We start from the raw sequence: 144,179 nt of genomic DNA on the forward strand, positions 1-144,179 counted from the left end.
ATCTGGTGTTGTCATACCTACCTTTGCCATTTCCTGCCCTTCTGTTTTCTGGGCTACTATTTTGTCAAGAATTGCTGTAACTACAAGGAAAAGGGGTCTGAGGTTTAAGGGTCTCCTACCTGTGAGGTGTTGAGCTTTAGTAATGGGGCTTGTACTTCCTTTATAATAATCATGGAGCTTCATTGCAGACAATTGTGCTGGCCAGAATCCTCTAGGTGAGAGGGGTGTTATTCTTTCTTATCCCACCTCATCTGGAAAACATATAACACTTTTTTCTCCAAAGAAGTCAAGCAAAGGAGTTATTACAGAGGCAAAGTAACATAAAACAGGGACTACTTTTATTTCCCCCTATTCAATATTCACATACTTTGACCGCTTGCATGGCACAGGTGTTAAAGGATTAAGACGGTTTACAAGAATGTCTGGCACCCAGGACACTGAGTTATGGCAACTGTTTTCAGAATCAGTGCCCTTTCTTGGCAACACCTGATCTCATGGCGGATCAGAGCTGGAGTTGCCTTGCGAGCCCTGATATTTTTGTTTGGGGGTAGCAAACTCTCTTAGTCTTTGTGTGCCTTACGTTTTGAGCCCACTCTTAAATGGCAGCTTAGCTGAATAAAAACTTTTAGGTTGTCAGTTGTTTTCCCTGAGCATCTCTGGTGTCTGTTTGCTGCCGCTGAGAAGTCTACGGCCAATTATAGATCATTCCCGCCATCTGCTTCTTCTCTCTGGTAGCTTCATAGATCGTCTTCTATCTCTGATGTTCTGCAATATCACTTTTATAAGTCTAAGTGTAGGTTTATTTTTCTTGTTCCTTCTTGTATTTTATTTAATTTATTTATTTTTTAAATTTTTTTTTCAACGTTTATTTATTTTGGGGACAGAGAGAGACAGAGCATGAACGGGGGAGGGGCAGAGAGAGAGGGAGACACAGAATCGGAAACAGGCTCCAGGCTCCGAGCCATCAGCCCAGAGCCCGACGCGGGGCTCGAACTCACGGACCGCGAGATCGTGACCTGGCTGAAGTCGGACGCTTAACCGACTGCGCCACCCAGGCGCCCCCCTTCTTGTATTTTAAAGCACAATTTATATCTGAAGAATCCTGCCTTTCAATAATTCTGGATAATTTTCAAGTCATTGCCTTAAACATGGCTTCTGTACCATTCAATCCAGCGTCTCCTTCTGGAACACCACTTTATGTATTTTGGAGTCTCTGGATCTATTATCCACCTCTCTTAACTGTCTCTGTGATGCATTCTGAGCAAATGCTACCATGATGTTTTCCAGTTTAGCAATCCTCTCTTCACCTCTGTCCAGCCTAGACTTTATCCTATATGTTGAGTTTTAGATGTCATTGACTCTAATTTTCCTTCCTAAGAGTTTCAGTTGGTGATTTTGTATAATCAATTATTCTCGTTTCTCTTCTGCCTAGTTTGGATTTATAATTTTTTTCTTTAATGGATATTGAACAATGTTCACTTGTCTCTTTTAACATCCTCAGTGCATACAATGCCTTTTCCACAGAGCTCCTTCACATTTCCATGGGATAGAATTAACATTAAAGGACCACGAGAGTTTGGACAATGGCATCTCAGTGGATACTGAAAGATTTGAAGCTTCTTTAAATATTGAGCTCTGAGTAAGACCTCTTGTTCCTTTTTAGCCTGTCATGGAGGCAGGTATTGGGTTGTGGGAAAGGACGTTAAGCAGCCTTTAGTAATGCCTGAAATAGACTTCCCCACTGACCCAGTGCAGTAGAACTTAGAGTCTGATTTATTGCCATAGACAAAATATAGAAATGGGTCATTTCTTGGAAAAAACAAGGCTATAGTTGCCGCTTTATACCTACCTATATGCGTCTCCTTCAAGGAAACAAAAATAAAAGCATAATTTACATACCCTTTATAACTTGCCTTTTTTCACTAGATTTTACATCATGAACTTCTTTCCATCCTTGCATATTTTCTCTTACTTTTGTTAACTTCATTTTGTTCATTGTCCAGATTAATTGCTCCTTCGCTGACTCCATTTTCTCTTTACCTAATTATCTTTGTTTCCTTGGTGCACTTACATGTGGGCACCCTAATTTTGTCCTCCGGAGGGAAGCTGGAGATTGTCCTCCTTCAGGCCTGCCTGTTGCCATGGAGACGGAGACCAGGTGCTGCTGGCGGAAGGTCTGTCAAGTACTGCTCGTGCCCGCCAGGGTATGGAGAGGAAACCACGTGGGGGGTAAGTTCGCAGGAAACCATTCTGAAGCTGTCAAGTTGCCTGAGTCCCTGAAATGCTCCTCCGGGCCTGCTTGCAACAGGGAAAGGACCTTCTCCTGTGCGGTGACACAGCAGCGGGTGGATGTGATTGGGGTGATCCGTCTCATGCCCTGGAGCGCAACGTGGGAGAACATCCGGGCTGGGTCAGGGCTGAAGCTCACATGAGAAGAGACAAAGCTTCTCTCCCGATTTGCCTCTGCCACAGCAACCAACGGGAACTTCCTGGAGGTAACCGTATGGGCAGTGGACAGCAACATGGGATTGTTGGAGCAGGAGAGAAAGAACTGGCAATTGAAGGTGGAGACCGAGGCTGGCAGTTTATAGTTGCACAGAAGGACCTGTTAGGGGGCTTCCAAAGACAACCAAGGGAGGGGGTCTGGGAAGAGAGGAGCTGAAGTACTTCTCTCAAGTAGGTGACACACCAAAGCATTGTGATGAGGGCATAATGTAGGTGCACCATTTTTTATACTTACGGAGCTCCTCTGGGGACCTTCATCTTGGGGTTGTTTTATTCTTGTTTATTTTATTTTATTTTTTTTTATTTGAGAGAGAGACAGAAAGAGAGCATGAGCAGGGGAGACGGGGAGAGGGAGAGAGAGAGAGAAAGAATTTTTTTTTTTTTACGTTTTATTTATTTTGAGAGAGAGAGAGAGAGAGAGAGAATGAACAAGCTGGGGAGGGGCAGAGAGAGAGGGAGACAGAGGATCCAAAGCAGGCTCTGTGCTGACAGCTGACAGCAGACAGCCTGACGCTGGGCTCGAACTCAAGAACCAGAAGGCCATGATCTGAGCCAAAGACAGATGCTTCATCAACTGAGCCACCCAGGCACCCCAAGAGAGAGAATCTGAAGCAGGCTCCACGCATGGAGACTGCCGCAGGGCTCAATTCCTCGACCCTGAGATCACGACCTGAATTGAAACCGAGTCAAACGCTCAACCCACTGAGCCACCCAGAGGCCCCTCCTGGGGATATTTTAAACCCTAGGGTATGTTGGGATGTGGAGACTGATTATGGCACACATACCCCAAAAGGGTATGAAAAAGGTTTACTACTTACTGAGAAGAATAGGGTGTCCCCCCAGCAGGTCTCAAAATAGTTTGAGAGAGCAGAGAAAAGAGACCGGCTTCTGGGTATTATGTTTGGGGTAAGGCCAGGTAAGGATTCCGTGTGTGTTTGAACTCCCTGTTGGTGCCAAAGGGGGGAGCACCACACTTTCTTATCAGCTTGCCAAGATGTGGGATGCAAGGGAAAGAGCAAGGTGTAAGACTTAGAAGCTATCAGAAAACATAAAAAAGGAAAAGAAAAGAAAAGAAAAGAAAAGAAAAGAAAAGAAAAGAAAAGAAAAGAAAAGAAAAGAAAAGAAAAGAAATCAGCCTCTTTACTGTAGTATGTGACCTTGTTGACATAATTATCTTGAGGCAAACTAGTTGAAGCCGATGTTGATGTTTTGACATAACATACTTTCAGGCAGATAAAATAACAAACCATTAAATTTGAGTTTTCTTTTTTTTTTTTTTAAGTTTATTTATTTGTCTTGAGAGGGGAGGGGGGAGAGAGAGAATCCCAAGCAGGCTTATCAGGGCGGAGCCTGACACAAGGCTTGAAGATCATGACATGAGCTAAAATCAAGAGATGCTTAACCGACTGAGCCACCCAGGTGCCCCGAGTTTTCTTTTTAAAAAAGGATTGAGTCATATACACAAAATACACTGCACTCTAACCCACCCATCCCTGAGCCTTGCTCGATCCTACCTTCTTTTCCCTTTGATTTGCTCCAGGCCCCTGCTCTTGCGACTGCTTTCATTAATAATGACAATGATGCCTTCATGACCTGTGGTAGGTTATCAATTGTGTCCCTGGATCAGGAGGGCAGAATGGCTTGACAGTGTCCAGGAAGCTGCCTATAGGGTATGTTAAATGAGAAAAAAAAAAAAAAAAAAAGCATCACTCTGCAGGAAATAATGCAGTAGTCATATCTAGTTGGGATTGCAGAATGTTTGCTGATGAAAGCCATTTATTCCACTTTGATGGATTATACCAAATAAAATAATTCACTGTTGGCTCAAGCATGCTTCACAGGGCTGTAAAACCAGGCTATGTTAGGCTGGGGAAAATTCTACCTGTGGTAAATGAAGACTTTCATGGAAGTCATATTGCTCAAGTTCTTGTTGTTGCAATTCATGCTTATGTAAATGTTGAGCAGGGAAATTCTTGAAGCGCCATCTGTGTCTTCCAATGATGCTTATCAGAACACTTGAGAGGCAGTGAAAAGAAAATTGCCCAACACTGAAGTAATGAAAAAAACATACTCTCATGAAGGGGAGGCTGGGCCCACTGTCAGGTCCAGTAAACCACAGACTTGACATCAGCAGGGTTTCTGGGGTGCTGTGGGGTGGAAGGGGAAGACATCTCACACAGTGGACCACTGTTTGGCACGTGATCTTCCCTGGGGACCTAGTCCTGGAGAATTACCAAAGTGCTTCAATAGGAGCCAGCAGTTTCTTATTCCTAGGGGGAATCCTGGGAAGAACCTTTATAGGGAGTATGAGAGTTTACAGGAGGGAGATTGTAAGCAATAGTCCCTTGGCTGGGCAGGGGCTGAGCCGCAAGATGTGCGAGGGGAATCACATTAGACCCTTTGTCTCCCTCTATGCATCCATTCTGCATATGCACCTGTGTGAATGCTAGTGTGATCAAGAAGTAGAATATTAGGTCATGTCCCTTCCAGTCATGACTTCCTGCTGCCGTGACTAATAATGCCACAGCTGACTTTCGCCTGGTTTGTGTTTTATACAATCTTGTATTTGTCTTCTTTCACTGAACATGATGCTGTAAGAGTCATCCATATTGTCCTGCATAGTAATAGGTGCATTCACTGTCAGGATTGTATGAATATACCACAGTTTAGTTCTCCTGATGGTGATGGTCATCTGGGCTGTTGGCATTTTGGGAATATTATGAATAGTGTTGCTATGAACATTCCTATACGTATCCCATGAACGTATGTGTGCATTTATGTTGGGCATATATCCAGGAGTGCATTTGCTTGGCCATATAGTGTCTATTCAGCTTTACTACATGATACCAAAGGATTTTCCAAAATGGATCATGAAAGTTCCAGTTGCTCTTCATCCTCAGCAAGATTTACTGTTTGTTTTACTCTAGTCAGTAGTTTTAATGTACATTTCTCCGAAAACTTACGAGGCTGAACACCTTGTTATAGCTTTATGTTAATTGTTCATTTGAATATCATCTTTTGGGAAGTTCAAGACTTTGCTCATTTTCCTATTGGGCTGTTTGGCCTTTAAAAAATTGATTTGAAGGGGTTGTTTATATATTCTGGACACAAATCTGTTGTTAGATTTCAGATATTCAAATATCTTCTACTCTGGTTAATTTCTCCATTCTTTTAGTGGTATCCTTTGATGAACAGAACTTCTTTTTAAAAAAATTTTTTTTAATGTTTATTTTTGAGAGAGAGAGGGAGAGAGACAGAGCATGAGTGAGGGAGGAGCGGAGACAGAGGGAGACACAGAATCCAAAGCAGGCTCCAGGCTCTGAGCTGTCAGCATAGAGCCCGACGTGGGGCTCGAACACTCGAGTCTTGAGATCATGACCGGAGCTGAAGTCGGACGCTTGACTGACTCAGCCACCCAGGTGCCCTGATGAATGGAACTTCTTAATGTTAAGGTAGTCCAATTTATCAAATTATGTTCTTGATTATTAATGCTTTTTGTGTCCTGTTTTAAGGCCAACAAATAGTATCCTAAATGTTCATCTGGAAACATACGAGTTTTACCTTTCACATTTAGGTCTATGATGCATCTTGAAATGATATTTCTATATGGTGTGATGTTAATTTTATTTACATCATATATATATAGATATATATGATGTAAATACAGTGTAAATATATATATATTTTTATAAATGTGCCCCTTACATTTTCAGACCCCAGGCCAAGTGTATAATGGAGACATACATATCATATATCTAAATATTTACAAATTATAAATCAGACTGGAAAACTATTAAATGAAACACAATTCTTCTACCTTGATAGATGTACCTTTATAATGTCAAAGTTGAAAAATATGTTCATGGTCGTGTTTTTATGTGATTGACATTTTTTTTTTTAATTTTTTTTTTCAACGTTTATTTATTTTTGGGACAGAGAGAGACAGAGCATGAACAGGGGAGGGGCAGAGAGAGAGGGAGACACAGAATCGGAAACAGGCTCCAGGCTCTGAGCCATCAGCCCAGAGCCTGACGCGGGGCTCGAACTCACGGACCGCGAGATCGTGACCTGGCTGAAGTCGGACGCTTAACCGACTGCGCCACCCAGGCGCCCCTGTGATTGACATTTGATAAAATACCCAAGATGACCAAATTTAATAATTATTGGGCATATCTAGTCTTCTGTTGATGGACTGGTGATGTTTGTATGAGGGATAAAATAAACATTCACAATTCATAAATTATTACATATTTATCCCATAAAGTTATGTTTCTTTATTTTATCTAAATCATTAATTTTATTACTATAATAAAGATTTTTCACACAATTTGTCTTCTATTGACACTAATGATCTAAAGAATTAAAAATAAGATGTAACTATAATCAAAAAAAGAAAAAAGGAAAACAAAACAAACAGACAAAGAAAGATGTAACTATGGTCAAAACGACCAAAATTTGAATGTATTTCTATTGAAAGTTTCATTTGTTTTCCAAAAATTATTCCTCTTCTAAAACATTCACTATCACCTATTAAAAATTAAAAAGCAGAAATAGGGGCACCTGGATGGCTCAGGTGGTGGCCCAACTCTTGATTTGGGCTCAGGTCATGATCTCACGGTTTCTGGGTTCGAGCCCCGTATTGGGCTCTATGCTGACAGCGCGGAACCTGCTTGGGATTCTTTCCCTCCCTCCCTCTCTCTCTTCTTCTCTTTCTGCTCTTCCCCCATTCACAGGCACATGCTCGCGTGTGATCTCTCTCCTTCTCTCAAGATAAATAAACTTTAAAAAAAATACATAAAAAGCAAAAATAGACCTTGAGAGGCTGGTGGGATGTGGGAGTGGCCAGAAATGCTCAGAATAGCTTGCAAAGCTGAGCTCCCTGTGACGGGAAGACAGGTCCTGGATGCAGAGATGCCTTATGCCCTGTCTGCCCCACATCAAGGACAAGTTCTTCCTGGGAGACTCCATGGTTTATCCCAGAATTCGCCTGAGCAGACTCCTGGGACCCTGAGGGACAAGTGCTGCAGCTGGCAACGGGGGGCACCCTAGATGGGAAGAAATGGAACCAGTCTAAAGAGGCTAAATGACTTGAGACCGGCGTGAGAGAGAGAGGCCAGCCAAGCCACCAACCAAATACAAGCAAGTGAATGGGGGCAACAGAAGCCATCACATGTGGAAGCCAACACATGTGGAAGAGCCACCTAGCTGAGTTCTACTTGAATTCCTGACCCACAGAAGCCCCCAGAAACAAAACACACACATGAAAAACCAAAAAAGCAAAAATGAAGCATATACACTAAACATAAAATTTGTTAAATAAATTGTTTGAAGAAACTGACACTTTTTGACTTGATTTTTTGAAAAATTAATGAAATACTATTTAATATTTTCATACAAACAAAATTCTTCACAATTTTATGTTCAATGCCAATTTCATTGCCACTATAAATAACCAGTAACACATTTGACCCTTGTATATCTAAACCCGCATAGAAATTTAACAGTAATTTGAATTGTTTAATATTGCAAAAACATTCGAAGCTGCCATGAGCAATTGCTGCAAATACTTTACCAATTCCTGGTGCCTCCAAAACATGGTTTGAAATATAAAGAGAAGCAAGAAGATGGATACCTGGTTCCACTGAAGAAATGATACTTTGTTATGCAAGATTTATTGCTCTCCTATCATCTAAAAGGAAGGAGTTGAGAGGTAATTAATTTATCTCATCTGATACCCAAGGTTGCTGCTGCTCAAATCCTCCCTGCACTTGGAAGCAGTCAGTCTCTGATGTTGGCGATGATATTAAACCCACAGACCTCACCGCATTGCCACTTAGCTGCCTTTGCACGCTGAAATGTGTTACGTGCTAAATTTTAACACACTGAAAACGACCTGATGTTTATCCATGTGGCCAAGGTAACTGTTACCTTGTTTTGTGTAGAGCTCAGAATAAAACTTGATCTCAGTGTCACCGCAAAGAAGTTTAGTTCTTACACATAAGGGGCATGTCCTCTATAGACAAAGAGCAGGATCATGCAGGTTGTACCCCTGAACAACCCTAGGGGGCAATCTTCACAGGGTAGTAAGTTTTCACGTAGTTTTAGTGATAGTTCTGCACAGACGGCAGTAAAGTGTCCTGATGAAAGAGAGTGTTTAACAAATTCTCACAAAGGTCTAGCAGCAATGTTGGCTCATTCTTTTCTCCAGAGGAAACCTCTGTAGAAGTTTAAAGCTCTCCTAGACCATACATACATATATATACATATACCAACAGAACAAGTTTTATAAGCGTAAAACTTCTACATAAAATAGTAGCACACTACATTATTTCTCACTTTTCTTTTTTCACTTAATTTGTCTTGAAAATCTTTTGATGTCAATGCATACAGACATTGCTACGCATGTGCTATAGATTATTTAAACGTTCCCTTATTGGTGGACATTGAACTTGCCTCCAGTTTTTTGCTGTTACAAACAACGCTGCAGTACCCATCCCTGCACATACATATTCTCAATCACACAAGTAAGGGTCTCTAGGAGAGATGCTGAGAAGTGATGTTGCTGGCCTACAGGGTATGCATGATTTGGTAGGACACTGGCAAATCACGCTTCAAAATTGTTCTTCCAATTTAGACTCTCAAGAACAGAGCCTGAAAATATCTGTTGTCACCATGTGATGCTCTCAATTACAGTTTTTAAACTAAGCCAACGGTTGAAAAATGGATTCTCCTTTTATGGTCTATTAGCTATTGGTACTTCTTTTGTGGAGTTATCTGTTCATGTGTTCCGTGCTTGTCTCTTACTTCGTTCGTATATTTGTGAATGTGCTCTCTAATATTTGAAAGGTTCAGAAGGATATAGAGTGAAGAGTAATCTTCCTCCCACCTTGGCCCCAACGCCCTATTTCTCCTCATCCAAGTGTACCAGAGATATTTCATGCATATGCACAGACTGGTTATTTTAAAAAATGTAGGCGTGTCTATGCCTGTTCCCAGAAAGCTGCATACATGAGTATAAGCATATCCTCTTCTGCAAGAGTTATCACAATGAGATTTCGATATTAGGCAACCATTTACCCAGGAAAGATGAGGTGTGCATTAGAAGCAATACTGTCTAAGTAATGCTTACGAAGCTCTTTTTTTACTCGGTTGCAGCACGGCGCTAAGTTATGTTTTTATATCATCTTTTAATTCCAACCCTTGGGTAGATACTATCATGGATAAGAAAAGTGAGATTTGGAGAGATGAAGTGATTTATCAGGTCATGTGGCTACCAAGTGAGAGCTTTGGGAAGAGAACAGAGCTTTTGGCTCAGGAACCATAACCACTGCCCTCTATCACCTCCACATGGCTATGGGCTGCGATGCACCCAAAATCTAGAACTAGTACCGTGTGTATAAACTAAAAGGCTAGAGCATTTGCAGAGCAGGAACCTCTACTGGCTCCTCTATGCGAGAGGGTGGCTTCTCCATTGTTCTCTTGCTCTTTGATTGACCGTTGGTGCTAATTATACCGTATTACAATTTATATCAAAGGCCTAGAAATCCTATGTCATGGGACTGGATTTAAGTACAAGATATGCTCAGTAATGCTAAGTTCTGTTATTTGGTTTTGGTCAGTTTTAATGAACCCATTTATTATTTTTGGTTTGTAATAATAAAATCTGCCACTAAAACCAATGCTTTTAAAATGGAGTTTTGAATAATGCAAAGCTTTTTTTTTTTTTTTTTTGGTTCTTTCTTTCCTTTTAGGGAATGAAGCTATTGGCTATTTGGAAAGAGCAGAATGACAGAACATCCCTGCAGCATGCATCCATGGGTGGGTCTTGTGGAAAACTAGGCGAGGTACCCACCCCTCTGCTTGGTGTGTGCTTCTGTTGGTTGTCGTGAAATAATACAAAAAAAATTACACACACACACACACACACACACACACACACACACACGTATGCTTCGGTTTCCTGGGATAGGGCTCCTAAGATCCTTGTAATTTCCTAAGTGATAAGAACATTGGGAGATCTTGTGTTCTAATACTTGGTTTTGACCCTGGTTCATGACACAGAGCTCCTAAATCCCTTGGAATTTCCAAGATACTTTGGAATGTCTTTTGTTCTAATTAGGCAATGCTGGGTGGGTTCCTGGATAGCTTCAAGATAGAAGCTGGTCCCCAGAAAGACCAAACCATGGCTAGAAGCTTGAAACTTTCCACTCCACCTCCTAACCTTTAGCAAGGGGAGAGGGACCAGCATCCCAAAAGATCATACCATATATGCCTAGCCCAGGAAAAGATCAAAATTCAAACTTCGAAGTACAGTTTCCACTGAAGATATATCGCTTTCACACTGTTGTTAAGTTGAAAAATCCTAAGTTGAACTGTCATAAATCAGGAACCATCCATAGGGGTGACAACTGGGACCTTGCAAGTGGCATCTGAAGTGCAGGCAGGCTTGTGGGCCTGAAGACTTAACCTGTGGGATCTGACACTAACTTCAGGTAGATAGCGTCAGAACTGAATCGAACTGTAGGACACCCATCTGGTGTCGCAGAATGGCTTGGAAACCACACACATCTTGTATCAGAAGTGCTGCGGATGTGGTAGTCATGGGAGAGTAAAGGAGAAACACAGGAGGGTTTTTTCTTATACGGTTATGTAAAGACATGTGGACACATAGCCTGTCATCTGGCGATAATTCCCATTATATGCATCTTAGCATCTACTCTAAATATTGGTCTTCTGCATTTTCTTTCCATTTTTTCAAGTTTATTTAATTAATTTTTTAGTAATCTACACCCAGTGTGGGACTCAAACTCACAACCCAGAGATCAAAAGTCACATGCTCTTCTGACTGAACCAGAGAGGCAACCCACCCCCCCCACCCCCGCCTCCGACCGGCATTTTCTATTTACAATAAAGCACGAGGATGTGTTATATATTCTTAGTGCTTCATCTTTGAAACGAAAATTTCCATTATTCCTCTTTCAAACTTCTGAATAGTTTATATTGAAGAAAATCTTAAATTGTTTACAAACTGTGACTATTTACAAACACCTCTCTAAATAGATTAGGTTTTTTTCCCAATATTGAGCCATCAAATACTGAAATAAATTATATGTTAATGCTGATAGTAGATTCCAACAATCATCCACAAACCCCTGATTTCAAATGTTGGTGTTCAACAAAGCAGCTTCCAGTGGTCTGGGAGTTCTTTATAATATGCCAATGTTACAAAGTCGAATTCTTCAAATAAATGTATAGCAACGCAATAGTATCTATTGCTGTTTATAAAGGGGGTTCATTTTTAAGAAAGGGTTTAGCAAGGGCTAAACACAATTGAAAACCACTATCTTGGACCACCGTAAAGAGGATGCTGTAGGATTCTGAGAGAGTGGGGAGCTGGATAAGAGAATGGAAAGCAGAGAAGGTGAGTGACATCAAGATCTGACCACAGTGAAAAGCATGGAACTTGGATCTCTGTGGATCAGGGAAGGGAGCAGGTCAAAGCCAGTGCCAAAGTTGGTAGGATTGTGGCATTACCTGAGAGAAAGGTAGTCCAGGAAGATGAAGTGGTGGGTAAATGGATGAGAAGTCTAAATAAGCCCTTTTGTCTTACAAATAGGTAATCCGGCCCAAAAGTTTTCTTTAGTCATTGTTTGGCAGGGATGCATAAGAGAGGTATTTTGAAAAAACAGGTTAGATTGATGGTCAGGAGTGGTTATTTTTTACTCAGGTTAATCTGTCTTCATACTATTGAAAAAAGATTATGATTGTAAGGTCGGAAATCAAAATCCAAATTATTTGCAATTTGCTTAATTTTTTTTTGCTGATGGCCCTTATTGTTTGATGCATGACAAAAACTACCTTCTGTACATCGTATCTACCATCACAGTGCTTCTCAAGAAGACAGGACAATTAATGTAAATTTAAAGGTAAAGAGTTTTTAATGTAATGTTCTGTATAGTAACAGCTAATTATAATTTCTGAACACTGAGTTCAGGCAATTTCCATTTGTACTGTCTGTGGGTTTTGCAATTTTCCCAGGGAATAGAGGAAGGACTCAGTGTCTTCTTAGTGACTTTTTTTGAGCTATAGGCAGTATATTGGAGGTGGCTTCCTTATGGGCAGCTTGGAGATGGAAGAGATTAGAGGATCAAATTATAGTAACAGCTATAATAAAGCTATAATAATGTTATAATAATAAATATAATTTCTTGAGCCCTTGCTGTGTATCCAGCACAGTTCCAAGAGATTTACCTGGATTAAATATTTCACTTTTTTTCTTAAAATAATCTCGACAACCAATGTGGGGATTAAACCCATGACTCCGAGATCAAGAGTCATGTGCTCTACCAACTGGGTCGACCAGACACCCATACCTGGGTTGTTTCACTTAACCCCCACAACAACCATATGTGGCTGGTGCTAATCTTACCATCCTCCTTTTTCAAATGGGAAAATGAGGCCCAGAAAGTTTAAATTATTTTCCCAAGATCGCATAATGAGAGGTAATAAAGCTAGGGTTTAAACTCAGTTAACCGGGCCCTCGTAACTATTGAGGCCAGACTGGACGGTTAAAAGAATTTCTTCTTAACAGCAATTTTATGGGGGCACCTGGATGGTTCAGTTGGTTAAGCGTCAGAATCTTGACTTCAGCTCAGGTCATGACCTCACAGTCTGTGGGTTCGAGCCCCGTGTCACGCTCCCCGTTGACAGTGCAGAGCCTGCTTGGGATTCTCTCTCTCTCCTTCTCTGTGTGTCACTCCCCCACTCACTCTTGTTCTCTCTCTAAAATATATAAAAAAATTTTTTCTTTTAAAGCAGTTTTATGGTGACTTTCTCAGCTGGCTAGGATTTTTTAAGCACCAGAAAGTCCTAGTTTTTTTTACCTGCGTACTGATGCTGTAACAAAAAGTCAGAACCTAAAAAGGTGGCAATCACCTAGCTTAGTCCCCTAGATTCAGGCTACACATTATAATTCTTAAGTTGGTAACACCACCCAGATGCTACATCCACGGAGTGCATTGAAATACCTCATTATTGCATCATTCTATTCTGAATTCTTTCCATATAGTCTTCCTCTTTGTTAGGGCCATAATCCTAACAGATATTTAAATGACCTCCTATAGACTCTCCAAATTTTTTTTTTTTTTTTTTTTTTTTGCTGCTCTGTCTACAGTTATAAGGTTGTGCTTTGACAATAATAAATTTAGAAAGATTTTAATTTTCCAGAATCTCTTGGGATCTTAGACATATGCAGCATTTTGTTTTCCATTCAATTCTTTCTTTGTGGAGCAAAGGAACAAGATTTGAAAAATAAACTTTAATTTGATTTTCAAAAGTGATCGTGTTTACATCACTTGTGTATTATGACTTGGGTGCAGTTTTAAGAGATTAAATAGCAATATTAAAAACAAGACAACAGGCCCAAAATGGGCCCCACCTCACCAAACTAAGACTTCATTACAGTTTCAGGATCTTCCAGAAATGGACTCTTAAACCAGTCAATCAGGAATAACCTGGTCAGCACAGACTGGGTAATCTGCCTGATATACTCCTGCTAAACCCTCCAGGAAAATAACCTGGCCACAACCAACTTGCTTTTTCCTAGTATTACTTGTTCTGCTCCCTTCTGCCTATAAAATCTTTCACATTGTCCAGCTCCTCAGAGCTCCTTTCTGTCTGCTACATGGGATGCTGCCAGATTCATGAATAGTTGAATAAAGCCAATAAGATCTTTAAAATTTGATTCTGTTAAATTTTAACACCAGTAGCTTTAAGATTCAGAGCTTTAAGTTCAGGATCCAAGATGTTAAGACACTACCTTGTAGACTTGGAAGTTTCGTTACGCAAAGTTAGTTTAGGTGTGGAGGATAGACAGGCACAGTTTTTCCTTTTTTTTTTTTTTTTTTTTAACGTTTATTTATTGTTGAGACACAGACACAGAGGGTGAGCAGGGGAGGGGCAGAGAGAGGGAGACACAGAATCCGAAGCAGGCTCCAGGCTCTGAGCTGTAAGCACAGAGCCCAACGCAGGGCTCAAACTCACAAACTGCTAGATCATGACCTGAGCCGAAGTGGGTCGCCTAGCCAACTGAGCCACCCAGACGCCCCAAAGACAGGCACATTTTCAGGTGGGCCTGGAAAGGCCCTGAATGATAATCTGCAGCTGGCTGCGTCTAACGGGAAATTTCATGCTGGGAAAATGAAGTATAAGGCTACGTTTATTATTCTGGCCTGTAGTCATCTAGGAGCTGCTTCAGCGAACCCTTGGGTTTTCCGTGCAAACAGGTGGGTCAGGCGCAGCCCAAGGTGTCATTGGGAAAGGATTCAGGTCCCTTGGCAGAAAAATTTCAAACATACAGCAAAGTTGAAAGAATTTTACAGCAAACACTCCATGTGCCCACCGCCTAGATTCTACCATGAACAATTTACCTTTCTTGTCGGTCACGCTATCTATCCCCTCTCTCCCCATTCATCAATCCTTCCATCACTAAGGGGGCAGGCTTGGCAAACTCCAGGTGGCTTTCAGGTGGTGATTCCAAAGGATGCCGCTTGCACACCTTCAGCTTTAGAGCCCCGGCAAGCGCGGGTATTGCCTCCCCAGCCGGGTTTGGCGGACTCGGGAAAGAGAACGCGGGCTCCGCGGCGCCGCGGCGCACCCGGGCGGCGGCACGGTTCGCTGCAGCCCAGCGGGACGAGAGTGCGTCTCATCTTCCGCGGGCGGGAGGGCGGGGCTCCCGGACGGCGCCGGGCTGCACCTGGGCTGGGCGGTGCGGTGGCGCCCCGGGGCGGCGGAAGCGGGAGGCCCGGCGGCCCCACGAGGTCTGCGGGAGCTGAGCGCGGGCGCGGGCCGCTACGTGCGCGGGGCGCGCGGGGCTGCGCTCGGGTGCGCTCCTGGGCGCTCGCCGCCGCCGCCGCTGTGCCTTTGAGTCAGCAAACTCCGTCGCCTGCCAGCCAGCCCGCCGGCTTGGCCCTGCCCGGAGGAACCATCCGTAAGTGACAGGAGCCCTGCGGGGGAGGCCTCCTCGCGCCGCCGAGGTGGGGACCGCGGCCGTGGGCGAGCCGGCCACCCTTTTCTTTTCCTGAGGGGCCGATGCGCCCAGGTGCCGTTCCCTGCGGGCCGGGAAGAGCTTGGGTCTCCCGGGATTGGAGCGGGGAGCTGCCACCTTTCCAGCCGGGATGTGCAGGGGAGGAAGAAATGGTCGGCTTCTTTGCCAGGGGAGGGCATGGAGCGTATTACGTATCGATACAGGGGTTTATGGCTAAAGAGATACCCCGGCGAGAGGGTGGGGCGGAGATGGAATCCTGGATGCCCAAAAAAGTGCTGTAGCACCTTACTTCAGGCCGGGTTTGGGTGGTGGTTTTTTTTTTTTTTTTTTTTTAACCCATGAAACGGTAGCTTTGAGTTTAGAAATTGGGAAGGGTAGGTAGGGGTTTTCGTGGGATTGCGGGATTGAAGGAAGAGGCCCGAGAGAAGATCCACGTTGACTGGTGACCGGGTTTGGTACCACGGGAAAGCAACAGCCTGTTTTTCAGTTCTGATGCATCATACTTCTGTGAGATTATCGAGGGGAATGGTCACGGGGACGCAGGGCAGCGTGCCCTGCTTGAAAGGAAAGGCGTCTATTTCTGCAGGAAACGTTTTCTTGTAAGAATGATGGAATTAGAAATTTGAGCAGGAACGAGGCTTTCACGTGATCTCCTTCAAACCTTTCATTTTAAGGACGGGGAAACTAAGGCCCTGGGAGGGGAGTCCTTCAGCCGGATGGAAGCAGAAACAGGCCTAGATTCCAGTGGGCTTCTGACTCTGACCCTCGGGGGACGTGGAGGGGGGCAGGGGCGGGCTTGGAATGCAGAACTCCCTGTCCTTCCCCCCCCCCCCCACCTCCGCCCCGGGGGTGGGGGGGGGGAGCGGGTGAGCTGGGCCGCGGTGTAAGGTGGACGCCCGGGAGAGAGCCAGTGAGAACCCACCGGCTCCTCCATCCGTGTCCGGGAGGTACCAGGCACGTGAGGTGAGCACTCCTGCCATTTCTGCCATCACTTCCAGGGATGGCTGTTCCTAAGGCCATTTTTATTCTAAGGAATGGTAGATTTCAGGTTGATTACTGGGGGTGTTTTGGATAAAGGTACAAAAATAAAATACATTTAGAAGTAAATAGGGGAAGATGTGAAAAACGTGGTTACAAGCACTGGCTTGTATTTAACTCATCGTCCTGTTTTCTTCTGCCGGAGTATTTCATTCTCAGTTCCCACCTTACCAGTTACCCGGTTCAGTGGTGAGCAAATTGGTGTTGAAAGAGTGGGGGCGTGCTCAGGTGACAGTGCTCCACACCAGGGGTCTCTTGACTGGCACTCCACTTCTCTCCCCACCACTCTGGGCTGTGGTGAGAACTTCCTCTTATTTTACTTTAGGGGAAGGCCTCCTGGAGCATGGTATCCAAAAAATAGATCTGAATTGTCATTCTTTTCTAAATAAAAATGTATTCATTAACGGCTGCCGATTGTGTCCTAGACGCAGTTTTTCGTGGCTTTGGAGCACTCTTAAGTATCTTCTTTCAGGCTTAGGGTCTCTGCTTTCATTTTAAAGGGTTCACTTTGTTAGTTAAACTAGTTTGTGAAATGGCCTCTTTTTTTTTTTTTTTTTTCCTCTTTTGGTGTCACTGCTGTGGTTTAACAACCAAGTTTGCAAAAGGCTTAGAACTGGTTGAGATGAAAGTCCAGCCTCTGTAGTCTTTCATTTCTAAGAGTGGCAAAGAAGGGCTTTTTGCCAAGTCAGGGCTGACTTCCATGGAGAATATCCCAAATTTTAGACTGTTAGCACCTACCTCTTTCTTTCTCTTGGTTAACGCAGTAACTATGAATCAGCATTTATGCTCTCTTAGCCCTGTTCAAATAAAAGATAGTATGGGGTAGTGGTTACAGATTATGGTCTCAGGCTCACCCACGTTGAAGTCTTGGCACAGTCATTTGCTAGCTGAGGTACTGTCAGTGGGGGCACTTAACCTGTCTGACTTATCCTTTATTCAGAAATTAAAACAAAAAAAGCAATGGTAATCCTTGCGTCCCAGAATTGTAAATAACAACAGCTGACATTTCTTGAGCACTTACTATGTGCTAGGCATTGTGAGAGAGTTTTTATGTGAGTCTCCTTAATCCTCATAAGAAATTTACGAATCTGATCCTATTTACCTCTGGGGAAACTGTGCTCGCTTCGGCAGCACATATACGTCTGGGGAAACTAAGGCATCAAGGTATTGAAGACTTCCCTAAACTTCACAGCTCACAATTTTAACCACTCAGCAAATGTATCCCACCTTTCTTTTTTTTTTTTTTAATTTTTTTTTAACATTTATTTATTTTTGAGACAGAGACAGAGCATGAACGGGGGGGAGGGGCAGAGAGAGAGGGAGACACAGAATCGGAAGCAGGCTCCAGGCTCTGAGCCATCAGCCCAGAGCCTGACGTGGGGCTCGAACTCACGGACCGCGAGATCGTGACCTGAGCCGAAGTCGGACGCTTAACCGACTGAGCCACCCAGGCATCCCTGTATCCCACCTTTCTATAATAGCTAATAATAATTTTGGGCTTCCTGTAGGCCAGGCCCTTTTTCAAATACTCTATGTATATATTAACAGTCCTTTCTACCCCCTCACACTTCTTTTTTTTTTTTTTTTTTTTAAGTTTTATTTAAGAGAGAGAGATAGAACACAAGCAGGGGAGGGGCAGAGACAAGGAGAGACAGAACCCCAAGCAGGCTTCACACCATCAGCCCTATGTGGGCCCCAATGTGGGGCTCCAACTTGGAAACCACGAGATCATGGCCTGAGCTAAAACCAAGAGTCAGTCGGTCGCTTAACCAACTGCACCACCCAGGCGCCCCACATCCTTCTTTTTTTTTGGTTATAGATGGAGAAACTGTGGTTCAGAGCCCAGGGCAGACAACTAGTAAATGATGGAGACAACATTTGACCTGGGCAGCCTGGCTCTGGAATGGGTGCTCTCACCCAGTCCCCCGTGAATGTACATAAAGGGCTGAGCCAGGCCTCAATCAAAGGCAAGTCTTATTGGCACTTTCATTTATTCTTCCCTAAGTAACTACTTCCTCCTCCCAGTTATCTGCAGAGGAGATGCTTTTAGTTCTGCAGATTCAACTTTGCGTAAGGTTTTATGATTCTATATACGTTTATGGTATTCTCTGGTATTTTTAACAGTGTGTGGTAGGTCTCAGAGATCTTGATCCTAGGAATACAGAGATAGGCTTTTGGGGATCTGTGAACCCCCTGAAAATGTCTGATTTTATACTCATGTGCAAAAGTGCATTATTCTGGAGGAGAGAATCCACAGCTTACTTCCGATTCTTAAAGGGTTACCCATGGCGGAAAGAAAGAAATGACTGTTCTATTCCCGACATCTCATTTTACAAATGGGGCAATGGAGACCCAGTGGAAAGGCAGAATAACTTAATCTGAACGACACCGCTAATTAGGAGTAGAAAGGGGACCAAAACTCGGGTTTCCTGGTCTCGTCTTCTTTCCATCGCACTCCCATGTTTCCCTTTGGAATAAGTGGTGCCAGGTGAATAAATTATGAGATGTCAAAAGACTCACTCCTCACCCGATAGGCTGCCACAGTGTGAGGGGCCCGCAAAGCTTCCTGGAAGTACCTATCAAAATACAGCATCTTTTGGCATATCATGTTGTAAACTGAACCCCTTTACTGTGATTCAGGATGGGCATCAACAACTCTGAAAGGTATGAGCAGGAGCATAAAAATGGGGGAGAAGGTGAGGAAAGATTCATAACATGCACTGATTGAGTCGCAAGGAGGCCATTGAGGCCTCTTGGTAGAATTGTAGTGTTAGAAAATGTTTTGCTGAGACGTTTGTAAATTCAATCTAAATTCCGTGAAGTCTGAGAATCCTGTGTAGTGTGTGAGTCACTAGGAAGTCAGGCCACCTCCTGGCCAAAGGCTGATGCTCCAGTGACTAAGCAAGACTGAAAGGTCATGAGATCTTTATTAGTTTAGGCCAGTCCTTTAACTTTGCTTCATTTTTACAAATTGATAAAGTTTACCTGGAAAAATAGATTTGTCCTAATAGGTAATACATTTTGAAATGTACCGTCCAGCCAGATTTCAAAATATATCATGTAGGACCAGGGATGGGGAGTCCAGAAATGGTTCCATTGTGAAGACAGGAATTGAAAGTAACATAAAATCAACTACAGTTAAGTCTGTTGAGATGGTTGCCTCATACCATTCATAAAAGCACATTCCATTTAGAGTAAAGATTATATGTCAGAAACAAATTATAGACATTAAAATGTACATACATGTGATGGTTTTCAAAAATAACTTTGGAGTAGGAAAGATCTTGCCAACTTTAATACTCAGAAGGCATAAAGGAAAATATTGATTTAACTTTATGAAACATTATACTAATATAAGAAAAGAGATGTCGTAAACAAAGTTGAAAGGCAGATGACAGATTAGCAAAGCAAATAGTTGCAATATCTATAAAAGGCATGGAGTTTTCAAAGTCAATAGAGAAAAGAAAATAATCCAATAAAAATACAGGTAAAGGCTATTAACAGGTAATTCACACACACACACACACACACACACACACACACACATAAATGTTTAACTTTGTTAATAATCAGATAAGTGATTTGTTGCCTTCCCTGTTCTTCCACTCTCCCACTGACCCCTCCATTTGGTGGCTCCTTGGCCTGTCCTGATCTTCTTTTATTTATTTTTTATTTATTTTTTATTTATTTATTTTATAAATTTTTTTTTAATGTTTTTATTTTTGAGACAGAGAGAGACAGAGCATGAGCAGGGGAGGAGCAGAGAGAGGGACACACAGAATCAGAAGCAGGCTCCAGGCTCTGAGCTGGCAGCACAGAGCCTGACTCAGGGCTCGAACTCACAGACTGTGAGATCATGACCTGAGCCAAAGTCGGATGCCTAGCCAACTGAGCCACCCAGGTGCCCCCTGATCCTCTTTTATTTCTCCACACTCTCTCTGTATATCTGTGTTTTTCAAATGTTTTTGTGCATTAGAATTCTCTGGGAAATTTGTTAAAGCAGATTTCTGGGCCTTACTTTGAAATATTCTCATGCAGTAGGTCTGGGATGAGACCTGGGATTCTGTGTTTTGATTCCCACGTGATCCAGATGCAATGACAAACACTGGACAAGCTGGTTTAATTTGTTTCTGAGACTTTGAACCATTAATTCCTTGATGCAGATGGCTGGCTCTCTCGTGAGCCCCAGGATTATGTAGTTAACATCAAATCTGACTCCTTGGATGTGTCAGGGACATTTTAAGTGAACTTGCCCAACATTATTGACCCTCCCCTCCCCAGTTTTGCGGGGCCTGACACTCAAGCGGTGTGGGGTCCTCTTTACGAAAAAGAACGCAGCATTGTGAATGCAAAATGCAGTACAGGTCCGCAGAGGTGTCTGTGCAGATGCCGGCCCAGAAACGGGAGATTCTTTAACTTCTTGGTGATTCTTCCTCTGCTCCCCACTCTCACCCAACCCGTCCTCCTCCCTTGCCCATCTGAAGAAATCATTACTGCCATCCGTCCATTCGTGTGTCCAGGCTAGCACCGGGAGCCATTTCTCCACCCCACCTCCCAGCCGGCTCGGTTCATTTTCCATCTGTCTATGCTCCACCCCCTACCCCAGCTCCCCGCCTTAGCTCAGGCTGCTGCCACACGCATTCATATCAGCGCCTGATTACACCTCTCGTTCCACTCGGCTCCCCTCAGATCCAGTTTCCTAAATCAGCCAGAGTAATCTTTTTAAGAACATACATTGAAACGTGTGGTCTCCTGGATTTGCCAGCCCCATGGTGTGGACTGGATTGTCCCTGCAGATGGCTGAGACCCGTGGCAGGGCCATGAATGTGGGGTGGGTGGGGGAGGGTCGGGCTGGGGTCACACTACACGAGCTTGACCTTTTTGGGGACTAGTTTCAAAGAAGTGGGGTGCATCTGGGGAGGCATGCCCGCATTGTTCACTAAGGCTTGTTGCTTTCCCTCCCAGTTTACCGCCTTTTCCTGTTAGAACTTGGGGGCCATGTAAGACCTGTGGAGTGCGAGCAAAGTCGGGGTGGATGTCCATTCTTTGCCTTTTGGTGCATTCCTGTGGTGATTAGATGTTATGTAGTAAAATCAGACTGTTTAATTAGTTTGGGGAAGAAAGGCACATTCTCTTCTAACCCAGGTGGCACCTGGGGGCCTCCTGTTCCTTAGAGAAATAATAAACCTCGGGGAGAACCCACCAGCCATAGTCCAGGGAATTCCACAGTTTTCCCAGGTTTTCTGCTAATTCCCTGGGGTGCAAGTGGGAGAAAGGCTCACCTGCTCTCTCTGTTTTACTTTGGTGTCAGCCCTGACATGCTGATAGAGCAGTCTGCCACCATGTGCTTTGCTGGGTCAGTGGACTTAACTAGGTTAGTGGGAGGTCAGCCGGCGGGGCCCCTGACCCGCCATCTTGTGTGTCCTCCCTCTGCCTCTTAGTCCTTCCCTCCCTCCCTCCTCATTTTCCTCTGAGCTCCAGTCTTTTCCCTCCACGACTCTGGATTCTTCCCAGTTCTTTCCTCAGACTTATAAACCCAAACAGTTCAACGTGCAGAGCACAACAAGGGGCTTTGTATATTGGAGACCTGTGCTTCTTAGAAATTAGAAATATAAACACGTAAAGAAGAGAATTTTCTATTAGGTGATAATTTTCTTCCCCCCCTTTTTTTAATTAAAAGTTGTTTTTTTTTGTTTGTTTTTTTGTTTTGTTTTTTTAATGTTTGAGACACAGAGACAGAGCATGAGCTGGAGAGGGGCAGAGAGAGAGGGAGACACAGACTCTGAAGCAGGCTCCAGGCTCTGAACTGTCAGCACAGAGCCCTATGTGCGGCTTGAACCCATGAAGCGCAAGATCATAACCTGAGCCAAAGTCGGATGCTTAATCAACTGAGCCACCCAGGCACCCCTCTTCCCCTTTCTTATTGACATAGCAGCTCTCCTTATTGTAGAGTGGCATTTGTTTTTTTTTTTTTTTTTAATTTTTTTTTTTCAACGTTTATTTATTTTTGGGACAGAGAGAGACAGAGCATGAACGGGGGAGGGGCAGAGAGAGAGGGAGACACAGAATCGGAAACAGGCTCCAGGCCCTGAGCCATCAGCCCAGAGCCTGACGTGGGGCTCGAACTCACGGACCGCGAGATCGTGACCTGGCTGAAGTCGGACACTTAACCGACTGCACCATCCAGGCGCCCCGTGTAGAGTGGCATTTGGAAGAGCTGGGGAGAAGGGGGAAAAGGGGAGAAGGCAGTCGTCCTCACAGCATTCCGGGGTCACCAGCTGGGTTGGGGGATGGTGTTACCATAGCTCTGGGTTCTGGTATCTCAGCAGGAGACACAGAGACTTTTTGTCAGCTATCTATGGATGATCAGACCCTGAGAATCTGGGCTCCCGCTCAAACACGCATGAAAGCTCCTATGCCAGGAAATCAATGCAGTGATTTACAAGGAGGTGCAGACTAGATGCTGCTTTTTTCCTAGTCAGCTCATATCCCTGACAGTTGAGAAACCTTGAAAAACTGACCTCTGTTTTGAGAACTTTGCTAAACCGAGTCGGTAAACAAACACACGTCAAAATGCCCTTGGATTACAGTCAGTGCTTTGGCAAGTAATTTAGGGAATAATAACTTTGGTATTTTACCCACTTGAAAAGGACTTTCTATGTGGCTTATCTTCGCCTTCTTGGATCAAAGTTGGGCATTGGACATCCCCGGGTAAATGATTTACTGCAGGCAATGGCCCAGGTATGCATTTCACACACGTGGGTTGAGTTTCAGAGCCGTATAAAGATCTAAGATTTTCTGCTTCTGTAAATATTACTGTTTCATCTGACAAAACAGATACTTGAAAAGAACATTTTTTTTTTTTTAAAGAACATTTTTTAAAGGCACAGGTGCTCTGTGATATTGAGGGAGACTTCAGCATTTTTCCTCAGGGGTCTTGGAGAAGTCTAGGACCGTAATGAACAGGGACAGTGGCTGACACGGCAAATCCTTGGCATCTGCCTCCATGTTTGTTCCTTCAGTCTTTGCAGCAGATCGACGAAGTAGGCAGGTGTCCTGTTTTTACAGATGAGGAAACTGAGGCACAGAAAGGTTACTTTCTCCTGGCAAAGGGCAGAATGAGAATTCACAGTCAGGCTGCTTGGCATTGAACAGCTCCACTGTTTTCCCATTCACTGTGTCCTTCCTACTCCTCTTAGGGGAAGTCAGAAGTGAAATCTTGCTCAAACATGAAATCTCCCTTCTTGCTTGTCCCTCATTTTAACTTGCGAGTTCTTCCTATCTGGACTGATGTCACTTTGGACAGATTTGAACTTGACCAGTAGGTCACAGTTCCTTGTGTTGCTCTTCTCACAAGTAACTGAAATTGCCTCCCTAGTTGCAGTTCTTTGCAACGGAGGCTGCGAGCTCGTGGAAAGATTGTCATTTCCAGCGTGTTGTAATGCTTTTCCTTTTGAAAGAGAATTTATCACTGGTACTAAAGAGGAACATTTAGTGCTCACTTCTGTCTCTAATTTGCATCCCTGTACCCTTTTCTTATCTCACTCCCAACCTGTTCTCCAAAACAAGATTGTTTTGTGTGGATGTCCTCCATCATCCTAGCTTGTTCCCACCCGACCTCATCTTTCTCTCTTAGCTCTCAAAACAGTGCCCTCCCCCCACCCCCACACCTTTCCAACTTCTTCATTCTGCCAGTGACCACAGTCTTTTTTCCGGTCACCTGATTGGTGAGTCATCACTGACTCCCTTTTCTCCATCATGCTCTTGTCCAAGTTTTCTTCATGATATATATATTTTTAAATAGATTTTGTGTGTTTTTTTTAGAGCAGTTTTAGGTTCACAGCAGAATTCAGGGAAAGCACAGAGAGATTCTATATACTGTCTGCATCCCCTCCCCCATCATCACCCAGAGTCCACACTTTACATTAAGGTTCACTCACGGTGTTGTACTCTGTGGGTTTTGACACAAGTCAGACACGTGTCCACCATTAGAGTATCCTACAGAATAGTTTCACTGCACCCAACACCCTCTGTGTTCTGCTTCTTGTTATTTTCTAGTGCTTTTCCATCCCCCCAGCCCACCTTGGGTCCGTGATGTTTTCTGCTGGCTGGAGCATCCAAGCAGCCCCCTGATGAAGCTCATGGCCTTTAATTTCTCTCCCGGTCAATCCATCCTCCACCCCATCCTCGCATGAGTTGTTGCTATCATATCATGGCAACTTCCTCAGTCATCCCTGCCTTCCAGCAGGATCGAAGTTCAAATTCCTCCTCTTTTTTTAATATATAATCTAAAAAATTTTTTTAAATTTATTTTAGAGAGAGAGAGCAAGAGGCAGAGGGAGAGAGAGAGAGAGGATCCTAAACAGGCTGTACACTCAGCATAGAGCCCGACACAGGGCTTGATCTCATGACCTGAGGTGAAAGCAAAAGCTCAACCGACTTAGCCACCCCAGAGCCCCATCAAATCCTCCTCTTATCATGCGGGGACTTCCCCATCCTAGATGCCCTTTAGAGCCCTTCTAGACTTACCTCCTTGCAGTATTCTGCCAACACAGCTCTTCCACTCCTGGGGGGCCGGATTCCTGGCTCTCCGAACGTGGTACTGCTGCTTAATCACCTAGTCCCATTTTCTGTGCTTGTCCTGATGCGAGCATCGAGGCCTCCTCACTCCCTGTCTTCTCCGTGAAGCCTCTGCCTCTCCATTCTTCCTGTGGCCTTGTTGTCAGTGCTATTTTGGGGGGGGAGAGTGACACACAGTGAGTTCTGCATTACAAGCGGACTGTCTCATATCTGTACCTGGGCATCTTTAGGCCGTGGAAGTGAGAAAGTGTTACTTAACCATTTAAAAAAATACCCGTCACCAGGACCAGACCTGTAACAATCAGACAGCAGAGGCTCAGTGATTACATATTGAATTGACTTGTCCTTGTCCCCCATAATGCTTAGAGGGTCCTTTATTGCCAGTGACACTAAAGAGGTCTGTCATGTGAATGCAGCACACCTCTCTCAGTATTCTTTCTTTCTGAGGAGAAAGTCACATCTAGATGTTTGGCTGCAGGCTTTCCCAGGTTCATATACAGACAGGACTGTGCCCCCAGCTCACCTCCTAAAGCATTTGAGACATTAATGAGCCAGTGTATCGGTTGCTGTCTTTTAAGCATTTATTTCTAAGGAGATAGTGCAGGTGCCATGCTGGACATAGTGGGTCCCGTGTGGTGAGTAAGGAGGAGGCTGGTTACCTGGCTTTGGATCCTGGCTCCTTCACTTACTAGCTACACGACCTTGGGCGTGGTTTCCTTATTTGTAAAATGCGAGTAATGATACTTGGCCGTCTTGGGGATTGGATGAGATAATTCATCTTACAGGCTCTTCAGTGTCTGACACATGGTTAGCAGTCTGCTATTTTTTATTTTGATTACAGTTTCTGATTATCAGTGGCATAACTGTAACATTATTCCCCATTCTCCTCTTTTACAGTCCAGTGGAGTTAGGTCAGGAGGAAAGATAGAAAACGACAGAGGAAGACCTGGGTGGCTCGGATAGTCCCCTCTAGGCTGTTGCTGGCTGAAAGCTTTCTTTTCTTCCAAGGTGAATGATTAACGACCATGAGTGAGAAGGGAGAGGGCTGGGAGGAGAGGCAGGTGAAGTGTTCGTATGCCCCTCCTCTCAGCCCACGTGGTTAGGCCGCTTAGAAACTTGATGGTGGTGCAGACATGGAGAAAATTAGTTGTGAGTAATGCAGTCAAATTTAATTGACCCGATATTTATTGGGCACTTACTATATGCCAGGCACTCTGCTAAGTGCTGTTATAAAGCCTGAATGATCTGGACAAGGTCCCTGTCCTTGTGGGACCTTTGAGAGGACAGATAATAAACAACAAAATAGATTAATAGATAAAACAATACAGATTGTGATAAATTCTGAAGAGAAAATAAAAGGGTAGAACATGACTGGGGGGAGTTTGCTTTAGTGGGTGATCAGGGGAGGCTCCTCTGAGGAGGTAGCATTGAAACCAAGAGCTGCAGGATGGGAAGGAGCCTCCACGGTGGGTTAGGTGGGGAGGTCGGGGTGGGAGGGGCTTTAGAGGGAACAAGAGGCGCAAAGGGACTGAGGTGGGAGTTTCAGAATTGACCTGTAGGGCAACTAGGCACCATGAGTGTGCAGAGTTGAGCCAAGGGGTTGGTCAGAGAACCAGAGCGTTGTGCTTTACAGGGGTTGTGCAGATATAGACTTTGTCCTCTGAAACAGTGGTTTTCAAAAATTGTCACCAGTACACTTGAGGGAGCAGGCAGTGACCTTCTGGGGTGGGCTGTCAAGGGGTTGGTGATGGGGAAGTCTCGGGTCTGTGCGATTTGAAAAGAGCCCTCTGTGATTGGGATGTACCTCTTTCTCCCCTTTCCCAAATGGAGAAGCACTGTTCTTCAGGATCCACTCAGAAGCCGTGGGATCTGGGAACTTTTACATCCCTTATTTTTCAATTAAATGTGTGAGGTTATATAGGCACACTATAGGACATGGAATTCTGTCAACTGGTGAGAACATTGGCTTGGGCATTTGAGGATGAGTCACTGTTTAATTGGATTGCTGTGTGACCCACTTCAATACCTAACTGTTTTTTTTTTTTTTTTTTAAATTTTTTTTTTTTTTTTCAACGTTTATTTATTTTTGGGACAGAGAGAGACAGCATGAACGGGGGAGGGGCAGAGAGAGAGGGAGACACAGAATCGGAAACAGGCTCCAGGCTCTGAGCCATCAGCCCAGAGCCCGACGCGGGGCTCGAACTCACGGACCGCGAGATCGTGACCTGGCTGAAGTCGGACGCTTAACCGACTGCGCCACCCAGGCGCCCCAATACCTAACTGTTTTTGAATAGAAAAGTTACTTTTCACTTCCTTTTGAAATTATTTAGAAATGACTTTGGAGATGTCCTTTAAGATTCAATGCACGTGGATGTTGTCCTTGTGTTAGGAGAGGCGGTCAAGGGGAGAGGAGAGAAGAGCTTCTGGCATTTAGGAGCCTCAGTTTGAGTCTGCACCACAGAGTGTGGCTTTCAGTGGCCATTTATCCTCTCTGGGTATTGGTATCCTCTTGTGTGAAATGAGACACGTAAGTTGCCTGCCTCACCAACTGTCATGGGACAGTGCTTTTATAAACGTCAGAACGTCAGAAAATAAAAGTTAACTTTGAAAAGCTTAAATTCTGGGGGCACCTGGTGGCTCAGTTGGTTGAACATCTGACTTGATTTTGGCTCATCAGGTCACTATCCCAGGATCATGGGATCAAGCCTGCTTGATGCCTGCTTGGGATATTCTCTCTCTCTGTCTCTCTCTGTCTCTCTCTGTCTCTCTCTGTCTCTCTCAATCTCTCTCTCTCTCTCCCCCTCCCTCCCTCCTCCTCTCCCTCTCCCCCTCCCCCCTGCTCATGCTCTCTTGCTCTCTCTCTCTCTCTCTCTCTCTTAAAAAAAAACAAACAAAAAACCCAAAGAACTTAAATTCTGTTTGTGTACATTATGGCCAATAGCTCTTACGGCCCCGATATAATTTATGACATAGAAGGTAACTTTTCACTGCTTACAGATGATTGGTTTCTGGAATAATTTAAAGGAGAATATTTTTATAACTTTACACTAGGAGTAGGCTTTGTAAGTATGGGGCAAAACTTAAAAGCCATAAAGGAAATGACTGATAAAATTCATTACCTAAAAACAATTAGCATAGCAAAACCCCATAAGCAAAAAAAAAAAAAAAAAAAAAAAAAAAGTTTACAAACCAGAAAAATACATTTGTATTTCATGTTATGTATTAAGGAGTAATTTTCCTAATACATAGAGAACTCCTAAAAATCAATAAGGAAAAGAACAAGAATACTATAGGAAAATGGTCAAAGGATATGAGCAAACAATTCATAGAAAATAACTTAGTGGCTCCTAATCACATAAAAATGCTGACCTCACAAATAATTTTTTAAATCCTAATTAAATTGCACTGAAATTTACAACATTTCACCTTTCTAGGATTCACAAAGAGAAAAACATTTTGAAAACCATCCATGTTAGGGAGGCTGTGGGAAAACAGAACTCACATACTCGCTTGAAGAATGTGTATTAGTTTCCTATAGAGGCTGTCTTGCTGGTATTTGTCAGAGTGGAAAATTCACATGGTCTTGCTTGACTCAGAAATTCCATGTGCAGAAATTTATCCTTCAGATAAATTCACGGGATTCACTGTTTCTAACAGCAAGACTGCCTATCCGTGCAAGCTGGTGAACATGAATTAGGGTACATTTGCACAGTGGAGTAGTACACAGCCACAAAAAGAAAACAACAATGGTCTATGAATATCTGTGGAGCAGTGTGTATTGTTAAGTACAGAGTGAAGTGTAGGAAGGACCATATGTGAGTCTACGATTTACAGAAAAGGAAGCGGGGGGGGGGATCATATGTGTATGTACTCACATATGCATAAAATATCTCTGGAAGTTATATTAAAAATGATGAAGAGGTAGGGAAAAGAGGGAGAGTTTTTATTCTATACTCTTTCGTGTATTTTATATTTTGAAATAAGTTATGTTTTAAAAATTAATAAATATGAAACAAAAAATAGAACATAAAACTGTCGTTGAGGTAGGGATTGAACCTACGTATAGATTCAGCATTGTGTTTGATCCCCAGGTTATTAAACGTCTTTATGTGTTCACCACTATCACAGTTTGGGGCTATGAGAAGGGAGGACACTCTTCAAAGAGCTGTTGGCCACTTTGGGGACATGAGACTAATGTACACCACAGTCAGAGGCCAGTGGAAGGACCATCTGATCAAACATTCAGGGGCTGGTGCAGCTGATTTCTGATGGGGATTCGTTTCTCCACTAGTCAGGGGAACACTGTGTTCAAAGTGCATATACAAAGCTTGTGGTAGAATAATGGCCCCCCAAAAGGTCCATGTTCTCATCCCCACAAGCTGTGAATGTTTCCTTGTATTCAAGGGTGGATGTGATTAAATTAAGGCCCTGGAGATGAGATTATCCTGGGTTTTCTACGTAGGCCCAGTCGAATCACATGGATCCCTACAGGCAGAGAACTTTCTTGGCCGTGGTCAGGGGGAGATGCGCCCCCAGAAGAAGGGTCAGAGAGATGATATGTTGCTGGCTTTGAAGATGGAGAAGAGGGCCAGGAGCCCAGGAATGCCAGCGGCCTCTAGAAGCTGGAAAAGGCAAGGGAGCAGTCTCTCCCTTAAAGCCTCCAGCCCTGTAGATGCCTTGATTTTAGCCGAGAGAGATCAGTGTTGGATTTCCGATCTACAGAGCTGTACAATAATAAGTTTGTGTTATTTTAAGCCACGAAATTGATGGCAGTTTGTTATAGCAGCTATAGGAAATGCGTGCAAAGATGATGTAGAAATAGCCCCGAAGCTTTGCTCTCACGGGTTTTTGAGTTTAGGAGGGAAGAGAAGACAAGAATCTAGTCAATTACCATGCCAAGCAAACATGGAAAGTGGCATGAAGATTTGCAAGGAGCTGTCCACGAAGGAGCCAGGGAAGGCTCGGGGAAGAGGTGCAGGTGAATTGTGCCGTGAGAGGCAGTGTGGCTTGCTGATTGGGAGGAGGGACTCTGGTGCGGATTGTGGGTTTGAATATTGGCTCTGCCTCTTTTTTTTTTTTTTCAACGTTTATTTATTTTTTTGGGGACAGAGAGAGACAGAGCATGAACGGGGGAGGGGCAGAGAGAGAGGGAGACACAGAATCGGAAACAGGCTCCAGGCTCTGAGCCATCAGCCCAGAGCCTGACGGGGGGCTCGAACTCACGGACCGCGAGATCGTGACCTGGCTGAAGTCGGACGCTTAACTGACTGCACCACCCAGGCTCCCCAGGCTCTGCCTCTTCTTATTTATGGGGACTGGAGAAAGTCAATCTCCCTGTGCCTCAGTTTTCTCATTTGTAAAGTGGGGATACTTAATAACGCCTCTTCAAAAGGCTGTTGTGCAAAGTCAATAAGTTAACCTGTGTCGAGTGCTCGGAGTAGTTTCTGGCCATTCTAAGGGCTGTGGAGGTGTACGCTTTTGATATTTTGCCCTAACGGATGGGTAGGGCAGAGATAGGCAGAGAGACGTGATGGAGCATCTGGGGACACCGAGCCCACTGCTGGGGAGAGGAAGGCTCTCAGTTGAATGGTGGGATCGCCGGTGGGAAGAAGGAGCAGAAACTAAGACTGTTTCAGACCATGGAGCCAGATGATGGTGGCCTTGGAAGTTGGATGGAAGGACATCCACTTAGTGCCCTAGAGGTTTCAGCAGGTAGGATGACAATGAGTTCAGCGAGGGTGCTGATCAGGTTTCTCTAAGAGGGGAGGCAGGTGTGGTTTTTGAGCCCTGACTCCAGAGTCTTCTTCCCACTCACCTCTACTCCATCCCTTCACTCTGAGCAGCCTGACCTCTAACCAAGATGGTCACTCTTCATTCTCCTCTCTGCTACCAGGGCCACCCTGCAGGATTTGGATTCGGGGCCACCACCTGGTGTCTTGTCAGTACTGGATCACCAGGATTCCGTGTCTCTAGAGAACACTGTGGGATCTGTAGCTGGCTGTCATGTGTGTAGATGCTCAGAGTCACCTGCTTCTTCAAAGCCAGTTTTCAGCCTCTTCTGTGTCCCCACAGACAAAGGAGCAGAGACCTGAGCTGTGTGGCTTTAGCAAGTCCCCACAGGCTGATGGCTGGGCCCGGTGGTGAGTGTGGGCCTATCCCTGTTGCCTTTGAGAAGCCAGCTCTCTTCTGGCCATTTGGGGTCTGTGTCTTCTCAACATGTAGGGCTGGTTCTTGCACAGATGAGCCACCAGAACCTTCAGAGTTCTTGGAGAGAATGATCTTGAGGTGCAGCATTGTAAGCAGAAATGGGAATCTGGATTTTCCAGACCCGACTGCCTAGTCCTTGTGTCCTGTGTGTTCAACCTTTGCCTTTTGGAAATCCCTCTTTCCTCATAGCTGCTCAGATTCCTCTTGCTGACTCGGGGATGCCCAGGGCCTCTCAGGGAGCTGTCCTTGAAATACAGGATTCCCGCCTGGCCTTCCTCCCCATCCCCCCTCACCCCCCCAACTCTGTGCTCTTGGCTTATCTCATCCTTCTGCCCCTCCTCTCCCTCCTGCTTTTGTCTCCTAAGAATTTACAAGCTGGAGTGTCAGTCTTCCAAGGCCTCTTCTCTACTACATTATCTGATAAGTGAGTGAACTTGTGCAAAGGGACAGGTAAGGGCTAATGAGTGGATTTATTATGATCATGTGAGGAAATGCCCAGGCCTGCCTGTCCTTGGATAAGTCATCACCTCCATTAGGTGTCTCTTCTTATCTGAGAAACAGAGACCGTAATACTTGCCCCGCCTCAGAGGACTGTTGTGACTAGGATATCATTCATCCATTTGTTCATTCACTCATCCGTTCCATAGTCATCGAGTACCGACATCGTGGCTGATACTGTGCCAAGCAGCAGGTATACATTAGTGATAGAACAGATGCGATGCCTGCCCTACTCTTGTGGGGACAGATCACAAACAAGAGACAAAAACATATGTATTCACAGCTTATGGGTACATGGTAATGTCCGTGACAGGGCCAAGCTGTGATTGGTTTTTTGTTTGTTTTTTTTTCATTTTTTATTTTTTTACATTTGTTTATTTTTGAGAGACGGAGCGAGACAGAGCACAAGCGGGGGAGGAGCAGAGAGAGAAGGAGGCACAGAATCTGAAGCAGGCTCCAGGCTCCAAGCAAGCGTTCAGGACAGAGCCCGACGTGGGGCTTGAACCTACGAACCATGAGATCATGACCTGAGCTGAAGTTAGTTACTCAACCGACTGAGCCCCCCAGGCACCCTGGCCAAGCTGTGATTGTAAATGGCAGCCTTCGGTTTACCAAGGTGGAGGCCTTCTAGTAACTCGGCAGTTTGGGCTCAAGGTCTCCTGGGTTTCTGGGTGATAGCGTGATGGGTTGGGAAATGTCTGAGAGTGCTTTGCTCTTCCTTTCCCTTAATCATGCCGTGGAGGTTCTCTTTCCTCTGCCGGGGCTTTCAGCTGGCATCTGGGCGGTGTTTGTATGGGCGCCTGGCCTTGCCAACTTCACCGCCTTCTCACTGCCTGGTAGGTGAGTGCACAGGTGTGCCCCCTGGACTCAGGGCTGCTTCCCAGTCCTGTGTGCAGGAAAGGAAAGAGGATCTTGGCTTCTGCAGCAAATGACAGAAGCTTTGGTCACTGTTGACTTCATGATAGTTGCCAGGAGGGGTCACTGGAGATTTAGGACTGTTGTGATAAAGAAGTTTGAGTTGCTTAAAATTAGATTCTGAGGAAGCTCCAGATGCCAATGGTCGTGCGTGAGTCTGGCTGTGGGTTACTTCATTCAGAGCAGAGGCTACACATAGTTCTTAAAACTGTCATGTTAGGGCGTGTACTGGACCCTTGAGATCAGGATTGTAGTTTTTCATCCCTTCCTCTGCTGAGGAAACTGGCTTGGACTGAGTCTACTCCCAGGTAGTAGCACACTTGGGAACAGAACCTCTTTTTTTTTTTTTTTTTAATTTTTTTTAATGTTTATTTATTTTTGACAGAGAGAGAGAGCGAGTGCGCGCGCACACAAACACACACACACACACACACACACACACACACACACACACACGAGCGAGCAGGGGAGGGGCAGAGAGGGAGGGAGACACAGAATCCGAAGCAGGCTCCAGGCTCCGAGCTGTCAGCACAGAGCCCAACGCGGGGCTTGAACCCACGAACCGTGAGATCATGACCTGAGCGGAAGGCAGACACTTAACCGACTGAGCCACCCAGGCGCCCCTCTGTTTCTTCTTTTATACACCGTGCTGCATCTTGGGAAAGGGCCTAGTATTTATATTAAAAAGATACGTGAAGCACACATAGGAATCAAGATATAGAAGTTAACTGGCAAAAGGAGGAAGAAGCTAGGTGTGTGTGTGTGTGTGTGTGTGTGTGTGTGTGTGTGTGTGCGCGCGCGCGCATGCGCACATGCACAGAAGAGGCGCAAAGAACCTCCATGCATGGGGCATTTTGGGGACCCTGCAGTTTCTCTCTCTCAGCCTTCATGTGTGGCTAACTAGAAAACCACTTAGCAGATACCTGATCATCTTTTTTTTTTAATTGTAGTAAGAACATTTAATATGAGATCTACCCTCTTAACAGATTTTTAAGTATGCTACACAGTATTGTTTTAAAAAAAATTTTTTTTTTAACATTTATTTATTTTTGAGAGACAGAGAGAGATAGAGCACAAGCAGGGGAGGGGCAGAGAGAGAGAGGGAGACACAGAATCCAAAGCAGGCTCCAGGCTCCGAGCTGCCAGCACAGAGCCCAACGTGGGGCTCGAACTCACTGACCGTGAGATCATGACCCGAGCTGAAGTCGGCCACTCAACCAACTGAGCCACCCAGGTGCCACTGACACGCAGTATTGTTAACGATAAGTACATATCACACAGCAGCTCTCTAGAATTGGTCCTTCTAGTAGATACTGGATGGTGTTAGAACTTGTACACTGGTATTTTGTCTCCTCAGGGCTATTGTTTCCCTCACAGGCAACACTTTTCCTTGACTAAGACATTGCATAACTGGGCTCTTCACGGTTGGTTGTTCTGCCAGGCCCGGAGAACCTGCTGTACCTGTGACTCTCTGAAAAGAATATTTGGGGGAATTCTATACCTATAAAGATTGTGTGTTTTTTTTTTACATTTATTTACATTTTAGTCAGCATACAGTGCAATATTGGCTTCAGGAGTAGACTTCGGTGATTCATCCCTTACGAACAACACTCAGTGTTCATCCCAACAAGTGCCCTCCTTAATGCCCATCAGCCATCTAGCCCATCTCTCACCTCCCTCCCTCCATCAACCCTCAGTTTGTTCTCTATCATTAAGAATCTTTTGTGATTTGTTTCTCTCTCTTTTTTTTCCTGACCCACGTGTTCATCTGTTTTGTTTCTTAAATTCCACATATGAATGAAATCATATGACGTTTGTCTTTCTCTGATTGACTTATTTCGCTTAGCATAATACATTCTAGCTTCATCCACGTCATTGCAAATGGCAAGATTTCATTCCTTTTGATGGATGAGTAATATTCCGTAGTATGTATGTACCACATCTTCTGTATCCATTCATCAGTCAGTGGACATTTGAGCTCTCTCTGTAGTTTGGCTATTGTTGATAATGCTGCTATAAGCATCAGGGTGTATTTTTGTATCCTTTGGGTAAATACCTAGTAATGTAGTTACTGGATCACAGGGTAAGATTGCATGTTAAAAAAGGGTTAGATCATGTAGACCTTTCATGAATTTGGGGCTCTGCTAAACCAGTGGGACTAAGTTAACCTTTTCCCCCTTTTTCCTGAGCATTTATGTAACAAAACCCCCTCTCCGGATTGTCTCCACCTCTTCCATACTCTTAAAGTTCAGCGTTCACCTGTGATATAAAACTAAAAAACATTACAAAGTTAGAACTATCATCAGACTGACAATCAGATCCTGAGCCCTTAAAAAACCTGATTTTTTGACAGGTAGCAAATGTAATTTTCTCTTTAAAAAAGTTACTCCTTTTTTATCTTATTGGACTAAAAAGCTTGCTCTGGATGTGTTTTCGAGTCTTGTGAAGGACTTAATGCTTCTACCATTTAACATTTTAATATTATGAATGGAGTATAATATGGGATGGTGCTATATGATTTGCTTAAAAGATTTTGCTCAAGGGTGCCTGGCTGGCTCAGTCGGGAAAGCACATGACTCTTGATCTTGGGGTCGTGAGTTTGAGCCCCATGTTGGGCGTGGAGCCTACTTAAAAAAAGACAAAAAAATTTTACTCTCAAACCATTGGGATTTTCCTTGTGACAGTGCCTTACAAAGAAATGCTGAGATTCAATAACTGCTTTTTGTTTTGTATATAGTTTCCTTTATTTCCAGTTGCTTTTGGTTTCGTAGCTGAGTGTTAAGAAACTAGCCTGTGAATGGGATGTGATTCTGCTTCAAGTATTTGAGAAAAAAGATATTCAAGGAAGGGAATAGAATGCAGATTAGAATGGGGGGGGGCAAGAAAACAGAGGGGACGCCTGGCTGGAGCATGAGACTCTTGATCTCAAGGTTGTGAGTTTGAGCCCCACATTGAGTACAGAGATTACTTAAAAGCAAAATCTTTAAGAATTTAATTAAAGAAGTGTCAAAACAGAATTAAGCCATATGCAGTGGAAAGAGTTGACCACAATGAATCGGAAGCATGATTTATTATTATTATTATTTTAAATGTTTTTATTTATTTTTGAGAGAGAGAGCAAGCAGGGGTGGGACAGAGAGAGGGAGACACAGAAACCGAAGCAGGCTCCAGGCTCCGAGCTGTCAGCACAGAGCCCGACATGGGGTTTGAACCCGTGGACCGTGAGGTCACAACCTGAGCTGAAGTCGGACGCTTAACCGACTGAGCCACCCTGATTTATTATTAATAATATCTTAATTGGGTTGATGAAGAGTCCATCTCTTGTACTGCCCTCTTTCAGATGGGAAGATAAAACCATGTCTCACCCCTGGGAGGTTTTGTGCTTGAGATCCTCCAGGTCTGCTTATTCCAGTTCTTCCAGTTATCTTGTCCCTCAGAATGGGCAGGTGGCATTGTGGTGCCCACACACGGACGAACACTGAACTGCCTGTGCTTGGTGCAGTGCCCAAGCGGCTGGCTGATTTCTAAATACTGTTTTTCCCCACTTTTTTGCACAATCAGTGTAAATGTCTGTAGAAAACCCATTATGTGCATGGTACTGGGGTAGGAGGTCAGGGACCCTAAGTCAACAAGCACAGCGAGGAGCTGTGCTATCCCTGAGCTTACAGTTTGGTGGGGAGACAGACATTAATTCAGTATTGACACAAATAAGGGTACAAATATCACTGTGATCAGAATTTCAGAGGAAGACAATGGTGCAAGGGAAGTAGGGGATTTGACTTTACTGGAGGGAGTTGGTGTGAGTGGAACCGAGATCTGAAAAGTGAGTAGTGATTAACTAGGCAGGTAGGTTTGAATTCCAGTGTTGCCCCTGGACAAGTTGGTGACCTTGAGCAAGCTGCTTCACCTCTCTAAGCCTTGACCTCTTCATCTATAAAATGGGTGATTTTAGGAATTAAACGGGGCAGTGCACATAATATACTCAGCACAATGCCAGCACATAGTTGACACTCAGAAATGGTAGCTATTTTTATTACTATCTGTGTTTTCTGCTCATTTGGAGACTCTGAAAAGGTACCTGTTTACATCTTTTTTTTATCCTGGTTATCAAGAGCCACTGAATACCTGAGGATACTTAACTTGGAAAATGGAAGCCTAAAGGAGATTTATTGCTGGTCTTCAACCAGGCCAACTGTCCTTGGCACCTAAGATGTGGGAAATTCGGCTCATACAGAGCTGTTGGTGCGAAATCACATTCATAATGGGGCTGCCTGGGAAGCATTTGTAATAGACTAGGATTTTAAGACACAGTAGTGTTAGATCACATCTCCATTTCTATTTCTCGTGACAGTCAATCACAAATAGCTAGGCTAATGCGTATTTTCTGTACCAGTGCCATATTCTGTTTGGCCGTTGATTTTTGCTGCAGTGTTTATAGTTTTACATGGATATTTTTTATAGCTAAAGATGCAGTGGTCTTGTTCATCCTTTGTGAATGGCAAGTTTTGCTTTTCTCTCTCTGCCCCGGGACATATACATACATGTATATGCAGCCATCCAATTGAGCTTTTTATTGAAAATATACAATTTTTTGCATCTTTCGTTGTTCTTAGATTTTGAAGAAAAAGGTGCCAAGAATTCAGCCATTGGTCACACTTAACTTTTATTGCATACTTGGTAAACGCAGTAAGTCATTATGTGATTTAATTCTCATCCTACATCATCCTACGAAACCGGCACTATTAAGAATCCTTTCTTGGGGCGCCTGGGTGGCGCAGTCGGTTAAGCGTCCGACTTCAGCCAGGTCACGATCTCGCGGTCCGTGAGTTCGAGCCCCGCGTCGGGCTCTGGGCTGACGGCTCAGAGCCTGGAGCCTGTTTCCGATTCTGTGTCTCCCTCTCTCTCTGCCCCTCCCTCGTTCATGCTCTGTCTCTCTCTGTCCCCAAAATAAATAAACGTTGAAAAAAAAAAAAAGAATCCTTTCTTTGCCCCTATAAGAAAATGGAGGACCAGAGAAGTTAAGTCACTCAGCCAAGGTCACACAGCCATGAGTGGAATGGTTGGGATTTGAATCCAGGTGTGAATGGCTCCAAGTATGAGCACTAAACACTTCCATGCTGCCTTTTGAGCTGGTTATCGAGGATCGTTAAGCTGCTGTGTCAGCAAGCTAGGTAGGTGCCAGAAGATCGATTAGACTTATATGAGAATTAAGACAAAGGCTTAGAAAAAGGCCAGTGTCCTCTGAAGAGCATGGGGAAGCTTGTTCAGATTTATTTACTGAGTCGGTAGAAGTGGAGAATGTAGTGCTGTCCTTCTGGATGATTTTCCTGATTGTTATATTCCCTGGTTTTACAGTACAGATCTTAAGGAGCCCTAGTGTATATCAACCCCAAATTAAATATGCTTCAACCCAAAATTAAATAGGTATTAGGAGTTTATACTTAAAATGACCTTTTTACTTTTTCCTCATTCTTACCGTATCTGTATCACAATTCCTATGTTAATAGCTTTACTGCCTTAGCTGTTTGGGAACTGCTTCCCATCCATTTGGAAGCAAGGGAAGGATGAATTAGAGATAAATGATATATTCAGAAATGGGTGTAGACCAGGTGGGTGGAGTTGGAAAGACGTACCCCTGAGACTTTGGCCAGTTAAGCTGTTGGCTGTCAGTGCCTGATACTGGCCACAGACTTAGATGAGTCTGTTCGGGCCGGGCCGGGCTGGCTTTCAAACCATGTGGATTTGCTCTACAGTTCCTGTTTTGTGTTTCTGCTAATGCGAATCTTGCTTCAAAAATTAACTGTTGGGGCCCCTGGGTGGCTCAGTCAGTTGAGTTGTATGACTCTTGATTTTGGCTCAGGTCATGATCCCAGGGTCGTGGGATCGAATCCCATGTCGGGGCTCAGTCAGCATGGAGTCTGCTTAAGATTCTCTCTCTCCCTTTCTTTCTGCCCCTTTCCTGCTCACTCTCTTTCTCTCTCTTAATTAAAAAAAATAATAATTGTTTTTTGATGAAGTTTTGGGGTGATGGGGGGTTCGTGGGGTCCAAAGCCGACTGCCAAGAAAGAATTCTTGAAGGCGTTGTTGGTGCAGAAAGGTGATTTTAGTAAAGCATGGGGACAGGACCCGTTGGCAGGAAGAGTTGCACTGGGGTTATGTGTGTGTGTGTGGGGGGGGGTGGTGGTGACTGTTTAATGGAGTTGGGGGAGATAAAGTCTGAGAGGGAGTTTCCCAAAGAGACTTCTACATGCAAAAGACTTACTGGAAGCCTAGCTATTTATTGTCAAGCTAAGGTTGTTTTTCCCTCCAGTAAAGCATGAACATTAAGACAGTAGGGAGTTCCTGGACTTTAGGCTATGATGGGATTGCCTTTTTCTGGCAAACTGGTGGAGACTCTTACCAGTTTAACCATTTGTTTTGTTGTTCTTTCCAGGTTTGGGGTAGCCTGGAGTGTCCAAGGAATATCATACATGTCCCACCTGGGCGGGGGCGGGGTGGGGGTGGGGGTCCTAGCTTGTGCTTTGCCCCTCAGCCTGCCTCAGGCTCCCTCATCATTTCTGATGGATTGGAACTGAATACAAATCTGGCCTGATGTGTCAGCTAAAGGAGGGAGAAATATCTTACACACTTCTGGAGAAAGTGGTGTGTTCACTTCTCCAGGCCGTGTTTCCTTTCCTAGTAATTGGGATCTTCTGATTCAGCAAAAGAGGAATAGAGATGCCCAGGGGCTCCGGTTTATTTTATATATTTATATATATTTACATAAATACTTTCAAATTACAAAATCTCATTTTTAACAATGAGAGTTCTTAACAATCCAGGAGTGTATAAACTAAAAAAAAAAAAAAAAAGTGCTTCCCTCCCCTTCCCCCCCCCCCCCCATACACCTTCATTGCATTCACTTTGGCACATATCCTGTGGAATCTTTTTCAATGCATCACTGGGCATTTAAGTGTATACACATGTATGTTGTTAAAAAATTAAATTCAACGGGTCAGCATCTCATTTAGCAGGTAGAGAGATGCTCCAAGGAACTGTACAAAATGGAAGGTTTCTGTAGGAAGGAGGGTAGGGCAGGGAAGTTGTTAGCAAAAGAAAAGAAAAAATTGCTTCAGGCAAAGCCATTGTCCCTTGGGAAGAGTGGGGGTATTACCTGCAGATTATTTTACCTTCTTTCTGTGGGGAGAGTGGAGGAGTAGGACCAAGAGGCCCTTGTAACAGATTATCTCATTAGTGTTGACCAGAAAATTCCTGACTGACCGGTTAAGACTACTTTTCTGGGGGAGGTTTTTAAACTGCATTTAGGTTAGGCATTAAGCAACCCCCCCCACCCCCCCACCCCCCGGCTGGTGGCGTGGCCTTGTGTAAGTGACTCCATTTTGGGCCTATGGTTTTCTTTTTGACAATGTACACGCTTGAACAGTGGAATCACACTACATATCATTCTGCAGTTTGTTGTTCCCACTTTGTGCATCGTGGATAATCCCCTATCTCAGCACTTACAGATCCCATCCCCTCTTTTGGAACAACTGCAAGGTATGCCATGAATGCGCCTTACTTTATTCAATCTGTCCTTTACTAACGGGCATTCACGCCGTCTCCGTTTCTCCAGTTAATAAACATGGCTACAGCCTCACAGATGGGACTTTGCAACTGGTGCCAGTTTTTCTCAGAAATCCCTTCCTAGAAGTAGGGATGCTGGGTTGGAGGGTGTGTGAGCTCTAGACTTTGAAGTCAGTAACCCTGTATTCTGGTCAGGGTCAAGGTGTAAATCCTGGCCTGAGTTGCATGGAGTCCTGTCTTATGTGCCCCTGAAGCATGCAGAGCAGTGCCCAGCCCAGAACCACGTGACAGGGCTAGTTAATGGGCATGATGATTCTCCCAGCTAGCTTACGCTTTTCAAATTTGTGAAGGTAACGATTTAACCAGTGTTAAATCTGGGCTTTTGCTTCAATCCAGATATATTCACAAAGAACCTGAATCTGTCAAGTCTGCTCCTAGAACAAAGCCAGTCTGAGTTTTCTTTCCCACTCCCCAGCCACCTGCATTTGTTTGCCTTCTTAGTATTTTGTTAATCTTTGGACTTAACAAGACCACAAGATCAGTGTTATTTGGAAAACACTCCCTTTGGCTTTGTTTGATTTGGTCAGTTTTGTGAAAATCAATAGTTCTGCTTTGGTCAGTTTTGTGAGCCCTTGCCTAGCCAGACTTCCTGGGCCAAGGCTCCTTTCCGGATGTACAACACACCCTCGAGGTCATGGATCCAGCATTGACAGCTTGCTGTCAAGGTTATGCTGGGGCAGGAAGTGAATCACGTAAAAGGAGTGAGCGAGGCCAGCTGATTGCTGGGCACCCTAGTGACTTCCTGGCCCTCTACTTCTCTATGTTCAGCAACAACTTACGTTAAGGGGCTGAACAAGTGACTTTAATTTTATACTTGTAGTTAAAAATTTTTTTTTAATATTTATTTTTGAGAGAGACAGAGACAGAATGCGAGTGGGTTAGGGGCAGAGAAAGAGGGTGCACTTGTAGTTTATTTAGCAGGTTTTAACGTTGGGCTCTGACGGGCTTGGGGCAGGGGTTATTTCTGTCAGACGCATTGCTCATGTCACCCTGCCTCTGCTTTATCTCCCATTCCCTCCCTGCTTGGTATTCCCATGGCAGAGGGCACTGAGTGATCTGGTCCTGCCCCTTTCCCTTGCAGCCAGACGAGCCCTCCGGAATATTTACTTTTAGAGGTCAGAGAACGTTTCTTTGGGTTCTTTCACTTAGTATTTATGTCTCTCCCCTTGACCATGAGGGATGACCATGTTGGTCTCCCACGAGTTGGGAGGCCTTGAAGCTGTGGTCATTGTTTGATCTCCTGGATCCTCATGAAGGAGGGAACCAGAGTAGCACTTACAGATTCCAAGGTGACCATTTCCAGTGACTGACGAGATTAGGAATCTGTAGGTCCATAGGGACCTAAGGGCTTGCTTAGATGGCTTGCAAGGCTGCTTCCCTTTTCTTTTCCAAAGCAGTTTTAGGGTGAAAGGTTAGCTTTAAGGTCTGCCTTTTAATGTTTTTTCTACTAAAGTTTTCCTACTATAAATTTATATTTTATTTATTTTTATTTTAGAGAGTGCGCGCGTGCACATGTGAGCAGGGAGGAGGAGCAAAGAAAGAGGGAGAGAATCTTATATATTTCTTAATGTTTATTTATTTTTGAGAGAGAGCAAGCATGAGTAGGGGAAGGACACAGAGAGAGGGAGACCGGATCCAAAGCAGATTCTGTGCTGACAGCAGATGGCCTGATGTGGGGTTCAGACTCACCAACAGGGAGATCATGACCTGAGCCAAAGTCGGACCCTTAACCGACTGAGCTACCTTGTCGCCCCAGGAGAGAGAGACTCTTTTACTTTTAAGTTTTTTTAAATGTTTTATTTATTTTTGAGAGAGAGACAGAGTACGAGCAGGGGAGGGGCAGAGAAAGAGGGAGATACAGAATCCGAACCAGGCTCCAGGCTCCAAGCTGCCAGCACAGAGCCCAATGTGAGGCTTGAACTTACGAACTTCGAGATCATGACCTGGGCCGAAGTCGGACACTTAACCAACTGAGCCACCCAGGCGCCCCAGGAAAGAGAGAGTCTTTTTTTTTTTTTTTTTTTTTTTTAGTTAAAAATGTTTTAAAATTTTTTTGATTTTTATTTTTGAGAGAGAGAGACAGAGTACGAACGAAGGAGGGGCAGAGAGGAAAACACAGAATCTGAGCCAAGCTCCAGGCTCTGAGCTGTCAGCACAGAGCCTGTTGTGGGGCTCGAACTCATGAACCGTGAGATCATGACCTGAGCCAAAGTTGGATGCTTAACTGACTGAGCTACCCAGGCACCCCTCTAATATAAATTTATATTTGACTGACTTGTATATAACTTCACAGTAGTGAGATGTGAAGATGGCAATTTATTGGCTCACATTTGAAGTACTATGAAACAAAATTAGAGATTTTTAAAAATATGGGTAATCTTTTCAAACTAATACTGTGTCAAAAATAAATGCTTGCAGGTTAGGGTGCCGATGATTATTTCCATGGACCTTGGGGCCGGTTGTACCATCTAGTTAACCGTAGGACCTTGAACAACTTAGCTCTTCCTTTGCCTTTTAGCTCTTCCACCTTGATATTCAGGAGAACTAAATACCGTGGTTAAGAAAACAGAGTGAACACATTCCTCTGACAGTTCACTACCTTGTGAAAGTATGGAGGCACTTTACGTATCAAACAAGACTGGCCATTGGCCCTGGACCAGGTAACAGGAAGCTTTGTGTCTGACACCGTCTTTTCTCTGGGGCCTTACTTTCTACTTCCCCTTGATCCCAGCCACAGCAACCCCCCCTTCCTGTTGCCAGATTTGACTCCCACCTTCTTGCCTTGCTGCGTGTAATCGTACGTTCCCTCCACCTGGAACCTCCCTCTGCCATCTTCCCTCCATCGTGAAGACAGTATGCCAAAAGGTTAAAGGGACGGCCAACGCAGACATTGGAGCCAGACTGTCTGGGTTCAAATCCCAATTCTGTCACTCAGTAGCTTTATGACCTTTGACAAATTGTTAACTTCTTGGTGACTCTGTTTCCTTAACTGTTAATACGGGGATCACATCTGTACCTGCCTCATAGGACTTTTGTGAGGGTGTATGCGAAGTTCTTAGAATGGTGACTCTATCAGAAGCACTCTCTGTGTGTTGGCTATTACTATTACCTTTTGAGGTCCAGCCTGTCGTGTAAGCCTGTGACCATTAGCCATGATGGGATTTGGGGCCTGCAGACCTCAGTTTGAATCGAAACCCTGCTATGTATGAATCTAAACCCTGCCACCGTAGATCATTATTTAACTCCTTTGACTCCTTTGACATTATTTAACTCCTCCTTTAGACTTTATATTTCTTAGCTTTCTTTGTACACGGCATGCATTTATTCTTTTATTTATTCATTGATTTGATCACTCAATCATTCTGTTCACTCATGCATGCTCCCTCTCTTTTGTTTATTCAAAAATCATTTACTGAGCATCTGCTAAGGGTGTTGGGCCCTGGGAATCTCCAGTATTTCAGCTAGGGTTCAGTAGAGAAATGACAAGATCCTGAGCTAGTCCATTGACCCTGGAGGCCAGGAGAAGGGAATGGACGTAGGAGGTATTCAGAGAGAGAGGGCTTGCTTACCAGTTGGATTTGGAAAGTAAGGGAAAGGAAGGAGTCAAGGACAGTTTCTGGGACTCCCATTTGAGTCACTGTGTGGATGTTGATGTGATTCATTATTAAAATGGGCAACATAGGAGGTGGTAGAATAGGCTAGGCCACAGAAGTGCAGGGAAAAGGTGACATGTGACAGCCAGCTTGGATTAGACACAGTAAGTTAGAGGTGCCTACAGATGTCTGGATGGAGCTGTCCACTAGGAGGTGGCCAGGCTGTCCTCAAAGGCAGTTCTGATTCTGGACTCCTTCGCATGTGATAAGGGAGTGTTAGCCAAAACAGAATGAGTAGAGAGTGGAAGGAAAGAGGGCTGCCAGTGGCCCGTTTGGGAACTGCCCTGATTAAAGTGGAGGGTGACAGTGAGTACGTGGCTTCTGCTGAGAAGCCGTGTGTGGTGCCTCACCAGGGAACCTTTTCATGTCCCCACCAGAAACATACTGTCCCTTGTGTACTTCAAGGCCAGCCCGGGAGGTATCAGTGCAGAACTGGGGAGAAGAAGGCCCATTCCCCCATGGGAGCCTCACCAGGGAGTGCTGTTTCCCAAGACCGCCTTGTCCCTGGCTCCCTCTTGGCCTTTCAGGTTTCAGTTCAGACGTCACTTCCTCAGAGAAGCCTTTCCGAATCACCCGAATGTGAAGTAGTCCCCACCAAGTACCCGGCATCACGCTCGATTACATCATCCTGTTGTTTTCTTCATTAAGCTTGTTCATTACCTTGTCTATTTGTTTACATGTCGTCTTCCCGTCCCTTCCCACTATGATGTAAGCGAAATGAAGGACCTGGTGTCTTGCTCGTTGTCCTATCTCTGACATCTGCAGCAGTGCCTGGTCCTTAATAGGTTGAATGAATTAGCCAGTGTTGCCCATCTACACTGGGATAAGAGGCACTTGAGCTCGTTTGTTGGAGAAGGAAGCAGTTGGAGTTAGTAAGGCTGAGGGGTACTTGAACCGACGTCTTGGAGGAGGTAGGAGAAATAAGATCACAAAGACAGGGGGAAATGTGACCCTTTTTCTCTGAGACTGAGGGAAGTGGGTGAGTATGTGGGTAGATTTCAAGGGGGCAGAGAACCAGGATGAAGAATGTAAACCTGATGGTCTTACTGTTTTGATGAAACGGGAAATAAGAGTTATCAGATGATGGGGTGGGGTAGCAAACTGGGAGGAGGTAGGTGGCTGGAGGTGAGGGGTGAAGGTCTGAAGCTGCTGGCATGAGTGAAAGATTCCTGAACCCTGGAGGAGCCCACTGAAGTTGGAACTCATAACCTGGTGATGGAGGCAGTCATAGAAACGATGGCATTTTTCTTCAGTGGTAGGTGAAATGGAGGTGACAGAGGTTAAGTTGATCCGTGTTTGGAGGTTGACATATAGAGTGTGTCGATGGAACAGGAAATGAGGGGTACTGGAGGGAGACTATACGAGGAAGTGAGGCCCAGAGGGAGAATAGGAAGGGTAGGATCAAAGTTCTTGTGGTTTTCATTCAAATGGAGGAGCAAATTGGATGAGAATGAGGAAGTGAGAAAGAAGGGTAATCAGAGGAGACTTTTAGTTTTACATTTCAAAGAGAAGTTCCTGGTTAGGATGTGATATGGTCACATGGTAAACACATTGTTGGTAAGAGGTTAGGTCACAGGAATCAATAGGCTAAGGCAAGACCAAGAGGTTTTAGGTCATTACCGTGAATGAGGTCCTCCTTGGAGGGATCAGGAAAAAATGGGAAAGCACAGGGAAGGTTCCTAAAAATGTAGAAAGGAGAAGCAGGAAACTGGCGAGAAGAAAGTCATTCCAGGAAGTGAGGAGGAGGGAGTTGGCCACATTCCTAGGTTCTAGGCACTTGTTGGTAGGTTATTGTCTGGAGATTGTAGTGACCTGGGGAATTTGGTTTTCTCCTGGTCCTTAGAAATGGGAGTGCTGACTTGGGAGGGTCACAAGGGAAGGGAAGAGTGGTCAGGGCCCAGCCAGAATCGTGCTGCTGAGGTGGGTGTGAATGTGGGCCCCTTGCTGGATCTAGGAATGAAGTTCCGAGGCATAGTGGGAGGAAGGGTTGGAAGACGGGATGGCACAGCAAGGATGGGGTCAGAGCCAAGTCGGGGTGAGAGAACCCTAGGGGTACGTGATGCCCACAGGGCTTTCAGTTTGGCACACATGGTGTTTTGTAGGATGAGGGACACCGGGGCTATGAATAAAATGGGTCAAACTCAGAGTTTCAGGTAACACTTAAAAAATAGCTTTCTTGAAATATCCACATACTATATACAATTTACCCAGCTGAGTGTACTATTCACTGGTTTCAGTTTATTTACAGATATTTACAACTATTTTAGGATGTTTTTATCACCTCGTTTCATTGCTCTTTAGCTGTCACTTCCCTGAACCCCTACACTCCACCCTTTCACTCTCCACACCCCCCACCTGAGCCCTAAGCAACCAGTAATCTATTTTCTGTCCTTAGTTCCCTATTCGGCACTTTCATATGAATGAAATTCTATAACAGGTGGACTCTTGTGGACCTTTTCTAACCTGATGTTTTCAAGCTTCATCCAAGTTGCAGGTGTATCAATACTTCATTCCTTTTTATTGTCAAGTAACATTCCATTGGATGGATATACCACATTTTGTTTATCCGTTTGTCCATTGCTGGACGTTTGGGTTATTTCCACCTTTTGGCTATTATGAATAATGCTGATATTTATATAGTAGTTTCTCTGTGGACATAACATTTTCATTTCTTTTGGGTATCCACCTAGGAGACTTGCTGGGTCAAATGATGAGCCTGTGTTTGGTGGTTTGAAAAATTGCCAGATTGTCTTCTGAGGTGGCTGTACTACTTTACAAATCTACCAGCAGTGTATGAGGGTTCCGGTTTCTCTATATCCTTAGCCAAATTTGTTATTATTGGACTTTGTGATTCTAGTCAGCCTAGTGGAGTGCAGTGATATCTCATTGTGGTTTTGATGTGCTCTCCCCTGATGGCTAATGATATTGAGCATCTTTTCATATGCTTTTGGCCATTTCTCTGTTTTCCTTGGAGCAATGTCTGTTGAGGATCCTTTGCCTGGTTTTGAATTATCAGCTATCAGTTATCTCTATAAGTTGTCAGTGGTCTTTTTATTATTCTATTTATATGTGTAATGTAATACAACATATATATTTTATTTTTATTATTTTTCCAGCTTTACCAAAGCATAATTGACAAAATTGTAAGTTACTTAGAGTGTTCGATGTGATTTGATGGTATGTATACATTGTGAAAGGATTCCCCCATCAAGTTACTTAACACATCCATCACCCTACCTATTGATATCCCTCCCCTTTTTTGGTGAGAGTTCTACTCTTTTAGAAAATTTCAATTATACAATACAGTGCATTATAGTCACCAGGTTATATATTAGATTCTTAAGGTTTTTTTATTCCTGAATTGTATGAACTCTATATATTCTAGGTCAAGTTTCTTATCAGATACATGATTTGTAAATACTTTCTCCCATTTCATTTATTGTCTTTTCACTTTCTTGATGGTGTCCTTTGAAGAATAACAGTTTTGATTTTCATGAAGTCTAATTTATCTGGGTTTTGTTTTTTTTGGTTTTTTTTGATGTTGTTGTTACTCATGCTTTTGGTATATATCGAAGAATCCTTTGCTAAATCCCATGTCATGAAGATTTACCTCTGTATTTTCTTGTAAGAGTTTCATAATTTTTGCTCTTACATTTAGGTCTTTGATCCATTTCAAGGTAATTTCTCTAGCTGGTATGAAGTATGGGTCCAGCTTTATTTTGCTTGTGGATATGCACTTGTCCTGGCACCATTTGTTGAAAAGACTGGTTTTCTTTCCCCATTGAATTGTTTTGGCAGCCTTGTTGAAAATCAGGTAACCATAAAAGTATGGATTTATTTCTGGACTGTTAATTCTATTCTGTTTATCTGCTTATCTTTGTGCCACTCTCTTACATACTGTGGCTTTGTAGTAAGTTTTGAAATCAGGAAGTGAGAGTCTTGCTACTATGTTCTTCTTTTTCAGGGTTGTTTTGTCTATACTGGGTCCCTTGCAACTAGATAGGAGTTTTAGAATCAGCTTGTAATTTGCACAAAGTCAGCTGCGATTCCGATAAAGATTGCATTGAATCTACAGATCAGTTTGAGCAGAGTTGCTGTCCTAACAATAACACTGTTAAGTCTTCCTGTCCATAAACAGGTTTTTTTCCCCACTTATTTAGATCTTTAATTTCTTTAAATGATATCTGGTAATTTTTAGAGTATATGCTTTGTACTTTTTTGTTAAATTTAATTCTAGACATTTTATTCTTTTGATGCCATTTTTAAGGTGTATTTTAATGGGAAGTTGTGGTTGTACTTCTGTGAAGTCCCCTGATCAGGGGATGGGGCTAGAATAAGTGACGTTGAAAAAAATGCCTTCTAATTGTTGGTAGGAAAGAAGAGCAGGGTGTTTTCTGCTGTTCTTCAGGGGGCTGTGGTCTCAGTCTTTCACGATTCTGTGGCAGGGCGCTGAGGGATGCATCAACCTCCAAAGAACTCCACACCCCCAAGTACCAATGGTTTCCCCTCTTTTCCCTCTTCGTCAAAAATATGCATTGTGATGGGGGTGCGGGAGGGGAGTGAGTAGCTGTAGATAGCTTTTGGTTAATAGGAATGCTATCTGATTGGACAAATTCACACTAATGTTTAGATTACTAATACCCCATCCCCCACCCCAAGACTTACCTGCTCTTCCAGAAGAGGAAAAGGAGTAGCCCAGACACATCACTAGTTAAGAGAACCTTAATAGCATAAAAAAAGGAAGGAGACCATTTGGGAAATGTGAAAAACATTCTTGGGTTTGATCTGAGAGGGTAGGGTTGTTTTGGGGAGAGCAGATGTCACAAGTTAGGAAGTCTAGTGTTACCTGCCTGTCTGCTCTAGTGTCCCCATCTCTCTCCTACATCTGCGTTTTATGGCTTCTTTCCTTCAATTCTGTTTCTTCTGGTCATGTGTTGCTATTCCCCAGTGTTGTCCTTAGTGTATAGATGAGGGGAGGTAGAGTCAGGCCCACAGTGTACATGGCTATGTGTCCAGGTAAGACCTTAAGTCTAAGGTAGCACGTTTCCTAAATGCCACCAAAATAGTTGAGGTTAAAATTCGATGTATTTTTTTCTTGCTCCTGGATTTTAGACCCCATATTTGGCCCACCATCATTTCATGGCCATAAAAGGAACTCATATGTTGTGGAGATTACGAAATCAGTGGTTTCATTGTTTTTTTGTACCGTGCACCAGTATTTTTTTAGACTGCTAATACACCTTAAAAAGAAATGCCGTATTCTCTTTGATTTTTTCTTTTGTGATAAATGGTGGCAAACTTAAGCAGTAATTTTATCTGTGTTTCCAGCTTTCACTGAATTTCAGCTTTCTGCTTGTGTTTCCATTTTGGTTGGTGTTTTTTAAGTTCTAAGGTCAGACTGAGGAAGAACTTGGGCTGGCTTTACAGGTGGTTCTGCACGCGCTGCTGGTCCTCCTCGAAAGGGCACAGCTGCCCCACATCGGTCCATTTTTCATGTTTTGGTGCCAGCTTGTTTGTCTTTTTCTTTTTGATTGCCCAAGCTGGGCTCTCCCTCAGGCCACCTTGAGTAAAGGGGTACATGGGTACCCAGGAGACGCTGGACCCTTAAGCTACTGGACACTCTGGATGCTGGCTCCAGGCAGCTGTGTGGATGTCAGCAGCTGAAGCCAGTGCCGTAATTCAGCTTTTCTGGTGACCAGTTTCTTTGATATCTCATGAGATCTTTTATCTTCAGCATGGCTTCTGTTTCAGCGCAAGCTCTGGTCCCTCAGACCTCTGGCTGCGACGTTGTAATCCCTCCTGTTTCTCTTTCATCATTTCCCAGCTTCGGGTCCCAGAGTACTGCCAAGTCTCTCAGTGTTTCCTGGGCCAAATGTGGGCAGGAGCAGGTGCCCAGCCCTTGTTTGCTTGCCAGGCTGTGTCTTGGGCACCTGACTAACCTGTGGATTGGCTTCTCTGGAGTCTGATACTTAACCATTGATGCCATCACCTGTGTCTAGGAAGGGTCCCCTCAGGTGATACAAAACGGGGCTACCTGTAGAGCTGTCCCTTCAGCAGGACCTTGTCCCAGAGCTTCCCCCCTAGAGGAGGTTGGGGGGGGGTATGGCCTCACCCCCAGACCTGCCCAATGCATCGCGAAGGACATAGGTGGTACTGAGAAATAGGTATGTGGAAAACTGGCACTAAGTTAAACTTTGAATTTAAAACAACCTCACTGATGACATATCTTTATGAGCTGAAAGTAAGAAGTCAGTAATTTTTGATTTATGTAGAAAAATTGCTGAACATCATAGGAGGAAGTAAAACACAAAGTGAAATTAACTTAGCTGTTTTCTTGGAAATGGTAACATAAAAGTAATTGAGCACATTAAGTTTTACTTAAAAAAAATTTTCGCAGTGTTTTCAGACTTCAGAAGTAACAAATGCATTGTAAACTTCCTGAAAAATACAGAAAAGAACAGAGTAAAAAGCCATTAGAATCCCACCACTCAGAAATGACCACTGTTAACTCCCTGTATGTAGGCTCTGGTTCTTAAATATTATTATTATTTTTTTAATTTAATTATTTTTAATTAATATTATTATTATTTTTTTATTTGTTTTTGAGAGAGAGAGAGAGAGAGAGAGGGAGAGAGAGAGCACGAGCAGAGGAGGGGCAGAGAGAGAGGGAGACACAGAATCCGAAACAGCTCTAGGCTCTCAACTGTCAGCACAGAGCCTGTCGCAGGGCTCGAACTCATAAACTGGGAGATCGTGATCTGAGCTGACCTCAGCTGAAGTTGGACGCTCAACCGACTGAGCCACCCAGGCGCCCCTGGTTCTTAAATAAATAAGTAAAGAAATAAAACATACAAAAAAAATTCACTTGGCGATACTGTTACAGAAGGGTAGGAGAGACACTGGCCTTGTCTCACGGAGTCGAAGAAGGAATCTTTGCGGACAACAGAGAGCGAGCAAAGCCATAGAGTTTATTGAGGGGAAGTGCAAAGCTCTCAAGAGTGAGAGGGGTCCCAACTGGGTAGCCACCGAGGATTTTTGTCCCTGACTTTTTATTGGGACCCTATCAGAAAGTTTGTGAGACTTCACGCACGGCCCCTAGTGCGGGCAGGTCCAGAACACGTTTATCTCTTCCTCTTCTTCCCCAAACTCTGCCGCCCCTGCTGCCTCCTTAGCCTCCCGCTCTCTGATGCAGTCTGCCTCCGTGGAGGTCCCGTATCTTTCCCTGCCTGGTGTCAACCCGTTCCCTATTCAGAACTTCTTGAACAGTCCTTACGTTCAATATTCTTCTATAACATAATTTGTAGTGGCACAAGCTGGTTGGTGTGTTATGAAGCGCTGCCATAATTCATTCTGTCTAATCTACCGATGGACATTTACGTTTCCATTTTATTTGATACACGTTTTAAAAACACTGCATTGTGAACGTTCTTTCATATAAAAAAATTTTTTTTTGCACACGTCTGATTGATTTTTTTAGGTTGAGTTCCCAGATGTGGAATGATTGAGTCAAAGAACACGAGCAATTTAAAAATTCTTTTGAAACATATGGCCCACTTGTCTTTCAGGAATGTTGAAACAGCAGCGATCAGTCCCATTTCTCATGATCTTTGCCAGTGTAGATATTATCATTAAAAAAAATTCTAATTTAATAGACACAAAGATGGTACCTTTTTTTAATTTGCATTTCTGTTTATAGCAAGGTTAAACATTTTAAATAAATCATTGACCTTTTTCCTAAAACTTTTTTTTAACGTTTATTTATTTTGTGAGAGAGAGAGAGAGAGAGAGAGAGAACGCACGAGTGAGGAAAGGGCAGACAGAGAGGGAGAGAGAATCCCAAGCAGCTTCTGCGCAGGGCTCCATCCCACGAAGCACGACATCATGACCTGAGCTGAGATCAAGAGTCAGACGCTTAAGCGACTGGGCCACACAGGCACCCCTAAAACTTTTTAATTGTGGTAAGAACGTGTAAAATTGGCCATCTTGTCCAATTTAAGTGTCCAGTCCAGTAGTATTATGTATATTCACATTGTTGTGTAACAACATCTCCGGGTCTGTTTCGTCTGGCCCAACTGAAACTCTGTACCCATTAAACAAGAACTCTCCATTTTCCCCTTCCTCAGCCCCCGGCAGCCACCATCCCACCTTCTGTTTCTGTGAATTTGGCTAGTTTAGAAACCTTACTTATGTAGGTAAGTGGAATCATAAAGTACCTGGTTTCTGTGTATGTGACTGATCACTTCATTTAGAATAGTGTCCTCAGGGCTCATCCATGTGGTAGCATGTGTCACAATTTCCTTCCTTTTAAAAGGTGAATAATGTTCCCTTCTACATATATACCACATCTTGCTCATTCGTTTGTTGATGGACATTTGGGTAGCTTCCCCTTCTTGGCTGTAGGAATCAAGCTTCTAAGAAGGTGGGTGTGCAATTTTTTGAGATACTGCTTTCAGTTCTTTCGGATATGTGCCCAGCAGTAGAATTGCTGGACTCTAGAGTAGTTCTATTTTTAATTTTTTGAGGAACCTCCATACTGGTTTCTACAGGAGTGCCGTTTTACATTCCCACCAGCACGCAGGTTCCAGTTTCTCCATAGCCTCACCAATACTTGTTTTCTGTTTTTTTTTTTTTTTTTTTTTTGTTAGTAGCCTTCCTAATGGACGCGGGGTGATAACTCACTGCAGCGTTGATTTCCATTTCCCTAATGACTAGTGACACTGACTGTCTTTTCATATGTTTTTTGGCCATTTGTATATCATCTTTGGAGAAATGTCTACTCAAGTCTTTTTCCCAGTTTTTAATCAGGGTGTTTGTTTTCTGTTGTTGAGTTTGACCTTTATTGTTTTCGTTTTATGAATTGATTATTGGTAACCTTTACCCCATGTTTCTACAGAAATGCTCTTTGGTATGGATTTACAAGAGCTTTTCATAAATTAAGAAATATTAATTCTTTGTTATGTATTACAAATATTAACATTTGTCTTCATATTCCTTTTGAAATGTACGCTACAGCAGGTTTAAATTTCATGTGGCCACGTCTGTCACTGTTTTCTAAAAATTTTGTCCTGTTTTTATGTGTGTATGAGGGTGGAGGGGTGTTTACTGATAGTAATATTAGTACCAGTTCCTTTGGGTATCTTAGAGGACTCTGTGGGGCCTTCAGCACCCCAGGGCATCTCACAGCGCAGCACAGTGGCCACAGCATAAATTCCCTGGCATGGTGAGCCTTTCCCCTGCTAGGTGGTGAGCTGCTGAGACACAGGTGTAGACAGAACATGTCTCCCTCCTCTGTGCACACTGCAGAGGCCATAGGCACAGGACTGGGTGTAGGTGGGAGGAGGTTCTCTCGAAAGGTAAGGAAATAAGCTTTTTAGAACCCCGAATCAACACAGGTCCTGGGTGCCCCTGAAAGCAACCACCCCCCTCTTCCCACCTTTTTAGCTACTGCTGAGACTGACACAGGCTGTTCAGCCAACTCCTCACATGGGCCCTCTCCTCCAGTGCTCACACCCCTTCAATACCAAGGCTTTTGTCTGACTTTCTTCTAAAAGCCCTCTCTGAAGGCAGAATCGTAACAGGAAAGGAACTGGGTGACTTACGCCTTTTGCTAAGCCCCCTTGTCCCGGAGTGGAGTCTCTTCAACATTAAAAAGTAATATGTTGGTGTGAAGGCTCTAAGACTTGGGTGAAAATGCGTTGGAAGAAGCAGTGTCGGGGCACCTGGGAGGCTCAGTCGGTTGAGCGTCTGACTCTTGATTTCAGCTCAAGTCATGATCCCAGATCATGAGATCAAGCCCCACATTGTGTTCTGTGCTGAGTGTGGAGCCTGCTTAAGATTCTCTCTGTGTCTCTGCCCCTGTCCCCCACTTGCTTTCTCTCTCTCTCTCTCACACATTCTTTAAAAAAAAAAAAAAAGAAGAAGCAGTTTCAAGGTGAAATGGTGAGACATAACAGAAAGGTGAGGTGGTATCTTTGTTACTTGTTTGCTTCCTCCATGCACAGCTTGTGGGCCTGTCTCCAGGCTCAAGCCCCAGCTCTTGGAACCTGAGCACAGCTGCAGAAGGGAGAAGAGGTTAAGTGTATTTTGTTTGAGGGTTGACGACTCCTTCTAACATAGCAAAATAAATAAATAAATAAAAAGAAAGAAAGAAAGAAAGAAAGAAAGAAAGAAAGAAAGAAAGAAAAGAAAAAGAAAGCTATAAAAGTTGTTTCCTAATAAAAAATATACCCTTGTCCCATTACTGTTTGAAGAGCCCTGCCCACCATGAGGTTAATTAAAAATCTACCTGTACTTTCTGCTAGGAGCACATGAGATTTCTCTTGGCTTCTGGGTGAGAAATATGGAAAAACATACCTATTTGGTTTACGAAATTGTATATTGTTACAGTGAGTCAATGACTCTGTGTAGATCTTCGATAAAACCAGTTTTGTTCTGTTTAGAATGTCCTTGTGCCTTTGATATAAATTCTGACCTAGTTCATGATTAACAAGTTTGTTGGGTTAATCAGCCTTTGACAAGAGATGGCAAGAAAACCCAAAACTATGGTACTAAAAGCTCACTCCCCCCACCCCCATCTTCATTTTAGAGAATGACGTAAACCATACTTGTGTTGCTTATTTCACCATGGGGAAAAGTACGTAATCCCTTCTCTTTCCGGCCCCGTATATGGTCTACAGACTCTCGGTCAGTAGTTTGCTTGTCAGAGAGGAGACTGCCCATGGGTATACAGACCAAGCTTAACATTGTGAAGTTTTTTTCCTGTTTATCTAAGAGAGGGCTTCAGTAAGGTATAGAATTGAAAACACAATACTTACTTTCTCCATAGGTAGGGTCTGCAAACTACTGCTGCCTGTTTTTGTAGATAAAAGTTTTGTTCAACATAGCCATGTGCGTTGGATTATTTAGCATCTGGGTGCTTTTTTCACTACAAATTTTAGACGTGAATAGTTATAACAGAGACTGTTTGACATGAAAAACCTCAAATATATACTATCTGGCCCTTTACAGAAAAGATTTGCCACCCCTGCTCTATAGAATTCTATCTTGGTTCCAGACATTTTGTATGTTATAGAAGAACTATTCCAAGGTGGAAAATGGAGGCAGTTTTCTCCTGAAGTTTCTGGTTTTGGCACATCATACTCTCAAGGCAGTGATAGAGTTGTGAAGATACATTTTGAGTCTCTGAGATGAGTCTCCGTGGCCGCCATGTTTCCCAGTAGGGGGACAATCCATATCTCTGTCATCTCTGTGTACCTAATTCTAGCCTGAACAAGTTTGAGAAGTCATCCCTGTTGTTCAGAATAGTGGGGACAGTTAATAATTCTCTCTAGGAAGGTAAGTAGGAAAGATCATGGATCTCAGTGGGTGATTATCCAGATGTGCAGTGGTTCCCCATCGGTGGTGGGGAGGTCCAGTGCTCCGAAGACAGTCTTGTTGATGGTCAGCTGGAGGCAGACTTCCACAGTTGTTGGAATGAAAATCTTCCGGTGAGGCAAGAATTCCCTACGTACAGTATTAAGAAAGACACATGGGCTAGTCTGGGGAATTTAGAAATCTAAACAAACCTAATAATATTATAGCCCACCAGGTGGGTGTCGTGTTTTCAGAGGGCAGCTTCTCATTAGTGGCTTTGGTTTGCTAAGTTATAGACAACTGACCTTTTATCTCAAACCATACTATTGTGCTAGCAGTTAATTTCCTTCTCTTCATTAGTAAATGCTATGGCAAGGTCTAGTACCAGCTGATAGTTTCTGTTATAAAGATACTGTCTCTTTGTAATTCAAATCTGCTATTTATTTCACATGAAAGAAAAATCTTCCATAATTTATGTTAGAGTCACTACTTCTGACAGAATTATGGTGTTTGTTTTAAACCATCATTATTTCAAAAAGTATAAAATGAATTTGTGTTAACTGGAAAAATTCAAACAATATGGAAGTATATAGAGTAAAAAATGAAAGTCCTACCCCCCCGCCCCCCACCTCTCTCCATATTAAAGGTTGACTGTGTGGTTCTCTGTGAAGTTCTGGAACTGGTTTAAACATTCAGTTTCCTACTTCTGTGCTACTTGGTATGTAGCATCTCGGGGTGGCTGGCACCCTATTGGGGTTGCAGAGTCCTTCTGTCTGGGTGGGAAAAGCTCAAGCCCTTTAAGGAGAATTAAGACCCAAACTTTGACCCATGGGTTCATATGACACAGTCATGGGTGCAACCTTGGGCAATGGAAAAAACAGGGTCGGGAAGCAGACTGGCTTGAGTTGAAAGTAGACTGGAATTCTGTCACTGGCTGTGTGACCTTGGACAACTTGTTCCCTCTGACCTTCTGTTTTCTTACTTGTAAGGTGAGGATACTCACATCTCCCTCACAGAAGATTACACATTTCCTTTGATTACACAGGAAAACACAGATACACTCTGTTGGAGAAATTGACTCAATTGGGGTCATATAGATAGCATATATAAATATTATGATGCAGATGAGGGTCATGATGGCAGGGGACTGTAATGGCGCAGAGAGCTGGGGCAAGGAGAGGGGAAGTGGTTTCTGAGCAGAATCCTGGAAAAGGACTGGAGCTTTGCAGGGGGGTCTGGAAGGGGTGAAGGCATGAGAGTAGAAGACCCACCTGGGCGGAGACTCGGCTGTGTGGTGCATTGCAGGGTGTGTAGGAAACGAGACCCGTCCTGAGATAGATACAACTCTTGGTGTAAGTTTTATCCAATGCAGGAACCCCTTCAATGACCCGGCCCTCTAGCTGCTCCTCCCAGCCTCCACCCTTTTGCACATGCCAGTCCCTCTGCTCAGAATGTTTCTCCTTTTGCATTCCACGCTAAACCACACCATCCTTTAGGTCTCAGCTCAAGTGCCATTTTCTCAGTAAAGCCTTCCCAGCTCCCCACTCCACCCCCTATTTTGTCCCTCCGTTCTTGAAACAGGTGTCCTTTCCTTTCCTCTCCCTTCCACATTATGGTTATAAAGTCATCTTTTGAGCTTCCGGTGTATGCTGTAGTCCCCTATGTGCCCCACTCCTAACCCAGCACATGGCACATAGTAGGAGTGCCATAAATATTTGCTGAGTGAATAAATGAATTCTCACCCCTTCCACAGTTACGACCCCAGCCTGTCTTTTCTATCTGATCCCCACAGACCCTTTCTGTATCGGTTTCCTATGGCTGCCAAAAGGAGTTACCATAAACTTTGTGGCTTAAAACAAGAGAATTTTATTCTTTTGTAATTCTGGAGGCCAGATGTCTGAAATCAATGTATTGGCAGGACTGTGCTCCCTCTGGAGTCTCTAGGGGGACATTTTTCCCCTGCCTCTGGTGACTCCGGGTGTCCTTGGCTTGTGTCTGCCCCTCTGCAATTTCTGCCTCCATCTTCGCACGTCTTTCCCTCTGTGTGCGGGTTTTCTCCTCTTCTGTCTCTCCTAAAACACTTGTCATTGTATTCGGAACCCACAATAATTCAGGATGATCACATCTGAGATTCTTCTTTATGTCTGCAAAGACCCTTTTTCTAGATAGGTCCTGGAGGTTAGGACCTGGGCATATCTTTTTGGCAGCAACAGTGCAACCTGGCCCACCCCCGCCATCCCTTTCCCACAGTGGAACTGGCCTGCCCACCTTCTCTTGACTGTCCATCATGCTTTTCTCCCTCCTTTGTGCATGCTGCTACCACCCCTGTTCCTTGGAGGTCCCTCTTCCTTCCGTGAATGCTGACATTCCTGTGTTCTCCATGGGTCCTCCTGTGTTTCCCAGGTGACAGGAACTGCCTTCCCTTTGGAAACTCTCCAGCCACTCACGTGCAGTCCTCTCTCCTCCTGCAGCAGGTCCTTGCCTCTGCCTGCTGTGCGGCATCCTATCAGCAACATCATGTGGGTCTGGAGGCTGAAGCTAGGGTTCTCGCTTCCTTTTATTCCCTGCAGTCCCAAGGATGTTAGTAGAGGCTCAGGAGATTTTTGTGGATGGTAAAAAGTATCCCGAAAATGGACCCAGACACCTATGGTCAAAATAAAGACAGACAGTGATGACACAGTCATAGCCACCTTTCCGTCGTAAGAATACATGTGCAGGGATACAGCTAGGGGATTTTAATTTTCTTTGACAGAGAGCAGGTGTCAGATTCAATGAGCTTATGTAATAAATGGGGTTTAAAATCCAGCAGACAATCCCAGGGACCTTCAGGGCCTGGAATCACCCATCAGGTTGGTTGTACTGACTGGAATCAAGGTGCTGACCTTTATCCCTCTTGGGGCCCACACCGTTTCTCGTCTGAACACTGAAGTGGTTCAGATGTCACAGGAATGACCCGTTCCTTGAATGTCTGGTTGCCGGTGAAGCCATCAGAGCTGTTCTCAGCAGTGACTCTGTCTGGGCATCTCCATTGTCTCCATTTCTCTGCCAGTGGGCATCCTCTGCCGGCCCCCCATGGCCACCCTGCTCCCCCACCTCCAGGCTCTGACTTACCAAGGCTTCACCTGTAGCTACACTCTGCCTGGCCTTCGGGTTTGAGCGCCTGTCAGCGTCCAACTGCCTCAGACTTGCTGTGTCCTAAACATCAGTCTGATGTTCACCTTGGTCTGGTCAGCAGTGGATAGGAGGGAGGAGGAGCAGAGGTTCATCTTTCAGGGACTGAGTAGGCAGAGAGATTTTCTCTTGGAGGATTTTGGTGGGAGGCCATGAGAGACATTTCTGCTTCCAAATCACTGACTGTTGGTATCTTATTTTTCAGATTAATTGTATCCTGTGCTGAAGATGTTTCCAGAACAACAGAAAGAGGTATGTCATCACAAATCCAAAGATAAATAATCCATGCATTTTGACTCACCGCGGATTAGTTCTTCATTCAGTAACCATCAATCTGTGGTGAAGAGTCAAGACACTTCAGGGCATCCTAGAGGAGGGCTGACGACAGAACAAAACACCTGCCCTCCTGTCCTCACTGCCCCCGCTGCCCCCATTTCCCAGCATTGATGCGTCCTCGGCCCTCATTCCTTGGTTCCAGTGACTGAGCTGGCTCCTTGCTCACTTCCACCCACTGCTTATAAAAATATCTTTTTCCATGACTCAGATTTCTCCCAGGCTCTGACTATCACCCTCTGCTTTGAACAGTCTCCCTCTTGCTTTCTTGGTTTTCTACTCTCTTGCCTCATGAGTGAATCCCCCTACCTCTGGTAATGACCCAGGGGAACTGTCCGCCATTAGTTTCACTTTCGCTTGGCTTGTTACCTCTCAGATCTCTTGGCTTGTTTTCACACAGTTCAGAGAACGCTGTTCTTTCCTGAACCCAGTCTTACCTCCCAGGCCTCCAGTCCTGGCTTCTTGAGCTTTATCTGACTGGGCGGAGGGTAGGGTAACCACCACCCCAACCCTTTGCTGAGTGGTCCTCTCTTCACAGTACCCATTTGTCCTACCCTGCCTACTCCTGTATCACACACTTTGTCACTGGGTGAGCCTAATGAGACTGAACAGTGGCAGAGGGACTTGTTAGGGAGTACACAACACACACACACACACACACACACACACACACACACGGCCACATGGTCCTTAGTTTGCCTTGCCCAAGTTTAAAGCACTAAACAATCTGAGAAATCCATTTCAGAGAATCTTTCCAGAAGCTTCTTTGCTAGATCTCACATCCTTACTTTCAGCCCTGTCTTTCGGTTCATATTCTCATTACTCCAGCTCACTTCTACCCTTTAATTCCAGGCTGGGCTCCCACATTTTCTTTTTATTATTTTTTTTACATTTTTTTTTGGCTCTCCTGTTTTTTTTTTTGTTTGTTTGTTTCATTTAAAAAAAAATTTTTTTTTAACGTTTATTTATTTTTGAGACAGAGAGAGACAGAGCATGAACGGGGGAGGGGCAGAGAGAGAGGGAGACCCAGAATCCGAAGCAGGCTCCAGGCCCTGGGCCATCAGCCCAGAGGCCGATGTGGGGCTCGAACTCATGGACCGTGAGATCGTGACCTGAGCTGAAGTCGGACGCTTAACTGACTGAGCCACCCAGGTGCCCCTTGGCTCTCCTGTTTTCAAAGACAGTGTTTTTTAACTTTTGGGGTATAACATATAAATAGTAAAATGCATAAAATTCCTTAATCTTACGTGTACAACAGATTATCCCTTATGTGTACACCTGTGTAACCACACTCAGCTATAGATGGTTCCAGCACCCCAGACAGTGCTGTGTGGCCCTTCCCATCAGTCCCCTTTATCTTCCCCACAGAGGTAACCTCACATAATACCAGGACTTCTCTCTCGTCTCTATATTAAACAACACTGGGATCAGGCTGCTTGTTTCAGGAAATACCTTCTCAGTGAAGTTGGCCAAACTACAAGTCCCCACATGACTTCTCTCACTTCCGACACCAGTTACAATTTCAGGGATTCCCAAAACCATCCTCAGTTTTGATAGTTCGTAAGGCTCACAGAATTCACTGAGAGAGCTATGATACTCACAGTTACGGTTTATTACAGGGAAAGGACACAAATTAGAACCAGCCAAATGAAGGGATGCAGAGGACAGAGTTGGGGAGGCATCCAGATGTGGAGCTCCTGCTCGTCTTCTCTGTATGGATTTGCTGGAGTTACACTCCCACCATTGATGTGTGAGGATATGTGCAGGGGAGCTCAGCAGGGCATTTGGTGTCCAGTTTTTACTGGGGCTCGGTCACATACTCCCTGTGTGGCTTTTTTTTTTTTAATTTTTTTAATGTTTATTTTTGAGAGAGAGAAAGAGAGAGATAGAGCGTGAGTGGGAGAAAAGAGGGGGAGAGAGAGAGAGATACAGAATCTTCATGAAGCAGGCTCCAGGCTCTAAGCTGTCAGCACAGAGCCCGATGTGGGGCTCGAACCCACGAACTGTGAGATCATGACCCGAACTAAAGTCGGACGCTTAACCGACTGAGCCACCCGGGCGTCCTCCTGTGTGGCTGCCTTTTAGTCTCCACTCCTCCTGGGGTCAGGCTAATATCTTTAGTCTCCATTTCCTCCAGAGGTTGCAGCTGGTACAACCGAACTCCCATCATATGCACATTGTTGGACTGTCTGGTGGCCAAAGCCCAGGCAGGCAAAGGTACTCCTGTCAGGCAGGATGTTCCAGGGGCCTAGAGATCACCTCCCAGTATCTGAGGGCAGAGGCCAGACCTCTCTCTGGGTGAGGTGAACTCTTCACTACACCACCTGCATTGTCCTGACCACTGGGCAGGCAGTGCCGAGAGAGTGAGACTATGTGATTGATGGCACACTCCAAAGGCACATTTTAAACCTTATTCTCTTAGGGGAGAAGGGTGCCTGGGTGGCTCAGCTGGTTAAGCTTTTTACTCTTGGTTTTGGTTCAGATCATGATATAATGGTTCGTGGGATTGAGCCCTAAGCCTCGTGTTGGGCTCTGCACGGACATCCTGGAGTCTTCTTGGGATTTTCTCTCCTCCCTGTCTCTCTGCCCCTCCTCCACTTGTGTGCACCTGTGCTCTCTCTCAAAAAAAAAAAAAGTTCTCGTAGGGGGGAAAACTGCCAATGAAAGCAACAAAGACTGTTTTTCCAATTAGAGGGTTTACTTAAAAATTTCTTAATTTTTAAAAAAAAAATTTTTTTAACGTTTATTTATTTTTGAGACAGAGAGAGACAGAGCATGAACGGGGGAGGGGCAGAGAGAGAGGGAGACACAGAATCGGAAGCAGGCTCCAGGCTCTGAGCCATCAGCCCAGAGCCCGACGCGGGGCTCGAACTCACGGACTGCGAGATCATGACCTGAGTTGAAGTCGGACGTTTAACCGACTGAGCCACCCAGGCGCCCCAAAAATTTCTTAATTTTTAATTTTCTAAATTTTTTACTTGGTTTAAGCACTTGATTTTGATTACAAACGCATTTCAATTAATAAAAACTACAACACGAAAAATAATTTAACCACCTACATAAAGAAAGTGTTTTATTGATTGCAAAAGTCCTTTATTATAAATAATTATATAATATTATAACATTGGGGTGCCTGGGTGGCTCAGTCGGTTAAACATCTGACTTTGTGCTCTTAGCACAGAACCTGCTTTGGATCCTCTGTCCCTCTCTCTTTCTGCCCCTACCCTGCTCATGCTCTCTCTATCTCAAAAACAAGTAAACATAATAATAATAATAATAATAATAATAATAATAATAATATAACATTAAGGAATTTTAAAGTAATTTTTTAAAGTTTATTTTTTTTTGAGAGAGACTGAGACAGTGTGTGCGAATAAAGGAAGGGCAGGGATAGAGGGGGAGAAGACTCCCAGCAGGCTCTGCCTTGTCAGCATGGAACCTGATGTGGGGCTCAAACTCATGAAACCATGAGATCATGACCTGAGCTGAAACCAACAGGAGGACGTTTAATCAACTGAGCCACCCAGGCGCCCCATAAAATTAAGGAATTTTAAACTAGAAAGTCCTTCAACTGAAAAGGAAAAAAGTATTATAAGAAGAGAGAGATTTAATGTTTGGAAATTTATGTTAGCCTCTGTCAGCAAGAACTAAGCATAGCCGGGTCAGGTTCTGGATGTATTACAATGTAGTGTTGCTCAGACAGTCCACTGTTTCCCTGTGGCCAGAATGATCTCCTGGCTTCTAATGGCATTGCTCTTAAACAAAGTTAAAACTCCTAAATGTGTGACTAAGACCCTCTGTAATTGGACCCTGCTTCTTTCTCCAGGCTCATCGTCTGTGCCTCCCTTTGCCCTGATGCACTTCTCACTTCTTATTTTGGAGCTTATTTTGCAGACTCGAATGCTCTGTGTCCTCTGGGCCCCTGGGCTTTCACAGATGTTTTCCCCACTGCTTGGATAATCTCTCCTCCCCCAGACTTCACTCCATGTTGAGTGGAGTGGCTAACTCCTCCTTATCCTCAGGCCTCCGCTTAGAAGTCAGGAAGAGGCTTTCCTAAAGCCTCAATTATAAAAAGGTATTTTTACCTCACCACCTAACCTGTAGTCCGTGTGGTCAGAAGTGGAGAAGGTTTTGGCTGAGCTTTTCAATATCCTAGTGCCTGGTTGTTGTTCAGTGGAAATAATTCATTTCCCACCTGACTGCATATGTAAGGGCTGAATGTAGTATCACTGATTGCTCTAGAACCTAGACCAAGGAATCAGTGTGTGTGTAAGCACTTTCCACTCAGTGCCCATAGCAGACATTCCTAATTAATCTTGACATTGGCACATGAAGTGAGACCTATTTACTACCTTTGTTTAAAATTCAGATGGCCTAATGGGGCGCCTGGGTGGCGCAGTCGGTTAAGCGTCCGACTTCAGCCAGGTCACGATCTCCTGGTCCGTGAGTTCGAGCCCCGCGTCGGGCTCTGGGCTGATGGCTCAGAGCCTGGAGCCTGTTTCCAATTCTGTGTCTCCCTCTCTCTCTGCCCCTCGCCCGTTGATGCTCTGTCTCTCTCTGTCCCAAAAATAAATGAACGTTGAAAAAAAAAAAATTAAAAAAAAAAAAATTCAGATGGCCTAAGAGGGACATGTTGGTTCTACCTAACTGATAGAGCCAGCCTAGAAGTTTGGTAAAAAAAAAAATTTTTATAGATGTGGGGGGTGGGTAACCAAATCTAGTCTCTCTTGTTAAAATAGCTTTATTATTGTAATAAATCTAGAGAGAGGAGAACAGGGAGCGAGAGTTTCCCTTGTTAGTTAAACATATTCCATTTGCACATTGGTTTGGATTCCCAGGAGAACAGTATGCAAGCTGATGGATCTTCCCCATAAAAAGGCCCTGGCATTGGGCCATTGTAAAATTAAAATGAATTCAGATTCATTCATGCATGCAACTTTAATTTACAATTAAAATATTATGGTTACATATTTTAATAAGAATAATTAGGTGGACTCAACTGAATCAACTCTTCTGTTTAATGAGACAGAACCCAGTATCCTAATGAAAAGGCAGGTGGCTGTGTCAGGAAACGTGTTTCAGATTGTCTTTCGTGGAGTCAGGCATTTTTGTTCTTTTTCTATTCTGATGTCCAGAGTGAGCAGTTTGGCTTTTCTGCGTCACTAAAGGCCCTTGCTCTCTGCCACGTTGAGCTCCTCTTCTGTGATGTGTGAATAAACAGTTCCCTCCTGCCGAACAGTGTTTCATGACGTCCCACATTCTGGTCCCTCCAGGGCACTGGGTTTGTTCCTCTGCCCAGGGCTCACGTGGTGTAAATGGGGCAGTCCTGCCTCTGTGATATGGCTGGAAGGGTGGGCCGAAACCCCTTTTGTGGGTGTAGGTGTTGGGGACGGGATGTATATCTCCTCTGCTCTCCTGGATCATGACGACTGAATTCTACCTTGAGAAATGTATACCTTTAGGATGAGGGTTTTTCTTCAAAATGTACATACTTGATACTGGGTAGAGCAGCAACTACCAGTATTGACATCTAGTGGCAATAAATCCTCAGCTCTGTGGCAGTGGATACCCTGAATGGAACGGATCCAAGTGGGCCCAGGAGAGTTCCAGGGACCATGAGGACCCTGCCTCCGAGGGAGGAGACAGGGCCCTACAGGGACAGATGCCAGGGATGTGCTGCTCTTTTGGATGTGTTGCCTCAAAACTTAACATTTACGTGCTCAGGATATGCTTTTGCTGACTGATGGTAACCTCTTGGGCTCGCTCTAGGAAAGCATACTTTTGTTATTGGGAAACTGATTGGAAACTGACTGGGCTGGAACCAATGAATGTCATTAAAGAATATCCCATAAGCAGGCCTTCCACCTGGGTCCTGTGATGCTGGGGACTTTGAAGGCAAGTGACAAGACAAGACAGAACGCTCTCCTACTCCGCCAAACAAATTTTTTTTTTCCTTCTTTGCCTGTGGGGTGTGATATAATAATAGGAAAAACTGGATGTGAGATAAGGGGGGATTTTTCTGTATATCCAAAACTGTGCTAAAATTAACACTTGTATTTATTGTTTTTTAAAAATTTTATGTTTTTATTATTTATTTTTGAGAGAGAGAGAGACAGAGCATGAGTAGGGCAGGGGCAGAGAGAGAGGGAGACACAGTATCCAAAGCAGGCTCCAGGCTCTGAGCTGTCAGCACAGAGCCCGACGTGGGGCTCGAACCCACAGACCACGAGATCCCAACCTGATCTGAAGTCAGATGCTTAACCGACTGAGCCACCCAGGTGCCCCTAAAATTAACACTTTTGAAGCAAATTACATTGAATTATATATGCTCAACATATAAAGGTTTCTAAAAGATTGTGCAGTAAATAAAGCAAGATACAAAACAGTATTTATATTATGATCCCATTTGTGTTAAAATTAAATATATATACATACAAATGCAATTCTATATCTATATATAATATAAAAATTATAAAAGTCCTCACTAGGTAGACAAAAAGCAGGGCGTCCAGCATGTAGGGGACTTCATTTTCATGGTGTATTCATCTGTGTTTGAAATTTTATGTATCTCTCTTTAATTACATACATGTTTTATTTTTATAGGAATGAAAAAATCTTATTTTTTAAGGCAGATAAGTATTAGGCTATTATGTTAATGATGTCAATAAATGTTGAGTAAATGGTTAACATTTTAGGTCTCTGTTTCTGACTTGCTTTCACTTTCAGGTGCCACATTTGTTCCTTTTCATAAAGCAGTCATCTTAGGATGACCCCCCTCTCCCTCTCCCTCCCTTCCTCTCTCCCTTCTTCCCTTTCACTTTCTCTGATTGTAACTTTTCATTGTGAAATTTTAAACGTACACAAAGCAGAGAGGTACACAAGGGTTCATTACGTTATTCTAAGGATTCAACAATTAGCACATTGTTCATTCATGACCAAGCTATCCCCCACCCATATTCATTTTTTCGTGGGACCAGGCAGTGAATTACTTTGAAACAAATTCTAGACGTTGTGTATTTTCATCTGTAAATATTTCAGTATACATTTCTAACAAATGACCCTTTTTAGGAACAAACCAGATTATTACACCTTAACTAATTAGTATTAATTCTTTCATACCATCAAATCTTCAGTCAGTGTTCAAGTTTTTTGGCTTCTGTTGGGGAGGGGAATGTATGTATTTAGTACTCATTATGATCCAAATAGGGACCACACATTGCATTTAGTTACTGTTTTGCTTACAGTCTGTGATTCTGCCTTTTTCCCCTTTTGTAATTAATTTGTTGAAGAAACTACATCTTTTTGTTCAGTAGAGATTTTCACAAACTGGATTTTGCTGATTGTGTCCTGTGGTATAGTTTAATACAGGTTGGCAATTACTTCTTACTGCAAAAGATGAGTTTTTTCCCACTGCACTTTTCCTAATGTATTACGAGATACAAAAGGTAACTCTCCTTAATTTTGAACCCTACTTGTATAAAAAAGCTTGCGACATCACGAACTGTTATAAGTCATACAAAAGGCAGGTCTAAGTGAATCTTATCCATGGTTATTTCTCCTAAAGTAATAAAAGCTTTCTTAAAAATCATCATTCAAAACTGCCAGAGCATGGCATTTAAACACCCTCCAAGCTATAAAGTAGAAAGTAACATCCCTTGTAGTATTCCTTTAGGTGATTTGTCATAACTGTTATTAGGAAATAGGAAGCTCACTTGATGCATTCCTTCTGCCTTTCAAGCTTGTTATTTGTAAAGAATGTAGTGTGCAAAATGGGTTAAATATTAGTTTTGAGATTGTTATGTGAGAGTCCTGAACAGAACACTGGTGAATAAGACATTGGTTAAATTCTACAAGTTAGAACAGTGCCTAGCACAGAGTCCATGTTCTTTAGTTGAATGAATGAAAATATGAATGAATCCTTAGTTTAAACACATAAGCATGTAAAACATACTTTGGAATAGGAAAAAAAAAAAAGTCCTGAGAAAGTGAACACATAATGAAACAAGTTTTCATTTTTGTGATAGAAAATTCTCATCAAGGCTATGAAAAATTACTCTTCATTAGCACTTAGAGGTTCTGATTTATTAGCTTTTGTCCCTACTTGTCTTTTTGTAATCTGAGTAAATATTCTTACAATTAGCACAAGGTTATGCTTCCTGTACTACAAAGCTAGGCTACAGTGAAAATTAAAAAAAAAAAAACAACCCACACCTATCAAAATGGCCAACATAAACTATAGGGATAACACCCCCAGAAACTGGTAGGTGCTGTGATGTCACATCATGGTGGTGATTTGCATTTCCTAGTGGCTAATGATGTTATACCACTTTTCATGTCCTTGTTTGCCATCTGTATGTCCTTGATGAAAGGTCTCTGTGTGTGTTTTGCCTATTTGCTAATCGAATTCTTAATTTTTTTTTAATGTTGAATTTTGTTTTTGTTTTTTTAAGTTTATTTATTTATTTTGAGAGAGACCGAGAGAGCTTGTGTGGGGAGGGACAGAGAGAGAGGAGAGGAAGAATCCCAAGCAGGCTCCTCGTGGTCAGTACAGAGCCTGATGTGGGGCTCAGACTCAGGAACCGGAGATCATGACCTGAGCTGAAATCAGGAGTCAGACGCTTAACCTACTGAGCCACCCAGGTGCCACATAAATGTTGAGTTTTGAGAGTTCTTTATATGGTCTAGGTACAAGTCCTTTGAAGGATGTGTGATTTGCAGATATTTTCTTCTAGTCTGTCATTTGTCTTTTCAACTTCTTTTCAGGGTCTTTTGCAGAGGAAAGGTTTTTTAGTTTTGGTGAGGTCCACTGTATAACCATTTCCTTATGTGTATTATCCTTTTGGTATCGAGTCGATGAACTCTTCATCTACGCCTAGGACCCAAAGATTTTCTCATATTTTTTCCTAACTGTTTTATGGTTTTGTGTTTACATTTATTTATTTATTTTTTTAATTTTTTTTAATGTTTATTTATTTTTGAGACAGAGAGAGACAGAGCATGAACGGGGGAGGGGCAGAGAGAGGGAGACACAGAATCCGAAATGGGCACCAGGCTCTGAGCTGTCAGCACAGAGCCCGACGCGGGGCTCGAACCCACAGGCCGTGAGATCATGACCTGAGCGAAGTCGGATGCTTAACCGACTGAGCCACCCAGGCGCCCCTGTGTTTACATTTAAATATATGATCTGTTTGAATTAATTTTTGTGGAAGGTGCAAGGGTCAGGTCAAAGTTCATCTTGGGCCTGTCGATGTCTAATTGCTGCAGAGCCACTTGTTTAAAGGCTGTCTATACTTCATTGGATTGTTTTTTTATTTAAAAAATATTTTTTTTTTGTTTATTTATTATTGAGAAACAGAGAGAGACAGAGCGTGAGCAGGGGAGGGGCAGAGAGAAGGGGAGACACAGAATCTGAAGCAGGCTCCAGGCTCCGGGCTGTCAGCACAGAGCCTGATGCGGGGCTCAAATTCACAAACCGCGAGATCATGACCTGAGCCGAAGTCGGACGCTTAACCGACTGAGCCACCCAGGCGCCCCCTTCATTGAATTGTTTTTACACGTTTGTCAAAAGTTAGTTGGACATCCCTGTATAGGTCTATTTCAGGGTTTTCTGTTCTGTTCTGTCGATCTGTGTACCTCTCCCAATACTGTACTGTCTTGATTACTGCAGCAGGGGGATTCTTTTCACTCTTTTGTACTTTTTCAAAATTGTTTTGGCTATTCTAGGGTCTGTCCCTTTCCATGTAAATTTTAGAAGAATCTCATCTGTGTCTTCAGAAAATCTTACTGGGATTTATACAGGAATTGCATTAAACCCATAGATCAGTTTGGAGAGAACTGATCTCTTTACTGTGTTGAGTCTTTCAATACATGAACGCAGTACAGACATATACTTATGTAGACATATACAGAGAAGTGTAGACTTCTTTGATTTCTTTCAACTGCATCTTGTAATTTTCAGCATACGGAATCTACGTTCTTTGTTTTTGAGTTATCTCTGTAATCAGTTGTTTGATTAATTTTCAAACATTTCATGAGGACTTACTATGTGCTACTACTGTGCTTGGGGCTAGAAATATAAAAATGGAATAGAAAGCCTTTGAGAAGAGCATGTCGTCTGAACTGATACTGGCTAAGAGCAACAAAGATAATTTTTTCCCTCCAAAATAATTACAGAGAAGATGGAAATCATCTGAGATTTATCATTGCCAAAAGTACCGCTAGATAGAATGTTTGAGAGCACAAGCTTTGAGTTTGAATATTGAAATGGCCAATAGCTCAGTCTGTTGGCTGTTTGGCTTTGGGCCAGTTGCTTAAATTAAGCTTTAGAAGCCTTACTTTCCTTATCTGTAAAATGGGACAGATAATTAATTGACCGCTTCCTTAGAATTGTTGTAAAGATTAAAGAAAAACATATGTAAAACGCTTGTCACAGTGCTCTATATAATACAGTTATTTTTATTGTTAATTTCATCTCCTATCAGGGCTAAGGAAGAGAAGACAAGGTAGATGAGTAAATAGACAAAGGTTGAACCTGGGGCAGTGGTGGTGGGGGACAGGATGCATTACAATCAAAGAGCGATTATTATAAGAGAACACAGGAATTAGATTTTCAAAGAGTCTAGCAGTCTCTCTTTCTTCAGAAGCCTTTTCCCACATGGAGAACAGTAGGGATCAGTTAGTTTAAATTTTTAATTCTACTCTGCCTGGCTTCTTCCTCCACACTAGATACAGTCATTAGGCCCAAGAAGTCATTAAAGTGTTTAATAAGGTTATTAAATTGACTGACTGCTGCTGCTGAAGCAATTTTCAGAGGAAATCCATATGATTGTAGGTGTGGAACTCGGAACTGTCCTCTGCGGCTGACAAGCTGTCAACATTCCTTTGAAGGATGGTGGGCAGCATCGTGAGGGATGCGTCTAATTAAGAGATTATAGGTGAACCTTGGCTTCCTGGGTGTGCTATTCATAGCTGGAAGTACGGCGAAACTTCACTAATTCCTACTAATTGCGGGGTGGGGGAGGGGAGGCCCATCTGAATTATAGAATATTTTAAAATAAATGTACTTTTATTACTTTCAAGTACATATTTTAACTCCAACTAGGCAAACAAATTGTCGTCTGGCACAGGTCTTCGGGGACCCAAGTTATTGAAGCTATCAGAATGATTTTCAATTATTTCTATGTAAATAGGTGCTTCTAGAGTTCTTTAGGGTGCTCGAAAACAGTTTGTTCTCATAGATCTTAAACATTGCTCGCGTAGCCATATGCTGTTAATTGGCACACCCTTAGAGGAAGGGGTTTGGTAAATTAAGATAAACTTTAGACCAGCTGCTAAATAACTTCTCATTAATTCACGGAGTCCAAGAACCCAAGCGGATGAGGATTTTATTCCAGTTCAGGTTGGATCTTGTTTTTTTCCCGAAGGCAGTTCATTCATTCCTGCAGGCATTCATTTATTCATTAGGTGATATTAATGGAATGCATTGGCTGTGCCAGGCGCCCAGGTCGGCTGTGACGGCTTGGGCTACCCTGAAGGACCTCAGTGTCCGACAGAGGGGACCTACAGGTATCACAGCACAGTAAGCTGTGGCAAGTAGGGACAGTGCCCAGGATGTGCCCGGAGATGTTAGGGGCTCGGAGGAGAGTCAGATGAATCAGACTGGGTGAACTGCAGGATTTCCAGAGACTGAGTTGCATTTTGAAAGAAGAATTGGAGTTAGCAGACCATGAAGGCTAGAGGAAGATGATGATGAAGAAGAAAGCGGAAAGTGGGGTAGGGATCGCAGTCCAGGCAGAGGGAACAGTATGTTCAAAGGCATGGAGGGCTGGACTGGCATGTCATGTAGGCGACCTTTGTTTTGCCTTTGGCCATGAGTAGAGTGAAAATCATGTTGTGCTACCTAAGGAGTCTGAACTTGATCTTGAAAATTATGGCGCAGGTTTTGAAGGACTTTTATCAGGAAAGTGACATCCCCAGATGTGTGCGTTGGGGCCATTCTTGTCTTAGTGTGGGGGATGAACTGGGTGCAGGCGAAGTCTGGCATAATTGCGTTTCGGGCGGGGTTGCTGGAGATGAGATGGGGGAGCAGGATGGGGTGTGTGGCAATGGTATAGACTCTGTGCTCGTGAGACTTCTAGGCAAGAGGCTGGAGATGTGGAGAGACGCCCAGGCTGGATTGGGGATGGAATCATCAGCTCCTGCTGGGTGCTCGAAAGCATATGTTTGCATGAGATCATCCTGGAAGTGCATCTGGGTGTGAAAGACAGCAGCTGGGGGTGGCTGTCAGGGCCCTAGCGATGTTTAAGAGAGTGAGAAGGGAAGAGCTCACCATCCACAAAAGTATAGGGATATTTAGCCCTCCTACCAAGTTAAAAATTTTCAAGATTGAAAAAATAGTTGGAGTTTTAGCACCATAGTTGACTTTAAATGTGCATTTAAAATGCATTGCTGTTCTTGGGGGGCCCAAGTGGCTCAGTAGGCTAAGTGTCTGATCCTTGATTTGCCCTCAAGTCATGATCTCACGGCTCATGGGTTCAAGCCCCATGTTGGGTTCCTCTCGGATTCCCTGTCTCCCTCTCTCTCTGCACCCCCTCACCCCGGTCAAAAATAAATAAACATTAATGCATTGCTGCTCTTACAAGACTTTTTTTCCCCCAGCAAAGTTTTAGAATATGTATTCAACATGTCCTTCCCTATGTAAAGAGTAGACTTTAATAAGTAACAATAATAGCAGAGTCTGAGAATTCCAACCCATTGAGATGAAGAAAAGACTTTTTTACTGTAATTTTTCATTATGCTGTCCATCCCTTCTATAAATATTATGAGGCACTTGCTCTGAGCAAGTACTGTGAAATCCTTAGGTCAGTCTGAGTTTTGCAGAAAAATTACAGTGTTAGCGTGTTTGCTGCTGGGTTCTTAAATTAATAATTTTTTGTACTTTAAGAAACACATACAATTGGTTTAGCTTAATTTTTTATTTCCAGTGTCTGTGGGAAGGTCTCAATGCTTTGGGTTTATTATAAACATTTTCCTTTCTGTGTAATAATACTTTACCTTCATGTAGTACTTAATGAAAAACTTCCCAGGGTTTCCACTGGTGTTTTATAATTTGATACTCGTAACAAATAGCTGGGATATTGTTCGAACAGGCATTATTCCCATTTTCCAGATGTGGAAACTGAGGCTCAGTGAATAAGTTCATAATTTAGAATGCAGCGAACCAGAATTTATCCCTAGTCTTGTGACCATAAATTCAGTGCTCTTTCCATGAAACGGGACATGTTACTCAAAGCTTACATGTTAACGGTTGGGCTGTAGCAAGCAAATAGTGGGGGGAAATAAAAGCCCCCCCTTTTTTCCCCAGAACTATTTGTCATTGCTACCATCATCGATTAATAGAATGTTGAGTGGTCAGGGGCGTTGTGACACTGTAGTAACTGTGGGTTTTATAGTTTTAGTTTAGATTTTTTTTTTTAATCACAAGTTTGTAGCACATTGACAAATGGATTTCCTTTTCTTTTCATTTTTGTTTAGTCTGTGTAGAGACCCACTATTTCAGTAACAGGTGCATATCTTCTGCTATTAATATAGAACACTGAAGGGCACGTGGGTGGCTGAGTCAGCTAGGTGTCCGACTTCAGCTCAGGTCATGGTCTCACAGTTTGTGGGTACGAGCCCCACAGCAGGCTCTCTGCTGTCAGTGCAGAGCCTGCTTTGATCCTCTGTCCCCCCCTCCCTCTCTGCCCCTCCCTAGCTAGCGTGCATAGCGCGCTCTCTCTCTCTCTCTCTCTCTCAAAAATAAACATTTGAAAAAAAATACAGAACAATGAGCTGTTGGAAATATTTAATTCCCCTTTTGGTATATTCAAGAACTTCGGCCTCTCCAGTGGAAAAGTGGAGTTGCCGGCACCCTGTGAGGGCTCATGGCCCACATGTGACCTGATGACTGGGTGCCTTCTGGCTGTAGGGTGGTGGAGGGATGGAGTGGGGGCATGCACAATAACCTTGCCTGCTGTTATCAATGTCCTGCCTTGCTCAGTGTAGGCATAGTGGTGATCAAGGCCCATACTGCTTTTAGGGGTTTTCATTAAAACATGAAGACGTTTTAATTTTTTTTTTTTAATTTACATCCAAGTTAGTTAGCATATAGTGCAACAATGATTTCAGGGGTAGATTCCTTAATGCTCCTTACCCATTTAGCCCATCCCCCCCCTCCCATAACCCCTCCAGTAAACCCTCTGTCTGTTCTCCATATTTAAGAGTCTCTTATGCTTTGTCCCCCTCCCTGTTTTTATATTATCTTTGCTTCCCTTCCCTTATGTTCTTCTGTTTGGTGTCTTAAAGTTCTCCTATGAGTGAGGTCGTATGTTATTTGTCTTTCTCTGACTAATTTCGCTTAGCATAATACCCTCTAGTTCCATCCGTGTAGTTGCGAATGGCAAGATTTCATTCTTTTTGATTGCCAAGTAATACTCCATTGTATATAGATAGATAGATAGATAGATAGATAGATAGATAGATAGATAGATACCACCTCTTCTTTATCCATTCATCCATTGATGGACATTTGGGCTCTTTCCATACTTTGGCTATTGTCAATAGTGCTGTTATAAACATTGGGGTGCATGTGCCCCTTCGAAACAGCACACCTGTATCCCTTGGATAAATACCTACTAGTGCAATTACTGGGTCATAGGGTAGTTCTATTTTTAATTTATTGAGGAACCTCCATACTGTTTTCCAGAGTGGCTGCACCAGTTTGCATTCCCACCAGCAGTGCAAGAGAGATCCTTTCTCTGCATCCTCGCCAACATCTGTTGTTGCCTGAGTTGTTAATGTTAGCCATTCTGACAGCTGTGAGGGTGGTATCTCTTTGTGGTTTGGACTTGTATTTCCCTGATGATGAGTGATGTGTGGAGCATTTTTTCATGTGTTGGTCGGCCACTGAAAATGTTTTAATTTCCTTTTAAACCAGAAAAATAAAATGAACTTTCAGATCAAATGAAAGGTTTTAATATATAATATTAATATATTCCTCTTTATGTCAGTGTGGTTATAAAGTATGATTTTTGATTTTTTTTTTTTTTTTTTTGGTGTATGTGGCAGAAAGGTCTCATGAAGGCAAAAGTCCCCAAGGCCCATGAAAGCCAGAATGCAGCCCTAAGTGTGTGTGGGGGGGAGGGGGGAGGTGCATGGTTTGGAAAGATAAATGTGGTCTGCTTTGGATTCTGGTCTTCTGTTCCTAACCTATTTTCCCTTCTGTTCATTGGTTCATTGATGATTAGTCCATTAAGAGCTCTGGGTGTGTGAAAAGTACTGCAGGGAAATGAGTTACACACACACACACTCACAGGAGACGGAAATGACAGTTAGACTAAGGGCAGGGTGCCTGGGTTTGTTTCAGTTTCCATCTCTGAACAGTTTCTCTTACAATTTAGAATGTACTTTTGAGAGGCGCCTGGGTGGCTCAGTTGGTTAAGTGTCTGACTCTTGATTTCAGTTTGGGTCATGAGCTCACGGTTGGTGAGTTTGCAACTCACGTCAGGCTCTGTGCTGACAGCATGGAGCCTGCTTGGGATTGTCTCCCTCACTCTCTGCCTCTCCCCCACTTGCTCTCTCTCTTAAAATAAATAAAAATAAACTTTAAAAAAGGGGGTTTGAGAAATAATGGCCAAAAGAGCATCACTATGTTGTCTTATTTTTATTATCTGTCTTCTAAATGACTTAATACATAAAGAAAAGCTTTTAAAGTAAGACTTTTGGGAAGATTAACTCATAATCCCTGTATCCTTCAGGCAGGCAGTGGGGCAGAAGTCTCAAATTCAAGAACTAAGTATATGTTGCCTTAGAAGGTGAAATTTGAGGGGCACCTGGGTGGCTCAGTCGTTTGGGCGTCCCACTTCGGCTCAGGTCATGATCTTGCGGTCTGGACCGTGGGTTCAAGCCCCGGGTCGGGCTCTGTGCTGACAGCTCAGAGCCTGGAGCTGCTTTGGATTCTGTGTGTCCCTCTCTCTCTCCTCTTCCCCTGCTTGCACTCTCTCTCTCTGTGTCTCTCAAAAATGAATAAACGTTAACAAAAAATTTAAAAAAGGTGAAACTTCATAGGTGTCAAAAGGGAATGTGAGCTGTTTTTTTTCGCCTTTTTAAAAAATGCCCTGGGCTGAAATATGATCATTTTATGATCTGTGTAACAGAATAGAGGTACTCTGTCCAGAAAACACCATCATCTCTCTTCTGCTTCTGCTCTACAAACATTCAGAGCCTGCCTCTCAGATGTGCCAGCACAAAGCAGTAACAGAAGCCTAAGATTTCAGCTTTGATGCCCCCCCTTTTTAGATAAAAAGTTGAAATATTTAAAATAAAATTAAATTTGGGGCACCTGGGTGGCACAGTCAGTTAAGCATCCAGCTTCGGCTCAGGTTATGATCTCACAGTCCATGGGATGGAGCCCCACATTCGGCTCTGTGCTAACAGCATAGAGCTGCTTAGGATTCTCTCCCTTTCTCTCTGCCCCTCCCCAGCTCACTCGTGTTTTCTCTCTCAAAATAAATACATAAACTTAAGAAAATTAAAAAAATAAATTGAATTAGGGGTGCCTGGCTGGTTCAGTCGGTAGAGCATGCAACTCTTGATCTTGGGGTTGTGAGTTTGAGCTCTATGTTGGGTATAGAGATTATCTAAAAATAAGATCTTTAGAAAGAATTTGGGGCACCTGGCTGGCTGAATTGGTGGAGCGTGCAACTGTTAATCTTCGGGTTCCCACAACCCGAAGTAAAGTACACTTACTTTAAGTAAGTGTAGAGCTTACTTAAAATGAAATCTTTAAAAATAAGTAATAAGATTTAAAAATTCAGTTAGCAAATTTGTGATCAAGTGAATAAATTAATACTTTCAGATTTATCATGCCAAACATAATAATCGTTTGTTGTATATGATGTCATATTTTTATACTAAGAATATTTAGTAAAGAGCACTTTTTGGAAAGCATTGTGTTTTAAATTTTACCCTGTATTTCCAATTTTTGTTATCTTTTGAAAGGAACAAGATTGTCTACCAGGTATTTTTTTAACATCTCTTTTTACTCGTAACATGAGGTTATTAAGAAGGTGAAATTATTTACTATATGGGAAAGTGTATTTAAAAAAATAGAAAAGTATTGGATAAAAGGGTTTCATCTTTCTAAGTTATTGCTGCTTATTCTCATGAAGGTGGGGTGCGTAGAAAGTCATTTTCATCTTCCGTTGCTTGCTTATCACATGTCCTTTGCCACTCTTCTATTTTCTTCTAGGAAGGGATTTATCAGGTAGGGCCTATAGTTTTTTTATTTCACTTATTTATTTATTTTTATTTATATTTGGGGGGAGCGCAAGAGGGGGAGGGGCAGAGAGAGGGGTACAGAGGATCTGAAGCGGGCTCTATACTGACAGGCTGACAGCAGTGAGCCCGAATTTGAGGGCTCGAACTCACGAACTGCGAGATCATGACCTGAGCCGAAGTCAGACGCTCAACTGACTGAGTCACCCAGGTGCCCCAGGGCCTATGGTTTTAACGTAGGGAGATGAAAAAAGTAAGAAATGGCTGCTGTAAAGAAAGTGAAAAAAAGAAAGAAAAGTAAGATTTGAGAAAAATCTGAACATATTTCACGATTCAAAATGACACATCAGTTACTTTCTTACGGTCTTCATTAACCTGTAAGACTCCCTAGAAGGACCCCCAGGTTGGATTTACACCATTTTAAAAATTCCATTTGTGGCAGAAATGCTCTTGGACTTCCCATAGTGCCTGATTCATTAGCTTTACTTCTTGTTTTTTAAAGAATGAACAACCACGCTCATTTCAGTTTTGTTCCAGTACTGTGTGCTTCTCTCTTCTTTCCAGCCCTGCTTGCGATTCTGAAACATATTCCTTTGTTTATGATGCCTTTACAGGAATTTGTAAGCGTCTGGGTTCGAGATCCTCGGATTCAGAAGGAGGACTTTTGGCATTCTTATATTGACTATGAGATATGTATTCATGTAAGTATTCAGTCAATAGTCTGCAGAAATCATGGCAGTTTTTAGGTATCCTGCATTTGATGGGACACACTGTTATACTTCAAATTGATATTTGTAAAAATGTTCCTATCTCAAATAACTGACTTTGGATGATTATAACTAATGCCTGTGTCTCAAATGGAGTAGTAAGTTGGTTCCTTAAGTTGGAAAATTACTCATTAGAATTGCTTATTGTACCTTTGCTAATACTAATATTTTAAAGTTTATTGCCTTCATGTATGAATATGTGAATACATCTAAAATTCACAGTTAAAGTGTATTTATAGCTCATTAATGGTATTTCTTTATGATCTGTTATAGCATATTTCTGGGTAATAGATTGCCTGATAAATCTTAGGTTTTAAGAGGATATAGAGCTTTCTGGGAAACTGATGTGCAGTGGTTATATATGTAGAATAAGAAAGTGGAAAATAAATATGTGCAATTATTTTGCCTTAGTCTAGATTCATAATTAACATACGTAAATAACTAGAAATGATGTACTTTATTTGGAAGTAATACTTTATCATAATCTCGAGCATTTTTGTGTGGTGTATGGCCTTCTGTAATCATCTTGAACAAGGGTCAGCAAACTTTTTTTGTAAACACTGAGGTAGTAAATGTCTTCAGCTTTGGAGTATACATTCTGTCTCAAAACTACTCAATTCCACTATTGTAGGGCGAAAGCAGTCCTAAACAATACACAAATGAATAGATGTAACTGTATTCCAATAAAACTTTATTTGCAAAGCTAAGTGGCAGGCTGGATGTGGCCCACAGGCTATAGTTTATTGGACCTGATCGTGAAGATAGGTTCCTTTTCCCATCTGATTTAGTCCAGACTTCTCTTGGGAGCATAGACTCAGATTTTATCTGTGACTGTATGCAATGTGAAATAAAATCTAGCCACCTTTAATCTTCCCATTGTAAATAGTTAAATTGATAGATTAGACACCCAGGCATCAGCCATAAAACTTTTTTTTCTCTCCTTTCTTCCCTTTTTTTTCTTTCAAAGTTCTCCAACTTAGAAAATAAAAACTCAGAACTGCTTTTTTTTTTTTTTTATTTTTTTTTAGAACTGCTTTTTTGATGATTGTGTTGAAGACCACTGCCAGGGTATACCTTGTATTTTGATTTTGTTTTGGTTTTACTCATAAAATCCCACCAGATATGCGTTCTGTGTGGAAAATTATGAGTATGTAAGAGTAAGCATTTGGAAATGAAACGTAATTCTTTAGTTGCCTTTTTAACTTCTTCTGAAAAATTTGTGTGTCCTTATCACACTTCATGGGAGACATGAAATTTAATTATCCTCAGAGAGTTAATGAAAGCGTAGATTTTTTTCTCTGCTACATAAGTTGCATTAGGTGAATTCAGAAATGTCTGTCTCAAGCCAGAAATGATAGATTCCACAAATATTATTTGGTGGTGTTCTGGCGTGTCTCTGAAATGCTAATACATTGACAATGACTAAATCTTCTTGGCTTGGGAGATAACAGAATAAGCAAACAGATTTAGAGGAACTTAAAAATTAGTGATCTCAGCATAGTCTGGTCCTAACTATCCATACCTGTTTATGATTAGGAATGAGGTGGGGGGCCGGGTGGGGGGGACTAGAGAGCTCTAGTCAGCCTCATTTAGGTGCTGTACCCATAGGGCTTTGCAGTAGAGAAGCCGGTAGTTAACCCATTTAAATGAACCTCAAGAGAAATGATACCAGGTGACTGTGGAATCTCAGCATTTATTTAGAATTGTAAACTAGTGAACTGTATATGCTCTCCTAACCTTGTCCTGCAAATGAAGGACTTATGGATGGACCTTTGTCTGGCATAGGTACCAGGTGGATCTCCAACTGACACCCACATTATTGACATCCACAATAATCCAGAACAGAGAAATGAAAGGGAGTTGAAATTGGTTCAGTCCTACCTGAGGTGTCAGGAGTCCCTGCAGTGGCCTGGTCCTCTAGAGGACACCTGCCCAGGCCTTGTTAGGACACTCGTCCTGGTGTGAACGGTCTGCTGACTCCGTCCCCAGGGGTCACTTTAGAGTGAGGCTGTAGTAGGCTTTGAAATTCACATACAGAATGTTACTGTGCCCCAGACTCCATCTTGTGCGTTTTGCTGCCGTGTTGTCAAAGGTGACAGGCTTTAGACCAGTAGCTCCTTTGGGGGCAGATCTCTTCATCTGTCTGCATTCTGAAGTTTCCTGAACTTTATCAAGTTTAGGAGAACCAGGAGCTGTGCCGTACCTTTCATGGGGGTGGGGGTGGGGGTGGTTTAAGAACTCAGGCACATAGTCACTCACGTTCGCTAAGGGAAACAACTGCTGGGTGCTTAGGTGCTAAGTGGTAGGATAATCATGATTTTTGAAAGAATAAAAATCTTGGGGACCCAAAACACTCTCATTTGGCAAGGTAAAGATCATGAAATAGAAGTTTGAAATAAATGTAGAGAACAGAAATCTTACGAAACCATTAGTCAGGTATCTGCCAGTCTCTTGTTTTACACAAAGGAGAAAGGAGAAACATGTATTTACTGGTCTTGGGTTTACTCCGAGGAGAAGCATTGCTGTTCTGCTTAGGATGGGGACTCTGTAGGTGGCTTTTCCAAGTCTGCCTTAGGGTAGCTGGAAGCAAACCGACATCTCCTCTCTAATAACAGTATTAATAGATAACATTTGTCAGATACTTACCATCAATCCTTACGACCACCCAGTAAAATAGGTGTGTACTACTTCATCCCCCCATTTTACCACTCAGCAAACTGGAGTTTAAGTGACTTGCCATATGGCAGGGCCAGAACTGGCACGTGGGTTCCCCACGGGTATAATTGTCCCTGCGCACCACAATCCTCTGTCTACCTTGGATCGCACTCCCTTGCACATCTAGTAGAGAAGGAGAATGCTCTTCTCTTGTTTAAAAGTGATACCAGGGGGCGCCTGGCTGGCTCAGTCAGTAGAGCGTGAGACTCTTGAGTTCAGGGTTGTGAGTTCAAGCCCCACTCTGGGTGTGGAGCCTACTTAAACATTAAAAAAAAAAAAAGTGATTTCAGGATGCCTGAAAACCACCAAACCTGGCAGTTTGTGTGATCTGTACTGATGGCCGTTATCAAGGATATGATGGCTTCTTGTGGTGTCGTGTCAAGGGCCATAAGAAGGTGTCTCTAATTCCCAAAGGCTTCTCCAGCCTCATGGATGGACGGTGTTAAAATGGAAGGGATGACCCCGAGTTTTTATTGGTCATTTAGACTGCAGGATTTGTTTAATTTTTATGATTCATCTTTGAAAGCAGTACTAATAGGTGAGCAGGAGGCTACCTCAGGACTCAGGGGACGGCAGGGTCAGGCTTTGCCCCAGGACAGCACTGCGCGTTGATGTCATCCCGGCTGTTTTTCAGGGATGTAATAGATAGTGGTGGGCTTTGTGCAAGATTGGAATCTGGCACAAGTGCAACTGTGCTTTCGGTTTCTTTAAATCCTATGCAAATGAACATGGGCACATTTGGTGAGTTCGAGATGGAGGAAAAAACATTTTTTCCTTAAATGGGGCTTGTATTTTTCTTTTTCTTCAAACAGACCAATAGCATGTGTTTTACAATGAAAACATCCTGTGTGCGAAGAAGATACAGAGAATTTGTGTGGCTGAGGCAGAGACTCCAAAGTAATGCGTTGCTGGTGTAAGTGATTTAAATAAGTGATACTGGGGAGGCTTTATTATTTTATATTCAATATTTTAAAATTTGTCATGCATTAAGATACAGAAAACATGAAGGATTTGATAGGCTTCTTGATTGCCATCTATAGCTTTAGTTAGTTTTGTGGCTGCTACATCTGAATACAAAATTTATCACTTGCATTTCACTAACCTGTTGAGTATTGAGCATGAAAGCCCTCAAAAATTTTTAAAAATGGGTTTTTCTTTAAGTTAATTAATTATCTTATACCCTTATTATATATACCCTGTAATATATACAACTATATGATAATTATAACATAATTTGCTTTCGCTTGGAGAAATTTTGTCACTAACCCACCTTGATTTGATTATTAAAAAGTTTTTTTTTCTTTTTCCTAAGGCAACTGCCAGAACTTCCATCTAAAAACCTGTTTTTCAACATGAATAATCGCCAGCATGTAGATCAGCGTCGTCAGGGTTTGGAAGATTTCCTCAGAAAGTAAGTGTGCGGAAACTCTTGCGGCCGTACAGGAGTTGTAAGCAAAGTGCTTTGCAAAAGTTGAGTGTCCTATAATTATGTGGGGGAGAAGAATATCACTGTTCCAGATATTAATAATCTAGAGCCTAGTTCAGTAGTTCATTTCCTATATTAGAGCGCCATCTTGTGGCTGACATCTTATCGTGCACATCTGGGACCACATCTTCTAGAAGGAAAACAATGAGCTAATTGATTCTGGTAATGAATAAATCTGTGGTCCTTGAAGCTGTAAAGCAGAGCCAAATTACTAAGGAGTTCAGCTGACAAAAGTAAAATTTGCGAGGAAGCAAACGTGCTTTATTAAAAAGGTGCTACTTAAAAACTATCTTTATTTACAACATTTTGGATCGACAGACCAAAATCCGTTCTCCAGTGCATTGGCTGCTAAGTGATACTGTTCTGGGCTCTTCTAAAGGAAGACTTTAACTCTCCTCTTTGGAGGGAATGTTTATAAGGGAGTATTTATTGGTGGTTGAATAGTCCCGGTGGGTTATTAACTCTGGATTGCTTGGTGATGGTAGGCAGTGCAGTTAAAACGACTTGAATTCTCACCGCTATAATTTCTTTCTGTCCCCACTCCGGAATGCTAGAATACCCATCCTGTGAGACAACACATTGGTTTGCACACAGATGCTGAGGCCAGACTGTCTGGGTTCAAATCTTGGCTCTGCTACTTATGAGCTGAGGGGCTGGGAGCATTTTCTACCTCCTGTGTGCTTTTGTTTTTTTTCCATCTATACAATGGGGTTAATAATAGTATGTACTTCATATAGTTGTTGAGAGGATGAAGTGAGTTAATGAATAGAAAGCACTCACAATAGTGTGACATGTCATGTGTGGTATTGGCTGTTATTGTTTTGATCCACTTAAACATGAAATAGCTTTGAGCTAGTTTTTTAAACTTCCCATTTTATAGATAAGGAAATAGGCTGAGTCATAGGACTGCTGGTTAGTGGCAGGGCCCAGCTTCCTAAGCTGTCTTTCTTTTTCTCCTGACTTCAGGGTCTGCAGTAATCTCCTTTTGAGTTCATTCACTCCATGGGACCTTAGAGCCAGCCTGAAATAATATACTGCCTTCTCCCCATATGGCTCACTCATAAAGGGTTTGGATATTAAGTATGCACATGAATATTAATATTTATTTCCATTAAGTTGATATAGTGTCTTTCCTTGGAAGGGGTCATGGAGACATACAGAAATATCCGCGATTATAAATTGAAGGAGGGCCAGAAAGGAAAAAGAACAGAGGAATAAAAATGACAAGAGACCATAAGAACCCATTAACCAAGCCGAGTCCTCAGAAAACATTACAGTGGTATTCTTTTGGGTATCACAGGCATGACGGAACAAAGGCCTGGTCAACTTTTTTCTGCCCGTTTCCTTTGGAGACCGCTCTGCTTTTAATTGTTGTCTGTATGAGACCCAGGTGGCTGATGGCGTCTCCCTTAAGATGTGGCCCCAGTTGTCCAAGTTGGCCGAATGGCCCGTCAGTGCAGATGCTGTTCAGGAAGCTGCAGACTGGCCATTGGCAGTGGGGCCTGGGTGGGGACAGCCAAATCCTGCAGTCCCTGTCAGCACTGGGGGGCCGCTTGTCTTCCGTAGAGAAGTCTCCTTTTTGGAGGTCAAAGAACAGCACGTGTCTCTGTCTTTACATTGAGTTAAGCTCAGGGCATGTGTTTTTGACCAGGAATCACTTTGCTGCTTTGAATACGACCCTTTTTCCACAGTTGATCTGTCAAATTAATGACTGAACGAATGTCATTTGGCTGCAGTGCGCTTAGGCTTGTGCTTGGTTATTTTTACATACTGTGTCGTTTGGCTGTTTGCGGATTGAATTTGATGCAGACGTCATAGCAGCAAGTATCCTGGATCAGGAGCTTGAAGAGCTGGGTTCCAGGTCTCCTATAAGTCACAACTCCTAATTTTTTTCTGGCCATCCGACCTTGGAAGAGTCACTTAATTCTTGTGTGCCTTTGTTATAAAGGGTATGATGATGTAGCACATTCACTGCTGCCCTAGTTGGTTGTGTCGTTACGATGATGCATTGGTAAGGACTCTGGAAACCTATTTAGTAAGTGACTACTTTGGACTGCGCACAATGGACACCAATCCTTATCCACTTGAAGCTTCCATTCTAGTGGGAAAGTCCTATGTACTTACCAGGGGATGGCTAGGTTCATTAAAATTGGGTCTGGGTTACCATCCAGAAGTCAAATCAGAGAAGAGACAGCAAGTTCGCTTGTGGTGTCTGTTCCACTGTGGTGTGTGAACATTAGTCTCCAAGCTGGTGAGTTTCACATTAAAAGTGAAGCTGGTGCTTCTACGTGGTTTGAACCTGAAGGAAGCAACGAGTCTATAATACCACACGGCCGGATTCACCCCCGACCTAAATGGCCTAAATACCGTGGCCCCTTCAGGTCCTCCTCACCCTCCATTCTGTGTCCCTCGGATTCGGATGCATAGCTTTGTCCAGTCTGTGTAGAAGTAGCAACCTTCCAGCTCTTTTCCCCTGGGATCCCCTGAGCCCAAGTCCATTTTGGGAAGCGGGATGTGACTTGCAACTCGGCGGTCTCAGTGCCATCTCAGCACCGTGTCCTGACCCCAGCTTGACATCCCCTGAGGCTCCATGATGTACCTGCTAAGCAGTGGTCACTGTCAGTGGCCTGTACCTTGTTTTTTGTGTAGTACTTCTAGGAACTTGAGAGGGAAGATACCACAGCACTCAAATGTGATATATACTTGTGCTGTAGATTTATCACATGTATTTCTTTTGATAATTTTATTTTTTTAAACTACATCCAAATTAGCATAAAGTGCAACAGTGATTTCAGGAGTAGATTCCTTAGTGCCCCTTACCCATGTAGCCCATCCCCCCCTTCCTACAGCCCCTCCAGAAACCCTCTGTTTGTTCTCCATATTTAAGAGTCTCTTATGTTTTGTCCCCCTCCCTGTTTTGATCATCGCATGTATTTTTTAAATCTGGTTTTTATGTAAGTTTTGAAGTTATGAACCAAGAAGAGTATATATGTTCAAACCCTTTAAAACCAAATTGCTGCTGTCTCTGTACATGTGTGTGTATACTATATATATATTCATCTTAAGGTGGAGTAATACTTTCTTATTAAAAAATTTATGTTTATTTTTGAGAGAGAGAGAGAGGGAGAGAGGCAGACACAGAATCCGAAGCAGACTCCAGGCTCCGAGCTGTCAGCACGGAGCCTGACGCAGGGCTCACCCATGAACCGTGAGATCATGACCTGAGCCGAAGTCAGTCGCTTAACCCACTGAGCCACCCAGGCGTCTCAGTAATACATCTTTAATAACAAAGTACGCATCCAGGCCAGTCTTCATAAAGGAGTTGGAAAGTTGTTCCTTTGACTAGGTGCCAAAGAATAATAATTTATACTGTTTATTGAACACTTGCTATGTGTCTAGCTTTTTGCATGTTTTAGCTCAGGTCCTACAATAATATTAGGAATTGGGTATCATCTCACTTTTATAAACAAGGAAGTTAGAGGAAAGGTGGAGGCATATTCATTCTAGGATCTGGCAGGTTTATAATTAGTAGAACTCTTACATGATAGTTAAATTTGGTCAGTATGAGTGTGAGATTTTTCAAATACATTCATTTTCCCTCAATCTTGGCTATACTCTCCCGTTTGGATTTTCCCTCCCTAGCTAATTATAAATTGTAAGTCACTTCTGCTAATAGTTATGGGAAAAGAAAGTTATGGACTAAAATGATAAACTGTGTTGGTAAGTCCCTAACTATAAACATGGCAGTCCTACTAATTTTTTGTTTGATTCATATCATGAATGGGAGCCAGCTTTCCTTTTTTGCTGAATTCATCCCATTAATATAACTACGTGTGCCTTACAGTGTAGACTTTTTATTACAGCTTTGTATTTCTTAAAAATTTAAGGAATATTAGTTTTTTGTGAAAGGATACCATGGAAACACACACACACACACACACACACACACACACACACACACACACAATATAAGTCTTTGTGTTCAATAGAGGGCACCATAGCACAGATCATGAATGTCTTCGGAGAAGATTTGTAGGTTGTTTTTTTTTCCCTCATGGTAAGAGGTAAACAGGCTGACTTAAATTCTTTCTCCCCTACATCCAACTGCGAACCTTCCACACTATACACATGTGTATATATCATTATATTGGGTTCAGTAGACAGGGCATCCTTAGTTAGGATTAAATGGTTTTGCATAGCTATATATTGTTCCCAACTGAACTGGTATATAATACACCTAATAAAATCAGGTTGAGGAAAACCAGATTTTCAACTGTGTCCAATTCAAGGGAAAAACAAGATTTGCTTTGTTTAGTTTAAATTTGTTATGGGGAAAGGAATAACGTTTGACTCATGTTGTAAATATCTTTTCAGAAATCCCTGTAAAATTCTAGAGGCTATTTGTTGCTCCTTTTGTAAAGGCTTGAAAATTGTATACATTTGTTTTTATGGAGGCTTATAAAGATGACATTTTATTGACCATTTTACAAAGTACTCTTTATATTAAGTTTGAAGTTAATTTCTGCTGTTAGATTTGTTTGTGGAAAGTGTGGTATGACTAAGGTAAAAATAGGATTTGACTATATGACTAAGGTAAAAATAGGATTTAATACTATGATGATGGCAGTCACAACGTTCTCTGAAATACAGTAAACCAGGTGTTACTTAAAATGAAGTGGTTACGCTCACTGAACCAGATGGGAAAATGCTTTCAAAATTTTGTATTTTTAATTGTGAAATGAATTATCTGAGTAAAAAAAAAAATCATAAGTACATTAAAAAATTATTTTGCTTCTTTAAAGGCCATACCCATGGGGTATGGTAGGATACATTTAGCCAGCCAGCGGGCATTCAGATGTACTGTCTTTGAACTCCAGGCCTGTGTGGTGTTCAGATCTTGCCTCCCCAGCCACATTCTCCCACTTCAGAATTGTGAGCTGGGTGTGTGCGGGCTCCCTCTCGCTTTTCACGGGCATGTCCTCCAGGTGGCAGTAGCGAGCAGAAGAGAAAACACTGGGAAATAATGAGTCTAATGTACAGTAAAATTGGAAATTGAATTATAGCTCAAGAAAAAGGACAGTAGCCTTGAGGTCCCGATCAACCTGGACTCTGATCACTTTTGTTTGCTGTACCCGTGTGTTAGGTTACCAGCAAGTTAATAACAGCGCGTGAGCAGTTCAAGGCTCAGTAGAATTGCTTTAGACGTGAAATAAAGCTAAAATGAATTTGTGTCCAATATCATTGGCATTAGTGCTCATTACTTTTGTGGTGTAATGCCTCGAACCATCTAAAATCAATTTTAAGGATTACCCATTATTTTATAAAGAAAATAAAACACATTTCCAACAGAAATAAAGCAGTAAGTATAATCCTGTGAGCAGTTACTTGTACCCTGGCTGGCAGGAAAACCACTGACAGACAGAAGGGCGCAGGAAACACTCCGTGCAAACTTCACAGTGGATGCAAGTTCATATTAATGGTCTGTTGCCACATAAATCTTCTCTTGATTTCAAGTATTTAAAACAAGAGTGGTAAACATTTGTAAATGTAGAAAATAAATCTCAAAGAGTAGTAAAAGGGATTTACTACTTTACTACTTGTACTTGGTAAATTAATCTTTACCATGTGACACGCTCATCTTCTGGGAGAAGCCAGGGCAGAAGACATGGAGGGAAGGGAAGTATTTAGCTGCTTTGCTTGAGAGTTTTGCCCTTTCAAAACGCACAAAGCTTTTCATTTTCCTTTTCGTAGGTCCAGTAAAGAATATTTTCCCAGGCTACATTTGGTAAGCCTGTCGAAGCTGCATTTTGGTTGTGATACTGTACGTGTTTAGACTTTTGCCTCTGTTTTATTTTGAAGAAAAGGAAATCTTGTAATGACCTTGGATTTTAAGTAAATTAATATGCATGGCCAGAAAAGATTCACTTTTCCTAATTATTTGTGGAAAAATGCAGACTATAAGGCAAGGTTCATTTGGCCTGACATACATAATCTGTTTTTCTTAGAACTCTCTATGAAAAATCCCATGTTGGGCAAAATTATGCTCAGGTTTTAGTATTTTAGTTTTGTCCCTTCCATCTGGTCTGAGTGCCTTGTATTATATCTTTATTGAACTATTTGTAGAGACTAAATTATCATACATCAGGATCTTCCCTGAAAATACGAAACGGGTTTTTATTAAAAATAAGGGTGTATTCTGACTTCATTTCCCCTCCCAAGACATGCATTTCAGAAAGAAAACCCACATTCAGTAATAATATGAATTTGAGCATGTATGGATTTGTTAGAGTCGTTTTTAATTTTCCGTGTAGTTCTGATGCACTGGTTGAAATCTGTACTCGTTGTAAACTTTGACATTGAATATGGGAAGGCTAGTATGTACTTACCACAGAATCATCATGGTTTAAGTATAGATATGGTAAAATTAGCTGGGAGCAATTTTATTTGATGGCTTATTTTAATAACATGGATACACAGTGCTACTGCAGAGTATGGAGAAATTTCTCGCCAATTTTAGGTATTCAAAACAAAGCCACCTCTCAACTTAGCTCTTGTAAACATGTACATAAGTATACTTGTAAAGTTTTAAAATGTAAAACATGCTGAGAAACGTATTGACTTTTTAATATAATTTTTAATGGCAGTGGAAAGTTTTGATGTTTGATGACAGCCTAGCCAATAAAGATCACAGAACAGACATGCTGGTTGGCAGTAAAAAATTTTTTTTAAGTAGAATAAATTTCTAGGACTATCAGCAGAATCTTTCCATAATTAATCCACACGGTCATAACAGATGGTTAAATTGAAGAAACGTCCTTGAAGTTATTCTTTTAACAGATGTTGTTAACTATTAGCTTCGTGGTTTTACTCACCTAAATTTCCAAATAATTGAATAAAAGTTAACATATGCTTTCATCCTTTTAATAGGCAGAGTCTGTAATTGATGCAAAGTTTGCCATAGTAGAGAAATTATTGCGGTGGCACATTTCTAACGTTTCTCCTCTCTCCTGCCCTCGAATTGTCCACCCCTGTTCACTGAGGATGTCTCCTTGTTTCTTTTGCCCAGGGTCCTACAGAACGCGCTTCTGCTCTCGGACAGCTGCCTTCACCTCTTCCTGCAGAGCCATTTGAATTCGGAAGACATTGAGGCCTGCGTCTCCGGGCAGACGAAGTACTCGGTAGAAGACGCAATTCACAAGTTTGCCTTGATGAACAGACGTTTCCCTGAAGAAGATGAAGAAGGAAAAAAAGAAAATGATATAGATTATGACTCAGAAAGGTATCGCCTTGCATTTTCGAGTTAACGTGTATGCGTCTGTATGATACAGAGCGCGCGTGTGCGTGCGCATATACACATACGTGTGTGTATATGCATACGCACCTCACTGTTTTGTTGATGTAATACTAAGATAATGAAAAAATTAATTGACTGAGATTTTATTGAGCTGTGACAGCTCATCATAGTAGTCTTCACACACACCTCCACACTGAATTAATGAACGCAGTAGAAATTCAATTATCTGCATTCTGATTATGTGACTTTCATTTAGTCAGACTTGAATTATTCGCGTTTAAATTATCTAGCTAAAAAAATATCCAACTGCACTCCAAATGGCTAATTAAAAGTCCAAATTTCCTGTCTCTCTTTGTGACTGGAGATAATTAAAGTTCTCCTCTGTTACTCAGGCTTTGAGTGTGTTGTGAAAACCAATTTCCTCTTTTTATTATTTTCCCCCTCTCTTCTTTTCCAGTTCATCCTCTGGGCTCGGACATAGTAGCGATGACAGCAGTTCACACGGATGTAAAATGAGCACAGCCCCGCAGGAATCCTGAAAAAGAATTCTGATGTTACCATCTTAGGAATAGTGAATTATGTCCAGTCGTGGAGAAGCAAGCTCACTAATAATAGCTTCTTACCTAAAGCTCCCTGTCATGATAGTAGGTATTTAATTAAAGACGTTGGGTTGTTTATTAGTGGTATTTTTATGTTGTCTTATTTTGGATGAGCTCCTGTAAAAAGCTAAAGGCCCGCGAATGCAACTCTCCTTTATAGGCAAACATTATCGGTAAAACTAGATCCTGTCCTGAACTGAAATGCCACATACATTTAGAAGCACCGAGTTGGTTTTACTGAATTTGAAAAGATAGGTAAATAGGCAGCATTGAAAATCCAGAGAGCGCCTTCCTTCTCGTGTCAGTGGGACAGCGTCAGCATAAACCCAGCTTGTATGATCTTAGCCAGTATGAAGACTGACGGCATCGACCGGACGGCCTCTTTCAGACATGTGGCTGATGTTTTGTGGGCACCTCCCCTGCACTGGCAAAACACTTCGCTTTGGGTGTTTGAAATATTTTAAGAAGCTTCGCCTTTCCAGTATTTTATTTCACACGTAGATGGAAAATGTACCTTATTACTAGAGACATGGTAAAATAATGTTTACGTCTTACATGAAAACAGAAATCGTGCTCGTAATTTTGCTCATATTTGCAATATATAGATTCAGAAATACATTTGCATTGTTCACATTCAGCTTTAACACCTGGTTTCTGGAAACAGGTACTGTGGTTTCATTACCGGCGTGTAATTAGAATTCCAGGTTGACTGTTTTCTGACTAAATGTGCAATTTCTTATCACTAGATAACTTTCAGTGTCAGTGGTGGTTACTTGTTACTTATTTTTAAGTTACGAGTGGGATCTTATAAAAAGTAATACATTTAATGTTTTCAATAAACATTCCCATCATTTAGAAAAGAATGTCAACTTGCTAATTTAAGAATTATTTTTCAAGAGCCTTTCTTTTAAGGCATCTGCCTGAGGACTGGCGCAATTTAATAAAATGTCTTCTTTGTTAGTGGCCCAAAGATAAAATGTCTTAGATAAACTACATTGAACTTCAAATTTCAGATGAGGCAGCGTTTTCTTGAGATAATTATCCAAGTTTCTTCTCTGTTGAATGGTGTGAAGTGTCTCTTAAACTACCACGAAGACACTTTCACGTAACTGCGATAACTTGTTGCTTTAATTAAATGTTACCTCACCTCATTTTAACTGGGAGTTTAAGAGTGACTGTATTATTAAAAAGCCTTTGAAGTGCTTGTAACTAAGAACAGAAAATAAATTAAATTTAGAGCAAGAATGATTTCCTTAAGTTTTCCTTTTTTGTTTTTGTTTGGTCTAAAACAGTATTGAACTTTTGTAAATATTTTTATTTAATGTATCTTGGATCTTGTTATTTTATCATCTAAGACTCATTTTAACACGGGGGCGGAAAAGATGGAGCAATTTCTTTTTATCTTGCTAACCTGTGAAGTTTGCCATCTAGTCATTTAAGAGCGATCCCCAGCTTGTTTGGCAATATGTGTCTGAATTCACATTATTTCTGTTTTACAGCAGTTTTCAACAGCATGTAATGTGCCACCAATTGTCATATTTTTAGATGATGTAACATAGCCATTAAAGTTGATATTAAGTAATGCCTAATACTGTGGTATGTAACCTTCACAAGATCATCGTTTTCACATTAAACGTGAAAAAATCAAGCTCAGTTTGTTGGATCACTTATTTTATAGAAGAGAATCCATTTTTTTTTGACTTCCACCTAATTTCAGGGTGTTTTTGAGCAAGCAGTAAATTTTAAAGAGAAACTTTGGTAAGATTTGGTTTACTGCTCAGTATAGTTGTACACATTTGAGGTTTTTAGCCTTGGGTTTGGTTGTTTTGTAAGCACTGGCTTCTCATTTTCTGCAGCTGAGATATTTAGGTAAACTTCAGCCCCCAGTGGCCTTCTTGCTATGTTCAAGTCTCTTATTTTTCTCTGGCGTAATTTTATAAAGCTTTCTTTGGGAAAAGAAAGTAGTTACTAAGTAACTAAATTAAGTCGATGTTTACTTAAAACTATTTTTAATGTAATCTTGGATGCTTTATGATTTACATACAGCAGAACTGTATTTTCCTGGCTAGTTCTTAAAGGGTAAATGATTCACCTATAAAGCCAGTGTGTGTGTTTTGTTTGAGAACTGGTTTTATATATAACCCGGAGGTGTCAACAAGGAAAGTCAACAACCTGTTACTTAGGGCTTCTTTAAAGTCTCACTTGGAAGAAAGTGACTTAGATTCTAGTTAAAATTACAAGTTTTAAAAATTACCAAGGAAAAGCAGAAATGTTTATCTTTAAATAGTTATGTCCCTTAAGATATTAAATATCTTGCAGGAGCTTTTCCAGCCTAATGCACATTTTATTGAATAATTAAATACAAACAAGTGATATGCAATAACCTTACTGTAGTAAGGTAAAAGAATAAAATTTCTTTTATGGCTATTGAGAACATAAACAAATTCATTTAGCCTCGCCACAATTACAGTTATATCCAACAGTAAATTGAATGTTGTTTTGAACTCCATTTTTTTGGTGCCTTAAGGATTCATCATTATGGAGCTACTGTGGTACAAATAAGGTTTTTAGTATTTCAGCTATAAATGGAAGACAGTTTTTTTCACAAAAGGCCTCTACAGTTTTAAGACAAATATAACACAACAAAAGCTTATTCTCTTTCTAAATAGTTGCCCTCTTAATACTTAAATTGCTTAGTTGGTGTCCTGTAAATCCAATGTAGCATCTTTTCAGTGGAGGAAAACCATTAATTTCAACACAATTTTCTGTTTTTGTTTGGAATATAGACCTTCTCTTCCTTTATTATATAGACACATTTTCAAGTACAAAACGCCATCTGAAATTAATTACTGCAGTTTGACATTCAAAGCATAGATACAATTTTCTTTGCAAATAAAGGTCATAAGAAATACATTTTAATAGAGGGAATTCAAAAATTTTAGAAGAATGTAGGTAAGCAACATTTTAAAATTTAAAAATATTTACTAAGGATTTTGACTCTGTTCTTTGCCGTATGCATCTCACAAACGAGTCACCATTGTCCCTTTAAGTCAGACACAATTGCTGTTCACTCTTGTTGGAAACTTTTCTGGATCATTGTTATGAACACTGCCTTGGACAGTCATTTATTTCAGCTGCGCCAACTCTGGTAATGATCATTTTCTCTTTCTCCAAAATTCCAAAGACTTCTTTTCAAACGATACAGAAGAAAAGAGGGGAAAAAATTCAGCCACGGTTTTCTGCTGAAAGTAAACTCTGGTCTAAAGACACTATGCAAATGGCTTATGCCAAAGAGGCACACACCCTTTCTCTCCCCGACGAGAAGTGTAGACTCATCCCCAAACCCCACACCGCTTGTCTTTGCTGCTGCAGAGGCACAGCACGGGCATAACTTGTGGTTGTGTTTTTGTTAGTTTCTTACCTCTGGGTCTTCTTTATAGCTTTGCCCCCACCCCACTGGCGGTGGCGCTCCCGCCGCTGCACCCTCGGCCGCCCGTTGGCTGCGGCGCCTCGGCGGCCCGCGCACACTCCCCCGCGCCGCGTCCCGCACACGCGCGCTCCCGCCTCCTCCCGCCCGGGCGCTCCGCCGGCGGCGGCTGCGGCGGCGACTGGGTGGCAGGTAGCGAGCCAGCCGGCCTCGGTCCGGTAACCCATGGCAACCGCCCTGGTAACCCATAGCAACTGCGCTGCGGAAAGAAAGAGAGAGAGAGAGAGAGAGAGAGAAAGAAAACCCGGGTGGAGGGGGGCGGTGGGTGGCGAGTGGGAACAACGGCCGCAAAAAGACAGCGATTTACAGCACAAACCTGCAGCGCCCTCTCCCTTGCCCCACCTGCTGCCAACGTGGGCACCACGAGGCCCCCTTCCCAATGTGAAAATGACGACTCTGGCTGCTTGGAAAACAATAATAAAACATAAAAATGCAGAGGGGCCTCGGAGGGTGGGTTTGGTGTCGGAGGGGCGGGGGGAGCTTTGAATAGCGACGTCCCCACCGCGGGCCTCCGGGCTCAGTGGTCTCCTGGGGCCCCGCTGGGTTTGGGAGCGCGCGTGGAGCCGCAACCCCGTCGCTCCGGTGGGTTTGGGGATGGTTGGGTCGGGGTCGGCCGCGCCGGAGCCGGAGCCGGGGGAGGCGGAGGCGGCGGCGGCGGCGGCGCTGCCCCGTCTAGACCCGAGTCTTTGTTCTGCAAGATGCTCGCGGCGCTGCGGCCCCCGGCCCCGCCGGCCGGCCGGAGAGAGGGCGACGACGTGCCGCCCGGCCTGGAGGCGACGAGGCCTGGGGGGGGGGGGGAGGGGGCCGGCGAGCGCCCCGAGGTCGCGGCGAGGCTGGGGCGAAGCTGGTGCGCTCCGAATGTCTGCGCACGCACCGCACCCGTTAGTTAACCGCTTTCCTCTCCAGTCTCCCCAGGACCTTAAAACCTGCCTAGCGGACGCGCCGTCGCCTTAAACTCGCCTCCTCCCGTTTGGAGAGGGAGGGGACGGTCGCGCCTGGTGGCAGGACTGGGCCTCGGGATAGAAGCGCGTGCCTCCGGGTCCAGAAACGGCCCTGGGTCAGAGTTTAATGTCTCTGTGTGCGGGGGTGGGGGTAGCGGGGTAGTTTAGGAACACGGATCCTCCACCGCTTTAGGCTGCGGGCCCAGAAGCGGGGCGGGGGGGGGGGGTGGTGTTCTTCGCCTGGAAAAAAGAGGCGCGCGCCGATGGCATACCCGGTGCAAGGCCGTCGGAGGACAGACGGGGGCGCTGCGGGGCCAGGGCGGCGGAGAGAACACGCAGCCTCGGGTCTGGCTAGTTGTCCGCGTGGTGGAGTGAGCGGCGTTAGGGGTTCCAGGTCGGAGGAACCTGCGCCCCATGTAGATTTCACTTTGTGTTTGGTGGCATCGTCTGCTCGCTAGTGTATTCGCAGAACCCCCAGCCCTCGATGAGATGATGCAGGAAATACAACCAGGGACTGGGTCCTTTCAGTACAGAACACCTAGGCACATAAAAGGCCATTCCACAAGGACATGTACCGGAGTGAAGACCGGCTGCCCTAGGAAGCTGGAAGTCCACAGTCTACGTCTAGTTCAAACGAGTTGTGATTCCAAGCTCATTTTGATGCTTTAGAAAGGAAAACGTTTGACCTGGACGATTTTTTAACTCCTTTGAGATCTTAATCCTCAGTTATTTTCCCTCTGTAGATGTGTCCCAGTTACAAACCCAAATAGCAAAGCCATCAGCAACATCTTTTTTTATGGCAAAGATCTACACACGTATAACACGCATTCGTTTGTACCATGTATGTTCCTGAAGAAGTGATTAGATCAACCGTGTTTTATATATCTAACTTTTGCTGGTAGACAAAAGGGAATCTGGCTATGTAAAGAATGCTATTTTAATCCTTTCATCAAGAAAAGACTCTCCCAAATATATATTTTTGCTGCGGGATCCTCGGGAAACTTGGTTCATTTTCACAAATGTGCGCGTTCTGGGTTCCACTGCCTACTGGGCACCTGCTACAGAGAGACCCTGTGAACCTTTAGAGGTGAAAGGTAGCTCCTTGCACGCCTGGGGATCCATTCAGTACCACCCCAGCCCTCTGCATAGTGGTGTACTGGGAGCCCTGTGCTTTAATTTAATTTTTTTTTTTAACAAAAGCAATTACAGAAAAGTGCAAATTTAACGTGTGACATTTAACATTTTGCCGTGGCAGGCAGCCTCCACTTAAATGGGGCCTTTCTGCAGAACAACAGGAGCCAAAAGGCCTTGTGTCATGGAGTAATGTAAGACACAATCTGGGCTGCAAACGCACAATGAATCGGGAAGGATTTATGTAATTAATTGACCAGTCTTAACCTGTTATCGTGATGTAAGGAATTTGGAACTCATTAATTTGGGCTCTGACAGATTTCATATTAGAGCTGGCAAATATGGATTGAACCTCTTATTCTTGTAGCAGCTGGAATTTCCATGACAGTGAGGATTAGTGAGGAAGACCTATTGCTGGAGTCAAACTGCCTCTTTGTAATCAGTAGCCCTGCTCTGCATTAAAGGGATAATGGAAAAAAAAAAAAAAAAAAAAAAAAGGAAGAAGCGTATTACCTGGTTGAAGAAGCCGAAGGGGCTTCTTCACTCTGCTGGTCTGTGTGTTAAGCTCAGGCATTTGCAGTGGAACGAAAACATTAATTGCAATCATAAAGTTAGGTGGTTCCCTAAGCACCTTGAGAGAATGAGAAGGTAAGGGGTCTTAGGGTCGGGTTTGGTATTGTTGTCCAAGTTAAAAGGAGTTAAAAGACGGAGCCTTTGAATTTCCTCTATGTGAGCACAGGGACTGTATGGAGAAGGATCTAGAAGTCTTCTGAGGGGCAAATTGTGTTTCTTGTAATGTCATATCCACAAATGAGTAATTCAGAGCCTTGAAGGAGAGGCTGGCTTTCTCAGGAGTCACTCACTGTCTCCCGGTCAGAGCTCTTTCCCGGACCTCACGAAACCCAGAACTCACGTAATGAGCCTTTCATTGATAATCTAATCTCCGTCCTCTTCACAGCATATGATGTTTAATGAATCACCCATTTGGAAATGTCTGAAATGTCTGATTTCTTTTTTGAGATTTTAAGAAAACCCAGTAAAAACCTTACTTTCATTACCCCCTGCCCTTGACAATCAGAAAATTGCTAGGTTGAAAAAAGGGTCTCAAGATTAAACTAAATGCCTTTTCTTTTCCTTCCTTTCGCAATAGTTTTCCCCTATTGCTGTTCTATGTGATAAGGTTAATATAACAACTGCCGTAAGGATCATTAATACAGGAAGATAAGCAAAGTTGCACGTTTAAAACATTTTCAGGGTATCATTTGCCTCCTTCTGCTGATAAAGAAGCCTTTGGTAACAAATGCAGAATGCAGGCACCGAACATTTAACTGTTTAGACAGACAGCCCAATTGGCCTTTCCTAATCCATTATTATTCGTAAATACTCTTCAAATTTGCACCCTGACTGCTCTTGAAATGTGTTCTTTAATTTGTATATTACCTGTAAAATGTTTTCATTCAAACATAACTTAAATTTTAATATAATAGATACTGTTATAATAGAAATCTTCACACCCAAAAACCCAAAAAACAAAACAAAAAAAACCTTCCCTTCCTTTTTTGTGCTGTCTGGATTCCAACTGAATTCCAAAGTAAGGATTTTCCTTTTAGGTGGTGATGATGGGATTTGATCTCGCAACGAAGTACTTGGTGCAAAGATTTGTTTTGTGATTATCTTGTTAACAAGTGATTTCTTCAGCTTTGGTTCCGTTTAAATGAATGCATAAAGATAAACACTAGAAATTGCCATCGAAATATTAATGTTATCTTTCACACTGAGAGCAACGAGAGAGCTAGTAGTTGTTATTAGTATTATTATTTCGGTGGGAAGGCTGTGAAGATAAACAGTTGATATCAGCAAGAGTTGGATAACTAATATAAACCATGACAAGGGCGATTAATAGTGTATATAAACACACTTCAGATTTGTATACATGATCTCAGCTCTCACCTACGGATTTCTTTGTGTTTTTTTTTAGAGGGGTAATTTGTTAAGTTGGCAATTACAAGGTTATCAACTCATGTGCTGTGTGTACTGTTTACATATTGGAAGTATGGAACGGACCTATTGAAGCATGATTTGTCTGAGAGAATGTTGACTGGAAGGAAGTCTGATGAATTGAGTTCTGACTCTGCCATTAGCACATACCCAAAGGTAGCTCCCAACCCCTCTCCACTGCAGTTTCCTCATCACTGCAGTAAGAAAATTGGATACAGAATGTCTTTAAAGGTGTTAATAAGTGTTACTAAAAAAGGAAGGAAGGAAGGAAGGAAAGGGGTTGGGAAGGAAGGAAGGAAGGAAAGAAAGAAAGAAAGAAAGAAAGAAAGAAAGAAAGAAAGAAAGAAAAGAAGGAAGGAAAGGGGTTAAGTTGAAGGTTTCCATGGTCAGTTACATTTCAGACACATTGAGTTAAACAAAATCTAACATTAATTTTTCTGCAGGACTTGTCAGTGCCTTTCATATGTTAATTGCACTGTGAATCTCTTAAGTGTACGTGTGTGGGAGGGCGTGGGGTGGGGGGGGGCTTCTCTATGCAGTTTCCTTAAACTGATTTGAAGAAGAGAATCTAAAATTCCATGATATTTGATTCTGTAATACTTTGGATCTCTTCCCAGAATGAATGCACTTGCATTCACCCCAGGTGTCCCTGAGGTGTGGTGTGTGAGGAAAGTGTGAATATCACCAAGTAAAAAGGATTCCCCTTCAGAGAGCAAGTTCTATAAAGAGGCAGGGAATATGGTAACAAGTTTAAATCTTGGTTTCACTGCTTACAAGGCAAGTGGGAATAGGTCACTCAACCTTATGGAATTCGTTCCTTCATTTATAGCGTGAGGATAATAACACAACGAGAGGCTGGGTGTGAATTGCTGATGAAGTCACTGCGGGTTCCCTTGGTTCAGAAGGGTCTTTTCTTTTCCCCTCCCAATGCCTCATAGCTTGGCTAATTCCTACTAGTTATTCAGGACTCATGATATGTCTCCTATGCGCTGATGGCTGAAGTCTACTCTGAGGGCATCCACTACGAGTCAGGTGCCCTTTCGTGGTGTTTCTGTAGCAAGACCCACGTATCCCTGCGTGACTTTCTGGTAGCACTTCTCCCCCTGCTTTTCATGATTGGTCACCCGCCTGTCTGTTCCTCTGTTCAGGCAGAAGCTCCTGGATGGTGAGGAATGCATTTCATTTCTGCCTCCCACCCCCCTGCCACCCAGCACCAACCTACAGTTTAATATGGAGCATGTTCTGGAGTCGACGATGCCATGTGGTGGGCAAACAAAAGGCCTGTGGACCCTCTTAAGGCTCCATTTCCTGTGGCAGAACCAGCAAAAATAGAAGAGCTTAGAGAATGCAGCAGGTAATGCAGAGACGTTTACCTCCTTGAACTTGGAGACTTTGGTCATCCTGACGGTGCATGAGAACCCTCAAGCACAGTGCCTTGTTTCCCAGTTCTCTTTTGCAGTAGGCCTTGCGATGGTAATATAATTGTCCACTCGTGAGGTCTGCCTGGCGGGTCAATAAATGCCTTGCTCGACATTACTTTTTTCGTTGATCAAAGAGACCACTCAATGAAACATTTTGATGAAATATTTCTTTTGGCCAACTCGGTTCTGACAAGACACTGTGCCTAGTGCAGTGTGTCAACAGTAGAGTGACATCCAAAACAGAGTTGATGATCGAGTTGAAATATTTGACTCTATGGGGCACCTGGGTGGCTCAGTCGGTGAAGCGTCCGACTTCGGCTCAGGTCATGATCTTACGGTCCGTGAGTTCGAGCCCCGTGTCGGGCTCTGTGCTGACAGCTCGGAGCCTAGAGCCTGTTTCGGATTCTGTGTCTCCTTCTCTCTCTGACCCTCCCCGGTTCATGCTCTGTCTCTCCCTATCTCAAAAATAAATAAACGCTAAAAAAAAATAAATTAATTAAAAAAAGAAATATTTGACTCTGTGGACAGGTGAGCCTTTTCTCCGAATGTCTGCGGCTCTTGTCATATAACCCTACATAAAGCTGAAGCCCAGACGGAGTTTTAAAGTTTTACTAAAGTCTCCTAAAACAAACACCAAAGGAATCTCATTTTAGCCCCCTACACTTTCTCTGTCTCTCTCTGTCTCTCCACACACACACACACACATGCACCCCTCACATTCCTAGTCAGTTTCTTTCAAACTTCTGGCAACTTGGGCATCTGTCGAGACTTCCAAATCCCAGCCCACACTGGCTCTCGTCTTTCTCCCCTTCTTTTAGAACCTGCCCTATCCATTCCTTGCTCTTGTGTAAGTTGGTGAAGACAATCTCCGATCCTCCCGGTTCCTACCCACACTACCACTGACGCCAGCCTGCGCGGCCAGCCCTGGGGGGAGGGGGGCTGGGGTGTATGTGTGTGTGGACGTGGGTGTGCAGGGGGGCAGAGGGCGGGAGCAGGCTGGCTGTACTCGCCAGGTAATTCCCCCTCCCCACCATCGCAGAAATGAGCAGAGGAAACCCACAGTCTCACACTGCCAGGACAGCTTTCCTGAGACTCCCAATTTTTTTAGGTTCAATAACAACAAAGGGTAGTTCGCACCCCATTTCTATGTTCCTCTCTGTAGGTCTATCTATCAGTTTCATCCTCTGACCTTCAGGGGAATTCACCTAAAGCCACAAGTGTGAAAATCAACCTTATTTCTAAGGCCCATTGGGGAAAGAGCCTGTGTCCTTTGGTAAGGGGTAACAACTCCTTTTAGAAAATTAATTTTAGGGGCACTTGAGTGGCTCAGTCAAATTTAGCATCCCACTCTTGGTTTCGGCCCCGGTCATGATCTCACGGTTCATAAGTTCAAGCCCCCGCGTCGGGCTTTGCGCTGACAGTGTGAAGCCTGCTTGGGATTCTCTCTCTCTCACCCTCTCTGCCTCTCCCCTGCTCATTCTCTCTCTCTCAAAATAAATAAAAAACATTAAAATTTATTTTAAAAGAAAATTATTTTCAATCCGTGTGCCTCATGCTACACGTGAAGCCCAGTCTATGGCCAAATCCCTCGGGCTCCAGGGAAATGTGTAAGAATCCCAGCGGGAGTTGGGGGGGGGGGTGCAGCCCTGGAGCGTGTATGTCCTTGAAGTACAGAAATTCAGAAATCCTGCAAGTGGTGTTGGACTGTGCCAGATCTGGGGAGGGGAAGGCCAAACAGGTCCACGGGTTGGATGCAACCTACGGGATGGTTTCGAATACAACCATATTTTATGCAAAAAAAAAAAAAATTTAAACTTTTTCTTCACTTTTCATTCTCTCGTTGAAATGTTCTCAACATCACTCTTTCACCCTAAGTTTTGCTGTAAGAATCTATGGTTCCTTTCGGAATCAAATTTGCCCATAACTGTAGTAAACGGTAGACCTGCAAACTCAAACATGACATTTTTGTAAGGGTTTTGACAGTGAGCTGTGTCGTGAGCGATTGAAGGTCGTCTCAGTGCAATCTAGGTATCTGGGGGGCTTGTGGAGCCTGACCTGCAGAGGAGCAGAACATGTACCCGTAGTCAACATGTACTGAGCTGTAGCACCCTTCTGACCGCGAAGAGAGCCAGAAAGCAGTAAGGGGATGGTGAAGGCAGGCGAATTATCCTGTCTGTTAGAGGGAAGCAGGCTGCTTCGAAATAGAACGTAAGTAAATGAGGAGCTGGAGTTGGGTAGAGAACACTAATTATAAGAGAGAGAGCCCAAAGTGCAATGGCTCCAATGAGTCAGAGATCAACGTTTTTTATTTATTTTTGGGACAGAGAGAGACAGAGCATGAACGGGGGAGGGGCAGAGAGAGAGGGAGACACAGAATGGGAAACAGGCTCCAGGCTCTGAGCCGTCAGCCCAGAGCCCGACGCGGGGCTCGAACTCACGGACCGCGAGATCGTGACCTGGCTGAAGTCGGACGTTTAACCGACTGCGCCACCCAGGCGCCCCTGAGTCAGAGATCAATTTCTCTTCCAGCCACTCTCCAACACAGACCAGCAAGCCCGGCTCCAGGAAATCATTCAGGGACCCAGGCTGGTGGAGTAGCTCTGTCACCCTCCACGCGTGCTTTCCAAGGTTGCCCGGTTCCTTCCTGTTTCTAGCCAGTCCGATGGAAAGGCTAGAACAACTGGGGCAAGAACAACTGGGGCGAGCGCCTGTTAATTAATTAATTATGTTTTATTTTAATTTATTTGGATTCATCTGCCAATAGGAATTTTCAAACACACCCACAGGTAAGGATAATGTAGTGTAATATCCCCCCCCACCCCGCACCCCGGCCGTGCCCGTCACTCTGTGATTAAGAAGCTATCTGAAAGTGGCAGCCGTCACCACACCCGTCGCTTGGCAAGAACTCAGTGACCCGGCCACATCTAGCTGTAGGCAAAGCCGGGGCAGTCTCCAGTAGGCGGCTGTGTGCCCAGGAAAGTGGAGGAAAGTGCCCCACTTGAGGCCACAGGATTTGAGGGGCGTCCTTGAGAAACGCCACAGAGATCGAAGTTAAGTTAGTCAAGGAAAGACTAAGGACATTTCCGCACTGCGGTGAAATCCAAATGATGACAACCGTGTACTGCTGATACCTTGCGAAAGGCCGAGTGTGAGTCTTCCGCCCTTGAGTTTTTAGCAAGTGCAACATTTGCTGAACAAAAACAGAACAGCAAAACGAAGCGGCTTAGAGAGGCACCACCGAATCTTGCTTTTTTCTCACCTGCGTAAAATTAGCTGAGATAATGATTTTAGAGGAGAGTCAATATATATGTAAATTATGAAGATGGTTTATTTGCTTCTGCTGTTGGAGTCTTGCCTCTTCGGCGTTAAAAGGTGTGTGTGTGTTTGAGACTTTATGTACCCTCGTGTAATAAAAAGAGAACAAGACAGCACAGAATTTCAAAGGAGCACAAGAAGAACTAGTTGAAACTAGCGTCATGAATCAATTCGTGTCAAGAAACATTTACTGAACTTGTACTATATTCAAGGATTGTCCTGGGTCTTGGGGATACCATGGTAACAAACAAATAGCCCTTGTTCTCAGGGGCTCTCGATCGGAGGGCAGATACACATGGAAGCATCTGACCGTAATACGGGATAGAATGAACTAGGTGCCCCAGTCGAGGGTAGCAGGCAAACATTGCGTTACGTGCCTACTGCGCATTGTCTTCCTGCAAGCACCTTGATTTTCCTCGGTGGGCATCTCTCTTCGCTCTCGGTTCACGGAGGAGCTGATTCAACCTCCCTACCTAGAGGGGGCTGCCACCAGCCTGGCCAATCAGAGCAACGGTATTTCCCTGGCCCAAGTGATTGGTTCAGGGGTGGGCACATGACTCTACCAGGACCAGTGACTTTTGTGCAATTATGGAGGAAAGAAACTCTCTTTCGCCTTCTGGAGTGGCTGGGTGAGGGTGTAAGCCCGGAACTCTGGGATGCCGTCTTGCCACCGGAAGGGGAGCCTGCCTGAGAATGAGGAGAGTGAGGCCACGCGAAACAGAACAGAGCTGGGAGATAAGAGAGTGGGCCCTGATGACGTCACGTAAATATCTTAAGTACTTCCCACCTCACGCACGGCAGGAAGCACACCATTCGCTGATTTATTCATTCATTAACGCGCTTGCTCACTTTCCTGATATTGTTGCATTTAATCCCTGTAGTATTAATATGAGTAGGTACCATTATCCCCATTGAATAGATGAACCTGCTGCTCATTGATGGAGGAGATGGAATTGAACACAGGTCTGTTTATAAACCCTTAATCATTTCCCTCTGTGATTTCCCCAGACACAGCTCTTAAGAAGAAAATAGGTCTTATTGACCAATGAATTCCCTTAGCACCCAGAATAGTGCATTTGCTTCAGAGGTCCTCCTGATACATTTATTGACTCAGGAGGTGCAGGAGGAAGAGGAGGAGAGGGTGAATGACTTCGGGGTGTGGGTACAGGAAGAGATGGTGTGTTTAGGAGTGCCAGCGTGGGGTTGAAATCAGGAGAGAGGTCAGATGTGGAAATTCAGAAATCGTCTGAGAGGAGAATCGCAGAGGTCACCTCTGCACAGGTGTCTAGCCAGTGAGGCCTGCCTTGACCCCCCAAGTTGCAATCTCGTCTCAACTCCCTGACCCGGCCACTCCCCTATCCTTCTCTGCTTTCTATTCTTTTATCCGTTTTCTCTGCACCCACCCAACAGTATAAACTTTATTTGTGCAGGGAGATCGCTGGTGTGCGCTGTGCTATCCCATGGGTCTAGAGTGGGGTGTGGTACGTTGGAGACGCATAAGAAATACTTGTTGAATGAATAAACGAAAGAACAGAAGCGGATGAGATTGCTCACTGCTGGCGGAAATAGAGAGGAGGGGACGGAAGTCCAAGGAAGAGGAAATCTTGGAAGAGACCGAGAAAGTCTGTGAGGCAGAAGGCCAATCAATAATGAGCGATTCCTGAGCATAATGAAAGCAGAGGGTTTCAAGAAGGCAGGAGTGAGCAGCAGGGCCAAATGTTGCTGGGAGGTAAAAAAAGGGCCACTTCCATTACACTTGGAGTGAATTCTCTTTGTAATGTTGCTCAGCAGCTACCTGTGGTAGCACCCGGGGCTTGGCTGATCGTGAGAAGAGGAGTTCCAGTCCCGTCATTTATTAGTGATGTGAATCTCTGAACATCAGAGCCTTGCTTTCTTTACCTGTAAAGTGAGTACAATACCGATCCTATCTCCAAGCATGATTGTGAAGGTGAGCGGAATTACTCCGTGTGAAATGCATAAATATGGGTGAATTATTAATATTATTACTGATGTGCAGTGAGTAGAATAAATATATAAAAAGAAGGTCATGAGAATTTCTATAACCATTATTATTTTTTTTAATTTATTTTTGAGAGAGAGAGCGAGCGAGCGGGGGGGGGGGGGGCAGAGAGGGAGACACAGAATCCGAAGCAGGCTCCACAGAGCTGCCAGCACAGAGCCTGACGCAGGGCTAGAACTCCTGAACTGTGAGATCATGACCTGAGCCGAAGTCAGACACTTACCCGACTGAGCCATCCAGGTGCCCCATTTCTATAACCATCATTATTTGGGACTAATCGGTTTCAAGACAAAGCAAAATGCATGGTGAGTCCCGCTGTCATTTTTCAACCACCATGCATATTCATTTGAAAGGTAGTACATTGTATTTATGAATTTGAATTTGGGGCATTTTCTTCGTCATGCCTGTTTCCGGTTTTCCATGCCCCTTCTTGCTCGGGCTGCTTATGCAAATACACAACCCCAAGCCAAGAGGCAACATTTCAGTTCTCTGTCAATTGGGCTGGAGAGCTGCACGCTACCATTCTCTTCCCCTGCCCCCTCCCAGGGCATATTGTTTCCCACCCTCTGTGGCCGGGAGGTTGAATATCTCATGTCTTTCCAGAAAATCACTGATTATATTTATGCATTAGCTTTTGACATGGTAGGCTTTGAGTTAGATTTAGTCCCGGTGGCTGAAGGTTCAACGTTTTCTCGATATTTTCCTCCAAAACCACAACCATAGTTGGCAGCAAAGAAGATGAGGGATGAATAGGCTTCCATGTTGCTTGGTTATAGATATGGAGATGCTGGCCGAAATTTGCAAGCATTTGCATATATACAATTGTCTGTCTGATGTTTGCTTCCATGCTTGCTCTCCTCCTCTGCCCCCTGTTCTCTTTGTGCAGTGAATTACTAATACAAATACAGATAATGCAATTTCTGATCCCAGCCTGCACAGCAGACGCACATTTTGGAAGGTATCTGGGGAAAATGGATAGGCTCTCCTGATCTTGTTGCTTTATCCAGACAAGGAAACGAAGAGGAGAAAGTAATTACAGGGACTTGTCTTTGAAGGCAGAGTGAGTGGCGCTGACAGGGTTTCTTTTCAGAGCATCTTGTAGAGATGCTATTTTCTTGTTAATACCAGTAGGTATTTCCCTGGAAATAGAGTTTACTTATTAAAATGTGTGTTCCGCAGATGGGACGCTGTCCACAGGAAGCTGAACAAGTTCTGTCCTCGGGGCTTCAGAACGGAGTGGGTCTAGGGGCAGGTGAAATTTGTCCCCAGGACAGCACAAATCCCGGGGGAAGGAAGAAAGTAGATTCACCCCTGAAACCATCTTTTGGTAAATCACTGCTCCTGCTCCCGCACACTCGGGAGCTACGAGTTTCTTAACGCAGCCGCGTGACTTTGTCGGGTAACTGGAGGTGGTGTGGCTCAGGATCCCAGAGTAGGTGGCAGTGATATCGGGAATGCTCAGCTTGCCTGACCTCAGAATACGTGCCCATTAGCTATTAGAAAAATCCCCTGAAAGAGGTGAAAGGCAGCTTTCATTGGAAATATTTTAGGGTAACAACATTTTCGTGTACTTATCCCCGGAAGTGAACCCAAAGTTAATACTCTGGTAAGTGAGTAACTAAAGTGAGGCCCGTGTTTTCTTAAATAAACAACCAAATGAATCAACAACGAAGTTCTAGTCGTCAGTGTGCTATATAATGTATGGCAGAACACGGCCACCTCCTGTTCCAAAAATGTGTTATCAACTCCATACTTCTTTTTAAATAATCTTTGATTTTACCTATCGTTGACCTTTTCTCATATGTCACGTATTAAACACAAATTCTGTTTGTGTGAACAGGTTTCTAAACAACCCAAGTTTGTGCTGACAGCTGTATGAAAAGAGCAAATATTTGCTTTTTATTTCGTGTAAATATGTGCATGCTGTAAACCAGACGGGGTTAAAGACACTAAGATTTTGTCTTTCACCGCTCAGGAAGGGACAGCTAATCTATATCAGAAATAATTTTAGATGTAGAACTGCAGTGTGAAAAATATGGACCCCCCCACCCACCACTGGTTGAAATGACATTAGTAGAAAAAAAAATTCAGCTGAAAAGGGTTATGAAATGTTTATTTTGTCATATAACTTGAAATATGTTGGGAACAGAATTTTTAAAAGAGAGAAATGGTCTAGAAAACTGTTCTAATAGCTATTACTCTACTGGAAATTAGTTCAGTGGTATTATAACATTTTAAGTAGACATATATGAAATGATCGAACTTTACAGTAGACCGGGGTTAAGTAAAACACATTGATAGTATTATTTTAGATCGAGTAGGTTCATTCCTTGAAATTGCTGGTGTTAAGGAACTCATTGGGCACTTGCTGGGTGTTTGCTTTTTTTCTGTTCTTTGATGGCACAGCCTTTATAGCTCATGATGAGGTAGGTCGAGGTACACTCTTCCCACAGCAGTTTTGTGGTGGAGAGTAAATGAAAGAAAATTTCTCTTAAAAATGAAAACAGTGTTTATCCTCACGGTGCTGTTGGACTATACACTGTGGAGATTTAAGCGAGTGTGTGGAATTCATCTGGAGATATAATGGATACCAATCTGAGTATGAAATATTAATCATGTACCATATTGCTTCTGTTTGGATTCGTGCTGTCTGCCATTTTAGATGGGGTTGTGGACGGATTTCACCCCTGACTCATTTCCTGTTTCCTGATGCCTACGGTGCAGTATTGCTGGGATATGTCAGCCGAGGAGCTACCTCTTACGGGAATGACTTATCCCCACATTCCTTTACACAATGAAGAATTAACTGTTCAGGTACAGCCATCTGCCTTATACAACATATTTTATAACACAGAAGGAGAATTTTAATAAGACCTCCAACGGGTCTGCTGCCATTTTCAGAGGGAAAGTCTCCTACAAAGGAAGTGCATGGAAACGCTCAAGAGAAAGCCGTTGAAAACACCCCCAGTGAGAGGAACGGGTGTCATCCCATTTTATTGTCTACCTGTCACCACAGCCCTTGCATGATTCTGACAGGCTGCTCTTTTCTCTTGTAGCCGGTGCTGCTTAATGTCATTTTCTTGGTTGAACATCTTTATTTCTGACTTGTTACAAACCATTAACTAGTTTCCAGGTTTCAGTGTCCTGGATACTTTTGACTAGTAAGTCATTTGGCATAACAAGGTTTCCCTTTATCTTCTTGCTAAAGAAAATCTCTACATGAAATGATCAATGTTCCAATTTTTATGAAACCTAGCAGATAGGAAGTGCCTGTCATCGGATGCAAGGCGTCTTTTCTGAAAGCATATTCTACTTCATGTAATGGAACTTGACAGACACACTAGGTAACCGCTACTCTGTTTGTAGAAAGCTTCAAGCCGTTTAGGTGAACAGCAGAGAATTTTACAAATACACTTCGCTCGTGATGATTTCACATAAACATAACAATACTGGTTTTAATTAGATTTCGTGGATGAGATGTCTTTCAACGTAAAATTCTTTGAATATATTTTTGTAAAACATTCGATAGTTTAACAGTTGTCAATCTCTATAAACACACTTTAAGAGGGTTTGTTACATGTAGCGTTGCTAAAATGAAGACTGCCTGCTTTGAGTGTTGGTATTAAAAATAATACATACAGGGGCGCCTGGGTGGCTCCGTCAGTTGAGCATCGGACTTCAGCTCAGCTCATGGTCTCAATGGGTTTGTGAGTTCGAGCCCCACATCAGGCTTGCTGCTGTCAGTGTGGAGCCTGCTTCAGATCCGCTGTCCCCCTCTCTCTCTGCCCCTTCCTTACTCACGCTCTCTCTCTCCCTCTCAAAAACGAATAAACATTTTTATTTTTTATTTTATTTTATTTTTAACATCTCTATTTTCGAGAGACAGAGAGAGACAGACTGTGAGAGGGGGAGGGGCAGAGAGAGAGGGAGACACAGAATCCGAAGCAGGCTCCAGGCTCCGAGCTGTCAGCCCAGAGCCTGATGTGGGGCTCGACCCCACGAACCGTGAGATCACGACCTGAGCCGAAGTCTGACGCTTAACCGGCTGAGCCACTCAGGTGTCCCACGAATAAACATTTTTTAAAAATACATACAGATGTGTGGCCTGGTGGCATATTGTTAAGCATTAGGAACAACTTAGACTTTAGTTTGCTTTTGCATAAAGCTACTCAGGAATTAAAACTTTAGATGAACTTTTCCTAAATTACTTCATATTATTAACGTTTTAAAACTATACTTTTAAGAAAATGTATTTAAATATTATGTACAAATCTATTAATGCAATGTTGTAGTCAGATCCTAAATAGGGACATTCATTTATTCTAGCCTTATGCACTTAATGGATTAAGGAGATTTTATTTTCTTTTTGTAAGTAAGCTCTACACCCAATGTAGGCCTTGAACTCATGACCCTGAGATCAAGAGTCACATGTTCTACTGAAAAATCAGTCACTGACCTAGCAATTCCACTTCTAGGTCTCCATCTAAGTGAAATAGTTGAGCAAGTGCATAAGCATATATGTTCAGTGTATGTGGCACTATTTTTTCATTGTGAAAAATTGGAGACAGATTAACAATCTTTAATGAGGGAATGGATAGATAGACCATGGCACCTCTATAAAATGGAGCCCTATACTGTTGTTTAAAATACGAGCTACAAATGTACGTGGTGATACGGGGCACGTCTTTGATATATTGTTGAGTGAAAAAAGCAAATCGCAGCACAGTAATGTAGAGTGTGATGCCATTTTTGAGGGCAGGGGGAACTCTTCCTCTCCATCTCCTCTATCTTTATCTATTTATTTATTTAATTTATTTTTTAATGTTTATTTTTGAGAGAGAGAGAGAGAGACAGAGCGTGAGCTGGGGAGGAGCAGAGAGAGAGAGAGAGACACACACACAGAATCCGAAGCAGGCTCCAGGCTCTGAGCTGTTAGCACAGAGCCCAACGTGGGGCTCGAAATCGTCAATCACAAGATCATGACCTGAGCCGAAGTGGGCCGCTTAATTGACTGAGCCACCCAGGTGCCCGTCTTCTCTATCTTCAAATGAGCACAGAACAGTCTGGGAGGTTACTCATCAGACAACCTCTATGTGTAAAAGCATGGGGGAAATAAGAAGAAAGCCCTGATCTTTTGCTTTATATGCTTTCATATTCCTTGAATTTATTTTTATTTTAAAAAAATTTTTTTAACGTTTTTATTTATTTTTGACAGAGAGAGACAGAGCATGAACGGGGGAGGGGCAGAGAGAGAGGGAGACACAGAATCGGAAACAGGCTCCAGGCTCTGAGCCATCAGCCCAGAGCCCGACGCGGGGCTCGAACTCACGGACCGCGAGATCGTGACCTGGCTGAAGTCGGACGCTTAACTGCGCCACCCAGGCGCCCCTAGATTACCTGATGTTTTAAGATGCTATGAGTTCCCTTGGCAATCTAATTAAATAATTGACAAAGGAAATCTGATGTCATAGGATAGGACGAAAAGAGGTAAATGTAGCTACTTGAACTTTCTAACAAAGAAGCATGGCTTCCTTTTATCCAGTTAGCTCTGGCACTTAGAGCGTTTGTGTCTCTCCATGGATTTTAACGGAACCTCAAAATCTGGGTGCACATGCTGTCAGCCCTGGGTGTACGTCTTCCCAGGCAGTGGCACTGGTCCTCAGTCGGTTTCTTCGTGCCGTATTTCAAATCAGCTCATAAATTATTAATAGTACATGTGTAGGTCAGAAACACACTAACCCTGACAATCATCCCATAATATTCTCTCTTTAGCATCAGAAGAGAAGAGAAGGGAGAAATCAATATGCAACATCAGAGGTACATTTCACATAGATATGGTATATGCACTTAGAAAAAAAGAGTCAGATCTTTACAAAAACCTGTCAGCCTGGCATTAATCTTGTGTTATGAATAATGTGGCTATCTATGAATCTTTAATATTTTTTCAATGATGAAATTGTATGGTATGCTCTACCAAAGCAAATTTGATAAAATGTGAGAATGGTTTGATCAATGAAGATGTTGCTATACACGAATAAAAAAAATTGAAACCCAGCTCATCAAAGCAGAAAAAGCTATACTTTGACCTCAGAGTAAATTTTCAGCCCCAGTAAATTTAGTTCCACCATTATCCGTAATGCCCAGATATTATTCTTTAAACAACTGATAAAATAATTGTTTGGTTAAAACCACCAGCTCCCTGGAAACTAAGCTCTGGTAATACACTACCAGCTACTAATATGGGGCTGTCTCCTGGCTTATAATAAAATCCATATTTGAAAACTCCTAACAAACACACAGATTAATGTGTCATATATAAGAGAGAGCAGTGCTTGAGAAGGATTGTGAATCCAACGGCTTGTTAGAAATACTGTTACATTCCATTTTTTTGCCCATGAAGTAATCCTGGAATAATTTGCTCCAGGTTTAATTTTCAATGAAAGTAAGAAAAGTAGATCAAGAACTTTGCTTATGAAATTTGCCTAACGAAGAAATTTTCATCAGTGCTTGTTGAACTGAAGATAAAAATATAGTTTGTTTCTACAGATTCGAGGGGAATTAACATGTATCTGATTGTTAATATTTGATTCTTGTTTAATTATTTATGATATCAAGGAATGAATCTGTCAAGTAAATAATGAAATGCGTACATGCAGCATATGTAATTAGGTTAGGTGCATAAATCCAAAGTGTTCACTTTATAGTTGTCAGTGTAAAATTTATTAATAATGAGAACTGTTAAGTGAAGAAAATTCTTAACACAGTCTACCTCATTAGTGTGGATTATGGCAATTGTTGGTCAAAGGAGAGGAGGCAAGGGATAAAGAGGAGAAATATGGCTTCATTTTCTTAGTTGTGCCTCAATTGTTGAAAATATTAGTGAATTGGAGCTCCTTTTCCTTTCTGCTGCTTAGAAATGTACAATATGGGGGCGCCTGGGTGGCTCCGTCGGTTAAGTGTCCCACTTCGGCTCAGGTCATGCTCTCAAGGCTCGTGAGTTTGAGCCGCGTGTCAGGTTCTGTGCTGACAGCTCAGAGCCTGGAGCCTGCTTAGGATTCTGTGTCTCCCTCGCTCTCTGCCTTCACCAAGCCCCCTCAAACATAAATAAACGTAAAAAAAAAGAAATGTACGATATGAACAAATGAGTTGTAGGTTTGAGTGAATGCCGCCAATGGAATAATTCTATTATTCCATTCTCGAATAATTCCAAACAATTATTGAAGGGGGAATATTCAGCTGACCTTGAGAAGTAAAAACCTACTTTCATGATTGAACTGAAAGACTCTATTCTTAAAATTTGGCTTCAAACTCACCGTGAGGGTGACATGATGGCCAGCGATGCCTTGTAGCTGTGCTCTTCTGTTTGTCCCTTCTTGTGCTGAATGGGAGTGTGGGGGAGAAGCACCTTGTCAGGGACGCTCCTCGCACCCTGGGTTGGCCTGGACTGCTGGGACGTGTCATGAAAACAGGGATCTGAGGAGACCCGAGGTACCTGTGGGTCAGGATGTAGGTAGTGTTGGGCTGGTGGGGAGGACACCCAGAGGATAGAACCTACACCCTGCCCTCTCGGGGACCTGGCTGAGCGGGTGCCACCTATAAAGACTTTGACCTGATGACCTGGTTAGACTGAGTTCTGTCCTTAACGTCAATCATTAATGGCATTGTGTGGTGTAAAGGACACGTAACCAGAAAACAAGGTGATGGGACCCTACTCTGCCACCGACTAGCCCGGCAACTTCCAAAAAGTTCTCCAAACGCAAGAGCCCTCCTTTTCTTGACTTACCAAATTAGAGGGCTGTCGTTCTGGATTTCATGGTCTACGATTCACAGGGATGAGGTCGAAATACATCTGTTTTTGTGCAAGCAGTTCCACGAGCTTCTTGAAAAAAAAAATGGGGGAGAGAGGTAGTATTATTATACGGACATTCATCATCTGACTGGGTATTGTTAGAGAGGCGGTTATACATTTATTAGAAGATGGAAGATATCATCACAAAAGGAAGCCCATGTATTATTTTAGTAAATGATATGAATCTCACTGTAGCCGCCACTAAAGCATTTCTTGCCTCACACATATGGAAGTTAGAATTGGAAGGCCTATTTAGGGTAAGGTGGTGGCATTACAAAACAAAGAATACTAGGTTGCCATTTGCTACCTGCCCTGATTAAAACGAGAGGAACGGTTATTTAATAATTGTATCCTCAAAAGCTTCTGTGGTTTACAGGTTTTCAAAAGGGTAATACTCTGGTGGCGAATAGTCCAGTTACCAAATTATTTGCAAAACCAAAGGAATTATTTGCTATCCTCCTGACCTCAATTCTCAGATGTCGACAACCTAAAGAATTTAGGGCAGAAATGGCTTAATTCAGCCAAGTTAATGTTACTGAAGGAAAACCCCTATGTGGAGTACATAGCATGGCTACTTATTTAGGAGAAAACAATGCAAAAGAGCAAACATGATTCTACCACCCACGAAGAAAATTATTGGTTGAATTTAGCCAATCAGCTATTGATGCAATTAAAATATACCATTTAAAAATATTATTTAAAAGTTTATCTATTCATGTTGAGAGGGAGAGAGAGAGAGAGAGAGAGCGAGCAGGGGCAGGACAGAGAGAGGGAGAGAGCGAGAATCCCAAGCGTGGAGCCCGACTCGGGGCTTGAACTCACAAACCGTGAGATCATGACCTGAGCCAAAATCAAGAGTCAGAGGCTTAACTGACTGAGCCACTCAGGAGCCCCTAATATATACCATTTTTAACATATTTTGTAGAAAGGACAACTACAAGAATAATCTAAGTGTGACTGTTTCTAACTTTCAAATAAACCATCATAATTTGCATGAAAGAGATGTCACTTGCCCACCCAACCAAACCTCCCTTCTTGCTTGGGGTTCACCCCTTTCCTCACCCAGCCTACAATATTGAGAAAAACAAATTATTTTCTTAAGCCGGTAAATTTGGTATGGTCTGCATGCAGAAGAGATGACTGGCTAAAATTTGCCGTTTGTTCTGATGTTACCTGTCCTATCCCTTGCCTGCTCTCCCAATATAACCCAGGGATAAATCCCGGTTAGTCACCAGTGATGATAATCTCCTCTCCCTTGCCAGTAAAAGTTTGGAGATGTGATCCAATTCCGGCTAATGACATATGAGAAAAGATCTTCTGAGATGCGTCTGGTGTAATTTTCCTAACTCTTCAGAAGAAATGAAAGGTTAGAACAGTCCCACTTTTTTGGCTGGTCTTTAGCATGTCTTGAGGTGATGCCTGGAACTTTGGTAGCCATTTTGAGACCCTGAGGAGAACCAGCTAAGGACAATGTCAACAAGCTGAGGATGGTGTGGGTCCTTGACAACACTAAACATTATGGAGACACTGAATTAATCGGCCTCAGCACCTGCCACTTTGAGACTTCCTATGTGAGATGCTACATTTTCCTTGTTACTTGAACTAGTAGGGACAGCTTTTCTATTACTTACATTAAAGTTGTCCTAGTAAAGGGGCGCCTGGGTGGCTCAGTCGGTTGAGCGTCCGACTTCGGCTCAGGTCATGATCTCACGGGCCGTGAGTTCCAGCCCCAAGTCGGGCTCTGTGCTGACTGCTCAGAGCCCGGAGCCTATTTCAGATTCTGTGTCTCCCTCTCTCTCTCTCTGACCCTCCCCCGTCCATGCTCTGTCTCTCTCTGTCTCAAAAATAAATAAATGTTAAAAAAAAATTTTTAAAAATGTTGTCCTAGTAAAAACAAGAAGTGCAAGAAACTTTATCATATCTAAGAGAACATCCTTAAGTTGGGAGTGAGGTTTATACATTCTGCTGATAATATATATAACCTATTTGATTTGTTTGCTTGAGGATATTTAAGGCCTATGCTATTTAGGCATGTACATTACTTTTAGAATACTGGGTGTCAATAAACTCAAAACATAGGCTAAATATTACTGAGAACAAATACTAGGTAACAAAAGTTTCCGTCATTAAATGTGAGGAAGGGGAAAGGATTTGGGGAGGAGGTCGTATTTAATCTGTACCTGAAAAGGGCAGTGGTATTTGAATAGTTGGAGATGGGGTTCGAGGGCTTTCTAGATAGCATGGGCAATGAACATACTAAAGTGTCTGTCATGGGAGAGAAAATGCAAGAGTACGATTTAGGGGTATATGATGTAGACAGATAAGGCAAGAGCTGCTTAGGTACAGATTGTGGCATGTCTTGAATGCCTTGCTAATGCATGAGGGCTTCTTTTCCTCAGTGGTGGGAAATATTAGAGATACTTGAGCTGTTCACCATACTTGATTCTGGATGGATTGTTAAAGCACATGGTATGTATTTTATGTAGTGTTTTTTTTGCACATTTTAATGAAAAGTGTGGATTTTGTTATTTATTTTGAGAGAGAGAGAGAGAGAGTGAGCGTGTAAGTGGGGGAGGGGCAGAGAGGAAGAGGGCGACAGAATCCCAAGCAGGCTCCACGCTGCCAGCACAGAGCCCAACGCGGGGCTTGGTCCCACGAACCGTGAGATCATGAGCTGAACCGACATCAAGAGTCAGACGATTAACCGACTGAGCCACCCAGGCACCCCCAAAAGTGTGCGTGGTTTTAATGAAAAAATAAAAATCAATTTTCCATCCTAATGTGGATTCTATATTTTAAAGCATCTGCCAAAGGAAACTACTAAGTGCCTAGTTACGTAGCCATTGTTTTTGAAAATGTCCCAAACCAGATACACATTCTCTAAAGACACTACTTGAAGGCTAGTAACCAACATTTCAAAGGGGTCAAGCTCAGACACCTGCGTGTGTGTGTGTGTGTGTGTGCGCGCGGGACAGTTAGATGGAGGGTCTGATGCTGAGAGGGAAGAGACGCCTTGCCTGTGTAGACAGAGGAATGTCTTGAAGGAAAAAAGGGGGTTGGGGAAAAGCTGCCTAGTGCCTTGACACTGAATGAGGTTGGAGGTGAGTGTCCGGGAAGAGAATCTGGAAAGGCAAGGTCTCATTTTAAGCATCTGGTGCAGACACTTCAGTCATTTTACTTCATTTTGCCGATGAAGACAGGGAAAGAGACCAGGGAAGAGACCTGACCAAATTTCTGGGGGGGGGGGGTGTTCCCTTCTTTACTTCTTTATATTTTCTCTCGTTCCCAAACAGGCTTAACTTAAATATACCCCTGAATGAACATGAGGCAGCGTGATTTCACTGCTGGTAGACATGGGAATAGAATGAGACTTGCCTAAACTTTAGCTCTCTCATTGTGTACTGATGAAGGGACTCCATTTTAGGAAGGCTCCATCTCTGCCGTTTTTCTGCTAGAAACCATCTACTCATGTTCCACATTTTGCTTCTGAGTCAGCTCAAAAAGCTACGTTCCCAATTCAAGGGGGGAAGCAAGACAGTTAATCCTTCTCCGAGTTTTGTCATAGGCCTCACAACATGGAAGAAGAGAGAGCCAGATCGCTGACATGTCCCAGGACATTAGCTTCAAACAAACCTCGACCTCAATACCCCTACCTTCGATTGGTTAGGGAATAGCCCCTACTGTTCACCTGACACTAGCCTTTGATTGGCCGCTACCCTGGATTCCTGAAGGAACACATACCCCAGACCCCTTTCCAGAATACATTGGAAAAAGTGACGACGAGATTCACCCTCCTTCCCTTCCAGAGTTTCCCAGACACTCTGCTGTGCTCTGTCACTCACGCTATTCAATAAACTCTGCTTTCACTTTCTTTGGCTTGCGTTGGAATTCTAGCCTGCGTGAAGCCAAGGACCCTCTTGGCTGGTCCTGTGGGACCCCCCTCCCCCCCTCCCTCCCTGGGGCCTTGGACTCCCTCTGCCCGCATTACTGCATCCTGCAGATCTGTCTCCACAAAAAGTAGTTTCACTGGCTGGCACCCCCATGGTTACCAGGTGGTAGACACTATCAAACTACACACAGCACCAAGATATCATCCAACAGAAGAAACGGGAATCCCTTCTGTGTGTCCCTGTTTTAAGCACTTCCCAGAGCCCCCTAGCAGATGTCCCCTCCCATGACATTGGCCGGGACTGGTCACGTGTTCCTTTCTGAACCAAGCCCGGGACAAAGGAAGGGGTTGACTGGAACAGATTTAGGACTTACTCCCGGGCCACAAGGGAGAGGACCCTGTGGGAGGGGGTTGGGGAGTCGAGAGGAGGGCGCCCAGCACAGCAGTGCCAGCGGCCCCGTAAAACGAATATTGCCGAGTGGTTGAGAGCAGACTTGCTGGCAGACAGGCCTGCTTCCCAACCCCTGCTCCATCCCTTCCTGCTGGGTTACTCTGGGCCCCTGGTAAGGCTTCCATAAGCCTGGGTTTCTAGGAGAGCGGTAGCGTTGTTGTGGCAAAGATAAAGTCATCTAGATAAAGGAGTGGGGATATATTTTGCGCATAAAAAGCTATCAGCAGATGTTAACTATTGCTGTTGATGTGATTAATAAAAATGACCTAACTCCTGCCCTAGAGGAGCTCCCAAGGAGTCCTCGTGGAATAAGTGGAACTGTCGCAAGGCGAGAGGTGACTTCTTGCCAGGGAGCGAGCCCTCCTCTCGTTCTACATGCCAAAGGAAGGAGGGAGGCTCTGTAAGGGCTGTTTTTCCTTCCGCCCTAGACCTGCCTCTATTGCCATCTGGACTGGGAGAGGGGCTCTGCAGGGTGACGCGGCATCGTCCTGGGGGGCAGGTGCACCCTAAGGCCTGGGGAGCAGCGAGCAGCACGCTCGCTTCCCTGCTTGCTCAGTAGGCGCAAATGGGCGGTAGGGATGCTTTCGTCCAAATTAATCACCAGGCAGGGCGGCCGGGGACCAGTGGGGTCCAACCTCTTCCTTCAGGGTTCAAGGTTGCGAATCCCACGCACCGAGTACTCTGTTTTCCCGGCATTTCCATACATTAATTAGATGACAGTTAAGAGGCAGGGCATTTGCTTCACACTCACGAGCACATCTCAGTCGATCAGCAGTTCTCAGCCGCCCCCACCCCCATGTCTCTCCCGAAACCGGCCTCCCCCGCGGCCCTCAAAGCCCGCGCCGGGCGGGGGGTCCGGGGTCCCGGCGGCGCGCGGGGGCGCGGGAGGAGGCGCCGGCCCTGCCGCGGGCGGTTCGTCAGGTCGGGCGGCGGCGGCTCCCGGGGCCTCCGCCCGCAGCCGGCGGCAGAGCGGAGGCAGGCGGCTGAGACGGGCGAGCCATTTGCATTCGCCGGCAGTCATTTTTATACGCGGAGGTAATGAAGTTGTCAGCGGCGCCCGGAGTGTGCCGGAGCCTGATATTCAAATAGACCTGCCGACTCGCCCAGCCTCCCGCCCCCGCCCCCCGCCGGCCTGCGAGTCCCCGGATGAGCGCGCGCCGCCCGCCCCCTCCCCGACTGCCGCGGGCGCTTTGTTTGCAGGGGCGCCGCTTCCCCGCGCCCCGCGCCCGCTCCGGCCGGAGCCCCGCCCTCGCCCTCTTCCCTTTCTCTCCCCGCGCCTTTGTCTCCGCCTCCCTCCCGCTTTGTGTCTCTGGAAGGCTCAGCCTCAGATACCAGCGACCCCACCCGGCTGGCCGCCGGTGGCCCCGCAGACCCCGAGACGCACGTCCCCGCTGCCCTGCGGACAGCACCCAGGGGGACGAAATTCGTGGCAGTGAGGCCACCACCCTCACACTTGGCACCCTTCCCTTCCCCCGGCAGCTCCCCCTGTTCCCCTTATCTCCATCTCCAAGAAGGAGGACTTAAATGCTGTCATTATCACTTTGGCCTGCAGTGGTTTTCTCCCCTTGCTGAATGCATGTTTGTGGTCATTTTTCTGATTACAAAACCAAAACATAGCCACCCAGTCAGACTGCTAAGAAAAGGCTGTAGGTGCGGCAGCACTGGTAAGGAAACGACGTGGAAAGACAGACACATACCTGCTTTGACATAGGTAGTTGCTGGTGAACCTTGAAGCTCGTGAGACTCATTTTCCTGGGCTTCTGGAGCTGTGCTGTCCACTGGTGCAGCCACTGGCCACATGTGGCTAGTGAGCACTTGAAATGTGGCTAGTCTAAATTGAGATGTGCTGTAAGTGCAAAATACAGGCTCTATGAAAAAAGGAATGCAAACTCCCCATCATTTACAAATATTGATTGGTTATTGACATGCCGTTTTGGTATTTTGTGTGAAATAAAATATTAAAATCTGTTAAGTCTGTTCCTTTTTGCCTTAAAAAAAAAAAAACGAGACTGCAAAGAACACTTAAAATGACATACAAGGCTTGCACTGTATTTCTGTTGGGCAGTGCTGGTCTAGAGACTTAAGACCCAAGCAGCCTGCCTCTAGCCGTGACCTCTTACCTGACTCTGCAGGTGCTTTGGAGCAGGGCAGGGAGAGAGGGAAGGTTCTGGGATCTCAAGTGTCAAACGCCCAGGAAAATAGTTAGAAAATAGTTGGGGTTATATTGAAACACTGAGTAGAGGCTGAGGCTTAGACTGCACGGACCAACAACTATCCCTTTCCCTTTGTTCACCGTAAAGAGAGACCCCTGTTCCCGCTACAGCCATGCCACAATTCCATGGGCCAACTGTCTGTGTGTGAAGTTGGGCCTCTAGGAGCGTTTTGTGCCTTTTAGGAGTTATTTGTCGCACACTAAACTTGCTGACATGCCGTTTAGAAGAGTGAATACTGTGTATGCACTGTAACGACTATTTCATAAGTATTTCTGGTGTACATTGTTCCTCGGCATGCACAGGCCGTGGAGTAAGGGCTCCCCGAGTATGCATTGACACGATGCGCTGCAAATGATCCAGGCATGAGGGCGTCCCTGAGTGTGCATTGACTCCACGCACGGCCATGGCTCCTACAGGGCTTTTATGGTGCAGCTTGCCAATGATCCGTGCATTAAAGACTCCCCAAATACACATTGACACGACAGACTGGAGTTGTTTGGGTCTACCATGGCAATGATCCGGGGATAATGGTGGTGTCTTATGCACTTTCCTTGAGAGTGCTCCTGGTCCTAGCGGCAGAACCAGAACTGCCCCAGTTAAGTCCCCCTGTGACTCCTGGTGCAGAGTGCATGGGTCTTTGACCTCCTGCCACTGTGACATTAGTAACATTTGTTGATGTTTTCACTAATGCAATTGAGTTAGCTTCCCCCCCCCCCCCGCCTCCCCCAAATGTACTTTTGTAAGTCAATACCTGGATTGGGGGGCCACGTACTGATGATTTCATCTGGTTGATGATGAACTGAAAACGTGGGAAAGGCCGTGTTTAAAGTGCAAAAGTGGTTTAGAGAGAATAAGTTTGAGAGATACATATGAGTTTCAGAGTTAACATGGAATAAATAACTTCAGTCCTGAGAAAAATCTAGTTGCGAAACCGAAATAGATAAAATAAGAAGGTGTTAAGGAGATGGAAGATACTTTTAGAAAATCACAAAAGTGATATATTTTATAGTAAAATAATTCAAACACTGCCAAAGACTATGAACTAAAAAAATGAAATTCTCCTGTTTCCTTCTGGCGTCTGTACCATCCGTTGTTAAAATCTCTGTTAATATTTTTTTTATATTCTTTTAGTAATTTTTATACATATGCAAATGTAGGCATCTGTTGTTTTTAATAACATAGCGAACGTCTTCCCCCCCCCCCAGCATATTTAATCTATTGCATCCTTTGTGGTGATTGCATGAAATTCCAGGGTATAGATGTAACAAATTTTAAATTTATGTTATTCCAACCATTGCTGCAATGAATATACTTACACACTTGCAGATTTGTGCAAACATGTTCATGGAGTAAATTTTTAGCAGTGAGATGCTGGGACAAAGAGATGTACATTTAAAATGTTGAGACATATTGCCAAGTTGGTCACTAGAATGATTATGCTGTCTTATACTCCAACTAACATATGTGTGCCTACTTTCCCACGCCAGGCCAATACAATGGTTTATCATGGGGGACACTTCTGATGTGTGTGAGTGAATTTTCCCACCATGTTTTCTGCACAGCTTTATGGTGAGAGCCCAGCCCTGGGGGGGGGGCGGGGGGGGCGCGCTGTGATAAACGCGGTGAAGTGGGGAAGTCAGCTTACAAAGTAGGAAGTCCTGTTAGTAGAGATAAAAAGCGATTGCTCTACAAAACACACTGAGATCGGTTGAATTTCATAATAGCCTATCAATCTGGGACAATTGGAATTAAGTCATGTTAATTCATCATTCATCAAATATTTGCTAAGAAGTTATAAGCGACTTCTCCACTGGATGGTAAGCCCCTTGAGAGCAAAAGCTTTGTCTTTTTACCTTTGTGGCTTCTACAGATTTATGGAGTTGGGTCTGGCCTAAGGTTGTTTTTATTGTTATTATTGTTTATTGGCTTGTTTTAATTTGGCCATTTATTGTCCACTACATACCTGGGTATACTTGGCTCTCCCTGAGGCTGGGCATTCAAGATGGCTGACATTTAATTCCTCTTCCAGCAGCTCAGAGTAGGAGAGACAGGGGAATGGAAACCAGTCTGAAAATTCACATAATACGGGCAAAGTGAACAATGAGCAACTAACTCTGACGGAGTAAATAGTTTCCTCAAAGTTTATTTGACCTGGGTCTTGGAAGATGATTAGGGAACCGTTTCCATAGCAACAGGGAGGGACCTCTAGACAGAAGAAACCACAATAGGAGGGTGAAGCTTTGTGGGAATGCTGGTGTGAATGGCTCACAGCGAGGAAAGGGAGCAGAAAGGGAAGCACAGCCTACTTAGGAGGAGGCACTGAGTCAGGCATTCGGGAGCATAAAGAGAATGAGGTATCAGGAGGGAGTGGGATTTTCACTTAGACTCTAAATCTGAATTGCGCTGGGGCATTCAAAAGCCATGGAAATCCTGTGCCTTTAAAGTGCCTCAGTCTTAAGATGGAGCATATGAGCTATGTACTTTCTAATATTTTATCATTTCTAAAATTCTATGGTCTTTGAGCTACAGGACTTGAACTTGCCTGCAAGGACTTTGTCTTTTGTTCTGTGTGCCAAGGAGCACTGTGTGATATCTCAGGGTGTTCCTTTAAGATGATAGGAAGTGTCTCGTTATAATTTGCTGCAACGGACTACCAACGCCACTTGCTGTGATCTCAAAACTACATACTTTTTAGTCACCTCCCCACCCCCCAAAAAGATACTAATGAGAATGAAGAAGAACACAAAACAACAGCGGGCAGTATACATCTTTTGATAATTACTCTGCACATGCAGCTAAATCCTATCTTTACCGGAGTTTGAAAAGACACTGCTTACATCGTTTCTCTGAAGTATATTGCAGAGTTGGATGTCAAGTGTCCTGTTTCTTGGATTCACACGCTGAATAAATTTCATAGGATTTGATAAGCATGCCATCCATGTCCTCGTCGGTGGCGGGGGAAAACATTTGGACTGAGGGAATGTCTAAAGACAGAGAGAGCCCTGTGGCCTATTGATTAGAGACCTCCCTCCAAGCTGACACCAGTCCTCTTTGAGAATTATGAGCCAGCTCATTTTGTTTAAAAGAATGAGAGACTTGGTTTAAGTCTGTGCTGACTTCCAGATGAACTTTACGTAATTCCCCCAATTTTTAGGCTCAGGGATTTCCATGTTGTATTTGAGGCTGTCTAGAAGCAAACAAAACAAGCACAAGCAGACCTCCCATAGGACCAAACATGTGGCACAATAACATCTCTTGTGACCAGTGACTAGCCTCAGATTAGGGAGTTTGATGACATGATTGAATTACTGAAGAAGGATGTCCTGTCAGTCCTACCAGTCCCTGTTCAGAGTCTTGAATTTTACAAATGAAAGCAAGAGGCCTGAGAGGCTCTGCTGAAACCTCACAGAGTCAAGCCACCTGCCCCCACACGTTGATATTGGGGATTTCCAACATAGTTTCCCATGAGATCACCTCCTATGTGAAATTCTTGGCAATGACCTCCAAGAGGGACTCCTAACAAAACCAAATTTGATATTTTCATTGGCATGGGACTCCTAACAAAACCAAATTTGATATTTTCATTGGCATGGAACAAAGCCTGGGCCATGAGAATAAATTTCTAATTTTCTCAGATATCGAACAGAAGCGCAAGGTTGTTGAGAGAATTCTTACTACGTAGGTGAGTAAGATGATCTGGCAATCCCAGACATCATTAGGACTCTGGGGACATGCAATCCTTGTACAGACAGCAGTCTTTCCTCAGTGATTTTCTCCTAGATTCAAGGAGGAAAGTAAAAATTGTTTTGAAAGGATAAACATTGTGAAAGGATGTGCCCCTTAACAGGTATGAGGAATCGCAACTAGCAGAGCATGACATCTAATCAATCATTGGGTGTCTGGAAGCTTACATATTTTTACACCAGCGGAGACAAGAAGGTCCAAAAGTACCTGTCCGGGGGCCATGAGCAACACATGAAGGTAATGCTAGTTGTTAGGGTCTGACTGGTAAGACATCACCCTAGAATTTTTTCATGGCCATTTGCCAAGATTATTAATACTAACTTCACAGTAGTTATATAGTTGATATTTCTGGAGCTCTGTTGTGATTGTGAAGTTCAACTCCTTCTGAGAAAGCTTGGGAAAGAACAAAAGTATATCATCTAGAATTGATGTCCCCAAATTTTTATGTGTTTATGATTTAGCAAAGTAACTAGACCCTATCTAGGTGGTCAATACAAACTAATCAAATGATGAGTGGAGAAAGAATAACTCAATGTTAGATAAAATATAAAACGATAACCGATTGTTTTTATCTAGTCTGATAATACCTATGTATGAAGAGAGAAATGACTGCAAGCCTAAATATGTAGGTGGTAGGATCTAACTACTTGTCACTAAAAGTTGAAAGAAAAGAGAAAATAATTAGAAAAAATGGTCAGTTTCTAAGGCCATCACATCTTTTGAAAAACCCAATTATAGGAAGATCTCTCAAAGTAGACCGCATTTATATCTAGACATGTCATCAATTGACTCGAAGTCTTGAGTTTCTATTCCAACAAGGTAGATTTGAAAACACCACACATAGCTAGTGAACTGTACTAGTGTCTCAACACTTAAAGCCTGTGAAGATCCTAACACTGAAGTTAAAACTGAGGAGGGAAAAAGAGCCAACAGAAACTTGCAAAGTCATTCCAAATATATGAAAAAAAACAGAGTGTCATGATGGAGCAGGAAAGTTCCAATAAAGAATCCAAATTTTTTATTTCAACTTAGGAGACATATATGGCATCTTCAGTAAATGAAATTCGGACTATATGCAGAAGATTGAATTCCTGTAATGGTCATTTAACTGCAGAGGACAGAGCTCATACTTCACATCATAGAAATGTGGAGAATACAGTGTCATACCCAGAATTGGTTTCCTGGTATAAAATGTAAGACGTCTTGAGGATAAAACTTAGATAATAAGTTTTATTTAGCGCCCCCATTTTAACATCAGATCTTAAGAGGCCACCAAAGCTAGGAGACAGAGAAAGCAATTCTTCAATGGCCAGTGGAGCTGCTTTAGGAAGCACTGGATCTTTCTTCATCTCTTCCTAAATTCAAGATCGTCTCTCAGTGTACTTTTTCCGCAGGTTAAAATGTACTGTGATTGGAGATGCTTTCAAAGTGAGATTAACAGGCGAGACACATCAAGACGCTTGTTAAAAATTAAAGGCAAATTCCTTTACCCCTGAAATAAAACCTTCCTGGGTGATTCTTAAGCACATCCAACTTTGAGACCTCCTATGGTTAAGGTTGCAAGGGTGTGATCTAAAGTTATTGCCCGGTTCCTTCAATATTGGAAGTTACGTGCTGGAGGAAATCGGTATGGTTAAACAAATATTTCATTTAAAAAATAAAAACAGCCTTATTATTTTTCTTGGTGGAAAAATGGTATATGTTCATTGTAAAAAATCAAACAATGTTGGAAAATATAAAGAAGAAAGTATTTAAACACTCTCTTTAGATTAGTGATGTTAACTCTTTGAAAATTATGTTCGCTGGAAATGTTTTTCTGTTTGTCATTTGCCTTCTTTTTTAATTACAAGGGTTTTACATTTTTTATGAAATAAAATTTATCATGTTTTCCTCTTTTCATTTCTGGCCTTTGACTCATGATAAGAAAGACTGCCATTTTTCCTGGATAATAAAAATCTTTGTTCTTTTTTCCCTTATTACTTCTACAGTTCCAATTTTTACATTTGTTGTAATTTTGTTGATCCCTCTGGAATTTAACTCAGTGTAAAGAACGAGGCTGGGATCCAACTCTATTTATTTTTTTCCAAATGGCTAGCTAGTTTTTTCAAGATCATTTCTTGAATAATTTATCTTATTCCCACTGATACAAAATGCTACTTTTATTATGTACTAAATGTCCATATATACTTTCTAGGCTCTACCACGGTCATTTGATTGCTCTGTGCATTTCTATGCCAGGACCACACGTTTTAATATCTCATTACTATTCATCTTCAGAGTTTTCCTGGCGATTTTCGAATGTTTAGTCTTCCAGAGAGATTTTGGAATCATTTTTCAAAGGTTCAGAGAGGATCCTTTTGGGATTTTCATTAGAATTGTATTTTATGTATAGATTAATTTGGGGTTGGGGGGAGAGCTGGTTACTTCACAATTCCGAGTCTCAAGTGACAATGTCCCCGTGTGTGAGTGGGTATCACAGATTTTGCCTGTTTCTCTCAGTGTTTGTTTCTGGGTATTTTAGTGGGTTTTGTTGGTTTCACGATTAATCATACGGTTCTCAGGTATATGCTTAGACAGGCTACCCTCTGACATAGATTGTAAACTCAGAGCTGCAGTGAGGTGTTTTAGGGAGTTGGTATGTAATAGAAACCTACCAAGTGGATCTTTGATATAACTTCCAGGTTGCCAAGAGGCTTAGGTAGATTCTCCTGTCTAAGCTTCTTTTCCCCATCTATAAAATAGAAAACCTGGCAGGAATTTGTAAGCATCGATAATGATAAATGAATCACTTAATACATGTCTTAGCACTTAGTGAGTCCTCAGAGAATGGGAGCTATTTGAGGGCCGGGTTAAGGAGTTCATTTCAAAATTCTTTACAAGACTGAGATTCCTTGAAGCTTTCAGAAACATATCCATATCCAGCAGATTTTTAACAAATGCTCTTAATAAAATCATTGTTCTAACACTCTGCCCTCCCAACACCCCCCTTCCCATGATAGCATATTTGATATGAATAAGAGATCTCATCCAATGACTGACTGGTTCTGAGCAAGATCATTGCTGAACGGTTTGGTCCCAGTCGCATCACAATGGGAGGCCTGGTTTTTTCTTCTTACGCTGTTAATTAATGATCGCTTGGGGAATTGGGGGAGGGGCCTCAATGTGTTAATGGCTTAGAAAAATACATCTGAGGTACACAGACCATTTGCAGCACCCAGTTAAGAATGATTTGCCACATGTAGGAGAGCTTAAAGAAGGCTTTCACAAGCATGGGCATTCAGCTAAACCAATAGTTAGCCCCACATTCTTAATGGCATAATCACCAACATAGCCAATTCAGCATAATGGCCTGTTAATACTGAAACAATTACTTTGGATAATAAAATAACACTTTTAATTTGCTTGACACCAAATTCGACCTATGTGGATCATCTGATGGTGAGGTGAGGGGAAAGGGAGTCTGTTGAGTTCTAAATACATTATAAAGCGATAACACTTAATGTACATAATGTAGTTCAGGACTGAGATGCTTTAAATGGCCTAGTGGAAAAATAAAACAATTACCAGAATATACTATTGCTTTGGAATTTACCCAATACTTCATAATTTACACACTGACTTCCACAAGTTTCTTTAGGAAGAGATGGTTAAAACTTGAAGTTGCTGTACTTTGATTAAATTTGTTCATTTTAAACACCTACTGTGGGAAGTCTACACGAGATACAATCAGCATATTTTTGTTGATAATTCAAAAATAATACTGTGTTCTAGAAGGAAAATGTCAGCTCAATTCATTGCTTCACTTTTTTTAATATCTATTTTCCAGCCATTACGAATTGTTTTATTCTGTGTGTGTGTTTTTTTAACTGAAGTATGCATTTTTAAGTTTTATTTATTTAAATAATCTCTACACCCAAAGTGGGGCTCGAACTCACAATCTCGAGATGGAGCATTGCCCACTCTTCCGACTGAGCCAGCCAGGTGCCCCTAATTGAATTGTTTAAATTTCATCAGTGTTTTCAAATTCTTTTGGGAAGTAGGTGAGCCTTAAATCCTAAAAAATGGAAAAACCTCTCTCTCTATACCTCCTAAGTGGGTGACGAAGGCAGCATCTCTGTTTTGGTCTCATGGCTCATTGTTGTGGGCAAGGACTCTTGGAAAGTGAAGAGCTGGGACCAAGCTTACGAGGCATATCCATATATATCAGGGATCCAGCTTCTTTCAGTTGCCTGATTTCAAAGTAACATTTCTAATGCATAGCTAATTGAAACTGGACAATTAATTCTTTTTGCTATGTCTCCTATTAAAAGACAAATGCTCCCGGAAAGCATTACTAGTTATTAGTCATTTACACCTTAGTGAGAATGAATCTATAACATTTCTTAAAATAAGTTGAGGAGATATTAATTAGTATGTTAAGAAAAACATTGATGCTAGCTAAAATCGTCTACCAAATTATAATTAGAAACAAGATAGTTTATAGAGTCCTTTCTTGATAGCAGATTTTGGTGTGTTAGAGATGGGGATTATACTGGATATATGTTACTCTTGTGTTCTATTTAGCATTATATCTATTTTTCCAATGACTGTATACTATTCCAGTGAATAACTTCACCAGAATTATTGTTCCGTTCTTCTACTGTTAGACAATTGCATCTATCCTATTGGTTTATAATATGAGAGATGCTTTTAGGTCTGGGAACTACCTTTTTGTAAATGTCTTGGCTTCCTCATTTTCCTTTGGATTTTTTAATGTTGGGCTTTCCTTCTCTGAGATGTACCTGTACATACAAACACTAATCCTTGTCAACTGGCCTCCTTGCCTTTGCAAGATTAGCGGGCTACAGGTCCAATGTCCTACATCACTGCTGTTCAACGTGTGGTCTGTGGACCAGTGCATGTCTGTGAACTGTTTGCTGCTGGTCTGCAACGAGACAAATACATAAACCGAGAGGAAGTGTCTAGATCTCAAAATGACATAGTGGTTTGACACTGCTACACCATCCAAGAAATGGTCAGAAGATTATCTTATAGGATATTGTGCAGGCTGGGTTCTGACTCTTATGTGGTGGGAATCTCTAAGCATATGAGAACTCTGCATCGGTCCATGGCAAACCGGACAAAACAAATAAGCAAACAAACCAGTTCTTCACTTTGGACAGGCTGAGAATCAGAGTGGAGAATGCCAGCACACAGGATCTTGAAAGCTGCATAAACCCTCACAGAGGGGAGGACAACAGTCGGAAGACAGACTTGGTTTAAATCCCAGTTCTGCCTCCTGTTTAGCAGTTACTAAAATTACTAAAATTCTCTGTGCCTTGGTTTTCCCCATCTGTAAAAATAAGAATAAGGGTAGAATTAACTTCGTAATACAATCCTACAGACAAAGGACTTTGCACATTGCCTGGCATGCATTAAGTGCTTAATAAATGGAAGCCACCATCATTATGTCACTAAACAGCACACCAAGCAGAAGTCTGGGAAGGATTCCTTTATGCATTATTATTGCAGAACATACAGCTCTCGAGTGAACTCCCCCTTTCCGTACGCCTAACGGTGATCCAGCAGCTCTTGTGTTTATCTTCTACAGAGGGTGGGGTCACATCCCTTACAGGACAGCCTGGCTCAGAGCTGACAGACCGGGAAATCAGAGACCCTTCAGAACACTCACCTCTGCTCCTTCCCGTGCTGTCACTGACTCATCAAAAGCTCTGAGTGCTTATCTCACGAATGCCAGATGTCCCTCTGTTTGGGATTGTCCTGAATTTTACTGCCTTGTCCTGTTTGCAATCCCCACAGGACACACAATGGCCCTGTGTTGGTCTGAGACCAGGTAGCAGCCATGTATCTGTGCCAGCACACCAGGAGCCTGTGGGTCTCTAGTCCTGCTCCTACTGTTGACGCACTCACTACTTTGCAGGCTTAATGTAGCACTAGCACCAAAAGAGTGTCAGAGTTGAGGTTGAAGATCTGGATTTTTATCCTGACTCTGCCACTTATGATCTCTGAGCGCCAGCGTCCTCATCTGCAAAACGGGGCCGTAACACTAATCTCGCCATGCCGCTGTGGTGACTGAATGAGACAGCCCTTGAAACGTGTCCTGATGGATAATAAATGCAACTTTCCTCCCCTCCTTCCAAGGTTAGGTGACTTCTCTTTCCCCACTTTGTGCTGTGCTAAGTGTATAAGGCATCGCACGAAGTGAATTTCCTACCAGAACATATGTTTATAAAGGCAAGGATTTGTCTGTTTTATTTATTGGTCTGCCCCCAAGTTTTAGAACAATGCCTGGGGCTAGTGGATGTTCAATTAGCACATGCTGAACACATTAATTAAAGTGAATTATATAGTCATGCTTTTCTGCCATCTCCTTTAGGATACTTTCAGCCCTGAGCAGCAGAAAACCCTGACTCAACTTGCTAAACCAGTAAGGACACCTATTATTTCATACAACCAGAAGTTTGAAAGGTTGGCGTGTTTGATGGCTGGCTAACATCATGCCTGGCCCAACTCCTTCTCATCTTTCTGTTCTGTCATTTTCGGGTTAGCTGACGTCACAGTCATGAACGGCCGCTGTGGTTCCAGGCACCATATCTGGACACAGGGACATCCAACAGAAATGGAGGGAGCCTCTCTCTTCCTTGCATATCCTTTCACACAGAAGCCCAGGATCCCTGCAGTTGACATTTGCTCACTTGCACACCTAAGTCAATCACTGGCTTGGACCAGGTTAGGATTAATCCCGAGTTTCGTGTGGGAGGGGTAGATACCCTAACAGATTCTGGCCATGCCACAAAAGAAGACCAGAGGGCAGCCAACTGTGTGGGATACACCTAGTCTTTGGAGGCTTAGGGAAATAAAAGGAATTATTAAGCAAAAATTAATTAAACAAGTGCCCAAACAAGCGTTTATGTTGTATGCAAATTAAAGGCTGGGATAATAAGTGAAGAGAGAACTGCGTTTTGAGAGTTGGAGGAATGTACTCTACCCAGCTTCTTGACTCAAGTACAAATACGTTTGTATTTGGTTGCCAACTGGCTATGTCAAAGAGGGTGCTTAAATGCAAGATGAAGTAGAATAAGATATATTCTCCAGTGTTGCAATATCTCATGGATTAGGTTAGAGACTGGGAACCACTGTCCTTGCTGCAGTACAATCTCACTAATGCATCCTCAATTAATTCAAAACATGACCTAGTTCCCTTGGCCAGGCTAGTATTTACTCTGGCATTTTCAAGGGAGCAATGGTTTGCAATAGTCCAAGTAGAAGTATAGGGAATGTGTTAAATTATTTTTACTATTCTGGCCTATGAAATCCCGTATGCAAATAATCATTATTTGTTTGTTTAAGCAGGTCCTTGGAGTCTATACTTGACACACTTAATGGCTTGTGGTTGAAGGCACAATATACGTTTGGAATGAACCAAACCTGTACTTTCTAAAACACTTTGTAATGCAAATTCTCTTAATTTGGCCATTGCCTTCCCTGCAGGTAGGTTGGATTCGGGAGGTTTTCTTGTGTCTTCAAAGTACCTCGGGCACTTAGGGGTAATCAGACTACCAGAAGTCGATTCTTATTTCTGCGGCTGCTACTGTGAACGTGGCTTTGAATCAGCTGTAGGTCCACACTTAGTGGAAGCTGTTTAGGGCACAGAAGCCAAGTGTAAAACACGGGTCAGCCAGACCACCCGTATACAAGTGCCAGTTTGACAGCTTGTTGTCTGTGTGACGGCAGGTGAGTTCTATTATCTCTCCGTGTCTCGGTTTCCCCCCTTTTAAAATGGGAATAATAGTAGTTACCTACCTAACAGTCTTGTGATGAATACACGAGTCAGTATATATAAAGTTCTTATAACAGTGCTTGGTTTACAGAAAGTGTTATAAATATGTTTGCTACTTATTGTCATATATTGACTATGTGAATGAATTCAGGATGACTACATCAAATCGTATCTATTGTGATTTAAAGGACATTTGACCAATTATAAGTCACTTTCTTTCTGGGTCCCTTGAAATGCAACATTTTCCTCCGTGCATGGGCAAATTTTGTCCAATGTGTCTCTCATAGGGCAGTCATATTATGGCTGGGTGATATTGGTTGCAACTGATTTTTCATAAAATTAACCACTCAAGTGCCTCTCAAGCAGTTTGCAATGATTTTATTCCCATGTGTAGAGACGGGAATTCTCACTTTGGCCTCCCACTGAGCTGGACATAGTCAACATTGAATACACACTTCCAGAATTGCGCTAAGATAAAAATTACTGTTTAGGCTCGAACCGAGTTGGCTTACTTTCATCATCTGCTTAGAGATTATCATTACTTTGCCAGAGAGCCAGAAAAATAATTCATTGAATAGCAACCTGGTTTAAAGTAAAATTCTTCTGCATGAATTATCCTGATAGGGGTTAGAATGTGTATGAATTTGCCGATGAATTGAGTCATCCTGTTTGTCTTCATGGATCTGGGACTTTAATGTCCCGCTAAGGCTGTTGATCTAATAGGGGCATGTAAGTCACATGTTATTATTCATATAGTTCTGAGTGACCTGAAGCTTACGGGTATTGGAGAGATGCTTTGTATCCTGTATTCAAGCTGGGAATAAATGGAAAACAATTGACTTCTTGTCATTTCTGGAATTCTTTCTACCCGTCTACACAGCAAAGCATTGTCTCATCTTAGGTTCTAACTCAGTCTGCAAGAGGAAATCAGTCACACACACCACACCATTTATGTCTTCCCACACGGAACTTTCTGAGAAAAGCCAGGAGCTCCGGGTCTTAGGAAGATACTGAGATAGAGGTTCAGCCCACCTGGCTCTCTGGCTGTCTATGAATCAATCCTTTCATTGACCCTTTCCAGGGTGAATCTGAAAGCAGAATCTCCTCAAAGTTCTGCTCCCAAGTAATAGTGGCCCCAAAGTCTGATTCAATATTCTTATCTGTTGTAGACCTTTCATGCTTTCCTATGGTACTTATCACAAAATTAGTTGTCCTTGTGTTTATTCTCCTGAATATTTGCAGGGATGAATCAGAACTTTTTTATAATATGTGAGCAGCCCAGGGGAAAATGCAATTATTTTAAGAGCTAGCCAGGAATTCCTTTCAGGGAGGAGGCTGTCTACCACCTTAATGGGAGCTTTTGGCTAAGAAGATGAGGCCTCTGGAGATAGCCTGAACAGTCTGGAGCTAGACTAGGAGAGAGAAAATTGCTCTGTGGAAGAAGTTTACAGGAATTTGTGAATGGTGGAGAGCAGAGGAGAAAGAAGAGGGGAGAGAGACTACGTAAGGGAGAAAGCAAGATGGCGGCATACGATGGACCTGATGAAAGACTTTTAAGGACATAGAAAGTCTGTTGCGCACAAATACTATTCCACACGAATACTGTTTTTCTGTGGTGTTTTGACAGAAATCAAATGAAAGGGGTTACCTTCAGAATCTAAATTGGCATGAGGCAGCCACAAGATGTGAGAGATAGCGAGGTCAAGAATCCAGCCCAGAGAAGTCACTGGAACTCTAGAGAAGTGAGTATAAAAATATAGGTTCTCCGGGATTCTCAGAAATCTAGGGGAGAGCATCAGACTTCCCACAGGATGTGGGGTGAACACTTGAGCCAGTTTTTAATTTAAATCTCAGAGGACAGAGCGACCTCAGCTGAACGCCTTGTTACATCTCTACCAGGGACAAAAGTGGTTTTCAGTTAAAGCATTTTTGCAATACTGCTATAGAGATGAATGAAACCTTAAAGTAAATTGTATGACTTATGTGTCTCATAAAAAGAAAAGCTTATCAGTGGTATTTTAAAAAGTTATTTTAAAGGATTTCCTTATTCTAATGGATAGAGATTGTCTTTGGATAATATAAATATTCCAAATGTTTAATGAAGTTATCTGAGACCATGTAGACCATTAATTAGAGTTCTGTAATTAGAATTATAGTTATAGAAGCTTCCTACCGCAAAATAGAGGGCAATATTTCAATATTTCAGGTTTACTGTGCTGTTAGAACACAGTACCTGATGCATTTTCATATACCATGGCTTTAATAATTCTTTCTAAATAACCATTTTGATAGATATTTAATAGTTTTTTAATTAATGTTGGAGTAAAACGCATTTGTATTTGTGCTCGTTCCAGTCCTTCTTCTCTCCAAGGGAACAGTCTGTCTGCTTCCTGGGCACAGAGACACCCAAACCATTGATGACACAGAATCCAATCAGAAAAGCAGCATAAAGATGAAAGGTCTTACCAATGAGAAGTGAACTTGCTAAAGTACACCTTTCAATGAATTTGGACAAAACTGAAAAATGTTGTTGATATCAGATCCTTAGGCTGATTACTGAAGTGTTCGATTTTTCAGTATGTCAATTCATCACTGTCTCCCTGGTTATATTTAACACTTTCTCCTGTTTCCAGCGTGTCTGCTGAGACAGGCAATTGCTGTCACATGGTATCTGCCTCTCAGGAAGGTCAGTAGACTCTTTGGGGGGCCGCGGTTTCTGTCCCCCAGCCGCCTCGATTCTTTCTCAGGTAGCGCTAACAGCAGGTGGAGACTCAGTGTCTTGCGGGATCTAAAATATTAATAAGATCAGGGCTTTTATCCTTCAAACAGGTTAGCCTTTCCTTTGAGAGCCTCTGCAAAAATGTCTGATCTGTTAATTTATAACACTGGCTCTCCAGGAAGACCTGCCACCACTTAGAGATACCGAAACACCACTTTGTACCAGGGGCCTTCCTTTTCGTTTTGTGCAAGTGCTCGTTCACCTTTTTTTAAATCACTCATTTTTCAGAGACACTTGAATGAGTCTAATTCCATTTTGAGATGAGAGGTCTTGGGGTGCATTTTGATAAATAGTTGATGGGAATGCTGGCCCTGGGGGTCATTCTTATTTGCAAAATTAGGGATGGCGTCTCTGAGGCAGGCTTGACTTTCTGGAAGAAGCAGTGTTTATAAATGCACACAGTACTCAGGTGCAGGGTTTGCTCTCCTTTCCAGAACACGGTGGTGATCCACGGTTTTATTTTTAGAAGCACTGATTAAATTGCAGAGCACTGCTGTGTGGTACCAATTAAAATCACCATTGTGTATTCAGTGGTGGGGTGTTTTTTTTTTATTTGTGGAAAGCAAAATTCTCTTTTTGCATATATGCTGCAGAAAAAATATATATGGTGTGCAATTCAGGTCTTGTTAAGAGACAGTGATGGCATTAGTTTAGCTATCCCACTCTAGTCGGGCAATGAGCACCAATTTTGTTAATTAAGAATTTTAGGCTCTGTAAATTCATAGTACAATTACAATTTACCTCGTTTGGAAGAGGGTCTTTACCCCATGTCACCATTAGCAGAATGTCCACTTTTATTATCTGCTGACCATTTCAAAGGCAGAGGAATTTTAGAGGAAGAGTCACCATTTCTTCTTCCGCATTGAAATTTCTCATTAAATGTCAATTGTTGGTCAGCAGAATGGAACCATGAAGACTTTTGACTTAAATCAATCTCCCTCTGTCTCTCTCTCTCTCTTTCTTTCTTTCCCTCCTTTTTCTTCCTCCCTCCATCTCTCTCTCCCTTTCTTTCCTCCTTCCTTCCTCCCTCTCCTTTTCTCTCTCTCTCTCTTTCTCTCTCTCTCTCTCCCTCCCTCCCTTCTTTCCTTCCTTCCTTCCTTCCTTCCTTCCTTCCTTCCTTCCTTCTTTTCTCTCTCTCTTTCTCTCCTGAAAAAGCCAATTCATCAGGTAGGAAAGGACTGCCTTTTGCAGTCTCAGGTCCTGCCAGAGACAAATGACTGTAAAAATTTAAAATCAATCATTAACAGATTAGCTGTTGGTCCAAAGTAAATAGCAATCAGCTTATTAGGCATCAGGCAGAGTGAGATAAAGGGGAAGGAGTATTGAAAATGAGGATGTTGTCTGGGGCTCTGCTCGCGGGCCGGCACACAAGGAAGCTGCTTCTTTGTGACTCTAATTACAAATGGAAAACAAGGTAGTTGGCTGAATAAGTTGAGTCCCTGGTTGTGTTAAACAGAGTCCCGTGGTTTTCTGTTCTGTGTCATGGCTTTATTCACCTTGATTAGCATGGAAGTTGGCTGTGCTCCTGGTTGTTTTCCTTTTTTGTCTTCTAAGCAAGATCTGTCAACTGCTGTGCAGTTGACTCTGCAAAACAGCCCAGAAATTGTGGCTGAGACTCTTTAGTTTCAGGAACCGGACCTTTCTCACCCCTTTGCACATTTAGTTCAAATCTCATTATTGGTTGGGTTGAACTTGGGAAGCAAAGGGATGGTTCATGTTCACGAGCTGCTTCCCTTCCAGCTTCAGGTGGATGAGCCACCATTCGGCGAATGCCACGGTAATAATGTTGCAAGCAAGATCCACCAATGGACTCTAAAATCAGCAGATGAAGGTTTGAGGAGAAAGGATATTTGTATAATTGTAAAGTATCTTTCTCAAGATTTTATGAATTATATAGGAAAAACAGTAACTTGACAGTGGTAAAATCCAGCAGATACTCCCTCCACCAAGTGATTAAGTAATAAGTGATCGCTAGTAATAAGACAGTTCCCCCCACCCCCCTATTCCCATGATGCACTGAGAAGGAGCCAACATTGTTCTTGTGGTATTCTTACTAAAAATGCATAACCTCATTCCAAATATGAATAAACATCGGGCAAATCCATTCTTTAAGAATTTTTTTTAATGTTTATTTTTGAGAGAGAGAGAGAGAGAGAGAGAGAGTGAGCCAGGGAGGGGCAGAGAGGGAGGGAGATACAGAATCTAAAGCAGGCTCCAGGCTCTGAGCTATCAGCACAGAGCCCAACACAGGGCTCGAACTCACCAACCGTGAGATCATGACCTGAGCTGAAGTTGGACGCTCAACCGATTGAGCCACCCAGGTGTCCCATGTTCTGAAAAATAACTGACCAGCAATCTTTACAGTGTCAAGGACATGAATGTCAAGGAAGACTAAGGAATTGTCATGGATTTGAAGACGCTAAGGAGACAAAACATTGTGGGTGGGATTCTGGATTGGGTCCCAGAACAGAAGAAGGACATTAGTAGAAAAACTGATGAAATCCAAAGAAATGTTAGTACTGGGTGAAGGGAATATGGGAACTGCACTAGTTTTGCAAATTTTCTGTAGGTCTAAAGTTATTTCAAAATAAAAAACTAAAAAAAGAAAGAAGAAAGATAAAGAAAAACAAGACACGATGCTCTGAGTGAAAAAAAAAAAATAAATAAAAGGTGTGAGATCCAAAAGCTGCCACTGTAAAACCCAGCTGGTAGCCCGTGCAGGTTTTAGGTTTTGTTCACACCTTGTGCTTTATTTTAGCCAAAGCTGGAGTAGACCGCTGCTTTCAATGGGAAAAAAATAAAACAAAACTCTTTGTGTGGGGCCCTTCCTCACAATCTCTTGTGAATAGCACAATAAGATTATGGTTTGTTGATGAGTGCGTTCGCTAAAGGTCGGCAAGGACCATCCCAGCTTGTGGAGTGTTGCATTCTGAAATTTGTGTGACTTGAATTTCCAGTTTGTGTGGATTGTATTATGTCGTCCGTTCTCAAGGATCTGCAGGCTGGCTGGGGCTGGCTCTGCTTCAGTGTGTGGGTCCGGGTGGGCTCTGACTTGGGCCAAGGGACTAATTGGGACGTAATCTTCTCAGAGTGGTGGTAGAAGGGTAAGAAGGCAAGTCCCACCACGCAAGCACATTTCAAACCTCAGCCTGTGGCCCCCTCTAACGCTTCGCGGTCAAAGCCATTCACCCCAAGTCAGAGTGGGGAGCTACACTAGCTGCCCCAAGTCAGAGTGGGGAGCTACACTCCTCACATGGAGGTTACGGGGATAAAATACATGTATTTTTAAAGTTTATTTATTTATTTTGAGAGAGAGAGAGAGAGAGAGACAGAGAGGCAGAGAGAGAGAGAGGGAGAGCAAAAGAATCCCAAGCAGGCTCAGCCCTGCCAGTGCAGAGCCTGATGCCGATGCTCAGACTCGCAAACCATGACCTGAGGCGAAATCAAGAGTCAGATACTTAACTGCCCCAAAGTATAGTATTTTTGATACTATATCTAATCAATTTCTGGCCTTTGCCGCTTCCACCACGTGGCTACTTCTGGCCTGCTCCACAGAGCCTTCTTCCTTTGCTTAAGTGTGGCTACTGAAAGATGGACCTGCTCCCACAAATGGGAGCAGTTTTCATGGGTACTGCGACTGCTCGCGGGTTTCTCGGAAGTGAGTTCCAGAACATTGTTGCTTGAGCGCTTTGGTGTTAAAGGTACGCGTGGAGGTCCTCTTCTCGGTTCCTACCCAGGTATGTAGATACCATCAGGTCAGCTGGGGCAGGTGGGTCTAGGAACCTGGCCCCATCCGTTACCCAGGATCACCACTCCCACGTGGCTCTCTTGCCTTCTTCACAGACTGGTTGCCCTGCCAGACCCCAGCCCACACGGTAAGGAAGTTCTTTCCCGCCATCTCTCCACCCTCCCCCTCAACCTGGCTTCTCTCATGCCCTCCCTTCTCAAGACAGGCACAAAACTGTCTGACCAACAGTTCAAGTTTGTTGACTCGTTGGTTTAGGTTTCTCCAGGAGGTTCCTTGCTTCACCCAGATCAGTGGGTGCAGTTAGTGACTTGTCGGGAGACCTAGTCCTCTGTCCCAGAATTCTAGTGTCTCGAACCACAGAGACCATCTTATTTATCTTCCACTCGCTGCGGTGAGTTACATGTGACCCCATATAACTTCAGTTATCAAAAGGCATTTGTTCAAAGGAGCTAAACTTCCGAGTCTTTCATGTTCTGACCCAACCTTATTTTCTTTGATTCTCCAGTGTTTTCTGTTCACTGGATCTGGCCACTTTTCTCATAGCTCCAAGGTCACAGTGTTACTGGTAACCATGGTCTAGACTTCTCACTTCCTGAGGAGCCCTTCCTCTCCTGTCCTCCAAGCAAATCCTGCCTGCCCCTCAGGGCTCAGATGGAATTCACCTGCTGTGTGAAACTTTGCCCGCTGTTCCTGTCTTAGGGGGGGGTTCTCCATTGTTCTATGCTCTGAAGCACACACAGTTTCAACTACAACTTGACCTTTAGTAGTTCTTTTGTTTTTGTAACTGCATACATAATGTAACAACATAAATTATCTTAACTATCTAGTTAGATTATAACCTTATTGTGGTCAGAGGCCCCCAACACTTGTTCTGTATCCTCCCTGGCCAGGAAGAGGATTTTAAGCACAAAGTAGGAATTCAAGACATTCACAACCAGTTGCAAAATGTAAATCACAAAATAAATCCTTTGCTTTCTCCTAAATTAACAGACAAAAGCTAAGAAGGAAAGTGAATCAAGAAAGATCAGGCAAAATAACTTCAGTGTGGATATACAATATTTTAAAAGAAATAGTAATTGAATTAGGAAGAAAATGGGTACTTTGAAGAGGAAAAGGACATTCTTCACAAAGAAAAACTTATTGTGGATTTATTTTTCTCAGATGATGAATCAATACTAACTATTCCAAACTCTTATCTAAATGTAATAATAGGTTCTGTTTCCCCAGTATTTTGTAGCTGAGGGAGGGCAGACATCATTTATCTCTCTCCATGTTATAGGAAGATAAGAAACCTAGGGTCACAGCATGTATATGCTTTGCTCAGCGTCTCAGCTGCTAAATGACAAAACCGGGTCTAAGTTGTCTTCTGGCTCCAGGACCAGGGTTCTTCCCCGCCCCCCCCCCCCCCACCTCTGCCACAAATCCCTGCTCCTTGAGGACGAGTCCTTTCTTTCTTTCACTCTCCCAGGGTAATTGTGTAGCTCTGGTAAAAGATCTATCACGATGAAGATGAATTGAGCTATCTGGTAAACATTTTAGGGAAAGAGAGGAGCTAAGTTGGAATGTGAGTGGATTGTGGTGTTGGTGACCACCTGGCATTTTAACTGATGACATAATTACTTCTCATAACACAGAGCACCAATCATGGGGTGATGGTAATGGACAGAGGCTCTTAAGTAGTTACAGGCATGGATAAAAGCGACTACCCTTCATTAATAAAGGCGGGTGCTGGAATCTGCATGTCACTGGTAGCTGGGATGATATTGGGGTGGTAAGTTTTTGGCCCAGTCTAACATTCAGGTCCTCTATCACATCTGTGATCTGCCTTTCTGGCCCTTTCTTCCCCTACTTCCCTTTACTTAGCTTACCACCCAGCTCACCTGAGATATCCAGGGCTCTCCAAACACAGTCCCCCCTTTTTTCCTGTCTCCCTGAGTTTACACGCCTCCTGTCACTTTCTGCCCTATGATCCAGCTCAAAGGCTACTTTTTCCAGAAAGCCGCCCTGCTTCCCTGGCAGGAAGTGGGTTCCCCTGCTTCTAACCCCCCCAGTGCTTTCTTTCCCTGCACTTCTCTGATGGCCATTGTCATGTACTATCTTTGTTACAGTGTCGGTTTCTTTCTCCTTTGTGAGTGCAAAATCTTAAAAGAAGGTTTATCAGAGCTTAGCAAAGTGCTGGGCACTTGGCAACCCTCGGTGTAAACACTGCTTATGAAAGTGACAGAATGAGCAAATGAATGGATGTCTTATGTAGCCTGCCAAATTTTTTAATGCAAAATTTTCATATTATCAGTAGAATCACTATTCTCTTTTTAGGATATGAAAAAAATATCATTTCACCCAAGATATGTGCTTTATCCGTCTCTCCAAAAACTGTCCTACGTTAGCAGTTAAGAACAGCTTATGGGGGGCGTCTGGGTGGCTCAGTTACTTAAGCTTCCGACTCTTGATCTCAGCTCAGGTCTTGATCTCAGGGTCGTGAGTTCAAGCCCCACATTGGGCTCCACGTTGGGTGTGAAGTCTACTTACAAGAAAGAAAAGAACAAGAAGAACATCAAAAAGAAGGGGGAAATTAACCAAACTGAGGGATACATTTACTAAGCACCTGAATATCTGAAAGCTCATTAGCATAGAAATGGGATTTTTAAAACACTGGGTTTTGTACTTGTTTCTCATGGATATTTACATTTACTTATTTAAACAGTTGCACCAAATATAGACGTGACTTAGGGTTGAAGATCCTGTTCCCTCCCTTTCGAAAGACTTCCTCCTACATAGGGAGTGTATCTATCTATGTTCTACAGTGTGCTGACATTAGAACAGCCTTGTCCAATAGAACTTTCTAAGATGATGGAGACGTTCTATGTCTGCGTGTCCAGGATGGCACCACTAGCCACGTGTGGCCACTAAGCCCTTGAAATGTGCCAGAGTGACTCAGGAACTGAATTCCAAATTTTATTTAAATTATTTTAAACTAATTAGTGTAAGTGTAAATAGCCACACGTGGCTAGTGGTTACTACATTGGACAAGTCAGATTTAGGGTCTCCAACACGTAGCTGGAACCCATGAACCGCGAGTTCATGACCTGAGCTGAAGTCAGATGCTTAACAGACTGAGCCACCCAGGCGCCCCCCCCCCCCTCCCCGCCTACATGTTTCTGAGTTCAGTTTCCTTTGTCCAGCTTTTTATTTAAAGGCCACATGCCTTGGGGCGCCTGGGTGGCTCAGTCGGTTGAGCGTCCGACTTCAGCTCAGGTCACGGTCTCGCAGTCTGAGTTCGAGCCCCATGTCAGGCTCTGGGCTGATGGCTCAGAGCCTGGAGCCTGCTTCCAATTCTGTGTCTCCCTCTCTCTCTGCCCCTCCCCCGTTCATGCTCTGTCTCTGTCTCAAAAATAAATAAACGTTAAAAAAAAAATTAAAAAAAAAAAATAAAGGCCACATGCCTTTAAATAAAGGGATCCTACCAGTCCTGTCTATGCTGTTGTCAAAATTATCATTGACAGCTTCTTTAATTCTCCACGAAGATGAGGAGTCTGCCGGGGATAACTATTACTAAGTAGAGATTTCCCTGTAAATTACTGATATCCGAATGGGATACCTTCCACCGCAGTGATCTTGTTCACACACACAGCTTTGTTGGGAGAGACTTTTGTTTTGGTGATGAGTTGCTACCATTTTGTTCTATGGGGTCGAGAGCGTCTATTTTCATATTGGAACTGGTGCCATCCCTGCCTGAACTTGTTGGATGTCCTGAAGCAAAAGAACTACTTGCTTGCTCCTCTCCGAAAAATTCTTGTTAATGAGGCCCACGCAGGTGAGCAAGGCGTTCAAGTGAAGAAAAAAAAAAATCCACAAAACAAAAATAAATCCACTCTATGAGGAAGTGAGGCTGGGAAACAAGGCATACTTGTTTTGGGCGGGGGAGTTGGGGGGAGCCTTGGAGCATCTCATAGAAGCTTTATTCTCATGCATAAAGATGGAGATTAGAATGAAAAAAAAATAAGAATTTGGTTTAGAGCGGCAAGTTTATATCTGTGCTGTTCCCAGACCCTTTAGCAGAAAGCCAGCCATTTCCCTGGAAGCGCGGTGGCGTCATTTCAGGGCCCTTCGGTGCAGGAGTAACATCGAGCAGCCCTCCTGCCCTCACCTTCGGAGGCCACCCCACCCGCACCCCAGCCTCAACTTGCCACAAGCAGGGGCACCATTAATGGCCCTGCAACATCCAGGGGGACCGCATTGCAGCAGTCGTTCATTTTTTTTGGGGGGGGGGAGGGGTGGTAATTACCAGCACATGATTATTTTATTTTGTCTGAATTATTTACAATGGGAGGAAGCAGTTTGGAGGGGAGGGGATGTGAAAGAGCGTGTTCAACTCCGCTCGCTCGCATTGATTCTACCCAGAGCGAGAAGAGCAAACCTATTAAGAAGAAAAATCACTTCCTTTTCTTCTTCTCTTTCCTCTCCCACCCCCCCCCCCCCAGGTCTTAGAAATAAATAAATAATGCAGAGTGAAGTCCTGGTGGCTGCAGGGAGGGGACGGCCACTGGGGACTGGTTCCCATGACCGCAGGTGAGCTCTCGGCCTCTTCCGTTCCCTCCCCCCGCGCCGCATCTTGCGTGTTGGTGGATAATGAGCACCGCGTATGGATTTAAATCCCATTGAGAGGATGTTAAGTTATGGAACCTGTAATCAGGCCAGTTGGGCTTTAACCCTATAGGTGCCATTCCCTTGTTTTTACACTTAAGAGTTACGGTCTGGGACTTCCAAAAGAACTTGCAGATGGTGAATACAGGCAAACACAGGGCACGAGGGCCCCTTTGGGGGTAAAACAGAATGGAAGCCGCCAGAAGGAAGCAGGGTGACTAGAACCGTTGGCCAGCGGGATCCGTGGTGGTTTTGTGCTTCCACTGCTAGGTAGAGTCATGTCTGTGAGAAGAGGTGCTCTATCTTTGGGGCAGGATACTGCATTCTTATATGAAGAAAACAGACAGATATGTAAATAGAGGAGACTGCCCCTCAGACCTGACTCTACTGCATATCTTTAAACAGAAATATCTGCAAAGCAGTGCCCTGGCATAACTGAAGAGAAGGAACCAGCACCTTCTAAATTCCTGCTGCCACCAATGTGTGTGGGTGAGCCACCTGAGGGAAAAGGGATGGGGCCTTAAGCAAAGTAGTGGCTTTGTTCAGTTTTTCTTCATTGAAGAACTTTTTATTTCTTTCTTTTTAAATAAATTTTTTAATGTTTATTTATTTTTGAGAGAGAGAGACACACACACAGAGCATGAACAGGGGAGGGGCAGAGAGAGTGGGAGACATAGAAGCCGAACCAGGGTCCAGGCTCTGAGCTGTCAGCACAGAGCCTGATGTGGGGCTGGAACCCTTGAACCATGACATCGTGACTTGAGCTGAGGTCGGATGCCTAACTGACTGAGCCACCCAGATGCCCCTAAATGTTTATTTATTTTGAGAGAGAGAGAGCACATGTGCATGCACATGTCTAAGCATCGTACTCTTGATTTCATCTCAGTTCATGATCTCATGATTCATGGGATCCAGCCCCACGGTGGGTGGGATCTGTGCTGACGTGAGCCACCCGGGCGCCCCATCCATCCTTTTCTTGATGACCATCTAGATGTTTCCACTTTTTGTTATTACAAGCCATGTTTCCATGAATAGTCTAATCCAATCTAGTCTCTTGGTCTAAACATTTCTCTGTTGTATATGCCCAAGAGTAGTGTCGCTAGGTCATAGGGAAGGAGCATCTTCAGGCCAAGATCTGAGTGGTTGTCCAAGCTGCACTCCCAATAGCACTGTTTAATAAAGACTCAAAAATGTGAATCAACCAGGGGCTAATTCAGCAGTTCTCAAATAATCTGAGTTAAGAGGAAAGAGAGACAGCCTGGTTAAGAAGAATCCCCAGACAATGATGGTAGGGACATGATGTTGGCCAGGCACTATTCTCAACACTTCAAACACGTGGACTCGTTTCACTTTTATAATTACTCTAAGAGGTATGTACTATTATCCTTACCTGCAGGTAAAAACAAAACAAAACAAAACAAAACAAAACAAAATACCGAGAACAGAAAAGTTAAGTAGCTTGGATGGTAAATGTAGGATCTGGAATTTGAACCGTTGTTCTGAACCCTATGCCTCATTTTAGCCATTAACCTATGAGTTCACTCTAAATGAGCCAGTAATAAAGACAGCTTCATGACTGGTGACTGATTGGTTATTCTGCCATTCAAGGGTAGAACTTACCTTTCTAATCATACCTTATTACACCCTGCCTTTCCCAGTGTTCACTGAGAGTTTTGCCTGTATTTAGATGGCATCAGAATTTGATTGTTAGGAAGCAAAGAAAAGCATTCTTTCTTGGGTAGAGGGAATTTGGATGACCTCTTGGCTAATGTAAGAAAAAGTGTGAGAAGGAACTCTTAAACCCAACACCCCAAATCCTAACCTAGCATAGCCTACCTGAAGTTGATTGTGTGGTTATCGACACTTGGCCAGACAAGAGGAGAAATAATTGTTGCTACTGGCCCATCCTCAGGTAGTTTGATGCTAAGTACTATAGTTTGCATGGCAAAGTCATGGGGGAGGATATTGACTGTTTCAAAGGCTGCTCAAAGTGGCTAAAATATGGCCTAATAATGCTGTCACCAGGCATATGGGCCTTGCTATTTTTTGTCATGAAACATCAGCAGAAATGAAGAACCATACATAAATTCATACCTTAAGATCAATAAAGCTGTGTTTTTTTGGCCCAAATTATTCATATTAGTCTTTTACATGGTATCTTCAGTCCTTAACTTTCCACTTCCCACTTCCCTTTGTCTGTACACTGACATTTGAACAGGTTAGAAAAGTGGTATTACTAAATTTAATACCTAGAATCCTTCTTTATGATCTGCCTTTAAATGCAAACATTATTTCAAATGTGATTAACAACAGTGTTCTCAAGACAGTAATTTCTATTTTTGTTTGTTCATTTCAAATAGGGATGTTCATATGAAAACCCAGTACAAAGGCCAAACTGTTAAGCTCTTCTTAAGTCAAAGTAGGCATATTTCATGTTGAAATATGTCATTTTAATGTTGAAAGATAAAAAAGAAAGTCTTTGAAGATTTGGCCTATGGAGTAAATTTCAAAATGGGAAACAACACCAGTCTTGTAATGAGATGTAAATCATAACACTGACATTTATCTTCTCCTGGTAAGTTCAATTCCCTGTAGCAGCATAGAAAGGAAAAGAAAATATTGGAACTGAGAGTAATAAAGTGAATAGGGCAGGCTCTGCACGTATAAATGACACGTTCCTTCACAAAATGAGAGTGACTGGAAGACCTAAGACATAGTCTCCTTTTCTGAAAATATCCCAGACCTTTGGCTTTTACCAATGTATTTACTGTCTTGCATGTCACCAGTGGGAGAATCACTGGGCTATGGGACAGGCCCCTTGAAAAAGTCAAAAGTCTTGGGAAGTGTGAAGAAACAAGGGGCCATTCATATGTGAGTATGAATTGGATCAATAAGATGGTTTTCCTTAGGGCATCCAGTTGGGAGGGTCTACAGTCAGGGGTTCAGAGTTCAGGGGGCTGAAATAATTGGGAGGAGGTAGGCAGGGGATGAATGTGGCACAGAGGTGAGGGGTTTAGGGCGGCCACGAGGATGCAGGGCACTTGGGGAGAAGGGGGAACACTGTTAAGGAAATAAAGAAAGTGACCTGGGAAGACAAATTTAGCTTTCTTAAAAAATGCGACCGCATCGTAGAACTACCTGATTTTAGGCCACTGATGTCATTCCTCTTAGCATTAAGTCTGTTTTGGTAAGCTAATATGATAAGCCACAACTTACAATTTTGTTTTTAAGGAAAAATGCTAATAGATTGCAATGATTGGCTCCAATTCTTCACCCCCTTGCTTTAGGCTCATGTAAGAGGAGTCTACAGTGTATCTTATTATCTCTTGACTCTGGGGTCATTCATAAAACTTGGTGTTGGCCAACCCCATGTGGGCAAAAGTATGCCAGTTATCTCTCTAGGTATTTAGAGGCTTTGTCTTTTTCTGTTTGCCCTCTTGTACTTTTTGCGCTTCTGGTCTGTCGATGATGAACTTTCTGTGGATAGCTACTACTCATTTAGCAGAGTTGCAGCTTGAAGCAAAGTCATGGAACTGAGCACCAGCTTAAATGAGCTCATCTCCAGCTGGCCTGCAGACACATGAGAATAAGTGATAGTTGTTTTAAGCTTAAGTTGTTTAAGCGAGTTTGGGGATACTTTGTTACACAGCATCTTTGTGGCAATAGCTAACTGAT

At 43.1% G+C, this 144,179-nt stretch overlaps 1 protein-coding gene and 2 long non-coding RNA genes across 6 annotated transcripts; 2 read left to right on the top strand and 1 right to left on the bottom strand.

Moving 5' to 3' along the window:
- The first annotated feature begins 15,404 nt into the window (after positions 1-15,404).
- Positions 15,405-90,742, top strand: SNX10 (sorting nexin 10). 4 transcript variants are annotated; one of them, XM_047096406.1, is made up of 7 exons: positions 15,405-15,493; positions 58,793-58,839; positions 76,848-76,934; positions 80,528-80,628; positions 81,028-81,126; positions 88,268-88,480; positions 88,953-90,742. In XM_047096406.1, exons 2-7 carry the CDS (start codon positions 58,816-58,818, stop codon positions 89,032-89,034), a joined length of 606 nt encoding a protein of 201 aa, XP_046952362.1. In that variant the 5' UTR covers positions 15,405-15,493; positions 58,793-58,815; the 3' UTR covers positions 89,035-90,742. The 4 variants fall into 4 exon arrangements, with proteins under 4 accessions (XP_046952362.1, XP_046952361.1, XP_046952360.1 ...); XM_047096405.1 differs by lacking the exon at positions 15,405-15,493 and adding an exon at positions 44,835-45,043; XM_047096404.1 differs by lacking the exon at positions 15,405-15,493 and adding an exon at positions 44,836-44,975.
- LOC124524251 (uncharacterized) lies at positions 87,816-88,675 on the bottom strand. Its single transcript, XR_006965185.1, has 2 exons — positions 88,583-88,675; positions 87,816-88,425 (listed from the first exon to the last, which is right to left on the bottom strand). It is a non-coding gene; the product is annotated as an uncharacterized LOC124524251 (long non-coding RNA).
- Positions 90,743-93,795: 3,053 nt separating the features above from the next.
- Positions 93,796-97,992, top strand: LOC124524780 (uncharacterized). The gene is made up of 2 exons (XR_006965315.1): positions 93,796-96,807; positions 97,800-97,992. It is a non-coding gene; the product is annotated as an uncharacterized LOC124524780 (long non-coding RNA).
- Positions 97,993-144,179: the final 46,187 nt, after the last annotated feature.

Source organism: Lynx rufus, unplaced genomic scaffold, assembly GCF_022079265.1.
Source record: "Lynx rufus isolate CCGP_SWC_20201006 ecotype Redwood Valley unplaced genomic scaffold, mLynRuf1.p SCAF_4, whole genome shotgun sequence".
In the NCBI taxonomy this organism is placed as follows: Eukaryota; Metazoa; Chordata; class Mammalia; order Carnivora; family Felidae; genus Lynx; species Lynx rufus.

Bases quoted from the DNA above. Each gene is read 5' to 3' on its own strand.
- SNX10 (XM_047096406.1), top strand. From the start codon at position 58,816: ATGTTTCCAGAACAACAGAAAGAG. The intron at 76,935-80,527 runs GTAAGTATTCAG...TTCTTCAAACAG, and splicing joins ACTATGAGATATGTATTCAT to ACCAATAGCATGTGTTTTAC. The intron at 81,127-88,267 runs GTAAGTGTGCGG...TCTTTTGCCCAG, and splicing joins TTGGAAGATTTCCTCAGAAA to GGTCCTACAGAACGCGCTTC.